Genomic DNA, 121,574 nt, shown 5'->3' with positions numbered 1-121,574 from the left:
CCGTTTGTGGTGAGAAAAGGGTGCACGAGTGATATCCTCTGTATCAAAACCATTTTTCTTTGGTTCAAAAATAACTTAAGGATGCCAAAGGGGCATTGGGTAGCTGACTGAGTGTGCAACTTTTATTTGTCATTAGCATAGTGTGTCTTGGCGACACCTTAACTCCATGAAAACACTGAAATGAATTAATTTTAATCCGTTCCAACAACACACTCCTTGCAGACCAGAGCAACATGCGGTGATGACTTTTGGCAGCGGATGTGACATGAGATGATGTTTACTGCAGTTGGTTGCGTGCACACTCTACACATTTTCTCCCTTAAACTCAACAAATGCAAAAAGTAACAGCAGGCACAACTAAACATTGAGATATCAAAATAATGAGTCAATGGTAGCACAAGGGACATTGCCTGCTGCTTCAACTTGAAGCATGCCTTGACTCTCTGAATACCCCCTTCTTGCTCCCCCTCCCCTCTCCAAGCTGTTTCTCCAAACTAAGAGCAATGTAACCCAACTCAATTTTCTGGCAGCTGCCTACCCTTTCATCCTCACAATGTAGTAAGCCAACATCAGGCAAACCTGTTCAGCTCTCACCTAGCCAGCGTGCGCCTTTGGGATCCATTGGCATCTGTCCCAAAATGACGCCGACTGAAGGCACAGGTGCTGTCTGTGGCAAAACAGCCACCTTGACTTCCAGTACACATTTAAAAAAACTGCTGCTCTCATTGCTAGTGTTATGGCGTCACTAGTTGACTGAAATGCATCTGCTTCAATTTCTAATTAAGTTAGCAAGTTTTGTATGTACATATCAATTATTATTTTTGCTTTAGACTTAAGATTGTACAAAGAGCCCTTTGAAGTAAAATGATTTAGTCAAAATAATTCTCCAGAGCTTCATTAAAAGCAGGCAAGTTTGTCAGGTAGAGCTAAAACAATAAAAAAAAGGTAACTGAATTATCTTAAATATTTAACTACAAATGGACTATGTGCAGCACTATGAATCGATGTCAGGTGCAGGTGTTTTACACCATTTTAGATGCCAGTCGGTGCTTTGAGTTCAAGGAAAAGTTACTAGAATCTGCTGCCTGGAGGCCACATTATCAATACAGCAAAGCTCCTACACAATACGGCTTACCAGACACAGCACACATCATCAGCAGAACCTCATGTTGTGATATCATTTTTAAGTCACTCTTTGTGAGATACAGACCATGGTCCCAAACAAGTAAGAAAGGCCACAGCAAATGGATGTTCTAATAGCTATAAAAAATGTGCTCAGTCATTATTTTGTGCTTTACAACTCTCTTCTGTTTTCTCTTGCGTTGCTTCTTGTGCATCTTTGGCGGAGTCTCCAGCTCCCAAAACCTCCATATTGAGGCTGTCCTCTGGCTTTTTCTTTCTGTCACGCTTTTCTGGAAACAAAAAGAAAGAAAAGCACTGAAACCTGCTGCAATTTACAAGAATCCCCACACTGCTACAATAGTTAATCTGCACAGAGACAGTGAAATCAAGAGATGTATCAAATCTAGCAGTGGTAAGACTGCTTGGCCTAGTTTCCAAATACCATGGGGGCACGATTTACCATGTTTCCTTGGAAAAACTACCCTAATGAGTAAAAACCAACTCATATTTCTGATTTCAATTCTCACAGGAGTGTATAGCCTATGCGACTGTGGAGTTAATTTCTATATTTGACTATTTTTTCCTAATAGGACATCTTTGAAGTGACATCACTAATTTCACACACTCACACTGCTTACTTTTTTTTACTTTTAGTATAAGAGACGTTAGCATTAAAGAAATGAAGTCCACAGTACAATTCCTCATTGAATTTCACTCCTGGAAACAGGCTAAAGTAAAGTCTATAATGTACAGTATGGAAATGAGTTTTACAACTTCAGTATACAAAATTAAAAAAAAAAAAATTAAAGGGGGGGCAAGAGAGAAGAGAAAAAATATTTGAAGCCTCAGAAGAGTTCCACTTCATCTCCAGTGAATGGTTATTCCTTTAAGCCTGCCATGAGCATATTTGTGCCTTCCTGAATTCTACACTTTCAAGGCAATCACTTTGAGCTTAGTGAAACCGATTACACAGTTTCAGAATCTAGTGGTGTGGGGCACTAGCATACTTACAATCCTGACCCAATCATATAGGTCTGCACCTTAGCATGAACTCTGTTTTCTGTGAGTTAGAACAAACTGGACTAACTTTATTCAGAGCACAAAAATGTAACTATGATCTCTGGTACCATTTCTATATGAACAAAATGGTAACCATGTATACATAGCTGTTGCAGCTCTTCGCAGCTGTTCCACATGGCCTTTTCAAATGTATCTTCAACCTACTGAAGCTGTGCCACCTTCTGGTTGAGCATGCTCAGAGTTGTCTCATCACTATCTTTTGTGGCACCAGGGAAAGCACATCTCACATGGGCAGCATCAGAAGAGAGATGATGGGGTGAGCACAGATGGCAAGCTTGAATACATACCTGAAGGACTATTCTGAGTCTATAGAATAGTGCCTCAGGTATGCTTTGCTGAAAGTGTGCAGATTCCTGGTGAGTTGGTAATGCATACTGTAGTTGTAAGTGATAAAGACGCAGACAGTCTTTTCCTGTGAACATTGACTGTCACGGAGCGGCATAGTTTCTAGTCATTGACACGCCGATTAATGGGCGCCAAAGACGTCATGGTCTCACGGTGCGGCATATAGTTTTGAGATAGCGACACGCCGATTAACGGGCGCAAATAACGTCGTGGTCTCACGGTGCGGCATATAGTTTCGACATAGTGACACGCCGATTAACGGCCGCCGTATGGCCGGCGGCCACTGTTGCTTCTGTGTTGGTCAACGGACCCAAGTGTGCGTGTGTGTCTGTGTGGTGCAGTGCAGGGGGGCGCGACCTCGGGCAGCGAGGGGGGAATCAACTGTTCCCTCGCCCCTGAATAAAAGGGGCGCGGCCAAGACTTTTGGAAGGAGTCATGAAATAATTAGGTGAACTCCGCATACCTGCAGTTCCCCAACACAGGGAACTAGGGAAAGGAGAGGGCATTTAAACGCAGGTTTTAGGCCCTGTTAATCAGTCTAGAAGCTGAGCCTGTAATCAACTGAGAAGCAGTCGAGGGGCTAGGGCCGTCCAGTATCGCCTGGGCCGCCTTGCCACGTTGGAACTCCGAGGAGCTAGTTGACGTATGAGACGACAAACCAACGTCTGCAACGAAGCTGCAGACGTTGTAGTTCGCCTCAAGTTAGCTCAACCTGCTTGAGAGAAGACGTCAAATCTAGACTACCGGGAAACCCAGCCCAGCAATCGCATCCACCTCAACAAGATCGTCTCGCCAGCATTCTTCGGGAAAGCTCTGCACGCCGACTTCACGGTTTATGGATTTGCTGCTGATGCCCGGCCACGCGTATGACATCGTTGGCTTTCTTCTTGAACTTTGTTTTCGGTTGAACTTTGTTGTAGTGAACTACTGTTAAGTGTATTCTTGTATATTTGATCTGCACCCTGTTTCATTTTTATATCTACTGTTAATTGCTCGTTATTTATTTGTTGTCATCATTGTGCTATATTAAGTTCAGATGTGTTTGTCTTTTATTTTATTAATTTGTGCATCATTATCAGTCGATAAATATCTTTTTTTTTGTTTACTCCCGACTCTGACTCTTTCACTGTGTTCGCTTGAGTACGGAACGACCAACTGGCTTGTATACCCCGTCTATCGACTTCGCGCCGACGGCAAACGGGTGACAGCCGTGACAGTGACCATTGTGCATGTGTGACACTTTTCACAAATGGTACTGTCATCAGCTTCAACAAGAACAAATGTATGTATGAAATAATGGCATAAGTCGTAATATGAGAACGTAATAGATGTGCCAGCACTGCTTCGATTCTGTTGTCAATTAACCAAATGTCAAATTATCAAATGGACCAAGAAAATAAACAGATGATTAGTACATCAATATTCTTTCACTTATATTCTACTAAAGATCATCACGGAAGCTGCAATTCTCATCTTCTCGTAACTGATAAATGTTCGCAGTGGCGAGGGCATTGCAACTTCCTGTGCAGTGCGGTAGCTGTGTGAGATGCACGTCTTCATCCTAGTAGACATGCTTTTACTACAGTATGCACATCCAGATTATTTTTTCGCTAGTCGGCGGGCCGCCAACTAACCGTCCATTGCAATGTAGCCTGTGTTTGTGGCATTGCACGCCTTGCATTGAATCAAAACGAAACAGTGCTTACTGAAAATACTGCCATGAAACATGGGTAAAACTGACCAAGTTATGTCAGATGTATCTTTAGCCACGGCCTTCCGATCCACTATAACATTACAGTATTGCGAAAACATTTAGTGGAGAAACTTGTAAATGCGCGCAGTAGTGCAAGTATGAACAACTCACCATACTCAGAAACGTCGTAGCCACACACACGAAGGTAGTGCACCCTTTCTTGCTTAGCTACATAACACCTCAGTGTTGCCTTTCCTCTTCTCCCAGCCAGGACTAGCTGGAATTCATCTGCAGTCCTGCAAGAAAGTTTACAATGCAGTTCATCATGAATAAGTTGCTTAATTCACCATGTGAGTTTGGATGAAATGGCAGAGTCGCGCTTATCTGCCACATGTGGTTTAAAGATGAACCATGATCTAAACGAGGGTGAAAGCAGCTGGACATCCTTTTCAGCTACAAAAACTCAGACGATCGCATCTTGTTCTTTTAAGTTAATTGCTTCTGCAAAATGGTGAACTGTTTTAAAGAGTAGCCTAACAGTTGAAAGACATCTGCAGAAGCCATGCTGTTTATGATAGAATAAATTCATTAAATTGTTCTTTTTTATGTACTGGACCAAATATTTGTGAATTATGAGTTTTTGCATCTACAATGAAGAGCTGGGCTGCTAGGTGCTATTTGCACACACATCACAGGCACTACTTTGAACTTCTGAAAGCTCTTTAATTATTTATCGATGCTTTGGCAAACAATAATTTCGATAATGGCATGTTAATACTATGAACACACCACCAATGCAATCGATTGAATAAGTTAGATGTGAAAAGTACTACAGTGAAGGTGCTACGAAATCATTAAATGAAGAGTCAGCCCTGGAGGCAACTAATGAATAAAAATGACACACTTATACAAACCCTGGAAATGAGGTGTAGACAAGCAGCACACATCCCTTTTCTGCAAAAGAAAAAAACATCTAATTTTGAGCCCTTCTTGCTAACACAATGAGCATTTTGTTCATCTTTAATGAACAGTATTGAGGAAGTTTAAAAGCATGCATTTATATCAAGAAAGTAATTGTGACAGTCTTAGAGTTGGTAACCCTTACAGTCAAAGCTTAAATTAACGAAGTATATACACACTTGTAGCCAAAACTTTTGTTCAATGAACAGTTTCATTAGATAGAATTTATAGCATTTTATTACTGAATATTTGTTACGTTATTAAATTGTTATCTGCTCTAAATATAAAAAAAAATTAACTCTGCTAAATCAAGGCTCTACCATAGTTTTTAAAGGGTTCCTGAAACGGTTTTTGTCGTACACCTAGACACTGAAGCTATCTCTCAAGGAGCTCTCTCTCTTTTAATAATCAAAAGGAACTACCCTACTGACTCAGTATGTTTGTACACAATTGTCAAAATCATTTCAGGATCCCTTTAAATTCTGTTGGAATAGCCTTGTATAGTAGAAAAGTGCACCTTGACATGTTCCATGCCACTATTCAATATGAAAAATGTGATGTAAATGCCAGGATCTTGTGTTGCAACCCGGCTCACAAGTGTCACCTCAGCACCTTCCTTGTTTTTTCTATGCTACCACGAAGTGCTGAATGAAGAAACTAGGTGTGAGTTGTACAGGCGTGGCCACTGCTAGCGGGAACACAAGAGCTGCGGCATTGCTCCGCGGAGAGCTTCACCACCAGGGCCTCATGAAGTCTTGCGGTGCAGGAACAATCAAAGCGACTGGCGAAAAGCCCAGCGAGTCGTATGCTTTGGTGAGTCATGTGCGGAGCACGCCCACGAGCGCCCGTGTTCCCGCTAGTGGTGGCCGCACCTGTACATTACATCTGGCACCTTGAGAGACAGCAGATCATGGTAATGGCTATGGTGCACATTACATAGCTACCTAACACATAAGCAATCGAAACAACTTATCTAGCACGTATTGCTGAGCTGTCATTGCAGCTCAGCACATGACAGCACATGTGCTGTCATGTGAGCGGTTCACCCGCAAGTGTATCCGCAAGTGGCCTGTAAATGTCTCAACCTAAATGTATCCACTTGTACTGATCACTTTTTTTCTTATTTTGACTTGCTGCTGGGATAAAACTATTCAAATACACATTTTTTGTCTACACCTCCCCTTCAACATTTTCCTCTGCATTTCAGGAATCCCTATTGGGTCAGCCTAGGCAAGGGTGACCATGGTTGTTGATGTTTTTAAAATCTAGTCTTCATCAATTGGATTTAAGATTCTGTGGCCTTTATTGAGTGTTAACCAAACTTTTCCACCTTTCTTGTTCCGAGTATAGTTCTGAACTGTCACCAATCTGCATTGTTTTGCATACATACAATATCTGCACTTGGAATATTATTCTAGTGGAACCTTGTTAATATGCGCTGGCAGAAACATGGTACTAACTATACACACTCAACGGTAGTATGCACTAACTGGCAGGCACAAATTTGTGGCTCTTTACGTGCACAGCCATTAACAAAGAAAGAAATGCGACACCCCAGTAGATGTTACCTAAAATATGCGCTAAGAGGCTTCCTTCTTTATCAGTGAAAAACAATTCCAGCTCTTTAGCACAAATGTGTGATAGAGCACAGGTGATAACAAGCAGCATTTCAAAACTTTAACAGAGAGCACAGTGGCAAAGTGGACAATCCATCATCTTGTCAAGCTTTCCCTGATGCACGTGCGCGTGTTGCAGAGACGCTTGATGAATGTGTGTGTTTGCCAGCAGACTACACTTGTGTGAAGCTTCATGAGAGTGTCTGTGCAGTGAGCTGTCCTCATGCCCATGCTGCTTCTGGCTGTGCACATGGTGCATGAGTGTGGCATATAGCTTGTCGAGTCAACGCAGTGACTGCCAGGCTGCTTTCGTTTCTGCACACACAATGCACACTAGGTCAAGTTCTGCTCAAAGAAGCAGCAGAGAAATGTGGTGTGTTTGGAATATCACCTACTAAAAATGTGCAGTAGGCTTCCAACGGCACTATGAACTACGCCACATGCGCTTCCGAGCAGACATGTGAACATCGCGATAAGGTTGGCGGCGATACATCATATAGGTGCACCCGTCGGTGGCTATGTTCTTTGCTGAGGCAGCCACTGCACCTCCGTACATTTCCAATGCTTATCTGTATAGGCATCACCACACCCACGTCAAAGACAGAATTATTGGTAGACTAGTCTCGGCACTTTCTGAAAAGTCAGAGTATCTTTTGTGGTTGAGCATGGTGTCAGCCACACTGCGAGTTGAGGCAACATAGTTAGACCATATGTGAAAAAAGTGATTAAGAGATGCACTAACCTGTAGGCATTTTACAAGCCACAACGGCTTAAGCAGTTAGCCAATTCATTAGGCCCTACAGAGGCTGGGGGGGGGGGGAGGGGGGCTTCATCACAACTACGATTCAACCCTTAGTAGGTTTAATCAAGTGCATAATAATGAGGTTTTACTGTACTTTCCCATATACTAATGCCCAAGGGCACTGTAGGTATGCAAATAAAAGTGAAAGTAGGGCATCAGCTCTCTAGTGTTGCATAGCTGCCAAATGTTCATAGTAAAGCACATACCAAGGTCTTTCAGCTGCTCCTGAAGTTCAGGTGAAAACTGTGACTCCAGTGGATATTCCTCTGTAAGCAGCACGTAAAGGTCTTGCCTGCTCATAGTCAGCTTTCTCTTGTTCAAGTAAGGCAGCACTGTAGGAAGGCCCTGCAGATATTGTTTTTAGCTACTCAGCATTCAAATAACACCACATAGTGCTACAGGTAAAAGGTGACAAAGATGAAAAATGAAAGAGGAGGATAGTTTGATGTTAAAAAAAAAAAAAAAAAAAAGCTGAGGGCTGTGGCTTCACACTTATGTGAAGTACATACAGTATAGACCACTTATAACGTAACCGTTTATAGTGCAGGACCGGATATAATACGGTCTTTTCAGACTCCCGTTAATTTTCCCATAGCACTCTATGTATACGCGTATCGTTTAAAGTGCAGTTGCGGGACACAAAATACCGGTTACAGTGCGACTGCCTCGAAGTTCTGCTGTCAACCTAGACGGCAAACGCTACCCTCAAGCCACAAATACTGTATTTACTCTAATCTAACGCGCACTTTTTTTTTTCCGATAAAACAGGTCCAAAAATTACGTGCGCATTAGAATCGAGAACGACCCTAAATCTGCGTTACCATATAGCCGTCGGCATTTCAATATGGCCGCCTCGCACGCGCGTCGAGCCTAGCTACCGTAGCTTCCTCCATGTGCTGCAGTGCACGTACTTGGGCAATAGTCTACCGTCTGTCTTCACGTTCCCTGCATCTGCTCTATCAGCATTAAGTACAGAGTTCATCATGATGCCGCATTTAAAAGGAAAGTGATCATGTGTGCGGAGACAGACGGAAATCGGGCCGTATCACGGGCGTTCGGAGAATCCGAAACTTGCGTTCGGGACAGGCGCAAACAGGAAGAAGGGATTTTCGCCAGCAAAGCAATACGGAACGGTTTCAGTGGACTGAAGCAGGACGTAATCTGCGACGATCCACTTCGGCGATGCGATCGCCTTGGCCCTGTCTTGAAAGCTATCTGCGACGGGGAAAGTCTGCCGGGTGCCGTGTTTTTGCCGCTTATAGGTTGCATTGAAGCAAGAGGCATGATAGCACGAAGGTCAATTTGCTCGCCGCGCCTCGTCACTTGAGCGTTTTGACAGTTCATTTCCGCGGTCAACGAGCGAGATGGGTTCATGTTTGCTTGTGTGCACGTGACACCGTGCTTGTTAAGGTATTTAGTAAGCGAATACGGAACCTAGAGCACGGTGACAGCGACGGCAGAAATGCGCCTGGAGTGTCCATTATCGCAATAAATAGCTGTTTTGGTTATAGTGTGGTACTGCTTATAGTGCGGATATTCGCGATTCCGGCGACTTACGATATAAGCGGTCTACACTGTACATACTACAATTTTTATGTACTGGCACAATGTTCTCGTAACAATATCCGGCAAGAGCCAAGTCAAGAGTGCTTTTAACAGTGGCAAATATCATATGGAGAGTTTCACAATTAATTGTGCTCATGTGTCAAAGCCTTGATAGGCAGCAATTGTGCTGCACAAAAAAAAAAAAAAAAAAAAAAAAAATTTCTTCTGCTCAGCCAGCATTGAATTCCAGAGCTCTTCACTTCGAAACAGATGCTCCACTGCCCAAGTCACATGGGTACAGTCAAAAGCATATGTTATGAAGGACTGATGTATCAGTTTCAGTGTGCATGCAGTGTATCTTTGGTGGTGAAGATGATGCCACCACATACAGTAAAACCTTGTTAATTCGGATCTCAAGGGAGTAAAAAAAGTCAGAATTATTCGAATGTCAAATTATCGAGGGTATCAAAAAAACAATAAACAAATGCTTACTATGTCAACATGCTTTTATTTGTTGAATGAATGAGCAAATTGTTTCTATTTCACACAAAAGCAGTGCGGAAGCTGCAATTCTCGTCATCTTGTGATTGAATGGCTCTCCCAGCGCGGCCGCGGCACGCACCTTCATCCGAGACACGCTTTTCAGTATTGTGTGCACATCCAGATCGCGATGTAGCCGGTGCTCATCACCCTTGAGTGCTTTGCATCGAGTCAAAATGAAACTGCAAGTGGCAACCGCTGTGGACGAAACTGCGATCGCTATAGCGATCATGCATGGTAACTACGCAGTTATGAAGGCATGCAACCGACGTGCGTACCGAGTCAAGACGAAACAACCATTTGTCGCAAAGACTGCGAACGAAACCGCGGTCGCTATGGACACGATCATGGATGGCCATTACGCAGTTATAATGACATGTGACTGACGGCCGTACCGAGTCAAAACGAGACAACCGTTTGCCGCAACCACTGTGAACGAAACCGAGATCGCTATCAACGCAATTATGGATGGCGATTATGAACCAGCGTCGTCCTTGGTTTGCCTCCAGTCCGAATTAACCGGTGTGTGCGCAATTTTGCACTGAATTAAAGGAATTTCCAAAGTAACTGAATTAACGACGTTTTACTGTAACAGCTTTGTGCTGCCGCAATGTGTTGCAAATTCGATCGCCACAATTACAAGAAAAGTGTTTTTTTTTTTTAGTCAACATGCTTGAAAAGAAAGAGAAATAACTAGACTAAATGGGCCTGTTGTGTGTTAGGGAGCGACAGTGCACGAAGCCAGTGTTGTAGGTAAAGGGAGCGGTGCGGCGAAGACAACTTAACATCGAGAGCGAATGGGTGAGGGTAAGAAGCCGACGACGAAGAAGCTACACGCGTGAAATCTGACGCGCCGTCGGAATAAACACTAAGAAGAAAGCGACCATTAAGGGCCGTACATGATGGTTGACGTATGAGAAAAGGAAGGAAGAAGAAGAGATGAGGGAGAGATGCTAGAACGGCGTGGTGGTGCTCGGACGAAAGTGAGCACCGGAGAAGTCGGCATCCGCCGGGAGTGGGAGTAAGCCTTCGGCCCGTGGGCCTGAGCTTCCAGACTCCTACCGGCAGAACCTGGACTTCCTAGGCTCCAGAGCTAGGACAAGGTCCCACCACGTGACTAGAGTGAGTTGTCGGGCCGCGGGCCCGAGCTTCCAGATTCCTACCGGCAGAATCTGGACTGCCTAACCTCCTGAGCCAGTACAAGGTCTGATCTCGTGACAACCTGGAGTTCGCTCAAGGAGTGACCAGTACCTTCCGTCGACGATGGCTCGGCGTTCTTCACCTACGTGACCATGTGTCCAAACTGTTGGTGAGCCGCACCCCGCTCTCATTCCACTGTCCTTGTGTATTTGGACAACCTTGTGGTGACTTTAATTAATGAGAACTGTGTTTTTTATCCCTTGTTTATGTGCACGTTTTGTTTCCGCTTTCTATATGCAAATATACATTCTTTCCATAAACGAATCGTGACAGGGCTAGATTCGTTTATGGAAAGCGACTTGAAATAATATCGCTGTCCGTGTTTTCTTTTCAAATGAAGGATGAGAGCGTTTGATTTCAGAAGTGACAGAAGAATGTATATTTGCATATAGAAAGCGGAAACAAAACGTGCACATAAACAAGGGATAAAAAACACAGTTCTCATTAATTGAGAACTTGAGCAGGGGTTCTCAAGCATGTTTGCTCCAGGGAACCCTGTTAAGCTCCATGAAGCGACAAGGAGCCCCCCCCCTCCCCCCCTGAATTAACCGAATGTCGAATTATCGAGGGTATCAAGAAAACAATAAACAAATGCTTAACCACGTCAACACGTTTTTATTTACACAATGAATCAGCAAATCCTGTTAATATTTAGCACAAGACCAGTGCGGAAGCTGAAATTCTCATCTCATGACTGATTAGCTCTAGCAGCGGCGAAGGCCTCGCGCGTACGTCCCGATTATTTTTTCGCCAGTCAGCTGCTCGCCAACAAATTGTCCGTCCATCGGGATGTAGCCGGTGCTCTTCGACAGCTTTGCACTGAGTCGAAGCAAAACTACTACTTGCCGCAACCGCTGCGGACGAAACCGCGGCCGCTATCGACGCGATCATGGACGGCGACCTTGCGGTTCAGAAGGCAAGTGGCGATGCACGCACCAAGTCGAAACGAAACTACCGTTCGCTGCAAGATGTGCAGACGAAACCGCGGTCGCTATCGACGCTACCTAGGATGGCGACTACGCAGTTGTGAAGGCACGCAGCCGACGCGCGCACCGAGTGAAAACGAAACTACTATTTGCCGCAAATGCGGTGGTTATCGACGCGATCATGGATGGCAACTACGCACTTATGAAGGCACGCGGCATGCCGCCAACGCAGTGTTACGCACGGCGATAAACGCAAGAATAAAGTCTTTGAGGGCACAATTAGGCACGAAGCGCTCCCACGGCGCTCCGGCGTTGCTGTCAATCAAGTGCCGCGCACGATTGCCACTGAGGGTCATGGCGATGCAGACTGCGCCGCTTCGTTTCGGCGGGACGCTAGCGCCGTTCTTGCTCTTTTGCGGCGCGTACTTGCGACGCTCCACACATTTTCTTCTTCATTTTTTAATTCCTCCAACGTATACGTCAGTGCGCACGCAATCGGCACCTACGCTATCTACAAACGGGAGAAATGCGCATGTTGGTAAATTACGGCCTCCGAGATTCAAGTACGAAAGCTTAGGCGCTCTGCCCGTTTTCGTAGGTTGGATGGCTAGCTGCTTGTGGATTTATTGCGCAGTTTGCGCGTTGCCGTTACGTGCTGTGATGTGCTTTTTGACACTCGGGCATGAGTAATGGAGGTTCTGTGGATCGAGCGCACCTCGTTTTCGCTGTTTTAGCCACTTGGTGACGCGGAACCATGGAAAATTTATCAGTGGCTCGCGGAACCCTGAGCAGGGGCCTGCGGAACCTTGGGGTTCCACGGAACCCACTTTGAGAACCCATGCCCTAGAGTATTAAAAAATTTAAATAGAAAATATCCTTCAGTACAACATCGTGATACATGGCAGTATACCGATGGTTTGGTGAAAGTGTTTTAGGCTTTAGCAATTGTTTGTCTGTTATTAATGAGATGCAAGTAATCATGATGGCAAGAAGCGTAAAAAAGTGAAAAAAAAAGGAGGGCAAAAGAATAGAGTGCTACTTCACCCTCCTTTTTTCCTAACTTTTTGTGCTACTTTCCATCATGTCAACAGATCAACTAGCCCAGCAAAGCATCTTGCTAGATGCAAGTAAATTGGTTTTGTGTAGTGTTTGTGCTACATCCATGCAACAAAGGCTATCAATGATTTTTCTTCTATGCGAAATGGCAAACGTGATGTGACAAGCATGACGGAAGAAGCCATTGGCGGATAAGTAAACCCTCATTAACTCGAACTTTGATGTGTATCTTGAAATATTGAATAAGACGAAATTTTTTTTCCACCGCAGTGTCCGCCCAAAAGTTTTTCACCCCTTCACTCGAAATATTTTTGCAATGGACTCCGGATATCTCTAAATCTCAACTTCGAAAATTCCAGGAAAAAGGCAACGAGACGAGTCAGTCGCATGCACTTGCTTTTCACCCAGCGGCGGTGAGCGATTATGCTGGTGCAGTGCTCGCTAGCCGAGCCAGATGCTGCGCCAGGCCACGCACCCCACTTATCTTTTCCCCGTTGGTCTTTTTTTTTCTCCTTTTCTTTTGCCCTTCTCAATTAGGATGTCAGTGACACATCAATATGGTCAATATGGTCACAGCTTATTAATCGTGACCTTGAGCAAGATGATCGATGCTTCGGAGTATGCGCAATCAGGGGCGGTATTGCCGGGCAGTCACTTTTGGAGATAGTTTTACTTTGAGATTTCACGAGACTAAGCATTCAACGCGTTGAAGCATTCCGCTGACAACGCTCTTGCCACTGTGTGCAGATAGCGAGCATGGCACATTCGCAGAAGCGCTGTCGCTGCAGTATACACAGACTTGTCCGGTGCCGAATCACGTAAGTCTCGTGAAAGTGAAACTATCTCTTAAACTTATCACATGAGAATATTGTCCCAGTCCACACACTACACCCAAAAGAAGCCAGTATGTGAGCCCACAGCGTTTCAATGAGATCACGGCCTGATAAGAACGCTCGCTTCATGCTCATGTGTAGGTGAGCCGTAAGCTCGTGCGCGCCTTCGAAGTGAAATTGTCCAGAATTCATTATGACGCAGAAATTAGCAGCACCAACTTTTTGGATGTCAGGAACCGGCTATGAACTCCTCGTATGACTGGCTTCAAGTATTGCGTCAGGATCAATCATCTTAACTCAGTGCCAAACACACCATCCTGGCACGTTGCCAGTAACACTGCTGCCCGTGGACGCCAACGTGTCCCGTGCAGAGGCACGCGAAAGTTATTCGTCCCCGACAGTCCTGGACTGTCCGAGGCGCTGCATACGCAACACTCATTAGCTGAAAGCTCCACCTTGGGCAGTCGGGGATTGTCAGGGACAGATAATCGAAGATGCCCAGTGTTCGAGAATATTACTACCGCCATTTTAAAAAGGCTCCATGTGGTGTATGTGTGGCCAGCAGCCTTCTATTTTCATGATTTCTGATTTCGCTTATCTCAAAATTTTTTCTGGTAATTTGCAGCTACGAGTTAAGGGGGCTTTACTATTATGATAACAGGTGGTTCAATTGTTGCCTGCATGCTAGCGTTATATCAGTTACTGGCTGAATCACTTCTGCGACAAAATAATCATGGTGTGTGTACGGTTGTGAAAACCACATCTGTTATGTGTGTGTTGTGCTGCTGCTACACCGCAAAGGAAGTTAAGAGGTCCTCACCATTTCGTAGAAGTTTCGTGCGACTTCTTCAAACAGAATGCAAGTGCGCTTATTATTTGCATCACATGAAAACAGCAGTTTCTGTGCAGATTTTGTGCAAAATAGAAATGAGTAACAGATTTCTTCACTAAAGAAAGGCATGAAAGGGAAAATTGTTATCCACCCGAATGTAGCACGAAGTTACACAGGAAACCCACACAGGTTTCTCAGAAAGAAAAAAAAAAAAAAAACTATGCAATTGAGAGAAAATTCGTCCTGGTCCGAGATTCGAACCTGGGAACGCCTTTCCAGGGCAGTCGCCCTACCATGTGAGCTCACAAGGAGGCTAGTAGATCACAGCGTTAGGGCAAATGAATCGACAAATCAACAAATTATTTTCATGATACTTCCTCCACCTTGCGGAATTCCAAAGAAGTGATTTGCCAGAAGAAGGGTTGTTGATACAGTAAACATTTTTTTTTTTAATTAAGAAAGAGAAAACTGTCATCCATCCATCTAGCATGAAGCTACAAAGACTACCCTTACAGGTTTATCAGAAAGCCTTCCTCTACATTGCAGGCTTCCGCAGAACTAATTTGCCATATCCTGTGTCCCTGCGCTTCGAGTTGTCGATTAATTCGCCCTCGTTCTGCAATCTGCTAGCCTCCTGGTCAGATCAGTTAGCTCAGTTCATGATCGCTTCGAGTTCATCTTAATGACACAGTAAAACCTCGCTGATTCGGATTTCACAGGACCGAAAGTAAATGCTAGAATTAACCAAATGTAGAATTATCTAAGGTATCAATAGAACAATCAATAAATGCTTCCTACATCAACATGCTTATATTTAATAAATGAATCAGTAAATCCTGTTTCTATTTTGCACAAAGGCAGTGCAGGAGCTGAAATTATCATCATCTCAATTGGCTAGCGCTCGCAACGGCGAAGGCCTCGTGACGTTTGCAGTGCGACCCCGCGGCACAAGACCCGCATCATCATCAGAGGCATGCTTTTTACCGCCATGCACACACCCCGACTATTTTTTGCCAGTCAGCTGGCTGGCAACAGACCATCCATCCATTGTGATGCAGCCAAGGCGAGTTTGATGCCAGCGTGTGGGCTGCACATGGATCACGCTTTATCCCCGACAGCTTCCACTATGTTTGTGACATCGTGCATGCATTGCACTGAGTCAAAACTAAACTACTGCTCGCCGTGGACCGTGGTTGCAATCGACACAATAATGGATGGTGACCATGCAGTTCTGAAGGCACGCGGCCAACATGCGTACTCAGTCAAAACGCACCTACTGTCGCTGCTGCGGACAAAACAATGGTGACTATCAATGCGATTACGTAGTTCTGAAGGCATACAGCCAACACAGTGTTATGCGAGGCAGTAAACGCAATAATAAAGGCTATAAAGGCACAAAGCATTCCAGTGTTCCTGTCATTCCCATACAATTTCCGTTGATGACTACAGGGATAGGGACTCTGCCGCTTTGTTTCGGTTGGATGCTAGAGCCCTTTTTGCGTCGCCCATATTCAGCACTACACGCTCGCCGAACACCCAGAGTTGTTCGAATTAACCGGTGTGCAGCCATATACATCCAAATTATTGAGAGTTTGATGCCATTATATAATGCATACTCCTGCCGGAATCAAAGGATTAGTCTGAATTATGTAATTTTCCGAATTAACAAGGTTTTACAGTAGTCCACTGTAGTAATTCACAACACGTTTAGTGAAGTACAGTGTATATGGGCACGTGTTTAAATTAACATCTAGTAAACCTGTGTGAATCCCTAAATATGCTATACCTTTGAGGTTTAATTGTTGTAAGTAAAGTATAATGGTTATTATTACCTCTTGGCAAACCCTGAAGTCACATGCCAGCTCTTCTTTGCCCTCACAACGACAAAAAACCCGGACACCCGTGTTGATGATCTGGAAAAAATAAAAACTGATCATGACAAAACTTGCACAGGCATCGAATCACAAAAGCATTAACACTGTGTCTACCAGTGCACCCACCTTAATTCTTTCACGGTTCAATTCAATGATGTTCCTCACGGTCTTAGACACAAGATAGATGTTGCGCTTATTTTCCTGTTGACATCGGCCCAACAGCTGCTGGTTTGGGAAAGCTGGGTCCACTTCATAGAAATCTCTGAAAACAACATGAGCATATTTGCAGACAACCAAATGAAACATGAAGACTTAATGCATTGCCCTAACTTAAAACATTACCTCAGCAATACTTAATTGTCCCAGGAATAAATTCATCTTGTGGTTACACTGTTGCACAAATACTACTAGTGTGGTCATGAATATAATGTGAGAAGGGACTCCTGATGACGAAAAGAGATAATGCAGACTAACATTGTGGTGGTGCATGAACATACACCACCACAATGTATCGTGCATTATGCCAAAATGCACTGGGGCAGCTGTGTTTGTGAAATGAAACTACATGGGCACAAATCACTACAGCAGATCAGGCCATTGGATCTAAAGTCCCTACTTAAGCCTTCTCACTGTAGAGAGACCCGCTTGCATCATGGCCAGAATTCCCCTTCACTGTGGTGAGGTGCTCTTGCTATACTTGTAAGCTTGTGCCTAGTGCCATAAAGGGGGTAGGCTCCACTGAAAGATTAATTGCTGAGCTTGCTGCATTATAATGAGCAAATATTATTTTAAAAAATCATGAATTATATTTGGAGAATGGTTTTAAATTGATATAACATGAGGTGCTTCCGCAGATTGGTGATTCTGTAAATAAAACAAGAAATTATACTACATTTGTCAAATAAAGCAATTCACTGCTTTAACCCTTTCTGTGCCAAGGACGAGTCTCTCTCGTACACACGTTTCTGACTTTTCTCCAATATATTCCACTGACTAGCCTCATTTGTCCGGGGATTTCCTTTCATGTACTGAGTGCCACAGGTGAGTGGCAGTCATTTTATCATTTAGATGTTAATGCTGTGTTACAACAAGGCACAAGCTATACAGAAAAAAAGACCTCCTTCTGAGTGCAGTCGGCAAGAACATAGTGAAAATCTGGTTCCCCTGGGTTTTAAAAATGGTGACACAGTGTTACGCAGCTTCGGTGACAACAACCACGCTTTTCAATGTCTTTTGGATGTTTGTTCACCTCAAGTAAAGCACTAGGCCTGGAAAGCTCTAGTGAGTCATGTTCAAAGCTTCAACTTAGTTCTGATTATTATAAGGAAGAGTTCGAGCCTCCCGAAGCCTCTCTCGTGTGCATGCGGCTCGACGAAAACACTATGCCGCTTGCACCTCTGCGATTTCCTTTCCTCACCATACCAGGAATGATGCGCCGCATAGAGGACATCAAAAGCATGCTTGACTTTTGTTTCAAGAAATTTCAAGCCTCATATAGACTTTCTCTGTGGCTCATCATACCTATCTAACTCAAAACATGAAAACAATTGATGGTAACAAACAACAGAACACAACAAACAAACAGCTGATATTGCAATAACAAAAGCTGTTCACAATGATCAGCCATAAGATAATGTGCAAAATTTTGGTTGTTTTCTGATTTTAAAAAATGCACGAAAAGGGTTAAATAAAAGCTGGAGAGATTTCAAAACTTCATAATATTGTTTTCAGCAGAGTCCGAAGATAGATACAAGGTCTGCATTCAAATTGTATCATAGTGCGCTTTGCTTGGAACTGTCTGCACAAAAGATGGTAACAACCACAAACTCCTAATGCTGCTACAGGCAAAACGTGCCTTAACAAGCTTACGCACTGCCTGCACAGCTGGCTATCTGTAATTGCCTCATTTGTTACTCAATAGAGGCAAAATATGGCACCAGATCTAAACAAGCAAATTCATTTACTCTTTAGAAGTTCTGAACACTTTTTAATGCTATTACCACATGTAATGTACTACACTCAGCTCAATTTTTCTGAGAAGCACATAGATTTAAAACCATCCTTTACATAGTCGTCATGGGTGAATTAATGACATTATATGCCCAATGCCTTAACTCCGAATGCCATTTACAAGCTAACAGATGGGTAATTCAACAGCATGAGGCCTTCAGCAGCATAATGGGGGCGAGGAGTTACGAAATCGCCATTTGTCGGAAGAGCCTCGCTTGCGCAGTATGAAGGATAACGCGGTGCGCTCCTCATAGGTTTGGCTGTCGGCGCTCAATAAAAACACCACGCCGGAGCCCTCCTGGTCATTTCTGTAACTACTCTCCAAACGAGGGAAGTTTCTTACTGTCAAAATAATAACCTTGGGCAAACAGAAAGCGCAGAATAGTTTACAGGCGCTATCTATTCACCGAATACGTACAGTGAACGCCCATTGCGCGTGGCCACCGTGATGGAGTCCCCCGAACCGGCTTCTTGCGTATGCGTCTTCTTGCCTGGTAGGCAATCGCTGAGAGCAGACTATGTGAAATATGTTCTTATAGTGTGCTGTCTGTATAACCAGGTGGAGCATAACAGAATGAAGCCTCAATGCAGCAATCAACTGCGCGTCTGCATACATGTCCGCGCACAATGTTTCACTTTCGCTGCAAGCGCGTTTTCGCACTGTGCCGTGGGCTTTAGGCCGCAGCATATGAACATTTGACAGTACACAAGCAACCATTGTTGCTATCAGAGCTGTTCAAAAATAATTTCGTTATAACTAGGGACTTCGACGTTATACGGCGACTCGTGATGTGCCATCGCGACGATTCAATCATTTTTTTTTCTTTTCTTACAAATTCTTCGACATTTCAATATCGTTATTTCTCAAGTTGTGTCGCACTGTATGGTTATCGGTCTTCTCAGCGAGGAATTTCCCGCTGCTTTTTTTTCTTAATCCAGTACATTCATTGCTTGGTGCTAACACAAACATGCTCATATGCCATGCCTTTTTTTAATGTGCTTCTTACCGTTCCCTTTCCTTTCTGGTGAACTTGACAGTATCTAGCATCAACAAGCTCATAGACCAAATCTTCATGACAATAACTGGGCAGCGCGCCTGGGCGAGCTTCTCAGCGCACGCTTTTGGTCACTCACCGAACATCGCAGCCCCAACGCCATAACAGAAATCTTCCTCACGGAAGATCTTGCTACACACCCGAGTTGTAGCCGATGGCTGCTTGCCGGTTCTAAATTTCCCAATCCAAGCTACACGCAGCTTCTTGGCCTGTGGGTACGTGTGAAGGCTGACACCTGGCTCCATTGCGTACGCGTCAGGCACTACGGTACCGAGCAATACTCTACCATGTCGGACGCCTTTAAAGGCACCCACTACCTATTATAGTGCTTTGAAGTGATGTCAAGCAGACACCGGATGAAGGAAAACATCCCCCCTTAATCAGAACCATAGCGCAGGTGGGAATAAACTTTCGTTTTCAGCTCGCTTCGGTGCTTCCAAAGTAAAAGACGCAGCTGCTGTGTCCCTGTGATCCCTCACTACCACGTCGCGCCGACGGTGGTGCCAGCTTTTCCAGTGGTGGAGCTCGCCCCCAATAGTGCATGCTCTAATTTTCAACATTTGTGTTGTTAACCACTTCAGCTTTGGATTAGACAGCAGTTGACAAGTCTAGACACAACACTTCTGAGAAAGTAAACTGCTTGACATATGCTAATTAGTATAATACTTTTCAGTGACATTATTTATAGGAAGTGGATAAGTGGGGAGTTGATAATTTGAACTTAGTTTTGCAGCAGTGCATTTAGGATGTGAGAGAAGGTGCAGGAAAGGACGAGATAGGACAGTGCTTTTGTGTATGCCATTTTCACTATGGTCCCATCCTAAGCGCACCACTGCAAGTTTAGTTTACTTAAAGGTGTTTGCACTTCTAGTAATCTAATTGCATTCTTTTTGAAAATTGCAAATCCAAGCTAACTTGCTGCATCAACTTCCTATATACGCGCCACAGTGTTCAAAGACATTAATTATTATAGTGCATGGCACACTAACAAATGCAGTTCTTGGCTGACTCTATAAGTAGTGATCCAGTTTATTTGTTTTTGGTACAGACAACAAGACAGTGTGCAGGCAGTATACAGAAAGAGGCACCAGAGTACAATACTGGTATCAAACCTCTTGTTATTGATTATATGAAATGTTTGATATCAATAGCGTTCAAACAGTTGCAGTCAATATTTCAAACAGTCATACAATAACTAACAGTAAGTTTACCCTTCTGAAATAAGTCAAGACCCATTCATAACACTAAATAACCTAAGTACCTAAAATATTAAAGCAGTCTTATGTAGGTAACAATGATAATGATCTGATAAAAGTCAAATTACCTGCTTGTAATATTCACATGTTTTCTTTTGCTTTCCTTGACAATAAAATTTTCTACCTCAAAACCATATTCAATCAATAATATAGTGCTTAAAAACAACAACTCACCGTACTGCTTTCCAAATCTTGTCATCTTCTGAAAGGAACACAAAAGGATCTTCCTTGTAACCCTGGATCCTTCGTTTCTTCCTTGGGGCTACACTGAAGTATATAAAAAAGGCATGCAAATGTAGTGCAGTGTCAGAATGGTTAGCTTTGTAATGCTTCACCCTATGGAGTTGTACTACAGCAAATGGGTGCCAGAATTACTGTCCTGCACCTAGTGTAAGCCTACCTCGAAATGATTAAAAAAAAGAAACAAAAAGAAAAGAAAAGCCTTTTGCCAACAAAATGGACACAGACAGCACTTTATTATCCATACTTATGGCAATAAAAAAAATAGATTATACTTTCTGCAACAATCCAAGAACTTAACATGTAAAACAAGATACTCTAGTGGAAAACAAGAATACAGTAGAACCCCACTGTTATGTTCCTGGGTGCTGCGTTTTCCTGGCTGTTACATCATTTTCGGCCGGTCCCGGCATAGCTCCCAGAGGACCCAATGCATTGGTAACCCGCTGCTGCGTCGCAACTGTGGGACTGTTCCCGCACCATGCGTTCCAAACTGCCACCCCGCTGCCAGCCCGAGAGGCCATGTTGACTTTTCGTGTCGATTGATTTGGTGGCTTGACGATGGGAATGACCGCCTAAAGTGCCGGGGGCGACACCTATGACTTAATTTTGGTTTCCGCCAGCAAAAGCATGGTCTTTGAGATCCGTATTGGCTATCTAAAGATGGTGTCTACGACGCGTTGGGGCCTTAAAATTAGTTTTGGCGCATAGATTCCGTCCAAGTTGAAGGGCAATAACGCCGTCGCTGCGCGCCGTATGCTGTATGTGTGAGTGAAAGCGTGCGAGGGGAGCCGACGACCGCGGCTAAATCTTGCGCTCGCAAGAAAGAAAAGCGGGAAGGAAGCGCCACTACTCTCATTTCTCACTTTTTCCTGTTTCTCAACTCTTGCGTTTCCTGGCCCTTACGTTTTTTTTGTTTTTTTTTTCGGTCCCGTGAAAAACGTATCAGCAGAGTTCTACTGTAGAATCATCAACATATAGTATACATAAAACAGAAAGAACCTGTAACGAAGTGAAACTTTGACACCCACCTTTTGTCCTCCTCTTTAGTATCCTGCTTTTCTTCATGACCTGAAAATGAACTTATCTTAGGCACTCAATGTACTACAAAAAATACTAGTTGTATACTTTAATGAGACACTGAAAAGGTTAATCTATGTAGAATCACAAAAATGCTCGTTTAATTGCACAAATGTCACCAAATGTAAAAAAGATTATGCAGATCCAAAGCACATATTGGAATCTCTGTGAAGCGATGCTTTTGTGAAGCGGTTACTTAAATGCTAAAACATTCAATGCGATGCGTACCGGTGTCTTTATTTTGATCTATGCCATGTTTAATACAGTCAATGTCCGATATTTCGGCCTCCCTAGGGGCCTCGAAATCGGCCAAAAAAATGAATGCATGCCTTTTACTGCCCCCAAGGGCTAAAATCGCCACAGGCACGTGCGAAATAGCTCTAAAGGCCTGCCTGTACACTTATTAGGCGTATCGGTGCTCGTATTGTAATAGGAGATGGCGGGTGCACGCGTGTATAATTAAGGAAAACATACCGTGTCCCGTGACAACTGCCCCTTCCCACTGTGTATAGTTCACCGCATAACACAACTGTATTGAGGCGAAGCTGACTTTAGAGAACAGGCAATATGCAACGCATCGAGCTTTTCGAGCTTCGAAGCCATTGGCGAGGATTGCAAAGGCGGAGTTGGTGCCATTGCTAACAGAAGCGCAATGTTTCAATGGGAAACGCAGCACCGAACAGCAAGAAGCTTGGTAGTGAACGTTGAAGTAGCTAGGCCTAACGTTTGTCGCGGTGGTAGCTACGGCTGCCAGCGGATCTGCATGCGAGGGCGCCGGTTCAAGGCAGCGAGATAATCAAAATGGTGGCGCTGGTGGCTTCGATTAACGCCGTTTCGGACCTGCGGTCATGGCAAAAAGTACAGAAAATTGAATGGCAAATGTTTTCTGCGTCCGAACATTCAAACATTCTTATACATTGACTTTGTGGGATACGTGGCGGTGCCGCGAAGGCGTTAAAAAAATCGGGTGCCCGGAAAATGGGCCGTTGACTGTATTAAGCAATGTTCCTATTTGCGCTACACTGTTCACAATCTAAGCCGAAATGCAAACAACAGTTCATGCGAGTGCACACTGTAAGAAGTGGACACAGTGATGTTGCAAGGATGAAGGTGATGTTTGTCGACGTAAGATTAGTGAGGACAGATGCATGCTGAGAGCAGGGCCGCCATCTTGTTCACATTTGGTTTCGCCTCACGCGATTGGTCTATATTGATTTAGGCCGTGATATCAGCACGGCCTGGACCCCCCCAATCTCATTAGACGAAACCGAACATCGGCTTTTCGAACGCGTACAAGATAGCGGCCCAGTACGACACAAAAGACACGAGTGGGGTTGACCATTATTTTTCCTGTTTTAGTCCTGAGTCCTTAGCATAATGGAAGCTGGTGCACGCACAAACATGCTACACGATGAGTGAGGCACTTTCATGTTCAGCAGGACAGAAGCCACAGTCAGGAAAGTCTGGGATAGTCAGCCAAGAAAGCTTCGCTTTAAAAAAGTACTTAGCAGATTAATCATACTAATGGCATAATGTGTCCAACAATTCGCAATATTTTCTTGTGGTACTTATAGTTAATTAAAAGATGTACAATGCAAACGTTTAATTACATTGCCAGCTGCTTCACTGATGAAATAATTGGCAGATATATTTGATTGCAACAAATTCACTTGCTTGATTAGCTGCACGACGCACTTCTGCACTGTGAAGGAAGTCACTAACACTTGACATTTGCGTGAGATGCCACAAACTTCATCTAAAAAATTTTCACACATCTTGCCACAATTAAAGTGCTTAAATAAACACATGGAGGTCTGCTTCATGCAAAAACTGGAGATATATGTAGTTAAACCTTGATACAATGAAGTCGCCAAAATCGGCACTTTATATTCTTGTATAGAAATTTCGCTATACAGTCAATGACTAATTTTCCAGACGCTCGATTTTTCGGATATGCCAGATAATTGGGACGCCTTCGTGGCACCGCCACGTACCCCAGTCAATGTATAATAACACCTGAAATTTCAGACGCATAAAACCTTCGCCATCCGATTTTCCGGACTTCTTGCCGTGACTGCAGGTCTGAAACAGCATTAATCGTAGCCACCACCATCGCCATTTTTAATATCTCGCCTCCTCGAACCGGCGCTCTTGCATGCAGATCCGCTAGCAGTCGTAGCCACCACTGCAGCATAGCTACTTCGATGTTTGCTTACAAGCTTGTTTCTGTTCGGTGCCATGTTTTTCATTGAAACAATGCGCCGCAGATAGCAATGGTGCTGACTCCATCTTTGTAAACCTCGCCAGTGTCTTGGAAGCTCGGAAAGCACAACGCGTTGCATAATGCCGTTTCCCGAAAGTCAACTTTGCTTCAACGCAGCAGTGTTACGCAGTGAAGCATATGCGAAGTATTGCAGTGAAGCATACTAAAAGTGGGAAGGGGCAATTATCGCGGGACACTATGCATTCCTGATACGTAATTGCGTGCACCCAATGTCTCAGTAAGAGTAAGAGCACTGATACGCCTAATAGTGTCTGGTAGGCTTTCAGAGCTATTTTGGACGTGCCTGTGGCGATTTGAGCCCTTGAGGCAGCAAAAGGCCTGCATTCGTATTTTCGGACTGCCCTATTTTCCAGACGTTTTCGCGGCCCCTAGGGAAAAATTGGACGTTGACTGTATTGAAATTTGACCATACGTGCAAATAAGTACAGTTGCCGACGGATTTCTGTTACACAGGAGGGGCCTAAAATTTTCCAAATTATCAGAAAATTGGAATAAAAACAAATTTCAATGACAAAAGGAATTTTATTTTGCTGAATTTGAGAGTCAGTGACAGAAGATACGGTTTCATGCTGGGTCTAAAACATCGTCACTCAATTTGCAATTCTTTGGCACAAAAGGTTATTAGAGGAGAAAATGGCGCACGTTTTTCTTTTTGAATTTCATGGCAGAACAGCAGCGCTGATAAGTTAATCTGACACCACGGATTTCAAAGTTCGCATGTTTGGGCCATTCCTTGTTCAGCTAAACTTCTCAAAACTTGTCATTAGGTTGAGTCTTTGGTTACTGCAGAATGCAGTGCAATCCTTGTTAATAAACCACTAACTAAAGAGCAAGACAATTTCCAGATATGATGACGCCAGGAGCTAGCAAGGGAACTTAAAAACATCTTTTCATTTTTACGTCTTTTCTAGCTTACCGTGACTCTGCTCACAGTAAGACTGATGTTTTTCTGCTAGATGTGTAATTTACCAATCAACCCAGCTTAAGCTGCTGTGCTTGAAGTGTCTTTTAAGCACAGTAGCAACGCAGGGAGAACCAGCGACACCATGGTGTGGCACTGAAAGCAGCCATGTGCATTTTCTCTGGACATGACAAGATTGGTTGCAATATTCCTATGACATGACAAAATTAGAGCTTAAATTTCAACATTCACATACTCATATTATGTATCATACTAGAAGTATTATCTGCTACCTGTCACAGTTGCTACCCATGGTAGCTGTGCTACATATTGCAGCTGTGACAGAAATTTCTATGTTAGAAAGGCTGGCGCAGAAATGATATGCTAATCTCATGACATGCTTGAACACGTGATGTGCACAGTGACATCACAAGCACTTGGCCATGATGGCTGTTCCATGTACAAAGCAGCAAACTGCACAGAGTGTTACAATGACTGTTTGATTAATTGTACAACCTACCATACCTCAGATGCCAGTGACCAGAGCTAAGCTAGTTAGTAGTCCTGCTAACCTCATAAACTGCCCTGCCAATCTCCATGTATACTGACACACACACGCTTATGCATACTTCTACACTCGGCAATCCAAGTCACGATACACTTTTAACAGTAATAAATTTCAATAGCCCCAATAGCATGTTCTGTACAAAGATTCCTGCCAGTTCAATTCTGTGCATCCTTGTAATGCTTCATCACCTCAAGTGTGTCACTTACTTCTGAAGTCTAGGCCTGCATATAAACATCACAGTATAATTTCTGTACTTACTGACAGGAGCCTTTCCCACGCCTTTGTCTTTGTTTTGAGATTCCCATGGCAGTTTTGGTGCCGTTTTCTTTAGTACAGCAACAAAGAATGCACCCGTGTCTTGCTGGTGAGGAAGGATTCTTATGCTGATAAGAGAGAAAACACTAATTACACATCATGTATGTTTCTGTAGTTCCGCAAACAATTATAACTTATGTCAATTATGCAATGTTGTTTAAAGCAGCATTCCACTAATCCTGTATGGCCAAACCTGATGACAATCATGGATGACAGCACTTGCATATACCTATAGGAAATGCCTTGTCAACACCACTGACCCAAAAGGTGCATTTTAAGCACCTGTCCTAAATGCTGTAATTTTATACCAATAAGCTTTAAACAAGTTTTGGTGTGAGTTATTAACAAGTCATAATGAAGAGCCAGACCTAATTGCACAAAAGGACGTTGGAGTAAACAAGAAAAAAAAGTGTCACACAGCAAAACCGCAACTTTCACATATTTCTGGTGATTGATCCTGGAACAAGGTGCTCTTATTCACTTTCCAGAATAGTGGCAGTCATCCAGCAAATAAAGAGCCCAGCCGTAACCTCATTCAGAGTTGCAATCTAACCAACAAAATTTGCATACAAGGCTCTCAAACATCTGCAAAAAACACATGAATACGTTCAGTGCAAAAGCACTGGAAGCCTTAAAGGGCCCCTCACCAGGTCTGGCCATTTTGAGCTGACAAGCACAGAGCATACAAAGCATACTAACGACTGTGTCTGCTAAGTGTTACTAGGCACCGCGGAATGAGGTGAAATTTCAAACCAAACGCACTTTGCCTTTCTCCTTATGGGCGCCGCTACATTGCCATGCTGTCACGTCACTCTCATTGACAAGTGACTTCGAGAATTATTCAAGATAACATCAGTTATTTGTTTAATCTGTTGCTTCGAAAGACGAATTAAAGTTTAGAGAAATAATAAAACATATAAACTGAATGTCTGAGTGTTCTTGTTTTACTTCGTACCGTAGCAAGAGAGATGTATGTACAGTGGAACCCCAATTATACGACTTTGAGGGGACCATGCAAAACCGTGGTAAAATCCGGGCATTGTATAATCGAAAAACTAAGAATCTAGGCAGTGACGCTCAGTCTTGCCCCCAAAAAATGGGTATACCATATTTGTTCGATTGTAAACGCGAGTTTGTTTCATGATTTTTTTTGCTCGCACTCGACAATCGCGTTGCATTCGAATAACGGCAAAAATGACCATCTTAAATTAAATGTTCTAAATCCCGCAATTTTTAGCGTTACGTTGGCAATAGGGGTGTGCGAATATTCAAAATTTTCGAATAACGAATTGAATAGTGTCCTATTTGAAATGTTCAAATAATGAATCCAATAGTCACTATTCGTAAATGCGAATATTTTTCGAATACTTTTCGAATATTGCTGAACGTCAAATGCGCCGAAATAAACATATACAGTCGACTCTCGTTACAACAGATCTTCATAAATCTGACAAAAAATGGCCATTTTTATCCGAAGTCAGTAATATCCGAAACGCCTCACTTCTGAAACCTTCGTCGCGATGTCTAACAACGTTACTGCAAAGAGTGAGTGAAGAACATCCAAAGTAAAAAAAAAAGAGGGAGAAGTCTTTCGCCCGAAATGAGAAGCATCGATTGCGATAGCAAATTAATAGACAGCTATACGAAGTAAGGATAGTAGTTTTATCAGCCCTACAAAGTTGTAAACAATTGCTTACTAATTAAAATTAACAAGCATGGTATCACGCGCGCACAGGTAAACGTGAGCACATCTTGCTCGATGACCGCAGAAAGTCGCTGTCAAAACGCCGCAGTCAGGAAGCGCAGAAGCAGCAGCGAGTGAACTAAACGTCGAAAGCACAGCGCATATGAGGGTACTGGCACTGAGCGCACTTTGTCCTTTCAAGATAAGATCACTTTCAAGATATGGCACCCGCTCGGCCACGTTGTAAGCAGAAGCTGCCGGAGTAGAAACCCCTCCCCCCCCCCGCCCCGTGTCTAGCGCGCGAAAGAGACAGCGCGTTTCCGCCCCGCCTTCCTCCCTAGCGCGTATGCACGAGATTGAGCCGTGATTGCTGGCTGACCCTCCCAAGTCTGTTATCAGCCTGTGCCGACAGAGTAAAAGTACGTTTTATGTGCCTGATATTGAAAAAAATTGCCGCTAATTTCGTCCGCTGTAGCCAGGGTGTCGAACCGGAATTTTTTCAGGTTTGGTTCGAGTTCAAGCCTTTCGGGTTCGGTTACGGTTCCCGAGCACCATTCCGTTACAGTTCAAACCAGTTACAACGGGTTCGGAGAAAAAAAAAGAAGTGTTTTTTGTTTGCGCCTTTAGTGCTGCGTTCTCGTTTCTCTGTCACGTCGGTATAAAAACTAATTCATAATGTAGGTTTCTTTTTGTAAATCTTGTGACTTGGCCAACTTAACTGTACAATCCACTGCAAAATGTTTTCCATGGGAGGCCAACGATTACAACACTAACTGAAGCGAAATAAAAGGTTCGCAGGGACACTTAAGGCTGCTTACGTGTGTGAATGTGAAAGCATTACGCTTTATGGCCGCAAGTTTATTTTTATTAATTTATTTTAGTTCATTAATATAATTAAATTTTATTTTATTCTTGGCTCATAAACCCACAGTTTCATACCACGCAGTTGTTTTCCTGAGGAAAACAACAATGGCTCTAGGTAGCCGCCGCGGTGCCGCCTTGTGCTCCACTCCCCTCACCGACCAGTGACGGGCAGCACATCATCTCCAAATAATGCATCCTTGCTGCAATCTTCTGGCAGGCAGCACCCTGGTGCCACTGCCCACTTTTATTGGATGTACAGCATAATTATTTCGTGGGTATTACCTTTTTCAATTTTATTCTGTGCAGATTTTTTTCAAGCTCTAACAACAATCTTCCAATGCATCTTCTACCGAAACCACTCTTAGGTTTGAGTACAGTATTGGCTTGTACGATTACCAATAAGCATAATGTGTCACCTTTGCCGCTCCCAAACATTTTATTATGTGCTCAGTCAATGCTGCAAATTTTTATTTGGCAGAACAAAAAGAGCGAAGGAAGAGGACGTTGTCAAGGGTTGTTGGATTCAACCTCGTTCGATGACTAGACAGGATGTACTTAAACCCTGAAAATGCCCTCTCGGCGCTAACTTGTGTGGCCGGCACCGCACGCGCTACTGTGGCAAGAAAATACAGGTCTGGGCACTGCAACTTTTCTTTCTCCCAATAGTCCACTATATTTGAATCCTTGCTTATTCTAGGCACCTTCTCGAAGGCATCGAGTAGGCTGTGTACTTCTTCGGCTTTGACTGAACTGTCGCTAGCTGGTTGCAGGCAGTCCTCTTCTCTTTCCATAAGGAAGCCCTCAAGTTCATCCTCAGCTCGTAAGCGCCTAGAGGGAGATTCTGCTGCCACTATTAATTGTACTTGACTGCCTCGGACGATCCCACGAAGCCACCTCAATGTGGTCACAGGATGCTGTTTTCCTCGGCACCTTTCCTCACTAGTCAACGTTACATGGTAGCGAGGATCTAGATAGCTGCATAAAAAAGGTTATGATAACTTGATAAAAATCAACTTGTTTATTACGACGTTCTATCAGGATGTGCAGAGCATGGATGGATGATGGTGCAGCATTAACTTTCAGCAGCGTCTCCCGTTTTTCTTAACAATGCTTCGAGCAGATAAAGTTCTCTCTTTACCAGACTGCTCTGCTTGAAATCTCCGTTCCCATAACCAGTTCGGAACTGTTCCTTCGATTCGTTCTGGTTCGGGTTCAGTTCCGAAATTGCGGGGGAAATACGTTCGGTTCCGGTTCAACACCCTGGCTGTAGCCAATAGTCCGTTGTAGCGTGATCCGTTAAAAGCGAACTTTGTTGCATTAATAAAATAGGTAGAGCAAACTAAGCTTCAAATATGGTCCACTACTGTAATTGAGGCAAAAGTACAGTTATTTTCACCCCCGCGGGCATAGTATATACATAAAACATGAGAACTTGCGTAGAGGAAGAGACTACGTCCCTTAAATAGGTATACTTTACAGGCTGTGCAGCTAACATTCGCACTCGCTGAAGAGCCTTGTGCATGCAAAGGAACTACTTGTTTGCTTCTAATGCTCCATTTGTGCTTTTATTAAACAATGCTTCTTAACGTACTATTAAATGACAAAAGCTTGCTAACCTTAGGAATACTGGGAAGTAAACATTGTTTTATATTAATTGTGATAATGGCTATTCGTTATTCGAAAACTATTCGAAAAGTATCCGATATTCGATTCGATTCTGGCACTATTCGTTTTGTATTCGGTTCGGTTTCAAAAATCACTATTCGCACACCCCTAGTTGGCAACCTGTAACTTTGTCTCGATCCAATCCAAAAACAAGGCGACCAAAGTCAGAATTTTTGGGGGGTTGGAATCGACGCTGTTTTCGTTTTGCTTGCGTCTGGTTACGATGCTGCAATACCTTACGGCCTTTGGCGGTTTAACTACATGCATTCACCACATTATGGCAACGCGCGCATTCGGTACGACGGTTGCTTCGAGAGACAAGCAATTTTTATGGCCAAATAGCTGGGAAAGTCTGCCGCGGCACGGTGTCTCGATGTCAATGAGTCGACAATTTGCAGATGGCGGGACCAGCAGCAGACACTTTTCAAATGCGAGGTCAGTCAAAAAGCCTCTGTGGAACTTGAAGTGGCCTGGTACTGACTCTGAATGAAATGATTGCGTGGTCTTTTAAGAAGTTTAAACAAGCTCGACGGAACGGAAGATGACTTGATTCTCGGGTGATCACTTTTGAAGATTTTCTTTTGGGAAACTCGGCTCGTCTTGGCACCGAACCCCTTGAAGTATACGGCCAACAGCTCTCTTGGCGCTGATAGTGAACTCAGGAAAACGCCAGAAACACTTGTCGGGGACGCTTTCAGTGCTGGGTCACGCGAAATTTCACAAAAGTGAAACGATCTATGAAAGTGATTGCCCGAGAATACCGCCCAAGGAAAGCTACCCACTGCAAAGTCACCCCTCGCGTTACAATCGTGGTCGCGTTACTTTCGGGTTTGTACATCCGTTTTCAGCCGGTTGCAGTATGCTCAGGTGCCAGCCTGCATCTGCTTAGGGTTTCTTTTCTTCCTCGGACGGTGCCAAAGGCGCCGTACAAGGCGGGGTCAGCGTAAAATTGCGTCATGTAATCAAGGGTTTTAATACATTATTTTTATGGGGGTGTTGCTGGGACCAAACCAATTCATCGTAAAATGCGGGTCGTCGCATGACTGGGGGACGTATAACCGAGTTTCCACTGTACCTTATTAGTGCTTAGGGAGTCTTATTGAATAATAATGGTTCAAATGAAACCCAGTTTAAATGCTATGCACAATATTGCTTGCCAAAAATAAGGTCAGAGGTTCAATTCCCAACCAGAGGGGCCAAAATTTGTTTAGGGCTCAATGTAAGAATACCTGTGTGCTAAACTCTTGTGTTCATCAGGGAAGATCAAATGGCCCAATTTCCCACGGATGTCACAACTAGTTTTCTCCAAAACCTATGTATAGCTTTGGCATGTCATAATAACTGTCAGTGTTGGCCATCCAAAAGCAGCACTATAAGCTACAAGGGTACCATAGTGGAGGGCTCCATATTACCGTATCTGCAAGAATATAGCATAGATTTTAAGCAAGCAAAATTACAATGGCTCAGAAATTTAGAAAAAATAATGCAGTCAAGTCCATTTATAAGAATGCTGCTGAAAAATATACTGCATATAGACCTTTTCATCGGGCGCAGAGGAAGGGAGCGCGACAAGCCTTTCCTCCTCTCTGGCTTGTGCGAGCCGGCGCGGCGCGACTTGAATGTGTTGCGCGGTCGCGCGCTGCGGAATGATTTGGAGTTGTTTTAGCTAGTTCTTAGTGCATTTTACGGTATGTCAGTTCTTACGAGGTTGTCGAACAACCACTGTGTAGCCTTTAGGTGCAGCAGTAGCTACAGTATCTAGGAATTTCTCTTAATTGTATGTGCAAAAATGTAACGCGCATCATCACCTGCGGTGCGTGTATGTGTTGTGAACTATGTTGGATGTATCGGTTTTCACTCGACGAAGAGCTGTTGTAAAACATTTGTATCAGCCACCGGCATCGCTCTCATGCATTTTAAGTCGAGTAGACTTCAAATCACTATGTCTACGTTAGCCTCCTACAAGGACGAAGGCTTTGCTCAACACAGCGAGCACTGCGGTTGGCAAACCAACATGATATGCACAATTGCTTCGTGCTTAGATCGACATTGCCTTTTTGCCTTGTAAGGCACAATATACAAAGGTGATCGCGTAAAGAGAATCCAACAGCTATTTGTAAGGACACAATTGCCGTAAGATGGGTGAATATGTCGTAGATGACTCAACTTACGAGACTGAAAAAAAAAAAGAGTTCACATGTCCTCCTATTGCGGCAAAATAAAACAGAATGCGGGATAACAACGCAATAAGACTTCACATGGTCGTGCCGCATGCTTGGACCATTTGGACCATATGCTACAGTGGAGTCTCGATGATACGATCATGGCTAATACCGGATGATACGAATTTTTCTGTGGTCCCGGCTGAGCCCCATTACTTTGCAACGTGCTAGAGAACGGTTGTTACGAATAGATTTTCGACCCGCGTCGGTTGATACGAATAAACGCCGCCCCACTGACGGCCACGAAAAAGAACAGCGCGCAGTCACGCGCTTTCTCCCTTTCTCTTTTGGTGCGGAGGCACGGATGCGGCGCCGGACAGTGCGGAGGCCGCGACTGGGTGCGAAGAGTTTGACGCAGTGGCGCTTTTCTTGTTTTTGCGCGCGGCAAGCGAAGGTTCGTGCAGTCTATCGCTTCAACAGAAACTGAGCGGCGTAAGCACAGCGCATACAAAGGTCAGAGCCGTGTGGAGATCGCTTTCAAGATACGGTGCGCGCGACAACCCCGACAGCCGGCACAGGCGCAAAGTACAAGAACGTATTTGTTGGCAGAGTAGAAGCCGCCCCCCCCCCCCCCCTCCCTCCTGCGCTGCCTTCCCGCTTTGCTCCTTTCGGTGGGAGATTGCGTTGCCAGTTACCCTTGCGCCCGGTGCCCCGCAGCACAGCGTCGCCCCCCCCTCCCTCCCATACCCCCCGGCCTTTCGCGCGACGGAAGCAGGGCCGGGCTCGACTGGCGCGCCCGGCCGTAACGGAAGTCGCGTTTGCTTTCCGCTGTGCGTTCGCTCTCCGTGCGCGAAGGCGCGCGTCCCCCGCGCCAAAGGTGCGCTTTCACTCGCACATACGGCGCGCAGTGACGATTTTATCGCCCTTGGACTCTTGCTCCACGCTCCTCCTCCGCATTGCCTTCGTTGATCTCCTCTCCCGTTGGTGGGCGCACCTCGTTGAGAAGCGTGCTCGCTACCGCCCTTGTCGGCGAGATTTTCCAGCGGAAGCCGCATTATAACTGGTATTTCGTCTCACACGGCTGCACTGTAAGCGGTATGCGTATACATGGGAGTTCTATGGGAGGGTAAACGGGAGTCGAAAAAGGCCGCGTTGTAGCCAGTTCAGCGCTATAAACAGTTACGTTATAAGTGAATGTAAATGGCAGAACTGTAAATGCTTTTTACGTGCGCGTGCCTGAGTGAGTTCACCTCCGACTCTTTAACTTAGCTAGTTTTAATTGTGTTTCGATGATACGAATTTCGGCTAATACGAATATTTTTCGTGACCCCGTGAGATTCGTATCATCGAGATTTCACTGTATATAGAACCAACAGATCTATAACACAGCATTTAGTACTGCCTCGGACACTCGCGCAGTCTGCAGCTGGTCGTTCGACCACTCGAAAAGTGTGCACTGTACGCTATGCGGTTATCATTAACCAAACTATTTTATTTGTGGGCGGAAACCTTGCCCAGCAAACAAGGCAGTCGCCCAATGTATCTACAGATAACAACTTGCATGCTTTTCAAAGAAAACAGGACGACTTATTCTCCAGCAGAACGGTACCCACGCTGCTAGGATCGTCAAATGTTTTTTAACTACTCATTGCAGCTAAACCAGAACTTAGAATTACAGTGCTGAGAATGCTGCAATAAGGTAACATTCGTGAAATGAATTTTCAGAAATACCTAACTGATATCCGAGGCTGATTGTAGGCTCAAACAAATGCGCACACCTCGCGCTGGGTGCTCCATCCGCCCTAACGCCAGCAGAAACTCCAGCCCTTTAATTACTTCAGACTTCAATTTCTTCATTACGCCTCACAGGACCACTCCCCACGTAGAAGACGCCATTTTAGGCTAAATAGACCGCACCAGTGCGAAAAAATCCACTACGAACTGCCGCCGAGCGTATACCATAGCCTACAACACAGGCGTTCACCCAAGCCAGCATGCCAACTGCCCATAGATGGCACCACTGCCTACGCAATGGCAGCGCCCATGAAAAAACGGTCTATAACAACAGGCCCAAGCAAATGAACTGAGAAGGGGGGCGAGAGAGCCTCACTTCCATATTCTAGAACATTCTTCCATTCGACATTTCATCTGATTTCAAGAAAAGTTGCAGTTTCGCCCGAAAGGCAAAGCATAAATTGTGACAGCAAATTAGTAGACAGCTATACGGAGTAAGGGTAGTAGTTTTATCAGCTGTATAAACTTGGACACTTTCACTTACTAACTAACTTAATTAACAAGCAAGGTGTCAGCGCACACAAGCAAACATGAATAGATCACACTCGATGACCACAGACAACAGCTTCAACGCTGGCGTGAGCAAGCGCGGCAGCAGCAGCGAACGAAGGTTCATGCGGTCTATTGCTTCAATGGAAACTGAGCGGAGAAAGCACAGCACATACAAAGGTAGGAGCCATGTGCAGATCACTTTCAAGATACGATGCGTGCGACCGCCCACGCAAAGTACAAGTACGTAGTTGCTGGCAGAGTAGAAGCCATAGCCCCTCCCTCTCGTGCTGCATTCCCGCTTTTCTCCTTTCATGTGCAAGATTGAGTCACTAGTTCCCCTTGCGCCCGGTCTCAAGATACACAGTTGGTGCCCGCAGCACAACGTCCCCTCCCTCCCATCCCCCCACGGCCTTTCACGCGACGGAAGGCGTCGCGTTTGCTCTCCACCGTGCATTCGTTCTACGTGAAAGCACGCGTCCCTCGCACTCTTTCACTCGCACATACAGCATACAGCGATGATTTTATCACCTTTAGACTTTATACGGAGCCTCACGGCACCGACGACAGAAATCCGCTAGGAGTGTCCATATAACTGCTACTGCAATAAACGTGGATGGCAGCATCAGCCCTTGGTTGAAGTAGTCAATGCACTTCAATGACACTTCACAGTGATCCTCAAGCAGAAATTTCCCAACCAGGTGATTTCGGAGTCTACTGGAATGCACTGGAGTGAAAGCGTGTTTTTTTAGCAACTCCTCACCATAGAAATTACTGAGGAGCGTTCTTGAAGAGCAGTGTGTTCAGTCAAGGAGCGGCTTTCTGCTTTACTCGGTGGGGATGAGAAAGAGCGAGTTGAGGCTCGTTTGTGAATGCGAGGGGCAGCTTTGTTCCATTTCCTCCACTCACTCTTAACGATTTGTCATACAACTATCACCCTTCTTAACATCCTATGAAATGCACAACCAAAAACCAAGATAAGGGTATCAAGGACACATTTCTGGCTGAGAAACGGGAATACTATACATACCAGCGCTCCAATTTCAGTTGCGCAGCCACCTCAGATGATGGAGGGAACATGTGTGCCCTGATCTGTGTGTGGTATCTCTCTGGAACTTCATCAAATGAAGAGTAAACTGCCATATCTTTACTGGAAACTTTCCATGTACAGAGGCCTGGGCTGCTCACTAAGCCCGGCAAACTGCTCCTGGCATCAACCAGCTCTACCGTTCCTACAAGTAGAAACAAAGAACATATTGTGGCTATCACATAACAGGGTCTGTTTCCTGTCCTCCCGAATGCCACATAAAATAAATACACATCAACTAGCTCTACCGTTCCTACAAGTAGAAACAAACAAAGAACATATTGTGGCTATCACATAACAGGGTCCGTTTCCTGTCATCCTGAATGCCACATAAAATAAATACACATGCAACAAGAAGCACTTTTTGGTCCCTTTCAAGTGTGTACCTTATTCTACAGGGAAAGGGGGAGGAGGGCAAAGAAGGAAAGATGCACATTAGAAACTAGTAAACATGACAGCTGCTATCTTTCACTCATTACCATATTTACACGATTGTAGGTCGACCCATTTTTTCAAATTTGGCAATCCAAAGTTGGGGCGTCGACTTAGAATCGAAACCGAACCGTGTACCGCTAGTAACGGCAAGAGAAACGAGAAATCAGGGGCGCTATGGCGTGGTTACAACTTTGCACCTACGTTTTTATGGTTACGGTAGAAGCGTAGCGTATTAATTTACCGTATTGCATACATTTTGATTGCGCGCACCGCAAGCGCACGGCTCTTGTGGGAGCATCGATCATGGAAGAGCCGCCGTTTGGGGGGTATTGGTAGCTGACGGAATAGCCGCCGTTAAGGGGGTATTGGTAGCTGGCGGAAGAGCCGCCGTTAGGGGGGTATTGGTAGTTGGCAGAAGAGCCATCGTTTGGAGGTATTAGTAGTTGGCGGAAGAGCTTTTGTTTGAGCAACGCCTCCTATAAAGACAAAGACTTATAGGAGGCGTTGGTTTGAGATACGATTGTTTTCGACGGCCGCGCGCATCTGTCACTTCTGTTGTGCTGAATCGTCGCGCCTGTCATGAGTGCCAAGAACTTTCGGCGCTTGTTCTCAGTAGTGTTCAAACGGGCTGCTATCCTCCATGCCGAGGAAGCTAACAACTGTGCAGCGGGACGCAAGTCTGGAGTCAGTGAACGTGTGGTGCGGCAGTGGCGGTTTCAGCGCGAGGAAATTTGGCCTCCCTGGCTACTGTGTGCGGGTGGGTCCTCTCTGCGTGGGCGGCTGTACCGCGCGATGTCGTGGTGCAGTCGTTCGCGAAGTGTGGACTCACACTTGATGACGACGTGCTGTGGGACCGCAGCAGCTATGATGGCGGCAGTACCAGTGAGGTCAACTCTAGTGACGATGAGTAGTCTTAGCAACCCCATCAATAAATTTCCCTTGAGTGAAATGCACTCGCGTGGTTTTTCTCCCCCCCCCCCCTTTTTTTTTGAGACATGCAATTTTGGGGGGGTCGACCTACATTCGAGTCGACTTACAATCGTGTAAATACGGTATATTTAACTGGTCATTTGAGAGGACACTAGCCTTCTAAAAAGGTGCTACACATGCATCTGCTTTGGACAATTCAGAGCACTCCAATCATGTTTAGGTGGTCCTTTCTGAATGCTCGACTCCAGCTGGGAATGCTATGGCATGGCCTAAGCCTGAATGCCACAGCAGCTGAGAATGGTCAGTCACACGAGTGCCTCCTCACACCAAGCTAAAGTTCTGTTTATTTTCTGTGCTTACTGTCCTAATAAAGATAACAGAATTGTGGATTTGCCAAGGCATCACCATGCTGCATCTTCTTGTGCATAAATGGTGATAGCCGCAGTGATTACAAGAAGATAGGAATGCCTAGGCACAATGCTGCATGCTGTGGGTAGATGGCTGATGATGATACAGCTGGTAACAGTTTCTTTAACTACTGCTATGATCCACATGTTTGCCTATCTCAAATAGTGTACAACACATGCAAGCATGACAGGAATGCACTACAGTAGAACCTTGTTAATACGATCTCATTTCGTACGATTTCGCGTAGTCAATGATGGCAATCAAGAACACAAAAAATGACCCAATACAGTAAGTAGAACCCTGCTGATAAGTTTTTCACGGGACTGTAAAAAAAAAACAAATAAAAAAAAACGTAAGAGCTGGGAAATGCAAGAGCTGGGAAACAGGAAAATTTGAGAAATGGGAGTAATGTTGAACTGCACACAATATTTTAATTCTTACGTGTGAAAAAAAGTCATAGTTTCGTCCGACAGCCAAAGTATCGATTGCGATAGCAAATTAGTAGACAGCTATACAAAGTAAAAATAGTAGTTTTATCGTCCGTATAAACTTGTAAACATTCGCTCATTAACTATATTAACAAAGAATGGTGTCAGTGCCCACAGGCAAACATGAACCCATCACACTCGATGAGTGCGGACACGCGCTGTCAAACGCTGGCGTGAGGAATTTAAGCGTCGCTGCAGAAGCGGGCGAAGTGACCTTCATGCTCTTGTCTATCGCTTCAACGCAAACTGAGCGCCGAGAACACACAGCACGCACAAAGCTACGAGCCGCCGACGCACCTACACTGCGTAGACTCTGCCCCCAACGTAGATCGCTTTCAAGATACAGCCCGCGCGCCGCCACGCAGTACGCAGTTGATGCCAGAACACAACACTGCCCGCTATCCCTCCCCCCTCGCTTCCTCGCCGGTGCCTCGAGCGCAACGGAAGAAAGCACGCTTCCTCCCTGCTTTTCTTTCTTTTGTGCGCGAGATGTAGACACGGTCGTCGGCTCCTCTCGCACGCTTTCACTCGCACATACACCATACGGCGCGCGGCGACGGCGTTATCGCCCTTGGACTTTATACGGAACATCTATTTTTAGGGCCGCAACGCGTCATGGACACCATCTTTAGATAGCAAATATGGATCTCAAGGGCCATACTTTTGCTGGCGGAAACCGAAAATACGTCATAAGTGTCGCCCTCGGCACTTTGGGCAGCCAATGCCATCGTCAAGCAACCAAGCCAAGCGACATGAAAAGTAAAAATGGCCGCTCGGGCCGGCGTGGGGTGGCAGTTCGTAACATATGATGCGGGAACGGTCCCACAGTTGCGACGTAACAGCGGGGTTACAATGCATTGGGTTCTATGGGAGCTGTGCCGGGGCTGGCCGAAAACAACATAACAGCCGGGAAAACACAGCACTCGGGAATGTAACAGCGGGGTTCCACTGCACTAGGGTTTTGCGAATAGTAGATTTTGAGTTCGAAGCGAATAGTGATTTTGGACGAATATTTTCAAACAGAAAATCGAATACTGTCAAACCACGATATAACAAACTCGATTTAACGAAATTCGCAACGTAAAAAACTAATTTCATTTCCCCATCTTAGTTCCATTGAAAACCGTGCATTTTTTTTTCATGATTTGCAGTAGTAGTTCCACCAAAAAAAAATAAAAAAATCTGACGTAACCTACAAAATACACCTATTTTCCCCATGGTAGGGAAAGAGTTAACGAAGTTATTTTGTGACTCGGTTTCAATTTAGCGAAGTTTTCGGCCATCGCAAGCACGTAGTTGGCACCTTTATGCCTAGTAAATCTAGCAAAGAACGATAAAAATGTCGGCCGAGGCAAAAGTTGTTCTATTTCAAGCGTCCTCCCGTATTAAAAGTGTGAGCGGCAAAAACGCCGTCAAAGCATTTATGGTCATCGAGTGAAATCTGTTAATGTTTGCCTTAGCACGTACAACACCGATAAAACTACGAACTTTACCTTGTCAGTTCTGACTTTTCATTCTTTTTTTGCTCAGGACGAATATCCGTGTCTTTTTACACTTTCGTTTTTAAATTGTAGGCACCGGCTACAAGCACTTAGCCTGGTTTAAAGGACCGTGCGACACTATGCACGAAAATCTCAGACGCCGCGAGCCATGTCGATGCGTTGCTCTCGGCACGATCTGCAGCGCACGCGCTTGCGCTCATAAGCACACTATTATGGCCCAATCTTCTTGATATTTGTTAATAAGTGCTTACTAACAAGACACTATCCATCAGGAATGCTTTGAACTTTAAAACCTCGAATTAATGAAATTCACTATTTAACGAAGTTTTTCGCTGCAAGTACAACTTCATTATATCAAGGTTCGACTGTAGCTGCTGTTCAAAAATCTTGGCCACAAAGTAGCATGCAAGCTAATTATTGGATACGTGCAATGATTAAGTGGACTAATTTGTTCAAATTATGGGGTTTTACATGCCGAAACCAGGATCTGATTGAGGCACACCATAGTGGGGTACTCCGGAATAATTTGGACCACCTAGGGTTCTTTAACGTGCACTTAAATCTAAGTACACAGGTGCTTTTGCATTTCATCCCCATCGAAATGTGGCCGCCATGGCCGGCATTCGATAAGTGGACTAAATTGTGGGAATGAGACCCCAATAAATTCAAGTATGATTTATTTATTGGAATACATTTGACAATGTTGATGTAATTCACTCATCTTATCGCTTTCTTTCGGATTATAGTTTAAATGTTTTAAAACGGTGTTTAGGAGTTTTTTCGCAAATGTTTCTGAGCAATTATGACGGTTATAAAAATTTTTACGAAAACTGGGTTTTTCAAACTTAGTGTCTGGATGCAGCAGTGGTGAGAAAAGAGTGCTGGCAACCAGGGTGCCAAGATTGGCAAAGGTGACACCGGTGTATACTGGCGTATCTGGAGCTCGTTGCTCCGTTTCTTTGGCCCCTTGTTAAACAAAGTTGATGAAATGACTACAATTAATGCACAGTCAACGTCCGACTTTTTGGATTTCCTAGGAGACGCGAAAACGTCCGAAAAATCGGGCAGTCCGAAAACATCGATGCATGCCTGTTACTGCTCCCAAGGGCTCAAATCGCCAAAGGCACGTCCGAAATAACACTAAAGGCCTGCCAGTACACTTCTTAGGCGTATCGGTGCTCTTTCTCAGATAGGAGACAGCGGGTGCACGCGTGTATAATTAAGGAATATATGCCGTGTCCCGTGACAGTTGCCCCTTCCCACTCTTGGTATGCTTCACCGCATAACACTCTGTATTGAGGCGAAGCTGACTTTTCAGAAACTGGCATCGCGCAACGCGCCGTGCTTTCCGAGCTCCGAAGCCATTAGCGAGGATTAGAAAGGAGGAGTCGGTGCCATTTCAGTTCGCCAACAGCGGCGAAATGTTTGAATGAAAAACACGCCACCGAACAGCAAGAAACTTGCGTAGCGAACGTCGAAGTAGCTAGGCCTAGCATTGCCGCGGTGGTGCCTATGGCTGCCAGCGGATCTGATTATTAGACAGTAAGCAAACTCGCGACCGTTTGCCAACACTTCGAAAAGCATGAATATTACAACTGCTCTCGAAGCAAATATTGAATAGCGCAATATTCAAAACAGCTATTCGAAAATTTGAATATGCGCGCAACACTACCCAATACAGTTACACTTCTTTTTAGCTGGTTAATACGTCCCCGGGAAACATAATCCTATGGTGTTATGACGTGGCACCTAACGCCGCTCTCTTTCTTTCTTGTGCACGTAAGCTACGTGACAACTACGTCATCGGTTGTCTGTATATAATAGCCCGTTGAATAAAGGTTTTAATGAGTTACTGATCGTCTGGCCCCGAGTCACGTCCATTACAATTGGCGACGAGGCAGGCAGTGGACCGGCGCAGGCCCGACCAATGCGCGCGGCGCAATGCCAGCCATCGGCATTGGGGAGTACCGCCTAGGTACAAGCGCGTCACGGGATGAGTACGTGGAGCGACTGGAAATGTACTGCGAAGCAAACAAGCTTGCAAAGGACAAAGAAAAGCGGGCGGTTTTGCTCAGCTCCTGCGGAGAAGAAACGTACAGTCTCATCGTGACGCTGGTGAAACCCGAAAGGCCGACAGCTACAACCTACGATGACATCAAAAAGCAGTCCGCGAACACATGCATCCGAAGCTGTCAGTACTGTACGGAAGATTTTTATTTTATAGGCGTAACCAAGTTCAAAGGGAAAGCGTCACAGACTACGTGACAGCGCTGAAAAAACTGACTGAAAACTGCGGTTTTGGAGACAAGACGCTTCCACTGGACGAGATGATGCGAGACCGTTTCGTCTTCGGCATCAACAACGAGGCGGTGCAACAACGCCTACTGGTAGAAAGGAACCTGACATTCACTGTGGCATACGACATGGCTGTACCGGCGGAAGCAACTCAACGACAGCAACTAGAAATCAGGACACAGAGCCACAGTGACGCGAGCGGCACAGGGGACGCGAGCGGCACAGGCGACCACTTCAGGCTTCCTCCGGTGCGAGCACCTGAAGACGTCGAGCCCCGCCCCGCCATTCCGAGTCCTCGCTACATGCCTGAGGACACCGATCAGTGTAGATCCACCCGTATCCAATGACCAGTCATTCGTTACTGACTCTACTGTTTAGAACCATTGACTTGTACTAAACTTAAACGGGAGGAATGTTATGACGTGGCACCCAACGCCGCTCTCTTTCTTTCTTGTGCACATAAGCTACGTGACAACTACGTCATCGGTTGTCTGTGTATATAATAGCCTGCTGAATAAAGGTTTTAATGAGTTGCTGATCGTCTGGCTCCGAGTCACGTCCATTACATATGGCACCAATGTTTAGTACATCGACAAAGTGCGATCATATCATACGTTTTCCGGCCTCTAGATACCATGTAAACAAGCAAAGGCGCAAGGCACGCCCGATCAAAAGCAGTAGGTGCCCACCACGGCAGCTTCCCCACTGTACTCACCCACCCATATCATGTGAAAATGCCAGCATGCACTGTTTCCTCTTCCTGTACCAGCAAATCTCCACGCGGGTTGTTGCAGGTCACATTCACAGCTACAGTTGAATCTCCCTACAACGAACGCCGCTACAATGAAATTTCCACCACAACGAAGATTTTCCTATTACCCGTCAGCTGCCCGTAGAAAGTAATACAAAAAAAGTATCTTCATAACAAGGCGTTTTATTTGGTATTTCTGCTTCAACAAACTTTTTGAGAACGAAACTAGGACTGAACTGAAATTGGAACTGCTGAGTAGTCAAATTAGAAGGCCCTTCCAAAGCTGTGACGATCGTTGTCCACTTGAACGAGGCTTTAGCGAACGAAATCAAATTCAAAGTACCGGTTTGAGCCACTGCAATCCATAACCATGCATGGTCATCATGCGCCTGCACGACACTGCACGAGATCACCACAATCGCTGCCGTTTTCTCTGTGCTGTGTGCCCGGTCGAAATGGCTACGCCAACAAAGAAGCGTAAATTTCTCTCTCTCGAGGGTGAGGAGGCACATATGATCGCCGAGGCAGAAAGCGGAAGGAAAAAAATATAGCAGTTTCGCCCGAAAGGCGAAGCATTGATTGCGATAGTAGATTAGTAGACAGCTATACGAACTAAGGATAGTAGTAGTTTTATCGACAGTACAAACTTGTAAACATTCGCTTACTAACTAAATTACCAAGCACGGTGTCACGCGCACACAGGTAAACATGAACACTAGGATTGTGCAAATATTCGAGCGCTTTGACCCGAATGTAACATTTCCAAAACTTTGAAGTATTCGAGAGGAACGAATATCAAAACTGCTTGCAAGTACTACCAGGGGTTTCGGTTTTGTTTGGCAAGCCGCAGTGCCATTGACATCAGAACTACCTGTGGAGCCAAGACAAGCTAAGCCACATTCGGAGCACTGCTGTAGCCATCTTGCGCGTGCACGTTCGTCCAGGCTCCCGCTTCATTATTTCAGTGCAGTGTGATGCGCGCAGTCGGGCGGTGTTGGTGCAATACGCTGATCGCACTCCTCACTTGAACTTGAGTGTGCTTCAGTTGCTTCAATCAGTCAAGTGACATGGCCAATGCGGAAAGATTTTGACTGGTGTTGTGGAGGTCGCAGGTCGCTTTATTCATTGCTGGGTACTTCTTTCATCGCAACGATACATCCGATTTATTACGAGTACTGCTCCAGTAGGGGACATGTAACCGGCCTACGGAGGCCTCAGGAGAGCACCTGAGATTATAATAACGCTGTGTCTAAAGGTATGTCTGCCGTACCTGCTTTGCTACCGTTTCGCTAGCTCCGCGGCGCCTGCCTACAAACTTTTGCACATGTTTGTGCAGAAGGACGTTTATTTAACTCTAAGGGGACTATTAAAAAATGCTTTTGAAAAGTCACACAGAGCAGCATACGAAAAGCCTGGCACGAGAGGAAAGATACTGCTCCAGGAGAACTGGCCTGGTCTCTACTACGGCCCCTACTGCTTTCCCGGGAAAATCAGTGATGTTTTGAAGGTAGTGCGTGAGAAAGGTATAATCCGGCATGACTGACTCAGCACGAGCACCTCAGGCACAAGAAAGTCTGTCCAACGTACACCCAGCAACGAAAAAGGGGCTCCGCAAATTCTACAACACCAGTCAGAACCTTGCTGCCAATGCATCCAACCCGATATGGAAATTTTTTGTAAAGGTCCCGCCAATCCAAGAAGCTCGGTGTCTCAAATTCCATGCAATTTTGAAGACGCCAACAGGGACTATGATCACTCTGGCGACCATTTGAAGAGGCACGTTGCGCGCGGAAAAGCGTGAAGTGTACTGCTATCGCTAAGCCTAACGTGCAACAGCATTCAGTAGCTGACAGTTTCAAGCCAAAACTAAACAAACTGCAGAAATATAGAATTTTTGCATAGAACAAATTTAAACTGTTCAGTTTTGTTCTTCGGGCACCAGACAACTACTCGAATTCGCTTCGAAATTATTCGGCCCCAAGGACTATTTGCTTCGAATTCACTTCGAACCTAAATACAGTTGAATCTCTATAATTTGAACTCAAATTAAAATTTGTTAATTCGAGTTTGTAAATTTTGTAAATTTGGGCAAATTTCTTCTTATATTTCTAACAAATTTTCGGGCAAATTTGTAAATTTGCCCGAAAATTTGTTAGAAATATAAGAAGTTCGAAGTAAATGAAGGACATATTTTTGAAGTATTCGTGCACCATAGCACGATGCACGAACGGTGCAAGTCGTGAAATATCGCAGCGCACAAGCGCAACGGCCCACACCGGCTAACGCTCGGTTCCCGATAACGGCAGAAAACGAAACTTCAGGGAGCGGACGGCGCCGGGCGGGCGCGCGCGGAGACTGTTGAAGGTGAGGGAGGAGGGCGGCAGGGAAGCGAATTTGGCCTCGGCAACTCCGCCGCTTCGGTGGCTCCCCTTGCCCTCTCTCACAACTCCCTCGCAGCTCCCTCACCTTCGACTGTCTCCGTGCACCCCCGCCGCCGCCGGTCCGGCCAGTATAGCCCGCTCCCTGAAGTTTCGTTTTCTGCTGTTATCGGGAAGCGAGCATTTGCCGGCGTGGGCAGTTTTGTTGGCCGAACTGGGCCTCCGCCGCTGCATTAAGGGGTCTCTCCTAAGCTTTTGCTCTATGGCGGTGTCGGAGCAATGCCGGTCTTGGCGCGCTGCGTAGAGCATTGTCGGTCCGCGGTATGTTCAAATTAACTGTCGCAAATGCTTTCGCATTCGAATTAGCGAGCATTTTCGCCCATTGAAATACACATGACTTTGACGGGACCACAGCGTCAGTTCGAATAAACCGGCAGTGCGAATTAAGCGTGCTCGAATTAATGAGATTCAGGGGCGTAGCCAGAAATTTTTTTCGGGGGGGGGGGGGGGGGCGGCCCGACCGGGGGGGGGGGGGGGGGGGGGGCAAGCTTCTGTTTTCCTCTAGGTCACGTGATCGATAATAAATGTCGGTAGTTTAAGCACACTCTATACATGTATATCAAAGACATGGGACCCCCCCCCCCCCCTCGCGTGTGCGTGTGCTTGTGAAGAAATTAAGTAAAAAGTAAAGTAAGCTCAGTAAATACAGTAAGTACGACAGGTACAGTGGGCGTTTGGAGCAACGGTCTCTCATCGCGCCACTGATTGGACCAGTCTTCGAAAACGCATCATTGAGACGACCCGTGCGATCGGAGAAGCCATCATTAATTGTTAATTTCCGTTAAGCGTAGATGGCGTCGTCCTCGTCGGGGCGAAGTGCGTTTCACAAGTCAAGGACGGCTATACGCGTGAAAATGCACGTGTGAGCAGGCCATACCTACTCCCATAGCAATAGCTTATTCGCTGCGTCTTTGCGCTAGAAAACTTAAATACGCGCAAAAATGCGTAAGGCTTTTTTTTTTTTCAAAGCTTTCGTCGTCCTGCTCCCTCATACGAGAGGGTTGCATTTCCTGCGGCAAGTGCATGGGCCGCTGTGTCTTCTGCTGTGTGCGAGCGTGCAGCCGTCATTTGCCTTTACGTCAACAGATTCAGAATTGTACAGAATATTTCACTGCACAGCATAGATATGGCATGTGTACGCATTTTAAGTAGTGCGTGCAACTCATTTCTGCTTCACTTACGCCGGTGCAAACAGGAAGCGGCTTTGTACCTCACAGAATCTCGACTGATTGGTGTACGAGTGATGCAGGAATGAACTCCGGTATTGTTCAGTACATAGTGCACATAATCAATTTCTCAGGACGCGTGAACTCCGACGAGAACTGTCAGCGCCTGCAACAAGAGTTTACTTACGCTGTACTGCGCACAGCAGTAATTCATGCTTGTGGGCTGTCTGTTTCGTGCATTCTATTGCGAGTCGGTGGAATTTCACTGCTGTCATCAACCCCTACGTGTGTACATTGCTGGTTTGGGATTCCACAACTGAAACAGCAACTACCAGCCTTCCGTAATTGCTGGTTTGTGATTCAACAACACAACAGTAATTACCAGCCTTCCGTAGGGGCGCAATCGCAAACAAGAAACGTTTTTCGCGCAGACTAAAAGATCCTGCGCGAGCGCGGCCCAACCGGCACCTGAAGGGAAGCGGCGGAAATGTATACCGGAGATTTCGACCACCTGGGGTCTTTAGCGTGCACCTAAATCTAAGTAAACGGGCCTCGAGCGTTTTCGCCATCATCTAAAATGCGGCTGCCGCATTTGTTGCTTCATTTGTTGCACATTTGTTGCTTCAGAATGCGGCCGCCACATTCTCGCCCAAAACTTCACAGAGTGACAGAGTGTCAAAGCCTTGACAAACACCGTGACAGATTTTTCCATATGCAGACATGATTCGCTGTAAATTACCAACCAAACGGAAGCGCCCAGGAATGAAATTTTGATAGTAGCACCGGTTTCATGAATTATGTCAGCTGCGAAGCGACGAAAACAAAGGGCGGGTAAGTGGGGGGGGGGGGGGTTGCGGAAAAAATTTCGGGGGGGTTTGAACCCCCCCAACCCCCCCCCTGGCTACGCCACTGATGAGATTCGACTGTACAGTGTAGACCGCTTATAACGTAAGTCGCGGGAGTTGTAAAAATCCGTGCTACAAGCGGTACCGCGTTATAACCAAATCATGCTTTTTTCGGCTTTTGCTTATGCGAAGCGGGCAACCCACCTTTCAAACACAATTTATTACATATTTCACCCACATACACATGCAACACAATCGCAACACGGCACAGAAACCAAGTTCCCCTAACAAGTGCGGCATCAGTGGAAGACCGCTGTTATTTTCGTCTGGAGACTGGTCTCCACGCGCACGCCCACACTCCCACTCCTGAAAAAAGAAAAAAAAGGAGTGCACCACCGTTCTCCCCCGCACTCCGTGCACCCTGCTTGGACGCTGTTATCTAGTTCACTCTAGACCATGGGTTCTCAAAGTGGGTTCCGCGGAACCTACGGGTTCCGCAGGCACCTGCTCGGGGTTCCGCGAGCCACTGATAAATTTTCCCTGGTCCCGCTCTCGACAAGTGTCTTAAACGGCGAACACGAGGTGTGCTTGATCGAAACAACCTCCATTACCCATGCCCGAGTGTCAAAAAGCACATAACAGTGCGTAACAGCAACGCGCAAACTGCGTAATAAATACGCAAGCAGCTTTTAGCCACCCAACCTCTGAGAACGGGCAGCGCGCCTAAGCTTTCACACTTGAATCTCGGAGGCCGTAGCTTACCACCATGCGCGTTTCTCCTATTTGTAGATAGGGTCGGTGCCAATAGTGTGCGCACTGACGTATACGTTGGAGGAAAAAAAAAACGCGGAGTGCCGCAAATGCGCGCCGCAGAAGAGCAAGAACGGCGTAGCGTCCAACCGAAACGAATTGGCGTAGTCCGCATCGCCGTGGTCCTCAGCGGCGATCGTAAGCGGCTTCGTGCCTAACCTTTAAAGCCTTTATTCTTGCTTTTATCGCCGCGCGCAACACCGCGTTGGCGGCTAGCCGCGTGCCTCCGCAAGTGCGTAGTCGCTATCTCTAATCGCGTCGATAACCACCGCAGTTTCGTCCGCCGCGGTTGCGGCAAATAGTAGTTTCGTTTTCACTCGATGCGCGCGCCGGCTGCGTGCCTTCACAACTGCGCAGTCGCCTCCCATGGCAGCGTCGATAGCGACTGGCCGCAGTTTCGTCCGCACTTCTTGCAGTGAACGGTAGTTTCGTTTTGACTTTGTGCGTGCGTCAGCCGCCTGCCTTCTGAACCGTAAAGTCGCCGTCCATGATCGTCGATAGCGGCCGCGGTTTCGTTTGCAGCGGTTGCGGCAAGCAGTAGTTTCGTTTTGATTCAGTGCAAAGCTGTCGAAGATAAAAAGCACCAGCTACATCGCAATGGACGGACACTTTGTTGGCGAGCAGCTGAGTGGCGAAAGAATAATCGAGATGTGCGTCCGTTAGTGTGCAAAGCGCGTCTCAGATGAAAACGCGCGCCGCGAAGGATGTCGCGAGGCCTTCGCCGCTGCTAGCGCTAATCAGTCATGAGATGAAGAGAATTTCAGCTTCCGCACTGGTCTTGTGCTAAATAGAAACAAGATTTGACGATTCATTGAGTAAATAGAAGCCTGATGATGTAGTGAAGTATTTGTTTATTGTTTTCTTGATACCCTCGATAACTCGAAATTCGGTTAATTCGGGGGGGGGGGGGGGGGGTTCCTTGGCACTTTATGGAGCTTAGCAGGGTTCCGTGGGATGACTGTACTTGAGAACCCTTGCTCTAGACTCTGCTACAGTGATGAAAACACGCGCCCTCCTTCCTCCAAGGTCTCCCGCCCTTCTCCTCCTTTTTGTTTTGCTTTTCGCCGCTGGTCTCCACGTGCGCGCCCACGCTCCCACTCCTGAACAAAAAAAAAAAAAAAAATGCTGTATGCTGTATGCTGCTGTCTGCCGTATGCTGTATGTGCGAGTGAAAGCGCGCTAGGGACGCGTGCTTTCACTCAGAGCGAACGTGCGGCGGAAGGCCATGGGGGGATGGGAGGGAGGGAAGGGAGGCGACGTTTAGCTGTGGCACTTGACGCGCATCTTGCGACTGGGCGCAAGGGGAACTGGCCCAGTCGCAAGGGGAACTGGCGACTCAATCTCCCACACGAAAGGAGGAAAGCGCGAAGGCAGCGTGGGAGGGAGAGCGCGGCTTTTACTCTGCAAGCCACTGAGTACTTGTACTTTGCGCGCCTGAGGACTGTCGCGGGCACCGTATCTTGAAAGCGATCTCCACCTGGCTCTGACCTTTGTATGAGCTGTGCTTTCGCCGCTCAGTTTCCGCAGAAGCGATAAACCACACGAACCTTCGGTCGCTGCTCCTGCCGCGTTTGCTTACACCTGCGTTTTTACAGTGCTTGTCTGTGGTCGTCGAGTGCATCTATTCATGTTTGCTTGTGTGCGCTGACACCATGCTTGTTAATTCAGTTTGTAAGCGGATGTGGCCAAGTTTATGCAGACGATAAAACTACTATCCTCACTCCGTATACTATACTGGTAAATTTGCTTCGCCTTTCAGGGGAAACTGCGACTTTTTGTTGCGCTTTTCGCTGCTGGTCTCCACACGTGCGCCCGCACTCCCACTCTTCCGCGTTTGTGCGCCCGGCAACCGTGTGGCCGTGCAGGCCGCGCTTAACGCCTCCTAGAAAATGCCGTGCTCCGTTCGCCGATTTCATGGTCGCATGCTTAAAGGAACCGTGCTATAACCGGTATTCTGCTTGGCGCGCCTACCCAGTAAACGGTCCACCTATACATTGAGTTCTATGGGAGGTATATTTGTGGTAAAAGAAACCCACGCTATAACCGGTCCCCCGCTTAAATCGGTTACGTTATAAGTCGTCTGCACTGTATTACTATTCAAACAAACCTGATGAAAACATCTCGCTCGATGACCGCAGAAACTCGCTGTCAACACGCTGGAGTGAGGCGCTTCAGCAGCAGCGAGTGAATTGGCCTCCGTGCCGTCTCTCGCTTCAATGCGAACTAAACGTCGAAAGCACAGCACACACGACTCTACCGGCACTATAGTTGCACTTCGTCCACATCACAGGTCGCTTTGAAGATGAGGGCCCGCGCGGGCGCGCACTTTGTGCATATAGCAGATCACTTTCAAGATACGGCGGCCGCACCGCTGTTGTCAACATGATGCCAACGTCTCGTTGTCTGGGGAAAATGACGATACACAAGTCACACTGACTCCGGTGACTGCTTTGGAAGTAATGGATCCTTTCGACCTAATTAGAAAAGTTATCAGAGCCCACGACAATGACATTGCGATGGCTCTTTAACGGACTGTGAGACTCGCGTAACGCCTTTGCTTGTCGTGAAGCGAAAAGAAATCCAGGCTGACCGACTTTTGGAAATAAAGCTTCCGGTAAGTGCAAGCTTGCCAAGCATCTGACTTTGTCATAGATATTCAGTGAAACTGTGATAATTCAAACTGCTTCGTTGTGGCAGTGCACGTGCCGCAGTGTACGAAAAATGCTGTAACAGCGGCGCGAAATGCATTCTCTCCTGAAGTTGACACTTTATTGACTGCCTTCAGTACGTATCAACCTTTGCCCCCACGCCATCGTGAAGATTTTCAGGACAATAATTTTGGTTTCGTTCTCGGCTTTGCCGTTTGGCGTACGTATATGCATACTAATTTGGCATCAACAAGTTCCGCCACAATGAAATTTTTTGCGTGTCCTGTGAATTTTGTTGTAATGGGACTGGACTGTATTGCTGCCAACCCTATTGTGATCAGCATCTTTACCAATCTGTTTCACAACACGTGTGGCATAGTGCGGTTGGAAGCATACTGCACTCTATGCGTTTAATAGGCGATAACCCAAACATGCCACCATGCTCTGCTGAAGCAGCGCGAAGTGAGCACCATGTTTTGCTCTGACGGCCCCCATCGTAACGCACCGTCGCCAACCAGCTCGATTTCAACTCAGTTTTCCGTCGCCGTTTAAAACACTATGTGATAGGAAAACGACAAAGCAGACAAAGTGCATCGAGGGCCGCTGGGGCCCCACCAGCTCAACGCGTGTTGGTGTCTCTTGCTCCAACAATTCTCGCTAAGTGGGCATATCACAACTTCCCGCCAAAATGCCCAGGCCGAAAAAGCTGCTGACCTAGGCTGAATTCGAGGGGCGCAAGAGTAAACTTGCCCGACAGCGAAATAACAATAACGTGCATTTCGGGCTGCTCGTGCTGCAACAATTCGCACAACGCTTTGCATTATGTAGACGTCAACTACAGTTGAGTTTACCAAATTTTTTTAGTGACTGCGGGTCGTACATTTTTCCAGTTAACATCTTTTCCTGATTTTTTTTTTTAGAAGACGCATGGACAAGGTTGCTCTATATTTGAGCCATGCAGTAATGGTGATAATGGACGTAATTCAACTGTCACTTACATAGTAGTATTTGCGCTGGATGGTCATGTTCTGGGTTGTTGCAAAACAATATTATTGCCAATAGCACCTTTGATATTACTGTACAGAGCCTTGTTACAAAGGAAAAAGAAAGGTAGAGCATGGAGTAAATAAAAGTCCTGAAACAACTGCATTTTGTGGGAGTGAACATGAGGGTCATTTTCACCATGTGACTGCTCTAACTCTTAATGATGTGTGTTCGGCTTGCATGAATGCAGAGGTGGAAGAAGACCTGCTGGCTCAAGCTGGAGCGCTCCCACTACCAAATGAATATGCACTTGCTCTCGGGTTTATTATGCTAGTTAAACATACCTTCACACTGGAGCAAAAGGCTTGAAATGACTGCTTCATTCTCCAAGGGGTTCATAGAACATGTTGAGTACACCATTATGCCTCCTTCAACCAAAAGCTCAAGGCCACGGCGTGCGATGCGCACTTGCAGGCTGCATAAAAGATAGTAGAAGGAAAAAAAAAAAAACATGTAAGAGCACCTTTTAAGGAAAAGTCGCCAGTCACTCTCAATTTCACAAAGATTATATTATGAAAACACTGTAGGAGTTGCCACACATCTTTTAAGACATTTTTTGCCAAATAATGTTCAGTAAAGTAGTACAGTGGAACCCTGACAATATGACTTTCTCGGGATCGCACGTAAACGTCACATAATCTGGCCGTCATATAATCTAACATTTACTTATTTATTTTATTTAGGAATACCCTACAGGCCTTTAGGAAGGCACTGCGTAAGGGGGTTCAGGCCGAGTATTATTATGTCTATACAGGGTGTCCCAACTATCATGCACCAAGATTTTAAGATATGTAAATGTCACATAGCTGGACAGAACCAAGGTAATGTTGTTTGCCGTTGCTTGGAAATACTCAGATTTTTTTTTTGCATTCTGCCTAATTACATAATTAGTCTTAATTACTGAACTTCCAAAATATTATAATTAGGTGAAAAGTGTCAATGAGAAAATTGTAGAGCAACGTGAAAAACTCCCGCTACAGCTTTCTGTTGCTCAATACATGCTACATAAAATTTTTTTTTGTTTTTCGGAGCGTGAAAGAAGCCCGTGAATACACACAAAATTGCCGCGCGACTGGCCGCTCGAGGCACAGTGCTCAATCGATCGGTTCGATCTTCGCACACACTTTCGCACTTTTCTTATACGCTGGGGCAGTATTCTCAGATAATCATTTTAGGAGATAGTTTCACTTTCGCAACACTCTGCACAGGATGCACCTAAGTATACAGTTAAACCACAATATAACGAAGTATTTAACTTTTATATAACTTCTTGCTCATAGAACACCATGCATTTAGAACCTCAATATAATAAAGTGTGTTTATACATGATTTAAATATAACGCATTTCACTGCCACCGCAAAGGAATACGGACGCAGATGGTCAAATGGTTGCATTGCAAGCAGCTGCTCTCAAATCGCGTGCTGCGCAACCGCCGAAGCATAGCAGCGTCATATTCCGCATAAAGACCAAGAGCAGTAAGATCCTATCACACCCCGCGCGCTGTACGCTTTGGGTGTGAGTGAAAGCTTGCGATGGTGAGCCGAGAAGGATGGTGGCTTGATGAGCTCCGTCTTCTCGTGCAAGCTCGCAGTAAATCATGTGCATTCGAGGGGAGGAGGCATGGAGGAAGTGGGAAGCACGTTGGTGCGCCTCTCCTTTTCTAGCATGGCCGTGGCTGCGCATGGCTTTCAGCGCAACTGAGTGGTGCATACGCAGCCTGCGCGCCCTGTTTTAGAGGTAATTGTCGTATGCGCAAAGAACGGGCATGCCGAGATGGCGTGGCATCATGTGTGCTGCCTTCCTGCACCTTTAGTACTGGAGCTTCCGTAACCAAGTTTCGGAGGCATGTTGAATTGAGAGGCAGATGAAGCATTCGTCCCTCGCTGCCAGCGCTTTTCATGATAGCGTCGTCCCATTGCGGGTGACACTATCAGCCGCGGGGGCAGAGTCTCCTTTTCTAGCATGGCCGTGGCTGCGCATGGCTTTCAGCGCAACTGAGTGGTGCATACGGAGCCTGCGCGCCCTGTTTTAGAGGTAATTGTCGTATGCGCAAAGAACGGGCATGCCGAGATGGCGTGGCATCATGTGTGCTGCCTTCCTGCACCTTTAGTACTGGAGCTTCCGTAACCAAGTTTCGGAGGCATGTTGAAGTGAGAGGCAGATGAAGCATTCGTCCCTCGCTGCCTAGCGCTTTTCATGATAGCGTCGTCCCATTGCGGGTGACACTATCAGCCGCGGGGGCAGAGTCTCCTTTTCTAGCATGGCCGTGGCTGCGCATGGCTTTCAGCGCAACTGAGTGGTGCATACGCAGCCTGTGCGCCCTGTTTTAGAGGTAATTGTCGTATGCGCAAAGAACGGGTATGCCGAGATGGCGTGGCATCATGTGTGCTGCCTTCCTGCACCTTTAGTACTGGAGCTTCCGTAACCAAGTTTCGGAGGCATGTTGAAGTGAGAGGCAGATGAAGCATTCGTCCCTCGCTGCCAGCGCTTTTCATGATAGCGTCGTCCCATTGCGGGTGACACTATCAGCCGCGGGGGCAGAGTGGACACGAAAGCGTGGCTAGTTTCGCTTCGTATCGCCGATGTCAAGATGTCGCCGACACGGCATGGAACCGTATCTCTCTCTCTCTTCCCTCCCTCCCCCCCCCTTCCGTCGCCGACTCTCAAATTCAACAAAATGAATTTTTTTCTCAATCAAATTTGCTTTTTCCAACTGTCCGACATTTTGGAAAATTTTGCAGCCCCTTCCGTGTAAGAAAAATCCATCGGCAACTGTACTTATTTGCATAAAAGGTTGAATTTGGATATAACGAAACAAATTGCCATGTCCAGTGCTGAGTCACACAAAAGCATTACTATCTCCGAAAAAAAAAAAAAAGTGGAGAAGCGGGGGCGGGCAGTCAAAGAACAAAAAGAAACACGAAGAGAGAGAAAGCGCAATAAGACAGCAACGAAGAGATGAAGCCGCCGAGCGGCACTTAAAGGGCCCCTCCCCAGGTCTGGCAATTTAAGTTCAGAAGCGCAGTGCATACCATGTGTGCTAACGATCGTGTCTGCTAAGTATTAGTACATTGCTACGCGCCGCGGGAAAAGCTCAAGTTTCAAACCAAATGCTGTTTGCCTTTCTCCTCGCAGGTGCCGCACGCTCCCAGCCAGAGAGTGACATCAATCGCGTAAGTACGCTACATTCCTGTGCTGTGACGTCACTCTCAGTGACACGTGACTTCGAGAACTATTCAAGGCAACATCAGTTATTCGTTTAATCTGTTCCTTCAATAGATGAATTAGTTTAGAGAAATAATAAAATATACAACCGAATGTACGCGTGTCTTTCTTTTACTTTATAGCATAGCAAGAGAGATGTACTTCCTTTCGTCTGCTTGTTCCCACGTTGTGTAGTCATGCGCGCAGAGAATGAAACTGTCATTTTTTACCGTGTTCCAGCACACGGCCATGCTCAGTGATCCGCTTGCATCTGACTCAGAGTTCGTGTAGCACTGACTTATACCGCTAATCAGGTGTTTTCGTGCAGATCGCGCAAAATCGTGCGCTGCGCGAAATGAGACAGACGCAACACAGCAAAAAAGAGTGAAAAAAACGAAGAGGAAGGCGGGGACCACGATGTATGCGCCACGCGTTCCTCCAGCTCCAGTATGGGAGAACGCATGGAAGGAATTTCCCTTGCGGAGGATAGACGGGGGCAAGTGCAGAATGTGTATATGTTGGCAGTGACGCTCGCCTCCTGAAATCATGGGTTCACGGCATTGAAATATTTATCTCAGCTATTAAAGACCAATTTGAAAAATTGTTGCAACAGAATATTCCATAGAGAGCACGTAAGAACTTCTAGTGTATAACCAAAATTTGCTGGGTGAGGGGCCCTTTAAGCAACACGAAGAGGGGGAAGAGAAACGAATGATAAGAGGGCAACAAACTTGAGGCTAGGAGGGAGTCCTGAAACCTGTCGTGAGCTTTCCGCATGGGAATTGGCGCTTCTGCCCCCTCCTGACAGAGGGGATGGCGCCGCAAGGGAGCTGCCACAGGCTGACAGCACTTCCACCTTTGGGGTATATATACTCTGTGTGCAGCTAGGGCCCACCTAAAGGCAAGCTCCAAATCTAGCTACACACACTCGTTCCATAGCATTCCCCAACATTCAGCACGTGAAATCGCAGCTACGCTGGGTTCGGACAAATAGGCCATCCAGCGGCATCAGCTCGACCAATAAGTAACACTTGCAGAGGGAAAGTCCACTCTGCAAATAGGTAATAAATACGCTCGCCTCTTTGCACATGATAGTCAGGCAATGAGGTCACTCACGGGTTGCGACAGGTATCCGTAAAGTCATTGGTCAGGTTCAAAGTCGGGGTGCCAGAGAGAGAGCGTCTCCTCCGGTGACGCTCTTTTATACCTTTCTACCTTCGCAAGAGAAATGTCCTCTTCGAGTGTCAGATACCTTTCCTTTTCCCACGAGTCTGAGGGGAAGGGTGTGTGCATTGCGAGAGCCAGGGAGCACCAGGACATGGCATAGTGTGCATTTCCTGTGCCAGCATGTCAACTCTCGACGCGTCTGCAATGTGTGGTCGCTCTGATGTGAGTAAGCAGGAGGAAATGGACATGTGTGCTCTACACAATGTGCATAATCCCGCATCATACAATCGAGGTTCTCGATGCACTGTTTCCACTGAGAGTTCATCGGGACTGCACTAATCAGTCATAAAATCCAGTAGGTCCGCAAGATCGGGGGGCACATAGCCAGGGTTCCACTGCATCAACAATATTGAATGTAGTGTGGGCAAAATAGTACTGTATTTTTGCGCGTATAACCCACACCAGTATTTCAAAAAATTAACAGTAAAGTTGGAATGCTGATTATATGCAAATTCTGCCTTGAAGTGTGGCTTCACGGCAGCACGCGCCGCACTGCCATGAAGCCACACCATAAGGCAAGGTTGTCCGCCATTCAAACTTTCGTTATCTCCTAGGGATCCGCACTATCTCCCCACTCCTGCATATTGAAGCTCCCTTCTCCTCCCCTTTACAGGTTGCCATTTTACATTTAGTAGTTAGCATGAGTAGTTAGCAAATCGCGCATGCGGCGCTTGCAAACTCGTACGTCACCCATTCCAGCAGCGATTCCTTGGTCTGCACGAAGCACTTCATGATACGGAGGTGAGCCAAATAACCATTGGGATTTTCGGCTCGGTCGTACATGCTCCATTGCCGTTGCCCATGCGAGGGCTGCTCCGTCCGTGCTGTCATCCGCGGTCGTGTGAATGCTAGCTACAAAGTGTGGGGATGCGCGACTCTCACGTGTCCCCTGATGTTGTTTTCCCCGCATGTCTCGTGTAGTCCGGCTTCTCTGCGTGGCTAAGCCCGGCGGTGGTTGCGGCGCGTTGCGAGAGATGGCGCCAGTGTCGCGATGCTAACACCACCGAACGGCGGGGTCACTTGGGAGAAAAAGGTCGGAGGCGCTCTCTCTTTGGCTGGGGATCGGCGACCAACACGCACGAACGCTTCGCGCGTGCGCCGGCCCGCTTCGCGCGACCGTCGCACGAGGCTTAGAGTGGGACACCGGTATGGACGAACACGGATCGTTCGAGCGCGCCACCGTTCGCGTGACTTTACACGTGAACGACTAGGCGATGGTGTCATAGCATGGGGCGAACGTATTCGCTCACTATCGGGTCGCGGTGATTCGGACTTCCTTGATTTGTCGCGCGCCCATGTGACTGTTCTATTGGTTGTAATTCGGCTAGTGTGCATTAGTGTATGAAAGGTGCAATAAATGCCCTTTTGATTGTTTGCACTACTGCGTTGTCGTTCCTTTGTCCCAAGAGCACATGTGAGACCCCACATCTGGCGCCCAACGTGGGGCCTCTTGGGGCATCGGACGATAATTTTAACAGTTTTGCTCGGTTCGAGATGTTTCAACCGAAGCGTAGTCCTAGCGTAGATTTTGATCGCTAGTGTCGGCGGTGTGCTTTCTTGAGCGAGGTGACGGTTGCTGTAGCGTGTTTTTCAACATGCTAAGCCTTTTCGCGAGTGTTTTGAAGTACACTCGTCGGTACGAGAGCCACGTGGTCTGCATCCTGGGAGAGCGACGCCTAGAGCCCGTGGAGCATTGGCAAGCCTGAAGCGAGTGAGTACGGAAGCCTCGTGGGTGGTCCGAATTTCTTATGTAAATAGCTTCTTCTATATCTTTGACTTCGGAAGTCGAGGCTCAGGGAGCCGGGTGGCCGCGGGCCGTGGGTGCCGCTACGGGCTGACTGGTATTGTGGCCTGGCACCGAGCGCTCCGACACCGTCTGGGACGGTGGGCGCCGTCAACTCGGATGCTGTGTGCACCGAGCGGAGTAGGACCACCTCACAGAGCTAACGTCTCCTCGCGGCTGCCTGTTCTTGTGCCCATTTTGGGTGTTTTTTTTTTTTTGGATGCCGGTTGTTGTCAAAGTAGCGACGCATTAGGCCTAAAGCTTAACAAAGCCGCCTGTCGCACGTTGAGGGACACAACCTGGTGGACCGTGGTGTTGAGGTGTCGTACATTGCTTCCTTCATTAGCTCGCCTCGCACGAATTGAAATTACTCGTTCGACTCAAGAAAGCAAGCTTTGTTCACGTGAACTTAGCATCTGAAATGCCGTCCGAAATTTCGCTAGCCGAATTGAACATCGTACCACGTGGGCGATGCGTATGCCGAATTCCTCTCCCTTGCACTACTTTAGTGTTTGTCGAGTGCGTTGAGTGTACGCAGCGTGAGCAGAGTCACCCCTGGTTTGCTGTCACCTGCACATCGTCAGCGCTGCTGCCCCGGACTACAATCGAGCTACCCCAGGCTTTGGAGATGCCTGTGGTCAATTCGGCGCAGCGACTTCGGCGGCCACCAATGTCCGGCTCGCAACCCTCAGCGGCTGGGAAAAGAGCCGGCAGTCACCAACGGCTACTGCGGCTCTCGTCAGCAGGGCGCGAGCGACGCTTGCTCGTGCCGACTTCTGCGTCGCCGTTCCCAGGGTCCTGGGCTGGAGTCGTGCCATCGAATCTGCAGACGTGGTGCTGTGACCAACGGACGCCAGCGGTGAACCCCAGAGTCAATGTCAGCTCGCACGTTGTGGATAACGCGTGGACATTTACTCGGCGGCGCCACTGTCGCATGTACTAACTTTTGTTCGCGACGCGCGCGTTGATAGGCCTTGTGACATGTTTCGCCGGCGTATCTGTAGTGATTTAAGGTTGGGGGGATGTGGGGATGCGCGACTCTCACGCGTCCCCCGATGTTGTTTTCCCCGCATGTCTCCTGTAGTCCGGCTTCTCTGCGTGGCTAAGCCCGGCGGTGGTTGCGGCGCGTTGCGAGAGATGGCGCTAGTGTCGCGATGCTAACGCCACCGAACGGCGGGGTCACTTGGGAGAAAAAGGTCGGAGGCGCTCTCTCTTTGGCTGGGGATCAGCGACCAACACGCACGAACGCTTCGCGCGTGCGCCGGCCCGCTTCGCGCGACCGTCGCGCGAGGCTTAGAGCGGGACACCGGTATGGACGAACACGGATCGTTCGAGCGCGGCACCGTTCGCGTGACTGTACACGTGAACGACTAGGCGATGGTGTCATAGCATGGGGCGAACGTATTCGCTCGCTATCGGGTCGCGGTGAGTCGGACTTCCTTGATTTGTCGCGCGCCCATGTGACTGTTCTATTGATTGTAATTCGGCTAGTGTGCATTAGTGTATGAAAGGTGCAATAAATGCCCTTTTGATTGTTTGCACTACTGCGTTGTCGTTCCTTTGTCCCAAGAGCACATGTGAGACCCCACAAAAGTGATCCGATTAAAGTCACATATCACGTGACTTATTTGTACGCGATAATGTCCAGCGTGTGAATCCAGCTTTGTCAGCATCGCTGAAGAATGGAGGAACACAGTCGGTGGCCAAAGATACAAAGTGGATGAGTTACGCATCTGCAAATGGAGACTGTTGTATGTAGCTATTTCTGCGGATGTTTTTTTTTTTTTTCATTTTGTTTTTCTGGGCTGTAGTAATTTCTAATTTGGGGTGTGGGTTACATGCGGTGCTGAATAATGCACAGAAAAATACGGTATGTGGAATTCCACAGGGACCGATTTTTGGCCAGCTTCTCTTTTTAGAGCACAGCTCTTACGCACCCGTTCCTGCATTGAATGTTGGCATGCCTCGGCGGTGTAACCAAGCAAACAAGCACAGGGAAAGATGAAGGAGCGAATGCGAAGTGCAGCGGGGGAATGGCGAGAGTGAAGAGAGCACGAGGAGGAATGTGGAGGAGGAGGGTGCAGCGTAAGCATGAGGAGGAAAGCGGCGGAAGTCACCTTGAAGCACCACCAGGTGGCGCTCACGTCCGTGCATCTGAGGCAGCACCGGCCGTGCGGGGAAAAGAAAGAAATGAACCAGAAAGCTCACCTTCGTGAATAGCATTCGCCGCAAGCGTTTCCGGTAAAGATTACGGTTGCATAAACTGCAGTTGCTGGGAAGTGGCAAATGGATGGAGGTCAATATATAGCACCTCACGTCATGGCTCTGCCAGTCGGTGCGATGCCTCAATATATCATGAAACAGCTACGCTCAAACTTTACATTGGAGAGTATCGTAATTGTCAGTGATCTTTTTTTTAAGAGTGCTGTGGGCCTAGCTTTCAGTATAATGCCTACCTAAGTATCAGTAACTGCACCTTTCATTTGCAAAACTGAAGAAAAAAAAAGAGAAGAGGGTGGGGGGGGGGGGTAATTACGCACCCATGAATGCTGTTTCCATTAGCCACATTCCATTTCCTCCACAGGTCAATGTTTTTTCGTAAAGTCCCATCTCCACTGCAACACAAGCAAAAAAGCAAAGTTACTCATCTGAAACAGCATTTACCCATACCATGCAATGGTCAGTGTAGTTGTTTTCTACCTGCACCAAATTCTAAAAGTTGGAGCAATACAGGTCACAGCAGTGTTATGTTTATCATTTGAGTGTGCCTCTGAGTGTAATACTATAGCCCTGCACATGTATTTAAAGGGATGGAGACATGGGGAGACTGGTCAAACAATAAATTGCTTAGCCTAAATTGAGAAAGCAAGTTCAGAGGCTGTCTGAAGACAAGACGTCCTTATTGTATGAGGAAATTATATGGAGCTGAAGTTGGTCTGCTCCATGCGATCGCTGATATTGCTGCCCCTGTGCGACAAACCTGGCTCTCCTCTAGCAGAATTATTCGGAACAGTCCCCTCTTGCATCAGCCTTTTTCCCTGTAGACTCCTGTAGGTTGATACCTTATATTCGAACAGAAATTAATATTCAACAATTTTCAATAATGAATTCTCTAATAAAATACGAATTGAATAGCAAAGAGCATTTGATTTGTATTCGAAATTTTGAATATTTGCACATTCCTACTAATAATTCATTGAGCAGCCTGAAGCCCATCCTTGACACTGTATAGCCACCAAATGTCAATATTTTCAATACCGACCATTTCTGTTAATTGAACCTTGATGGGACAGACAGAATTGGTCGAAGTAAAAGATGAGGTAAATAAGTGTCCTAACTGACCCCCACTTCATTTGGTACTATTTACCCAATTCCATGCGGCAATACTTTTTATGGGTTCATAGTAGAAAAAAAATGTGTTCCTAAATCTATACATGCACTCAATTTTGTTTAAAAATAATAAAAAATATAGCATGCCCCTAATTGTACCAATTAGAAATAGGTAGGGGTGTACAAATACTATAATCATTTTTTAATATGAACTGAATTAAATACTTAGCGTCGAATATTGAATCAAATATTGAATATAATAGTATGCAGAGGCATTTATTAGCAAGCTTTTTTTTTACTGCAACATGTCAGACCATTGCAATTATGTTGTCAACACTACAAAATAGAGCAGTAAGCCATCACAGAAAGAGCTTGTTTATATGACTGTTGTTAACTTGGAAAATTGAGTAATTCACACTGTCTCGCCAACCCGTGCATTATTACACAGCGTCAAATATCTGTGTTAACAGAGGCATTTGGTACTGCGCCAGTTGTCAGTGAGCGCATTTGTTTTCAAGTGATAAGCTCAGGAGTGCAGGTAGCCCTGCATTGGTAAGTACAAATGAGCAATGCTTAGAACCCTTGCTTGCCATCCCCAAATAATCACTGCTTAAAAAAGAGCCATGGCAGCACAGCGCCTTTTATTTTCCCTGCATTATGAGCCACATGCACGAAGGACTCCTACAGTACACACATGCAGCAAGCCACTTCTATTATTTTCCTTCAGTGAGATATCTGACCAACTTAATCTCGTTGAAATACTGCAGTTGCAGAACCTCGTAGCTTTGAAATTGCGATTTCAGCAATGGCCAGGTCACCACATTAGACTGCCGCGCACACCTTTTACTTCCTCCATGTGCATGTGATGGGTGATGTTGCTTGTGACAGTAAGGCGCTTTGAATGCAAGAGATTAGTTTTGTTTTTTAATATAGCAGAAAACACCTTATGGTGCAGCTTTGGAGGACATTAACAAATATGTAGCAGGATTTACCTTTGGAGCAGTTTGGAGCAGCAGTCGCATCACTGCACATAATGCAGCTTTGTTGACACTAGCTTAGCATGTAAAATAACTTGGCTTTTGAATGAGCCCTCATATTAAGGCCTGAAAGCAGTATGTCATCACTGTCCTACACAAATTTGCTGGGCCACCATCTTGTGATGATAGTGAGAACACTGGCTCTCACAATAGGCTCTTACTAACATCGCGAATGTAATTTCAGTTTTGTATCCTGTTGTAACAAGCAGCGAAATGTTGGACCAATTTTCTTAGAAAAAAAAATATGGTCATTAGAATTGAGTAAATGCAACAATCATTCATTGTGAGCTGTCGTTAGCACTTTGAAATCTGCCTAAGGCAGGGCAAAATTGGCCTCTTGAGCAAGAGATAACATGCAAAGCTTTCTTCAATGCACTCACTCTCCCTTGGCACCACTAAGACACTCTGCAGCCATTGGGGTCACAAGTAAGGCCATCATTGGGGTCAAGTACATCTGTGCTAACCAGCCAAGTACGAATTATCTGGCAAGGGCAAACTTCAAGAATGAAATAAATATTTTGGCCCATAGAAAAGTATGTAGAGACGCCAGCCACGACTTTCAGTTGCGATTGAATTAACCGAAAAATGTAACTAAACAGAGTCGAATTCCAGTGAACTCTTATTAAGACTAACTCGGTTAATTAAGCCGAATTCTTGCATATAACGAACAACATGGGAACATTTGTTTGGTTTTCCATAGACTCAATGCAAAAAAAAAATATATATATATCCACTTAAGGCAAACATTCGAAGTGACTGCCGCTGCTACCGATCCTGGAGGCTATGGTGCCTCAATGCGCCGCACCCGGGGGCGCGTGCATCGAGGCACCCTACTGAAGGCCTGCGGCGTACATAGAGCGTGGACAGAGGCGAAAACAAGACAAGGAAAAAAAAAAAAAAGATAAAGGAAAAAAAAAAGTAAGAAAGCGGAGAAACTCTCCCGGCCAATGCCGTTTCTCAGTGGGAGATGTGACCTCGCATCATCATACGGGTACTACAGGCTCTCCACCGCGACCACGCCAACGGTGTTGGCCACGAACAACTGTGACCTGCGAGGCGGCAGATGCCTGCTTGAACTCCCTAGTGAACTTTTTCCAGCAGCACGAAGGCACAGAAGGATTTTTAAGGTCATTAGGTGAGATGAGGTCGATTGTGGCTGCTTGCTGATTTGCACAGAAGCGACAAACATTCATCACGGACTGGACGAAAGCAAGCAAGAGTACCATTTGAAGACAGTTTTCTATTAGGTTCAGCTAAATAAATGCTTTTATGCAATCTTTGCCCCATTGTAAGACTAGTTCATTTAAGATATTTGGGTGCACCTGGTCATGTTGCCAATCATTTTTTGAAGGGCACTTCTGTTAAGATGAACTTCTGATAAGATAAACAAATTTTCATGGTCCCTTCGAGTTCACCAGGCAGTCTACTGTAATGAAAGCCTTCTGTATACAAGTTCTTTTGAGAGCTATGCAAGCAGTTATGTCAATGGTGCCACCCCTGCATACAGTAAAATGCTGGCACAATCACTACTGGCACAGCCTTTTAAGCCAGGGCCTAGGCATAACCAGGCAGTAGGCAATGCTTCTTTTCTTCGAGTGATTGGGATATACTACAGACCAAACCGCGCACTGGCATTCTTTTTTCTAACTACTTAAAAAGTGCAACAACTTCAGCCTAGCCTGACATAACAGGACGTTACACTATGCCCATAATATTTGTATTTAAAGATAAATACTCACGAGCAAGGGACATCGCAAAGGATTCTGTCGTATTTTAAAACCTCTTGGGATCCATCCTAAACAGAAAGAACACACAAAGAAGCCACTGAGTGCAAGGTACCATGAAAAACAAGCACTCGGACATCAAAAACAAAGGATATTTTTCAGTGTAGACCGCTTATAACGTTAAGTAGCCGGAGTCGCGAATATTCTATATGGACACTCCAGGCACATTTCGACCGTCGCCCCACGCCGTATGTGCGAGTGAAAACGTGCAAGGGTGAGCCAGCGATCGCATCTCAATCTTGCGCACACAAGGGAGGAATGCACGAAGGAAGCGCGCCATCTTCCGTCACGCGCAAGGCTCCGGGGGGGGGGGGGGGACAATCTACTTTGCGCGCGTGGCCGCCGGGGCCGCTGCATATTGAAAGCCATGTGCAACGGGGGCAGAGTCCGCCGTGCACTGTGTTTTTGCGGCTTAGTTCATGTTGATGCGAGAGGCAGCACGAAGGTCAATTCGCTCGCTGCTACTGTCGCACTTCCTCACTATAGCATTTTGACAGCAAGTTTCCGCGGTCATCAAGTGAGACATGTTCATGTTTGCTTGTGCGCTGCGTGGCACCATGCACCGAGCCACCGCGGCGGACACGCTTTCGCGCACTCCATCCATTGCGTCATTTTGCCCGCTCTGCGCGAGGAATGCGGGGATGTGTGGCCGGCTCGGTGCGGTGGCCGAAAAATAGGAACGGAGCTATTCACGAGCCCGACGGCACCAGACACACCGGTTGCGTCGTGTTGTCGGAGTACAGACGCTGGTTGTTCGCCACCGTGACATCACAGAGCTCAACGCGTGCATTACATCAGAGTAATCTGCGACTTGAGGGGGGGGGGGGGGGGGGGGTCCGGCTACTTATGTTCGCCGTCTCAGTTGACTGCTGAATTTCCAGGCAGCCGCACTGTAATTGGTATTTCGTCTCCCGCAACTGCACTATAAGCGATATGCATATACATAGAGTGCTATGGGTAAATTAGTGGGAGTCTGAAAAGACCTTATTATATCCAGTCCTGCACTACAGTGCAGACCACTTATAACGTAACCGCTTTTAGCGCGGGACCGGTTATAGCGTGGTTTTTTTTACCACCGATATATCTCCTATAGAACTCAATGTACACGCGGACCGTTTATTGCGTAGGCCAGCGAAGCAGAATACTGGTTATAGCGCAATTCTTTTAAGCGCGCGAACATGAAATTGGCGCACTGAGCACCGCTTTCTTAGGAGGCATTGAGCACGGCCCGCACGGTTAACGGGCGCGCAAACGCGAAGAAGTGGGAACGCGCGCGTGGAGACCAGCAGTGAAAAGCGAAACAAAAGGTCACAGTTTCCCCCAAAAGGCGAAGCATCAATTGCAATAGCAAATTTACTAGTAGAGTGCACGGAGTAAGGATAGTAGTTTTATCTAACTGAATTAACAAGCACGGTGTCAGCGCGCACACGCAAACATGAATAGATGGCACTCGATGACCGCAGGCAAGCACAGTAAAAACGCTGGCGTGAGCAAACGCGGCAGAAGCAGCAACCGAAGGTTCGTGTGGTCTATCGCTTCAACGGAAACTGAGCGGCGAAAGCACAGCTCATACAAAGGTCAGAGCCGTGTGGAGATCGCTTTTAAGATACGGTGCGCGCGACAGCCCTCAGTCGCGCAAAGTACAAGTACTCAGTGGCTTGCAGAGTAAAAGCCGCGCCCCCTCCCTCCCGCGCTGCCTTCGTGCTTTCCTCCTTTCATGTGGGAGATTCAGTCACCAGTTCCCCTTGCGCCCGGTCACAAGATACGCATTAAGTGCCGCAGCTAAACGTCGCCTCCCCTCCCTCCCTCCCATCCCCTCATGGCCTTCCGCACGCAGAGAGTCGTCGCGTTCGCTCTCCGTAAAAGCACACGTCCCTCGCGCGCTTCCACTCGAACATACAGCATACGGCAGCATACAGCATTTTTTTGCGTTTGTTTTTTCAGGAGTGGGAGCGTGGGCGCGCGCCTGGAGACCAGCGGCGAAAAGTGAAACAAAAAGGAGGAGAAGGGTGGCAGAGGAAGGAGGGCGCATGTTTTCATCACTATAGCAGCGTCCAATCAGGGTGCGCGGATTGCAAGGTAGAACGGTAGTGCACTCCTTTTTTTTTTCTTCGTTTTTTTTTTTCTTCAGGAATGGGAGCGTGGGCGTGCGCGTGGAGAACAGTCTCCAGACGACAATAACAGCGTTCTTCCACTGATGCTGCACTTGTCAGGAGAACTTAGGTTTTTGTGCTGTGTTGTGATTGTGTTGCATGTGTGTGCTGGTGAAATATGTAATAAATTGTGTTTGAAAGGTGGGTTGCCCATTTGGCATTAGCAAATGCCAAAAAAAAGCATGCTTTGGTTATAACGCAGTACCGCTTATAGTGCGGATTTTTACAACTCCCGCAACTTAAGTTATAAGTGGTCTACACTGTATAAGTGGTTACATTATAAGTGGTCTATACTGTAGATTGCATACCATGAATAACGCAGGATTCGTACAGAACATTTGACTCAAAGCTCATGAACAGTTCAAGAATTTCAAGGATACCGTAGGCCAAAATTAAAGGAGGGGGAAACAAACCTTGGTCATACACATACCATAAAAAATAGTGAAATCTCCTGCTTAGTTGCAATATCTTGCAGCTAAGCAGCTGCTGAATTGGACACATGCTTCAAGCTCTTCAGGTCACTTTTCCAAGTTGACTTTTGATCTTATACACCTCCGGCATGTGGAGGGGGCATGAGGCAAGAAGTGGATGGCACATGAGTCAAAGGGAGCCGGTAGCATCAGTGACCTGGCCAAGAGCTTGTCCGCACAATGCCGACAATATATATGCTGCTTGCCAGTAGCATTTTAATTTCATAACAACCACAGCAACTCTAAACGGCTTTCCTTTACCACCTGCAAAGCGTGGCCAGCAATGCTGTGAAGTATTTTGAAAAGAGCGAGAGAATAAACTATATTCAGGACAACACGCAAGCGAAACGAGCGGGGCTAGCTTCTCCACTCTGCAGTCAGTGGTCTTCTCAATCCAGCATCCTTGGATTGAGAAGACCACTGACTGCATGCCCATGCTCGGTCAACCAGTTTGAGCTGGTCCAAGGAGTTGGAGCTGGACAGCGCTGCTTCCCATTGCCATGTGGTGGGATGCGTTATGGGTGCGAGCACACATAAAAAATATTTTTCAACTGCCGTGTACCCAGGCTGACCTAACATGAAATGCCGCAGATACAGTCGAACCCACTTATAACGATACCGGTTTTAACATTATATTGGTTTTAACAATGAGAGGCTGCTGCACCGTCAACTTTTGTATGTTTTCTATGGTGAAATAACCCGCTTACTACAATACCCCATGCCCATTATAGGTTATAACGATGAAGTCTGGCTACTGGGTGTCCGTCCCGAAAGGGAACAGAATGCAAACTCCTTGAAAAGGAAAAGAAAAAAAGAAAAGAAATCCGAGCCACTTCCAGTTGCACGCCGCCACGCGCTGTTTTCCATCCTTCTCCGCATTGCCAGCCTCGCGTGCCTCTCTCCCATCACTCTTCCACCACTCTGAACACGAATGGGCTGCGCCCATAGCTCTACGCCGCGCAACCCTCCTAACCAAGAAAGGACCGCGCCAGATGCACTGATAGCGCTGGGTTGGCGGAGCGCCGAAAATGTGCGACGCAATAGAGCCAAAACGGCGTTAGCATCCACCGAAACGAAGTGACGGAGTTCGCATCGCCATAGGCACCAGTGAAAAATCGTATGTGAATGACAGCAACGCCGGAACGCTTTGTGCCTATTCGTGCCTTTAAAGCCTTTATTCTTGTGTTTATCACCGCGCAAAGCACTGCGTTGGCTGCGTGTCTTCATGACTGCGTAGTCGCCATCCATGATCGCGTCGATAGTGACCACGGTTTCATCTGCAGCGGTTGCGGCAAACAGTAGTTTTGTTTTTACTCGGTGCAAAGCTGTCGAGGATGAAAAGCACCGTCGACATCGTGATGGGCGGAGACCCGACAACATTGGCGAAAAAATAATCGGGATGTGCGCGCACTAGTGAAAAGTGCGTCTCAGATGAAGACGCGCCGCAGGCCGCGCTGAGAAGGAGGTCGCGAGACCCTCGCCGCTGCGAACTCTAATCAGTCACGAGATGAGGAGAATTGCAGCTTCCGCATTGCATTTGCGCAAAATAGAAACAGAATTTGCTGATTCATACTGTAAATAAGAGCGTGCTGACGTAGTAAGCATTTGTTTATTGTTTTCTTGATACCCTCGATAATTAGACCCCATTCGTTTATTTCGGACATTTTTTTCGGTCCCATGAAATCCTAATTAATGAAATCCGTGAAATCCTAATTACATAGTAAACTATGTAAATCTTTCGATAGTGACTTTTCCATGGTATTTTTGTAGTTGACATTTCGAGATGTCTGGAGTTCAGTGCAAAAAATGTTCTAGGTAAGGGGTGAAAAAACATTTAGAAAAAATTTTTAGTTATCCGCTATTTTCAGATATCAGAGTTTGAGTGAAATGAGGCTTTACTGTATAGTAAAATTCACACAACTTACTATATTTATCTTCGAAATAGTAGCTTCGAAGCAGCCAGCAGCACGCACAGCCACAGTAAAAGTGAGGCATGCATGTGAATGCCCATGAATAAACTCTGTGGTTTACACCTGTCTGAAAACCAAGGAAGTGTGAAGCTTGCAGTATTTGTATGTCTGATTGCTAAATGATATACAAAGAGTCCTTGCGCATCTTGTGAAAAGGACCGTGCAATGATATTGTCTGTTGCAAGTACCCACCTGTAAACAGACTATGTGCCTATGAGAATCATGCGGGTGAGCATTTCACAGCAACACCTTCAACAGGAGAATAGCGAATCTAAAGCGTGCATGTGAGCATGTGGTAGTAAACATGGCAAAGCATGAATACTCCTAGGTTAACACGATGGTAGCCAGATACGTAGCATGAAGCAAAAAAAGTCTGTTAGTCTGATGAAGAGCACCGTCTAGATCGCGATGGGTGGCAACCTGGCAAAAAAATAATCGGGATGTGCGCGTGGTAGTGAAATACGTGTCTCAGATAAAGACGCGCGCACGGCAAGCACTACTCAGTCACGAGATGATGAGTGTTGCAGTTTCTGCACTGCTTTTGTGCAAAATAGAAACAGGATTTTGTTGATTCATTCAATAAATAAAAACGTGTTGACGTAAAAGCATTTTATTGTTTTCTTGATACCCTCGATAATTCAACATTCGGTTAATTCGGACATTTTCTCGGTCCCGTGAAATCCTAATTAACGAGGTTTTACTACAGCAGTGCCATTCTTGAACGCCGACAGCCATGCCTTGTCACGTGCGATCTGAGCGCGCAGGAAGCAGAACAATTAAACGAGTCGACACAATCAGCAGCCGGATGGAGGAAGGTGGTGGGGGGACACTGGCCTCATCGCCATTGTACAGTCGAATCTCGTTATTTCTAACACGCTTAATTCGAACTTCCGGTTAATTCGAACTGACGCTGTGGTCCCGTCAAAGTTATGTGTATTCCTATGGGTGAAAACGCCCAGTAATTTGAATGCGAAAGCATTTGCGACGGTTAATTCAAACATATAGCGTACCGACAATGCTCTCAGCAGCGCGCCAAATCACACGGCGGCGCCTTCGACCGGCATTGCTCCGACACTGCCATAGAGCAAAATCCTAGGAGAAACCCCTCAACACCGCGCAGAGAAAAAGAAAATGAAAAAAAAAAATTCTAATAAGGCGGCGGAAATTTCACTCTCAAATGGCAAGGTCACCGTTTCATTGTCGCGCCGGAACATGCGTGTACGTGCCGACGTCTCAGTCAACACAGCGGCTGCGGCGCAGAGGGAAGCAGCAGCGGAGGCCCAGTCCAGCCAACTTCCCGATAACGGCAGAAAACGAAACTTCAGGGAGCGGGCTAAGCTGGCGCCAGGCCGGCGGGAGCGGGGGCGCCGGCACGGAGTCAGTCGAAGGTGGGGGAGCTACAAGGGAGATGAGAGGGAGGGCGAGGGGAGCCACCGAAGCCATTGCCACAGAAGCGACGACGTTGCCAAGGCCAAATCCGCTTCTCTGCCGCCCTCCTCCTCCCTCACCTTCGACGTTCTCCGCGCGCGCCCGTCGCCGTGCCGCCCGCTCCCTGAAGTCTCGTTTTCTGCTGTTATCGTGAAGCGAGCGTTGGCCAGCGTGGGCAGTTTCGTGGCCCTCGCTTGCGATATGCTTGCGTGCCGCATTTCACGACTCGCACCGTTCGTACATCGTGCATGAATATGTACTTAAAAAATAAGGCCTTCTTATATTTCGAACAAATTTTCGGGCCCCTTCGAGTTCGAATTATCGAGATTCGACTGTACTAGTTTTCTCACAACAGCCCTGCCATCCCGCGTATTTTGATTATTTTCATGCAACCGGTTATAACAATTATTGGTTATAACAATGAAATTTTCAAGGCACTTGAATATTGTTATAAGTGGGTTCGACTGTATACCAGTGTTACCACATAGGACCAGCATGAAGATTTCTGTGCAACAAAGCTGCATCTTAACGTAAACAAAGTGTTGTTTGCACATGTCACATGTCACTCACAATGTGCCTTGCCCACACACATCGAAGTGCTTGATACTGCAGAATGGTCTTTAATATATTGAGCGCAATGCTAACCTTAAAAGACTAGGTCGTTTGCCTTGTCCAGCCGTAAGACTGCGATGCGCCTCGCACGCATTGAAGTGCGTGTTGTGTTTTTATTCACGATAAGGTAGAAATCAAAGCAGCAGGGAGGAAACCAGCCTGTGTGGCTATGCGCCGTGCTGCCATTAGTGCACTTGTACTGAGAGTCGCGTGTGAATGTGCTTGGTGACGTGTCTGTTACAATCCGCTATTTAAACAGCCAACCGTCATACAGTAGCAACTGAGCCAACCAGGCAGACGCTGTTAGATTTGAAAGTGACTTTCAACCTGCATATCATTCATATCCACATGGGAATGGTCTCGGATCACATAATTAAACATGTTGAGCATGGACTGTGGACCTGTGAATTGCACAGTGATGAGTCGTGCATACTGCTGCCACAATGTCTTTCCACGAAGTGTGGATGTGGCATGCGCTGGTTTCGTTAAATCAAAACTGTAATGCAAAAATTTGTTCAAATGTGCATTCGGTTTGGCTACTTGTGGAATGTTAAAGCTTTTTTGCAAAAAGAAATGCCATGTGCTGTCTCACGCAATAACTCACCTCTTTGGAAAGATACATGTTTGGCATGGCAGCTGCATCATGGTTAGTAACAAGGCAGCAGGTGGAGTGTAGCCGCTTAGCTTGATGCACCAGCATGTAGCAGCGCTTGTTGTCCACATCATTGGCCACCACAACTCCTTCTGGGATCGTGTTCACATGCCCATGCAGCATCTCCATCACCTGAGCTGTTTTGGAGCCAGGAGCAGCACACATGTCCAGAACCTGCACAATGCAAACCATTCTCACTGCTGCGCAACAAGTGCAAAAAACTTCATAGAAAATCTTGGCTGTGGAAGTGAATGTTTCTACTCATAAAGGCTTCTATAAACATGTCCACACTTTCTTGAGGTATGCAGTGCAACTACACATGGGTGACACAAAAGAACAATGAGATACAAACTAAGACACCTGAAAACAGCTGGATAAATTTTGGATTGAAAGGGTTCGACATCCGACAGGGGCCTAAAGACAAGACAAGTGGAGGGTATTTATGATGATCAGCCTGCAGGAAGACAAATAAAAAAACAAAAGTACTGGCAAAGCACTGTGTTTTTTCTGTCCTCGTAATTGTCTTCCTACAAACTGATAATCAAGAATACCTTCTAGCTCACCACATTTGCAATCCTTTTGCATAGAGGATGGCTCTGGGCTCACCACCTGAGGTCCTTTAATGTGCACCTAATGCTTGGTACCGGTACATGATTGTTTTTGCATTCCTGTGCTATTGAAATGCAGCCACCATGGCTGAAAATGGAACATGCAACCTTTTGCTTAGCAGGTGAATGTGAATTTCACTGCAACATCGTAGCGGCTCTGAAAGCATAAGCAAGAAACAAAAATTGGCAAAAGAATAAATGTCCTAAAAGCTCTCACTCTGCAACAATAATGTTTTGTGGTGCTGATGCTGACTGTCCTATGAAAACAGAAATCAGTAAAATATGCTAGCAGTGGGAGTAAGGCTCTCAGCTGCAACATTAATACATTACAGCAAACTTCTGTTAATTTGATTTCTCGGTTAATTTAATTAAGACTGAAGGTCCTGGCCAGTGCCCATGCATTTCTATGGGCCCAAACTTTTGTTATTTCAATCCTAAAATTGGCACTCGCTGAATAATTCGAACTTGACCAGTCAGCAAGCATGTGCCTGACTCCTATGGTGACCCAAATAGCGACCCCTTTAGTGGCAGCGTCTATCTCAGCGAAGCGCAGACAGTGAATGCATTGAACACGTCATCTCCCATTGAAAACGTGTATTTTCGGCCTGCCCTAGAAAGATTTTAAGGCACTAACCGTAGCTCACAATGTCTGATTACTGTATTTGCCTGATTCTAACATGCACCTTTTTTTTTTCAAGAAAATTGGGTCAAAAATAGCCTGCGCAGTGCAATCAGACACAATACCAAAACCACCCTTGCAACATTTGTATGCTTTACTGCATAGCATACGTAGATTGTGGGAAGCTGACTTCAGAAAACCACCCGCCGTTTGTGTAACACATACATTAGACCCTAACCCCCCCCTCCCCCTCTTTTAGCTAAAATATCAAGTTAGAGTTGAGCTTTAAAGCGGTCCTGAAACACTATTTATTGAAGTCAATAAATGCATTACGCTCGTGCACATATGCTCCCGTCTCGCTGTGCTACGTGGTGTGGACCAGTTTTGTCCTGCACCAGCTTGACCGACGCATAGTAGCTACATTGAACTTGCGCATTTTAAAGCCAAGACGTCTAACCAGGAGTGGCCAAGAGTGAGACCTGATGGCTATGACGACGATAAGCCAGGTGGACAAAGTTTAATTCCTACACAGGCAGTTGTGGCCGAGCGTGAGCAGACAGTAGTCGGCTTCTTCCAGAAAAACGTAATTGTTACTGAAATTCGAAAGCAGATTTTCCCTTACTTCAGCCTGTTTATTAAACTGTGTCAATAAATGTACACAGTAACAGTAGGATGAAGCGCACTGATCCAAACACCCTTCTTGATTGATGTCAGCTATTAGCCAATAGCAGCTGTATATGGGAATCCACTTTATTACAAAATACTCGGCAAAGGACTTAAAAATGAAGATGAAGATTTTGGAGTAAGTGGAACGTGGTCTCATACCCAAGACTGAAATCACAAAGAAGTACGACATCAAGAAGAGCACGCTGTCGACCTACCTGAAGAACAAAGAATCAATTGTTAAAGCGTTTCAAAAGGAGAATATGGGGCCCTCGTGTAAAAGGTTACGGACATCGGCCCATCCCGAGTTGGAAAATGCCATAGTAATGTGGATTAAGGAAGTTCGAAGCCATAACATTCCGTTAAGTGGGCCCATAATGTCTGCGAAGGCAGCAGACTTCGCCAGCCAAATGGGCATCAGAGACTTCGGTGGGTCGAAAGACTTGCTGTCGCGATTCAGGGCACGTCACAGGCTCACGTTTAGAAATGTGTGTGGGAAAACTGGCACGGTCGACCAAGAAACGTGTGAACAAAGGGTCGCCAGCAAGCTTGCACCTCGCTGGTTACTTGCTCAATGATGTGTTTAATGCAGAAGAGTTGGCGCTTTACTTCAAGCTGCCCCCGTGCGCCAAACACAGCTGACTGCGGTGATGAGCCCGACGAAAGCAACGATTTAGTGCCACCCCTAAGTGCATGCGAAGCAGCGTCGGCGCTGGATGTTGCAGCACGTTATTTCTCAGGAGATGAGAATTCGGACGCTGCGCTGGAGCTCTTGGGCAAGCTGCAAGCGATGCTCATGGAGTCGCGACAGAAGAAACGCAAGCAAATGCATATTATCGATTACTTTTAATTTTGATTGCATTAACCCTGCCCTATAAATAAATGTGTTTTGGAGCATAAATAGCATCATACATTTCGACATTAGGGCTCGCTACTCCCATGAATGCATGTCGGAGCTTGTTTGTGGTGTATAACTGACTGGTTAATTAATTTTGTTCGCTGTTCGAGCTCCATGAGGTTAATTTACGAAATCACCTGCCACAAACGTGTAGTAGTGCTAATTTGCGATAACGCGTTCAGAGGTGGCTTCTTTGGCTTCTGCCCGCGCAGCGTGGTGCGATGGCCATTCATTCTAGCGCCCGCATGCTAATTCGAACTCCGCTTAATTTGAACACTTTTATGGTCGCCGTCGAGTTAGAATTATTGAGCTTTTACTGTATTCATCAGCTTACTATTATTGACCCTACACAAGGCAAGCTTACACCTAAGGGATGCAGAAGCCTTTATATTACAGGCTGCAAACATCCAAAGGAGAGCAACACTTCCCAAACACTCCGATGCTGGTGCAATACATCCAGAAATAGAGGCACAATGCAAGAGAGACAAGAGAGAGAGGAAGAAAAAAGAAATTGCAAGCTATGGATTGTGGACATTGCACTTACTGATAAGAACAGAAAATGAAAATAATTCGCGACAAGCTTTTTAATTACGTTATGTCTGACCATACAAACTGAGACCTCACTCTGCCTTTCATGACTTGCACCTAGAACATTGTAGCACAGACTACAGGCTTTTCGCCATTCTTTCTCTTGTATGGCCGCAAACCTTCGACTACACCTGACACCATTCTTCCATACATGCCTGACACATCTGAGTGTACAACAATCTGTCAAGCTGCCCATTATACTGAGGAATGCTGTAAGCTTGCCCACTCCTTCACGGCCATTGGCGAATGGCAACCAAAATCTTGTTGTAATGGTTACCCATGCTTTATTTCTTTCACCCAAAACCCAGTATCCAGTATCCAGTGCCCAGTGCCATGCCTGATTATGGGCCCAGTGTCGTGTGCTGGATGCTGGGACGCTGGCAAGGCGCGGCATACTAGGAGGCGCTGGGCGCGGTGTACTGGTGCGAAATGCAGCTCTAGAGCGAGAAATACGTGGTGCCTGGGTACCTTATATATTTTTTCAAATACAAAAAGGAACACAGAGTGTTGTAATGCAATAAAAAAAAAGAAAAAAAAAGTAAGAACAAAATAAGCCCATAGGATTCGAACCTCCGAGCTACAGATCCCAATCCCAGTATTCTACCCCTACGCCACGCTGATATTTTTTTTTTTCTTTCATGGTATTTATTACGAATACGTAAGATATTTCCATAGCGGCCAAAACAGTCAGCCGCGCCTACAAGCACAAAACAAACACTTCACAGTACAATTATTACGGTAAGAGTTCTCTAAAAGGGAGGCAACAGGATACACTTCAACAACAACGGATACCAGTCTGGTTGGGAGTCTCTCTGATCATAAAAGTCTTTCAGCTGTGAAATCATCCGAATGAAATGTGACTTCGAAGATACAATTGGTTCTACATTCCGATCTAGCATGCGAGTTTTCCATAAACTGTGCAACGCCATAAGCAGGAGCATATCAAAAGGCACATCGTCACATTGAGGTTGTATCAGATATCGTATTGTATAAGCATTTATATCAAAATCCTTTTTTAAAGTCCTTTGGAGAACGTCCCAAAACAATATGGCATCCTTGCAATCAATAAAACAGTGTTCTATGGTTTCCGGTACATTACAGAGACGACAGTTTATCGAAGATACAAAGATTCCTTTCCTATTTAACCAGGTTTTAACAGGCAACGTTTCAGTGTGCACTTTGAAGAAGAATGTTTTAGTGTGAGGAGGAATAGGCATTTTACAGACCCGTGTAAGGACGTCATCTCCAGGTAAGCCGATGTACAGCGATCGGTATAACGGAGGTTTAAAAAGCATATCAATTAGATCTTTATACAGATTTTTCCTTGAGATAGAGAATAAGTACTCATTTGAGAACCTCACTGCAAGAAAACGCACTGAGAGGCACACTTCACGCATGAATCCCTGCAAATATGGATGTGAAGCAAAATTTGTCGAAATTACTAACCTACGCCACGCTGATTCGTGATTACCAATTCATAATTTGCCACGTCAACACGCAGACACAGTTGCAGTTTTGCATAGACGTCTCGCACAGACATGGTAGATGCGCTATCGCCCCGCAACTAAAGCTTACACCTCAATCAGAACGAAAAAGTTGTCCGTATTGCATAGTATGCCTGGAAGTGCTGCAACACTTATTTCCTGTTGCGATTGGTATATGAACTCCGAAAAAAGCCTTAAATAAACCGCCGATCCGAACGCTGTATGGGCGGTTACTGCCGATTTTGACAGCCGTTTTTTGTTCTTCGCGCAAGGTAATGCAATTCCATAGCTCGACAATGCATTTCAGTCGACACGTACGTTCCGTCAGAGAAGCGGTTGGTTAATGCGGCTGGCAGCCTTCGGCAACAGCACTACAGGTATGTTTATAACGCGTCATATCGGCGCTCATCGCTTGTTGTGCTGACAATGTAGACACGAAAGAATGGTCTGTTTAAAAACACCGATGGGAAAGCTGAACTACAGGGTGATTTATCCTCGTTAGACTTGTTGATTCCTCAGCCCAGACGGGCCGATAGAGTGTAGACGGACTCAGCGGGTACGGTAGGCCTAACCTTCGGTGGAAGTGAACAATATCGGCGCGGGTACCTGATGAATGCGAAAATGTTTGTATCTGAGCTTCAGAACCTTTTAACTATTATTTTTAGTACACTAGGGAAAGTGGAAGCGCACGAATCGCCTCAGCTTTGTTGTCGGTGCAATAGTATCAATCAGCAGGAGGCTTCCTGAGGTCCCTTCGAACGCGTCTGAACGGCTGCTGGGTTTCGTGTCGAATTCACAACACAGCGACAACTGGCAGTCATCGCTTGCGTCCAAACTACTGGTAAACGAGGCGTTATCTGCGTTTGCGTAATTTCGTTCACGAATACAGCTATCCGCATAGTCAAAAGGGAAATGCACAAATCTAAAGTGATATTCAGTGTCGCATATGCATGGGCATGCAGCTCACGCACCTTTATTCCTAAGCTGCAACACCGCCGACACGAAACACATTAATGACCCCAAATTATAGCGCTATTTAGAACAGGAGTATGTTTTTTGCACAGGACATGCCCATAAAATTTATCAAGCATTTAATATTCAGCAGAGCCTATACCCCGGCAGTGCGGCACAAACGAAACCAGCGCAGTTTTCAGTACGACCCAGCGAACTGCAGTGACAACCAGCGCGTGTGCACACCAGTGCGCCCCAGCGTCATAGCAGTGAAACCAGCGTCTCATCCAGTGTGACCCAGCTCTTATCAAGCAATCTCACCAGTGTCGCAGTGACTCCCAGCGTGCGCCAGCGCCACCCAGTCTAAACAAACGCGCTGGTTTCACACTGGAAGGCACTGCAAGAGGCTGGTTTTTGCAATAGGGGTGGCTTTGGGTTCCAGCTGTTCCATCCAGCCTTTCGACAAAACTTCTGTTTAAATACCAAAGACCCAGTGTTGTTGCGCAGACATCGCCTGTGAATTATGCCATTAAGCACATCACAGAGCCTATGGACCAATGGTCTCGTAGTTGTGAAACAGTCCACTTGCAGCACCAAAAACCATATCATGACCCACTCGCCCTGTCTTTCTCTTGAGTCGCCAGGATGGCTCTTTTTCCACTGGGAGGTGATTGCAGCAAATATGAATGCCGTGTGCTCTCACCAGATCGTCACACCTCGGACGGGATCAGGATTCGTGGCGTTTGAGCCTTGATTGGTCTGTGGAAACGCTGCAGTGCCCAGTTAAAATCCGCCATAGCATTAGCGGTGGCCTCCACCAAAGCGAGAATTATCATAAGCGACTCAAAAATCGCAGTTCATAATTTTGCGAAAGGACACATCTCGCCAGAGGCGCTTAAAAGTCTAAACAATACCAGTGACCATCATCGCGGGTCAATCCCAATTATTTGGGCGCCCACGCACTCCTCTTCGCCAGGCAACGAGGCACTTCACAATGTAGCTCGAAGACTTACTCGCTGAGCAAGTGAGCCGGCCCAGTCGAGAATGAAAGGAGACCGCATGGTCAGCTACGAAGAAATAACAGATTACTATTGGCTGGGAAGGGCCCGGTACCCACCAGCTCATCCCGCACTAACCAGGAAACTGGCGGTGGCCTGGTGCCTCCTGCAAACAAACATATATCCTAACCCAGTGGCCTGCAGCAGATTCTATCCAGGGCAATACAATGATCAATGCAAATTATGTAAAGGTAGGGCGGATCTGCCACATATTCTATGGGCATGCTTGAAGGCGGCTCCTTTCAAGGGGCCGCAAAATTCAAAACTGGCAGCAGTGGGAGGCCCTGCTGCTCAGCTCAGACCAGCAAGACCAAATCTGGGCCGTCCAGCTAGCCGAGGCAGCCGCTAAAACCCAGGGGATATCGGTCGTCTGCTAGGCGGAGGGAGGCTGTGTCCGCCCTCGTGGTTGCTGGCATCAATAAAAGTTGAATCACTCTCTCTCTCACTTGCCTGAAAAATGTGGTCCATGGATTAATATGGACAACCTATGTTCTTTAATGTGACACTAAAAAGAAATATTAAGCTAAGCTACTATTAAATTATGTTTTGAGAATACTGAGGAGCTCACTCTAAACATAAGCAAATACTTGGCAAGCCAGCAAAAAGGCAAAGTCGAAAGATGGGTGGCGATGCCCTTGAAGTTCCCACACCAGCTAAATGTAATGTCATAATTTTGACAGGGTCTCCTTTGGTTTAGTTACAGTAGAACCCTGTTGATATGTTTCTTAGGGGACCACAGAAAAGGAACACATAATCCGGGAACATGTAACATCCAATAACATTTGTTGCAATGCTACAGATGAGGCAGGAAGGCTTCTCTCACACAAAACTTTATTTCAAATTGAACAGAAACCCAACAAATGATTGAAAACCTGCTAAATGACGCTTGCTATCGCTGCTTGGCAGTTAGATGGAATGTTAACCTTTAGGAGTGAGACATAAAAATACCTTAAGAAATTGTTTATTTTCATCAAAGTGTGCATAATACAGTCGAATTCCCCTACAATGAATGCTACTACAACGAAATTTCCGCCACAACGAAGATTTTCCGATTCCCCATCAACTGCCCGTAGAAAGTAATACAAAAAAGTCTCTCCATAGTAGTAGTAAAACTTTATTATATTCAGAAACCGGACAGGCTCCTACCCCAGTCTCCCAGAGGGGGTAGGGGGTTAAAAACAGAGTTTGTCCAGCAGGGTGGTGCCCCTATTCCAAGGCCCCACTAGCACGGGTCATCCGCTCAGCTTGTTGGATCAGTCGTAGCTGATCATCCAGGGCCGGGCTAGACAGCAGCGCCTCCCATTCATTCCATGTGCCATTTGTTTCCATAACGAAGGCGTTTTATTCGGTATTTCCACTTCAACGAACTTTTCGAGAGTAAAACTGGGTCCGAGTTGAAATTGGAACTGCCGAGTAGTCAAATTAGACGGCTGTTCCAAAGCTGTGATGATTGTATGTCCACTTGAACGAGATTTTCACGAATGAAATCAAGTTCACAGCACCGATTTACGCCACTGCAATCCATAGCCATGCGTGGTCATCACGCGCCTATGCGAGACTGCACGGGATCACCACAATTGCTGCCATTTTCTGTGGTGTATGTGTCCGGTCAAAATGGCTACGCCAACAAAGAAGCGTAAATTTCTCTCTCTCGAGGAAGAGGCACATATGATCGCCAAGGCAGAAAGCGGAAGGAAAAAATTTCGCAGTTTCACCCGAAAGGCGATGCATTGATTGCGATAGCAGATTAGTTGACAGCTATACAAACTAAGGATAGTAGTTTTATCGGCTGTATAAACTTGTAAACATTCGCTTACCAACTACAGTGGAATCTTGATGATACGATCACGGCTAGTACGAATTTTTCTGAGGTCCTGGCCGAGCCCCATTACTTTGCAACGTGCTAGAGAACGGTTGTTACGAATCGATTTTCGACCCGCGTCGGTTGATACGAATAAACGCCACCCCACCGACGGCCGCGAAAGAGAACAGCGCGCAGTCACGTGCGTTTTCCCTTTCTCTTTTGGTGCGGAGGCGCGGACGCGGCGCCGGACAGCGCGGAAGCCGCGACTGGACGCGAAGAGTTTGAATCGGTGGCGCTTTTGTTGCTTTTCTTTTGGTCTCGTCGCTCGCTGCGGCGGCCGCACTTCCCCAAGCGCGACCGCCGCAGCAAGCGAAGGTTCGTGCGGTCTATTGCTTCAACGGAAACTGAGCGGCGTAAGCACAGCGCATACAAAGGTCAGAGCCGTGTGGAGATCGCGTTCAAGATAGCGCGCGACAACACCAACAGCCGGCACAGGCGCAAAGTACAAGAATGCATTTGTTGGCAGAGTAGGAGCCGCCCCCACCCTCCCTCCCCCCACTCCCTCCCTCCCGTGCTACGTTCCCGCTTTGCTCCTTTCGCGTGAGGAGATTGCGTCGCCAGTTACCCTTGCGCTCAGTTGCAAGATACGCATTTGGCGCCGCAGCACAGCGTCGCCCCCCCCCCCCCTCCCATACCCCACGGCCTTTCGCGCAATTGAAGTCGCGTTTGCTCTCTGCTCTGTCCGTGAAGGTGCGTGTCCCCCGCGCGCTTTCACTCGCACATACGGCGCGCGGTGACGACTTTATCGCCTTTGGACTCGTGCTCCACGTCTTATGCTCCTCCTCCGCATCGCCTTCGTTGATCTCCTCTCCCATCAGTGGGCGCACCTCGTGCTCGCTACCGCCCTTGTCGGTGAGATTTTCCCGCAGAAGCCGCAATTTCGTCTCACGTGGCTGCACTGTAAGCGGTATGCGTATACATGGAGTTCTATGGGAGGGTAAACGGGAGTCGGAAAAGGCCACGTTGTAGCTAGTTCTGCACTATAAACAGTTACGTTATAAGTGGTCTATACTGTAAATGCTTTTTACGTACGTGTGCCTGAGTGAGTTCACCTCTCGACTCTTTAAGGGGGGACATGGGTCTTGGACTAAAATTTTGTAGAATATTTATTCTTTGACGTATAGTGCTGAAAACTTTTATATATATGTAATGTTATGTGCTTATTACGAATATAAGGCCAATTTTCATTTATCTCTTTTGGTTCAAATTTCACACAAGTTTCCTTTAATTATCTTCCGGAAAGATTTGCCAATTATGTGTTTTCTAGATATCACTAAATAGGGCATCAGTGGCTTCTGTATGATTCAAGGAGTGCAACAAAATCAACCTTGTTGGTCTGCCGCAGCACCTAGAACACGAGTTACGAGGTATTGAATTAGTCACCAGAAAAACTTTTTCGAGTTTCAAGTTTTGAAGTCTCGCAACTCTTGTTCTAGGTAAGGCAGAGCAATAAGATTCATTTTGTTGCACTCCTTGAATCGTACACAAACCATTAATACCCTGTTTAGTGATACCTAAGGAACACATAATTGGCAAATCTTTCCGGAAGATAATTAAAGAAAGCTTGCATAAAATTTCAAACCAAAGGACATATACGAAAACGGACCTTATATTGGAAATAAGCACATAACATTACATATATGTACAAGTTTTCAGCACTATACGTCAAAGAATAAAGATTCTACAAAATTTTTAGTCCGAGACCCAGGTCCCCCCTTAATTTAGCTACAGTCAAACCTCGTTATAACGAAGTTGAAGGGGGAGTCGTAATTACTTCGTTATAACCATTAGTTTGTTATAGCCAATATTCATTTCTACCGACAATTAGCCAGCAAGAGAGAATGTACTCACCACCGAATATCACAGCAGCCCGCCGCGCAGCGCAAAACGGCCGTCGGAAGGCAAAAAACTAGCAAAATAATAAAGAACAATGCACTTTATTTCCGCCAAATTCAGCACACCAGCTGGCAGATCACTTCGAAGAAAAATAGTCCTTAATAGACTTTTGCCGACTCTTCTTCAAGCGGATGACTGCTTTTTCAGCTGCAGCCGCTATTTCGAGTCCGTCCTCGCCGTCATCGTGAGCACCAAAGAAGCGGCGCAGCAGGTCTGTCGCATCCAGCGCTTGTGCGGGCGTCGGTTCGTCGGGTTCGCCAACATTAGGCTCAGGGGTGTCGACACATTCGTCACTGTCGTCATTATGCACCCCCGTCACCGCGCGCACAATTTCCGCATCTGACAACTCTTCGGTTGTCACCGCGTCAGCATCGGCACCGACGTACGTGCAGAATGTGTCGCAGTCAGGCACAACGCCGGCGTCAAGGAGAGCGTCCCACGACGTCTGGGCCTGGTCGCCCGCGGCACCCTCACTGGCGACATCACCGAGATCTTTGCTGGGCTCTCCGCTGCTGACGCCAAATGAGGCATGCCGGAAGCAGTTGGCGATCGTGCTTGCAGTGACGGCCATCCAGGCAGCTTGTAACATCTCGATCGCCATGTACAGGTCGATCGTTGTCTCGCGCTTCATGCTCATATTGAGCAAAATTCGGTCGATGACACGCTTGCGGTAGCCCGACTTAAAGTTCATGATCACACCTTGATCGAGGGGTTGCACAACCGCAGTAGTGTTAGGCGGCAAAAAGCACAGTTCAATGTTTTTAAGCACAACGGTAGTGTGGTGGGCCGCGCAGTTATCCAGGACGAGGCATATCTTGCGGTTCTGCTTGCCCAGCTGCTCGTCCCACTCATGCAGCCATTGTGCGAAGATCTCTCTTGTCATCCAGGCCTTGCGGTTGGACACATAACTCACTTGGAGTTTCCGCTTTCCTTTGAAGCATCGTGGTGATGCACTTTTGCCGATCACGAGGGCCGGCACCTTTTCGGACCCGTCCATATTCGCACAAAGTAGCACGGTCACACGGACCTTGCTCTGCTTACCGCCCTGGCAGCGGTCACCTTTGAGGGCCAAGGTTTTTTGCGGCAACATCTGATAGAACAGGGCAGTCTCATCTGCGTTGAACAAATCCCTGGGGCTGTATTTTTCGAGCAGCTGCACAATGTTCTTCTCGGTCCACGCCACTGCAGCTTCGCGGTCCACAGATAGCGATTCCCCGCTGACAGCCCTGCCGACGATGTCGTGGCGCTCCTTGAAGTGCTGCAGCCAGCCGTCACTCGCCACAAAATCATCGTGCCCCATGATGCACGCGAAGTTCCTTGCCTTCTGCTGCAGAAGTGCCCCGCTCACAGGAGTGCCGCTTGCTCTGATTTTTAAAAACCAGTTGAACACCGCCTTCTCGACAGCTTCGAAGGCGGGGGCTCGCAGCTTCATTCGGTTGCCTTTGACGCCACGTGCAACAGCGCCGGTAATAGCTTCTCTCTTGCTTAAGATCGTCGACAGCGTGCTCAACGATACGCCGAAATCTTCGGCCACTTTTTTTTTCTTGACGCCTAATTCAACGGCTTTCAGCATTGCCGACTTCTGCTCGATTGTTATAGTTTTGCGCTTACGTTTGCCGTTGTCCATCTCGTGTCCATCTCGTGTCGGAGGAGGAGGTCAGATGCGCGGGTGGGTCAATGAGTTCCACAGGAGAGGGGAGGCCGGCTAACGCGCACGCTCGCGCGAGTTGCTGCGCGGGCGAGTCCATTAGTTGCTGAGGAAAGGGGAGGCAGGGAGACGCGCACCCACGCGCGTGTTGGCAGGCGGCTCCTGGGGAGCGCAAAGCACGAGTTTTGAATTACCGCAGCCGTGATGGGACGTAAACCGTCGCGCGCTATAAGATATTGAATTCACGTATACCAAAATGATCAGTAAATGCTCGTTGTGGACAAAGAATGGTTCGTTATATCCATTGTGAGGAAATTTTCGCTTCGTTAAAACGAGGTTTTAAATACATGGGCGTCTATGGAAATTTCAAGGGGAATTACAATTGCTTCGTTATATCCATTAGTTCGTTATATCCCGCTTCGTTATAACGCGGTTCTACTGTAGTTTTAATTGTGTTTCGATGATACGAATTTCGGCTAATACGAATTTTTTTCGTGACCCCGTGAGATTCGTATCATCGAGATTCCACTGTAAATTACCAAGCATGGTGTCATGCACGCACAGCTAAACATGACCACATCTCGCTCGATGACCGCGGAAACTCGGTGTCAACACGCTGGAATGAGAAGGCGCGGCAATAGCAGCGAGTGAATTGACCTCTGTGCCATCTCTCGCTTCAACGCGAACGAAACGTCGAAAGCACAGCACACACGACTCTACCGGCACTAGTTGCACTTTGCCCGCATCGCAGATCGCTTTGAAGATGAGGCCCGCGCGGGCGCGCACTTTGTGCACGGTGCAGGTTGCTTTCAAGATACTGCGACCGCGCCGCGGCCGCTGTTGTCAACATGATGCAAACGTCTTGTCGTTTGGGGAAAATGACAACCCGCTAGACACACCGACTCCGGCGACTGCTTCGAAAGTAATGGATCCTTTTAACCTCATCTTAAAGGTACTAGAGCCCACGACAATGACATTGCGATGGCTCTTTTAACCATGGAGGAAGGAAAAAAAAAACTTTTAACGGACTCTGAGACTCGCGTAACGCCTTTGCTTGCCGTGAAGTGCGACTTCTGGAAATAAAACTTCCAGTAAGCGCAAGCTTGCCAAGTTTGCCGACTTTGTGATAAATATGCAGTGAAATTGTGATAATTTAAACCGCTTCATTGTGACGGTGCATGTGCCGCAAAATGGGTGTTTCGCGATCGACCGGGCACGCACGTTGAGCTAGGCGTCGGCCGCAATGTACGAAAAATGCTGTAACAGCGGCGCGAAATGCATTCTCTCGGGAAGTTGACACTTTATTGACCGCCGTCAGTACGTCTCAACCTTTGCCCCCATGCCATCGCGAAGATTTCCTGGACGATGGTTTTAGTTTCGTTTGCAGTTTTGCCATTTAGATACATGCCAAGTTTGGAAAAGCTAAATCTGGGAGATCTTCCGACCGGGGAGGGGGGGTCAGTCGGTTACGCAACAACCCCCCCCCCGATGTCAATATTTTCAAGTACTCCCAGCCGAACATCTTTACACGTTTATTTACACATATACAAATGACCACATGAACATCAAGGTCTCACTTTTGCAAGCATTTTGTTGTTGCTAATTTTGCCTTCAAGAATAATTTACAATTTAATTAAATTCTCGGGTTTTACATCCCACAACCACCATCTGATTGTGAGGCACGCCGTAGTGGGGAACACCGGCTTAATTTCGACCACCTGGGGTTCTTTAACATGCACCCAATGACGGCACACGGGCGTTTTTGCATTTCGCCCCCAATTAAATGTAGCCGCCACGGCCGAGATTTGATCCCGCGAACTCATGCTTAGCAGTGCAATGCCAACGCCACTAAGCAACCACGGCGGGTGTTGAAGAATTTCTCAGATAATGATTTATTGTAAGAAATTCCATTTCTTTCACATTTTGCGAAGTTGACGTTTCCCAGCATCTTGTACGAGCGGCACTGCGTCCTCGTATTTTTCACGGTAATAAATTGCCACTCGCACTCTGCATTGCTCTGTGGTATCAACAAATTACCCAACGTCACTTCGGCTGAGCACTACATTCAAAATACTTGAAGATCTTTTTTGCGCTAGCGCTTCTTGCTTTTAAACCTATGACTGACCGTAGGCCTATGCAATGCCAGAGCAGCTGACGCCAAGGAGAACGATGGAGAGTCTAGTGTTGCTAGTTGCGGAAGGCGGCTTTCGCTGGCTAGCTTAATGAGACTAGGACCACTAGGGCACCCAACAACCCCGTCAGCGTAAGAAGCGGCTCTGCAGTTAACGAAATAGCACATGTATAGATTTTCCTTACTACTTTCTTAACAATGTTTTGCATGATGAACTTCCAACTGGATTATTTATTTTATTTTCATTTATGATGCAAATAATGGATTAGATTGGGTTGGATTTTTTTTGTCAATGTGGCCTGACAAAGCGCTGGACGCAGGAACGGGACACAACACACACACACACACTGTTCTTCCAATTCCTTCATTGTCACTTTGGCACCAATTCAAGGAACAGCTTGTTCATGTTCTCACTTCAGCGGCTGTAGCTCGCCAACTAACGGTCAGAGCGAAATGCGGCAAATTCCAGTTTGTTGTCTAAACCTGCCACTACATGCGCTCAGTAGCCACAGTGCACTCCCTCTGCCAATTGGCGCGCTTTTCAAAAGTTCGGTTTCATTTTGAACACACCTCGTATGTCACATGACATTTGGAGGAGCACACGGCGAGGAGGAGAGACCAGTCAACGAGGAGAGTAGCGAAGGAAAGAGCGAAACGAGTGAGGGCCGTGTTTCCATCATCAAACGCGTGTAACTTCGCTATTACGGCACCATTGCGAAAAATTCTCGCGGCTACATGTTCGTTGTAGACTCGTGCACAACTGCAACACCACAACTAAATTTCGACCTCTAGGTGGTTTAGGGGTCCTTTAAAAGAAAGCGAGTTGCGCACAAAACTTCTTCCTTGTCGTCTGTTCCTGCTCTAATCCAACAAATGACTTTAGCTACCCATCATTCAGTGTTGGCCGAAGGCATTTAGCCAATAACTCCGGAATCAAAACTGAAACTCGGCAAGAAAAAGTACTTTTTTGGTTAGTTGGCTCCAGGCGGCACTAGTCCATATAGGCATTAAACACTCTTTTGGAGCAGTTATGGCCACGAATCCCACTAAATGAAGCTTGTGATTTCCACCTGGTGCTAGGGTTAAATGTTCGATAACAGAAGCCTTTTCCAGTTTCTGCACAGCTGTGCACACCGAATTAACAGCACAAGGTTGTATCTAAGGCCACGACAGTATCCGTGAACAAGGCAATCGCTTGTGCCAGTCATCTGCCTCTTGGCTTTAAACGTAAGCAATATTGGGACCGGAGACATGTCAGACGGGCTCAGCAGTTCCAATGTCTCGATGCCATTACTGGAGGACACATATTCACAATAGCTGACATGGGCTCCTATTTGTGCCTTAGCAAGCTCAACAACGACACTACCCGACAGACGATGCTGCATTAGTGATGCATCGCCGCAGTTTTTGGACGTAATAACAAGGAAAAGAAAGGTAACAAATAGACAGCTAATACATATAACTTTATGAAAACTAAACGGTGCCAGAATTTTAGAGCATAAGAGCCAGGAAAATGGTACTCAACGGTACTTGTTTGTTGGTTAAGGAGTACACTGATCTAAATGAACCAAACTCCACCTGGGAAATCTGGAGAAGTTTTTCTGTGGTAAAACAGCCCAAATATGATAACATACTTTGAAATCAATAACATTACACTAGCGAACTGCCAATGAAGTTGGGGCATAAAATTCAAAAGAGGGAAGCTCGGCCTTCATTTCTTATGGTACAGTAGAACCTGGCTGATACGTTTTTCACGGGACTGTAAAAAAAACAAAAAAAAAAAACGTAAGAGCCAGGAAACGTGAGCCAAGAAACAGGAAAAATTAAGAAATGAGAGTAGTGGTGAACTGCACACAATTTTGTCCGAATTCTTACGTTTAAAAAAAAGTCGCAGTTTCACCCGAAAGCCGAAAGCATCAATTGCGATAGCAAATTAGTAGACAGCTATACAAAGTAAGGATAGTAGTTTTATCGTCCGTATAAATTTGTAAATCTTTGCTTACTAACTGAATTAACAAGCATGGTGTCAGCGCACACAGGCAAATATGAATACATCAGACTCGATGAGAGCGGACACGCAGTGTCAAACACTTCAACGCAAACTGAGCGCCGAGAACACACAGCACACACATAGCTACGAGCTGCCGACGCACCTACACTGCCTAGACTCTGCCCTCAACGCAGATCGCTTTCAAGATACGGCCCACGCGACCGCATGCAGTACGCAGTTGATGCCAGAGTACAATGCTGCGTGGGCGCACACTTTTTCCACGTCGCCAGGGTTCTCCCCACGGTGGGCGGCGGTGGTTTTGCCGCCCACCTCTCGGGCTTCACATTTGCTGTACTTGGGGACAACTTTCTGTGCCTATGCAGTGGAAGCTACGAGCGCGAGGGGCTGGCTTCCTCAAGCGCGCTGTTACGGACAAGCATGGACGCCGGCGGGAAGTAGCCGCACACGCTCACAAGCCAGAAACAAAGGCGGGGAAGCTGGCAGTAAACGCGGACGATTGCGGTACTATACCTCGAAAAGTGCGACCGTGTGGCACACCCGAGAGCACGGAAGTCACATTTCTCCGTGTGCATAGCTGGTACGGCCGCCGAAAGAAACGCAAAAGAAAGAAGAGGTGCGCGCAGAAAGAAGGGCAAAATCCGATGCGTCACTGCCTCCACAATAGAATTAAAAAAAAAAAAGAACAGAGAAAGAAGAAGAAAAAAAAAGTCACAGTTTTGCCTGAAAGCATCGATTGCGATAGAAAATTAGTGTACAGCTGTACAAAGTAAGTAAGGATAGTTGTTTTATCGGCCGTGTTAACTCGTAAACATAGGCATACTAACTAAATTAACAAGTATGGTGTCACGCGCACACAAGCAAACATGAACGCATCTCACTCGATGACCGCGGAAACTCGCTGTCAAAACACTGTAGCGAGTAAGCGCGGCAGCAGCAGCGAGCGAATTAACCTCCGTCCCGCCGCTCGCATCAACGCAAACTAAGCCGCGAAAACACAGCACAAGGAGGAAGGACTCTGACCCCGCCGCAGATGGCTATCAAGGTAGAGCAGCCGGGGCGGGAGCGCGCGGCGTAACTGTCCTACACCAAGCCGGGAGTGCGCGGCGTAGTACGTGGCCTCCCCCCTCCGTAATCTCGCGCCCCCCCGAGCCTTGTGGCCCGGCGGGCACATGCGGTCGCTAGGCCGGCGCGGAGTAAACCCCCTGCCTCCCCCCACCTTCCTCCGGAGCATTAAAGACGGAGAGCTTCCTTATCGCTCCCCACCCTTGCATGCGCGAGATAGAGCCGCAATCGTCGGTTCACCCTTGCCTGCTTTCACTCGCACATAGAGCCTAAGGCGCACGGCGGCGACGGCAGAAATACGCCTGGAGTGTCCATATATAATTGCTATCACAGTAGTAATAAAGAAGAGGAAGTCCCCTCTCGGTGCTTTTTTTTTTTTCTCCGGCGCTCTCAACCAATCAGATAAGGCGGGAACTTGAGTTTTCAACAATATGGCAGATTTCAACCAATCTCCAGAATAGCACCCCCATAAGCTGTATTAGAAGACAAAGATAATGTTCAATAGCCTGGCAAGGGAACAAGAATTTAGGATCGCCAGTCAGCCTCTAGAGTCTGTAAAGGAGTACGTTTATCTCGGTCAATTACTCACAGGGGACCCTGATCACGAGAAAGAAATTTACAGAAGAATAAAATTGGGTTGGAGTGCATACGGCAGGCATTACCAAATCCTGACTGGGAGCTTACCACTGTCATTGAAAAGAAAAGTGTACAATCATTGCATTCTACCGGTGTTAACATATGGGGCAGAAACTTGGAGGTTAACAAAGAAGCTCGAGAACAAGTTAAGGACCGCACAAAGAGCGATGGAACGAAAAATCTTAGGACTAACGTTAAGAGACAGGAAGAGAGCGGTGTGGATCAGAGAACAAACGGGGATAGCCGACATTCTAGTTGACATTAAGCGGAAGAAATGGAGCTGGGCAGGCCATGTCATGCGTAGGATGGATAACTGGTGGACCATTAGGGTTACAGAATGGATACCAAGAGAAGGGAAGCGCAGTCGAGGTCGGCAGAAAACCAGATGGGATGATGAAGTTAGGAAATTTGCAGGTGCAAGTTGGAATACGCTAGCACAAGACAGGGGTAATTGGAGATCGCAGGGAGAGGCCTTCGTCCTGCAGTGGACATAAAAATATAGGCTGATGATGATGATGATGAAGCTGTATTTGCAGAAATAAAGTCTCTTGCATTGTTGCGTAGCGTGATTGCGCTCGAACGTCTGTTGTGTTGTCATTATTGTGTGCCTGTGCCCCCCTCCTGTCCTCAAATGTCCACCTCTCCAAATTTTCTGGGGAGAACCCTGCACATCGCAGATCGCTTTCAAGATACGGGGCCTACAGTTCACAACACGTGATGTGGGAACGGTCCCACAGTTGCGACACAACAGCGGGGTTACCAATGCATTGGGTCCTATGGGAGCTATGCCGAGACGGGCCGAAAACGACCTAACAGCCGGTAAAAACGCAGCACCTGAGAATGTAACAGCGGGGCTCTGCTGTAGTAATCAATGTTCTTGCCCCAGAAGAATGAAAATACTTCTTAAAGAATACTTCATCAGTTTACATTGATCTTAGTGTTTTTCTTCAGTGCCCCTTAAGTGCACCTAAATCGAATTAGGCAAGTGTAAATTTATGCACTTTTCTCCATCAGAATGCGGCTGGTAAAATGAGAATCAATCCCGTGACCTTGTGTTCAGCAGCAGAATGCAAGTCACTGAGCTACAACACATGGTGAAAAAGAAGACAAACCTTGTGGTGGGGCTGGATGTCAAGCAGAAGAGGCGGAATCATGCTTACTGCTTCTTGTCGTGTAATGTTACCCTGTTGGAAAAAGAAAACTTTAAATAAAATCTTCCACATGCTGCGAATATGCTCCACAAGAAATGTACTAAAGTGTACAACAGTCTATGCTAAAACCAATCTGTTACTTTTGTGCACTATCTTTAAAAGAGCACTGAAAAATTTTTTTGTAGAGGATATCTTGCCTCTGGAATAACAAGTCTTTTTATCCGCAATTTCTTTTTTTTTTTTTTTGGGGGGGGGGGGGGGGGGGGGACGATGACTCTAGTATGCATTTGAAGATCACATATGGTTAACTTTAGTTTTAACCTAGGCGTTTAACTATAGAAACGTTAACTCATAAAGCATCAGTCGTTTTTAAAACGAGCAACAAAGTATACCCCTACCCAGTGACTTCTCTAGAAGACAACCATGGGACAAGCTGAAGAGTGAGGGCTTTAAATGTATATAGTTGGCCCACAACACTCACACGCCCCAGACTTCCTTCAGAAAGGTTAAAATCAGACTTGTGCATGTTACAGAAAAAAGTAACCAATTACAATTACTTCATTCAAAAATGGAATTGATGATTACAGTGTCCAATTACAGCCCTGCAAAATTAATAAAGCAATTATTAAAATGCAATAGATTACTTTTACATTACTTTCCTCCCACCCTTTATTAATAATGCACAAATCCCGTAAATACAGCGAGCTGGCCTGGCTCTCTTAGGAAGTCCTCTGCAGTAAATAACACATTGCTCAGCTTCACTAACTATCACTTTCCAACATTTCCGTCGGTTACCTTCTCTCGTTTTCTTGTGAGGACATCAGCAGCGACACTGAAAACTTGCACTACATGGGTGCTGCAGTGAAGGTCGGTGCTGCAACGTGCGAACACCTTGCGCACAAGATTGTGGCTACTCAATGCCCATATGCTTGCGCAGCGGTTCATTGTTTTTGGGGCTCGGACAAGGCACTCCAAGTAGGGCCAATGAAAAGCTAAAAAATCATTCATAGGTGAGTTTATGGCACCAACATCCGAAGTGGATATCACTATGGAGCCACAGTAGCATCGATTCATTTGTCACCTAACATCTGGTGGAGTATTAAGATGACGGAACAAATACTGTGCACCTGAGTTTGTCGGTCTGAACATGTGCATCTGCGAGGTTGGTGCATGGCACAACTGCAGGCTTTCTACTGTACACAGTTTCAGCAAAATTCAAGTGCTCGAAGCTGCGTCACCTGTTACAGCTTGTCTTACCAATAAATAAACTGGTTACATGTAATAGGTTACTGAAAAATATAATTGAATTGCAGTTACCATTAGTGAGTAAAAAAAAGTAATCAATCAATCACAACACTACCAAAAATATAATTGATTACAAGTAATTATTGACATATAATTTGTTACAAGTCTGCTAACACTGCTAAAGTTGCTGCAATTCTTTTGCTGAGCAATCAGCATCATGTTTTAACCCTTTGAAGGTTTTTGCCGTATCTGTACGGTGGCGGTTTTCTGTCCCGCAAGGTCTTTGCCGTACGGGTACGGTTTCGATGCTCCGTTTGAAATTTCGCGCCATAATGACGATGCATGCTCACCAGGAGGTGCTGCCACCTTCTTGCGGAGATAAACAGAACTGATTTCTAGTTTCAGCGCGTGCGTCACGCAGACTGAGGCAACACCCCTTTCGCGGTTTCGGTTTCGCCGCGTGATCGCAACGGAGGCGCGCGAAACGTGATTTTTGTCTTTGTCGGCACTCCCTTGAAGGGGCGGGGGAAGTTGATTTCTACCTTTATTGGCGCTGCTCTTAGCTTGTTTATCACCGTCGCTCACGAGGTATTCTCGCTCTCTGCAGCAACGCGCTTTCGGTTCCGCTGCGTGATCGCAACGGAGACGTGCGAAACGTGAATTTTCTCTCTGTTGGCACTGTCTTGCAGTGGCGCTGAAGTTGATTTCTATCTTGATTGGCGCTGTTTTAGCTTGTTTATCAGCGCTGCTCACGAGGTATTCTCGCTCTCTGCGCAACGCGCTTACGCGGTTTCGGTTGCGCCGCGTGATCGCAACGGAGGCGCGCCAAACGTGAGTTTTCTTTGTCGGCACTCTCTTGCAGGGGCGGCGGAAGTTGATTTCTATCTTGATTGGCACTCTCTTAGCTTGTTTATCAGCGCCGCTCACGAGGTATTCTCGCTCTCTGCGGCAACGCGCTTACGCGGTTTCGGTTGCGCCGCGTGATCGCAACGGAGGCGCGCCAAACCTGAGTTTTCTCTCTGTCAGCACTCTCTTGCAGGGGCGGCGGAAGTTGATTTCTATCTTGACTGTCGGCGTTTTTGGTGTGCAGACTGCGATAAGGCACTGTGCGTAGAACCGTGTTTCAAGAAATACCACACTCTGAAATATTATTGAACATTTGGAGTTCTGAGTGATGCCGACATCAAAATACTGTTTCTAATTTTTTTTCACTATTTATTCCCGACTTTATACATTTTGTACATTCAATATCCGCAATAATGTAATTTGACCATCTAGGAAATTTTTTTTTCAAAATAATTCGACCTTCAAAGGGTTAAGAACTGAAATTTAATACCCTGGTGTCCATAGCAATGTAAAATCACACTGCTAAATCGGAAAGGGTAGTACATGGTCTAGCACTCCAGGTGAACTAAAGAAGCAGTATTCATTAACACCAAGATTTGTAGAATTGAGGTTTGGCCATATTATTGAGTCGGTAATTCATGGCCACCCAGTATATGATAGCTGCAAGCAGACAGGAGGAGATGAAATCACGAAAATCTGCTTCCACTTACGGTGTCTGTTTCTGATATCAAGAAACTGTGGAGCCGTGCATATGCCTCCGATTTCCGTATCATGATGCGAGACAAATCAAGTTGCCATGCCAGTTCATTTGGATACCTATTTTTCAGATAGAAAAGCAAATAAATAAAAACACACAGCACAACACAACAGGAACAAACTACTACGCATCTTCTACACATGGCAGGTTTATGTATTCACTTCCTTAGTGGATCAACAGTGTGTGCAAGGCACTGTGCAGCCGATGCAGATAAACTTCAACAAAGTCAAAAACTCCAGAGACATTCTCCTTCCTGAAATGTTCTCTCAAGCTAGGGTCTTACTGAATCTGCCGCTCCATTAACCCCTACAATGCTAAGGAAGAGCTACGTTCATCCACACGTTGCTGGTAAAAAACGCCCAGGGATGAGCTCAGCTCATCAACAGTACTTTTCATTTTTCTTGAAATGCCATGGACAAGCTAGTTTCCTCTCAGTGGTTTGTGGTGCGACTGGGGTCTTTGAAAAATAATTTGGCCAATTCTGGTCAGAATTTGAGATAACAGTGTGGCATAAACGGGGTTAAGCAACAGCATTCCCTGTTTTTCTTTTCTTTCCCCCTTTTCAGTAAAAAAACATGTTCTCTTCCATCAATGACTATGAAAAGCCACCACTGGCAAGTATGGCCTGATCCCAACTGGTTAGCTATAATGGCATTCTACTACAGTTGCTCTGATCATGTCACTTGTGTCAATCTTCTTCTGCAGCGATTGTACTTCAGTGGGTTTAATAAAAGCCTGGGCAGGCATAAATGGTTATGAAGAATAAATTGTACTACAGGACTCTTGGGTCAGAATGTCAAAAGTGGTGAAAGCACCAGCCAAGGAATCTCTTCACCATGAGGTGAAGATGTTGGTGGCCTGAGTGAGATGCTGTATGTCCCAATCAGAATGTGCCCGAAAGACACAGGCACACCACCTTTATTTTTGTCACTCTTCCGTGGCAGTAGTACCGTGAACCATTTTACTGCTGCTCCAGCTGGAAGCTGGCTGTTTGAACATGTGCTTACACAACTGTTGTTACACAGCTCACCTTCCAGTAATATTTATTCTCCACAAATAAAAAAGTGGAAATTAGCAAAGTATGCTGCTCGTACAAATAAAAGCTGTAACCCTTAATATTCATTTTAAATTAAACTTTTCTGCCCTGATACCATGTGCTTGCACATGCAATTCAGGCCTGAGAGGGAGATGCATATCTTATGCAAGAGAATAGCTTGAGCAGATCAACCATGTTCCCCATGTTGCTGCCACAACAGTGGTTTCCAGAAAATAAGCTCGGTAAACGGTTGTATGCATGTGCAAACCGATGAAGCACAGAAAAGCATGTCAATCATCACCAGCTAAGACAATCCACTCATCCAATCTGTGCTGTAATTTCACTGCCTATATACTGCTAAATTAAGAAGACAACAATTAAAAAAGAACAGTAACACCTACCATGTCAGATTGGATGGTCTCCCAGCCTTTACTTCATCTCCTCCAACATTTAGTAGTTCAGTAAAGTACTGACTTTTGATTACATTCAGCAAGTGTTTAGATTCCCTGGAACAGAGATGTGCACATATGAAACATGAAAACTTTCAAAACATGAATTCTGCACAACACATAGTACTACTAACAAGATTGTTTTAGGGCTGTGTACTTTAGAGACGCACTTCAAAACTGAACTCTGTGGAAGCAAAGGGTTCTATGCATGGATATTTTAGGCTATATTTAAGCCATGTGCAACTCCTCCTCTTTTTTTTCATTGCTACAATGCTATTAGTTTTTGCCCCTCCTCCTACCTTTTGCACTTAACATATGTGATCTTATTTTAATTTTAAAGCGTTAGCTTCTCTTAGCTCGTTGCTCAATTTCATGCTGTTAGCACGTTATGCAGTGAGAGAGGCGCTGGAAGGTGCTTCCATTGGTGGAAACGCATGCGACGCCACGTGTGCTTCCACCAATGAGAAAGCAGTGTTCAGTGATAGTTCAGTTCAGTCTCTGTGTACTTTAGAGACGCACTTCAAAACTGAACTCTGTGGAAGCAAAGGGTTCTATGCATGGATATTTTAGGCTATATTTAAGCCATGTGCAACTCCTCCTCTTTTTTTTCATTGCTACAATGCTACTAGTTTTTGCCCCTCCTCCTACCTTTTGCACTTAACATATGTGATCTTATTTTAATTTTAAAGCGTTAGCTTCTCTTAGCTCGTTGCTCAATTTCATGCTGTTAGCACGTTATGCAGTGAGAGAGGCGCTGGAAGGTGCTTCCATTGGTGGAAACGCATGCGACGCCACGTGCGCTTCCACCTATGAGAAAGCAGTGTTCAGTGATGCGACGCAAAGTTCGCTTCCTTGTAACACCACCAAATGGTGTTGCCCTCCTTGCATCACGAGCGACAAAACCCACCGATTGTGCTTGCAGTACCGTGGAAGTTTTCTTGCATTGCAGTCACACCTCGCCTTTCCCTTCATGAGTCAGTGGTGGCACAGGCGTTTTTTGGCGCGTCGCACATCATGGGCGGCAAAACACACTGATTGTGCCCACAGTATCATAGAAGTTTTGCCATGTCAAAGTCATGTCTCGTCTTTCCCTTATAGCGTGCGCGGGCGTTTGCCGCCATGTCCCATTAAAGTACCGACATGGTGTTTTCAACTATTCAGTTTTTTTTTGCATTGAATGAAGGTTCTAGACCCCTTAACATTGGAAGAATACTGGCAAGGCTCGGAGCACCCTAATTAATTTATTATAACTGCTCTTCTATAGCCAGTTTTAGTTTTGTTTCCAAAAAGGTTACTGTGTTGCAACATTATGATGCAGAACGTAGTCACATAGAATAAGGACATTGCGAGGTTTTGACACTTGCTTCGGCTTGCTCAGTCACCTCCTATGCCGCTACTCATTGTGAGGGCCAATGTAGCAGCATAGCAGTGCGAGCCAAGATAAGAGCATAGTACCTTAAACAAGAATGCTATAGAACATCTTTTACACTGATTTGTCATGGAGGTAGCAATATCTTCAGACCACCTAGCGATTCAGAAAGCTCGAGATCAATGCCTAGCCTTTATCACAGCTAGCGCTTAAACATTAACTTAAACAGTGATTCAACTGCAGAACAAAGCAACACTAGGCAACTTGGCAAGGAGAGATGTCATTTCCTCGTGGTGACGAAAACAGTTCGACATTTTAGAAGATTTAACATGCTTGCAAAACACTGTAAAACAGTGAAAATGACTGCTTACGGAAGAAAGCCTGTAATTCTGAATGCAACAGGCAATCCACGACGTAGAGCAGCCATGAAGTCATCCCATTCTTTTTCTGGAACTATATCCTGTGCCTGGTTAGGGTGAGAAAAAGTGCAGAACTGGAGCGCATTCAGAGCAACAGCATAAATGCATGTACACTCACTCATGCGAGTCACATGTTATGAACTGAAAACATAACAGAGCCCAAAAACTGTGCTCTACCGAACTATAGCCAAGCAAATATAAACCCTTGTTTTCTCACTATAAAAAATGGTGTCAGCATGAATATAATCCGTAGGCCACTTCGCCATGTTAATCACTTTTACCGGACTTAGTGACACAAAGTGGCTCTTGCTTATAATTTTTGCTTTTAGATTAGATTTTTTGAAATATGAAGGTGTGCTTTACATGGAACTTTGGGGGGGCCTGGGTCTACAGCATGGCCACAAACCTCCACCATGACAGATCAGTTCTGCGGAAGCCCTCAAGGTGGAGGAAGGTTCATGAAAAGCGAAATTACCATCCATTCGACTGTAGCACGAAGATATAAAGGAAACCCATATGAGTTTCGCAGAAAGAAACCCTCGTAATTGAATAAAAATTCACCCTGGTCCAAGAATCGAACCTCGGACCAATGCCTTCCCAGGCCAGTTGCTCTTCCATTTGAGCTAACACTGAGGTTAGCAGATCGCAGAGTGAGGCTAAAGTAATCAACAACTTGAAGCACAGGGTCACTGAATATGGCAAATCAGTTCTACAGAAGCCCGCAAAGTAAGGGAAGGTTCATGAAAAGGAAAAATAATTATTGTCATCCACTCGACTGTAGCATGAAGCTACAAAGAAAACACAGACAGAAGAATGACAATTAAGGGAACCATTCTTTATGTAGAAATTTTCCAGATAACTTCGGAAATGCGTGCATTATGTGCTGCCATAACTGCTAACTTGGGAGTAAGAGTACGCATTCGACGGCCGCATGAGTTATGAGAACACACTATGCTGCAAGTGGCCCTAAACTTTAGGCATTAAGTGGTTTGCACCCGTATGGCACGGGTTATTGCACAGGAAGGTGGACATATTATACTATGATAAGTACCATGACATAAGCACTACGATATAACATATTGTACTACTGTATACTATAAGGCTATCCAGTAATTGGGCACTGTGCAAAAAGCACAGTTTCAGAACACATAGATTATAATGCTTTTGCCAATTTTGCCTGCTTCAGGAACTTGTCTGTATAAACTTGCTCAAAGCAAGTAGCCCTCTGGAGTCCTTTCATCATTAGGAGACTTTCAATGGAAGGTTCAAAAACCACTAGCAAAACTTTTTTGCAAACAGTATCTTTCGTAAAACTTGATGCAACATTCACGAAATTGTAAAATGGGCCCAAATTCGTAAACATTATGAAAAACTTGGGAGAGTTGGCAGGTATGCCCAGGCAGTCATTCTGCCACTGCTAATCGAATTTCTAGGTGTGGTTGCCATTTCTTTATTGGTACTGACACCAGAAACCAATGTGTTGAAGCAAGAACCATTTAGGATAATTTTGTGGATTTTAAAGGAATACAAAAATCTCCAGGACTGTCAAGGCGTTGAGAATGACATTTTTGAATTCAAAGATATACAAAAGCTTCAAGGTCCTGTACCAGGTAGACTCATGATGCAACTCTGAACACACTTATGGTTCTGACTGGCGCTGGCTAACACACTAGGGCTAGATCTAGTAAACATAAATAACCAAGTTAGTGAACGAATTGATGGCCGTCGCCGTAGCACAATTGGTAGTGCAACGCACGGGTAATGTGGAGGTTGCGGGTTCGGCTCCCGCCGGCGACAAGTTATCTTTTTGTCCCCTTTCATTTCCCTTTTCTTCACTATTTTCTACATTCCAATTTCAACCACACCTAATTTCCCCGATGCTTCCCTTGGCTTCATGTGGTTATGATTAACAAAATCGAGCCCCTCGGTTACCCTTCTTTCGTTTATTCACTGCAAGGGTCTCCAATCTGGCAGCCTTGATGTCATAAGTAGCATGCGAGGGTTTCTTAGCCACGTGCCTGCTCTCCCAAGATCACATGTTACATGACGCCATCGGGCTAAAAAGGATGTTCCACTTCCGCCCACCATGGTTCTGAGTGGCGCTGGCTAACACACCTAGGGCTAGATCTAGTGAACATAAATACCTGAGTTAGTGGACGAATTGATGGCTGTCGCGGTAGCACAATTGGAAGTGCAACGCACGCGTAATGTGGAGGTTGCAGGTTCGGCTCCCGCCGGCGACAAGTTATCTTTTCGTCCACTATCCCCCCCCATTTCCCTTTTCTTCATTCTTTTCTACATTCCAATTTCAACCACACCTAATTTCCCCTATGCTTTCCTTGGCTTCATTGTATTTTGGCTTTATGTGGTTAAGGCTATGATGCCACTCTTGAAATAGAAATTTCCTTCAGATAATTACGTTTTTCATTGGAAGTTTTAGCATCAAGTTTTCATAACTTTGACTGGCTTACATGAGTGATGTGTCAATTTACCATTATTTCTTCCTCACATCAATAATATATTTTTGAAAGCACAATATTCTGATATAAATTAGTTTTAAATTCCCACAAGGGGCACCACAACAACCCGATGTGTTTGCATTTAGTTTGCCAAGTACCGACATTCAAGGAGCAATGCATTGCTTTTGCCACCATGCAGTGTCCATCAACTGGGCAAGCAAAATCACTTTTGTGTGACTAGCAGCCTGATAGCACAGTTTAGGGTTCAAAAGTGGCCAAAGCAATGGCTTGCATGCCGCAAATAATAACACAACCACACGGACAAGGAAGTCTCAGCTAGTGCATCAACGCTTGGAAATATGAAGTGTGACAAAACAAGAAAAATGCCCAAGGTCCGATTGCTTTTTCTGTTACACCTAACAATGGTTAAGTTCCACTCAATTAAGAATTTTCTCTTAAAACTTTCCACATTGTTTCCACGGCGTTTGTGTTGTCTGCTTCTCTGGCGTCTGTGTCTGCACGCCTTACCTTCTTTTACGATGCTTCCACGTTGATTTGTTAGACATTAAGGCGTGCAATGAATCAGGATTACCGAAATGCACTGAAGACGTTTTTTTATATTATGGCCTGTTATTTAAAAACATAGCCTTGCAAAAAGCCAGTTTTTGTGTGTGTTTGGTCTTTCAAGGTTAATTTCCCAAACACTCATCAAATACTTTTCATTCTAGTCCATTGCACAGTACATTGGTAGGCCTATATAAATACCAAAGCATTATGGGATACAGTGATTTATTTGTAAGTTATGACTGTTGGCGTGAGGAATAAAGATACCACTTTTGAAAGGAAAACATTGACTTCAATTTTTTTCTCACTGCAACTGTTGTGTTGTGTAGATAACATTAACATGGTATTCCTAACAAGGGTCACTTTTTACAGTAACAAAAACTTTATTTCCTATAGCAAAAATTTTCGTCTGCAGAGTGGCATTATAACTTAAGATGAATCTATTTGGCGAGATGAATACTGTGAATGAATATAACCTCATCAAATGGAAGTTAACGTTCATGCTTCACAATACATATGCGAGATAGTACACACAGTGGACAGCGTGATTATAAATGGCACTCAGTGCCAACACACACACTGGGCCATGTGTAAGTTGACACTAAATCCAAAAGTCTGATATTAATAAAAAAAAAAGCAAAAACATGATAGAAAAGAAAGCTTACCTTGTAGTACTTCTCGAAGGCTTCGTTGCTCCTGTTAATCTCGGTGTACAAAGGAGGCCCGCCATTCTCGTGAACCTTTTCGTGAAAAACAATTTACTGACGTTAACCAATAAGCTAGCACAATGAAATAATTTATGAAATAATGCGCGCTCTTAGATAACGCAACTAAGGACTACGCATTTCAATCGGCGATCATATAAACAATCTGTTTCGCTCATACCACTTACTGAAAGACACTTGAAAGAGAACACGATTAAGTTAGCCCAGCTTGTCGCGCATATTTGGCTGCACCGTTTAATCAGTTGACAGCGTCAGATAGCATTACAACTGCAAGATGCAATTAATAAAGAAATATTTCCGCGCTCTCTACGCACAGCACCTTCAGTAATCAAAATGAGGTCGAGTTAACAGCTACAACATCAAAAGTTTCCACGCAATCGAGGAAAATTTGAGCGCACCTTTTGAGGTTTTTCTGCTCTGGGTGCTTTCCCTTGCCTTTTCCTTTGCCGCTTTCTGCCCATAACAAAAAAGAGTAACTATTCCGTTTGACAGGTTCCCACCAAATCGACGGCTGCTAGCGATACACAGACACACGTGAACCCGTGAATTTTCCCTCCTGGATATGGATAGACGTCGTATTGTCTTAGTTTGGCTTCTTTGCATACGACGTGCATTCGTATAAAAACAATTGCAACAAATTACTTTTTACATAAAATTTTAATATTTTAATCTTTGTTTAACTAGAACGTCAAATTTTTTTAATGGCTTAGATGGCATCAAGCAGCGCAAGCCACATGGTTTAGCTGTTTTATCTGGCAACCAATGTCATTTTCGTTATTTTCCTTTCTTCTACTTTTTATGCATGGGGGAAGGGGAAAAAATGTTTTCGATTCTTTTGCTCTCAGCAACTCTCGCCCTCTTTCGCGCGCAGTCGTAACAGCGAGGCTTGTTATTACATGCACTTGCTTGCCGTGTTCTAATGTAACAAGTGCCCTTTGCATCTCACAACTTCACCGGTTACAATGTCAGACGGACAGCCCTGTTCATCTACGTCGAGTAAGCGATCGGAGCTATTGGAGCGCTTACGCACTCTTCACATGCGACGGGTGAGCAATGCGCGTCGTAATGCTGTTGTTAATGTGCTTGTTTTGCTGGATGCATGTTGAAGTTGTAAGGAATTTCACTTATATGAACCACCCATACTGTGAAAATTGCTAACTAGTTGCTGCTTGCTTTGTAGAATGAAGCCAGAACGCTGAATCACAAAGAAGTAATCGAAGAGGATAGGAAATCAAAACTGCCAACTAATTGCGAAAACAAGCAAAAGTGGGCACAGTATAAACTGGAAGAGGAACAGAAGTATGAGGTAACTGGCGTTCTCATAATAAATGGAAGTTTCTTCAAGTTTTTCTAGTGTCTGTTAGCCGTGCTGTGGAAGAAAGTGTGCATTACTTGAGGCTTGCGCCATAATATTCGTGGTTTCGCTTGTAGGATGCTGCTAAGCGAGGTGAAGACTACTCGCGGATCAAACTGCTGAACGTCAGTGCTGATGAAGCAGAACGCATGGATCGCAAGAAGAAAAGAAAAAACCCCGACGTTGGTTTCTCAGGTATGTCTTGCCCTGACGAAGACAAGTCCCCTTTTTGAAACGTTGGCTTCAACTACACTCCTTGTTGGACCACTGTTAAAACACTTCAAGCCTCCATCTTCCTGTGAACTTGTCGTGTTTCGATTTATTATGTGACATAACTGATTGGTTTATATGCCCATATGAAAAGCCCCTTTTCGAACACGAGCAAATAAAGATCATTCTGCTCACATTATTGCAGATTATGAGGCAGCAACTGTCCGGCAGTACCAACGTCTTGTGAAGCAAATCAAGCCAGACTTCGATCAGTACGAAAGAAAAAAGGAAGAAATGTAAGTTGCATTTAATGAGTGGCATCTGTTTTACAATTTTTTCTCTAGTTGCTTTGTGAAAGAGGTGTCACATCCTTCACTACTCGTGGTGCTGTTGCCATGTAGGAGTGACATAAAGGCAAAATAGAACTAGTCTTTAGACAATATGCTTAGCACCCTAAGTTGCCAATGTGACATTTCAGGGATAAAAAAAATTTCGAACTATTTTCTTAAGCTTGCATGCAATGGTCAGTAAAAGTATTTAATAAGTGTTCCTAATGTAATACGGAAGACCAGGAAGCAAGCAGTAATGGGGCGCTCTCATAGATGTAGGGCGTGAGTGCAGATCACGAGCTATTGGCGCCGAGACCGTTGCTCTCTTGTGACTGTGCTGGTTTTTCGCCTGCCACTTGCAGTCGGTAAATCCCCTTATCAAAGTGGTGGAGGCATTGGGTACCCTCTTCAAACCTGGAACTCCGAAGCCGGACGTTGCCCACCGCAGCTCCGACAATGCCCGATGATGCCACCCAGCAAGGCGCGAATCTCCGTCGATCATCGTGTCAAGCCTGCTGCGCCAGCGTGATCCCGCTTTCTTTAGTAGCACTGATGACCGAGATTGGCTATCGTCATTTGAAAGGGTGAGCGCGCACAACAAGTGAAACGACGCTATGAAACTATGCAACGTCCTGTTCTACCTAACAGACGTCGCAAACCTCTGGTTTCGTAACCATGAGTCTGACTTTGTCACTTGGACTACTTTCAAGACTAGCTTTGCGGAAGTGTTCAGTCGCCCCGCAGTTTGCAAGCTTTGCGCTAAACAGCGCCTAGGCGGGTGTGCACAGCAGCAGGGCGAGAACTTCACGAGCTATATTGAAGACATCATTCACTTCTGCAAGCACGTGAATCCTTCTGATTGAGCAAGACAGGGTAACGCACATCATGAAAGGCATAAACCACAACGCCTTTCGGATGTTGCTGGCCAAGGACCCGCGCACTGTGTCTGAACTCGTGACCTTGTGCCGGAAAGCTTCGACAAATTACGTAAGCAGCGTGTCCTAGCTCGGCGGCAGACGTCAACAGACGATTCCCTCGCTCCGTTGACCATCGGCGGCGACCACACTGCGCTCCTGTCACAGATTAAGGAGCTTGTGTGTGAGGAAGTCGCTCAACAGCTTTTGTTATTTCCAACCGTGCAAGTGCCTATGCCCTGTCTGACTCCAACCATCCGACAGTGATACAGGAGCAGGTCACCAAGGCTTTGCCGTCTGCCTGTCAGCCGCCTGCTCTCACCGCGCCGCTATCATTTGTAGTGCCGTTTGCTGCTCTGCCGACTCCTATCGCCGCGCCTCTGATGTATACGAATGCCGTCATGAAGCCACGTCCTCTGCCAATACTGACCCCTCAACCACCAATTCGACCGCCAGCGACACTGCTTTTCGGGGCGCAGCCACAGTACGCAAATCCTTGGCGCACTGCAGACAACCGCCCGATCTGCTATGCTTGTGGAATTTTGGGTCATGTTGCGCGCTTCTGTCTCCGGCGCTTCGTGGCGACCATGGGTACACCAAGATATCCTGACTACTCCTTCCGACCTCCCTATCGCACGCAGCCAGAACGAGAACCTGAAGAATGCACCCGTGATCCCCAGCCCACTTCCGATGCCCAACCTTTTGCTGTTCATCGGTCGCCCTCACCACGCCGCCGTCCTCTTTTGCCTATGCATCACCGGTCCAGTGCTGGTCGCCGGTCCAGTGTTTGTCCCCCGCTAATGTTATTGAAGTGTTTGTTGAAGGTGTAGTGACTCTTGCGCTTGTGGACACTGGCGCCACTATTTCTGTATTGAGCCATAAGTTTTGCCGCTCCATCCGTAAAGTGACGACGCCACCTTCAGGGTTTTCTCTCTGTACTGCGAGCGCACAGTATATTCAACCCGTTGAGCGTCTACGGCCAGGGTGCTCATACAAGAAGTGATCTAGAGCATTGAGTTTTTTGAGCTGGCCTCATGTTCCTATGACCTCATTCTCAGATGGGATTTTTTTGTCCCGTAATCACGTCGTTATCGACTGCACTTGTGCTCAGGTAGAGCTCTCTTTCCTGAGACGCCTTCCAACCATGTGGCCGGTCTTGGGGATAGAAAGCTTGTCGTCACCGCCGAAACTGACCTGCCACCTCAGAATGCCGTCATTGTTCCAGTTTGCTGTGCCGTCCTTTCTGACGCCACCGTTCTGTTTACGCCATATGACATGTTTCGTCACCGCCACAATACGTCACTGCCTTTTGCCATCTTCGTACTTCATCAGGACAATCCCGGACTACTTGTTTGCAACCCCAACTCAGGCCCTCTTACTTTGTACCGTAATGAAATGCTTGGCCATGTTCAGCCTGTAGATGCTGATGTTATCGTACCCCTTGATCCCTCCGAGCCTGAGACTAAACATCAGCTGAATGCGCTGACCCCTCACCTTACGTCCGACGTGCTCCCGGATTCTTTTCACCGTTCCATCGACAGCGACCTCGCTCCGGCTGAACGGACGCAGCTTCTTGCCCTTCTGCACGACTTCTGCACTTCGTTGTGACTTACCACAAGCGTCACTTGGCCTAACTAAGGCAGTTGGTCACAATTGACACTGGGCCTCACGTTCCTTTGCGACAGCACCCCTACCATGTGTCACCTGCGGAGCATCGTGTCATTACGGAGCAAGTTGACGACATGCTTCAGTGCGGAGTCATTACGCCTTCTTGCAGCCCCTGGTCCTCTCCTGTTGTACTGGTCAAATAGAAAGACGGCTCTATTAGATTCTGTGTGGACTACAGGCACCTCAACAAGATTACTCGTAAAGATGTTTATCCTCTTCCTTGAATAGACGACGCCCTCGATTGCCTTCAAGGTGCCGAATTTTTTTCTTCCCTGGACTTGTGATCGGGATATTGACAGGTCCCTATGGCAGAGTGTGATCGTCCCAAGACAGAGTTCGTCACACTGGATGGCCTGTATGAATTTACCGTGATGCCTTTTGGCAACATTCGAACGAAAGATGGACGGCATTTTACACGGGTCTGAAATGGAAGATATGTCTGTGCTATCTGGATGACGTTGTGTTCTCCCCCGATTTCGCCACACATCTCGCTCGTTTACGCACAATCCTACGCTGCCTTACAAATGTACGCCTTCAACTCAACCTGAAGAAATGTCACTTTGGGGCTCGCCGACTCACCATCCTCGGCCATGTCGTCTCCAAAGATGGCATTCTCCTTGACCCGGACAAACTACAGTACAGACCACTTATAACGTAACCGATATAGTTCAGGACCGGATATAATACGGTCTTTTCAGACTCCCGTGAATTTTCCCATAGCACTCTATGTATACGCATATCGCTTACTGTGCAGTTGCGGGAGACGAAATACCAGTTATATAATGCGGCTGCCTGGAAGTTCGGCAGTCAACCGAAACGGCGAACGCTTCCCTAAAGCCGCAGTATACTCCGACGGAGTAGAGCCCCATCCCCCGGTAGCCTTGCGTGCACGAGATTCAGCCGCTATCACTGGTTCACCCTAGCACGCGTTCACTCGCACATGCAGCATACTGCGCGCGGTGACGATTTTATTGCCCTTGGACTTCATACGAAACCTCATGGCAATAGCGACGGCGACGGCAGAAATGCGTCAGGAGTGTCCATATAATTGCTATCGCAATAAAATCGTTTTGGTTATAGTGCAGATATTCGTGACTCCGGCGACTTACGTTATCAGCGGTCTACACTGTACGTCCTGTTGCCAAGTTTCCAAAGCCTTGTACCATCAAAGAACTTTGAAGCTTTGTCGGCTTTGCCTCCTGTTTTCGTCGGTTTATCCGAAATTTGGCCTCCATCATCGCACCGCTTACAAAGCTCCTCATCGGCCCCAGCAACCTTTCCCACTGGACACCGGCCTGCGACGACATATTTGCGACTGCGCTGCCTACTTACTTTGCCACCTGTGCTACGCCATTATGACCCTGCTGCGCCAACCGAAATACATACAGACGCCAGTGGTATCGGTCTTGGTGTCGTTCTCGTGCAACGCAAGCCCGGCTTCCCTGAGTACGCTGTGGCCTATGCAAGCCACGCCCTCAGCAAGGCAGAAGCGAATTATTCGGTCACCGAAAAATAGTGCCTCGCGATTGTATGGGCGTTAGGAAAATTTCGCCCCTATACATTGTACGGCAGGCCTTTCGACGTTGTAACTGACCATCATGCACTCTGCTGGCTGTCTTCCCTCAAAGATCCCTCTGGTCGTCTCGGTCGATGGGCTCTTCGTATTCAAGAATTCAACATTCGCATCGTTTACTGATCCGGGCGCAAGCATTCTGACGCAGATGCACTCAATCCGAAGTAGGACCCCGTTCAGCGGTCGACTTTTCCCTGGATGCTCTCACCATCACCGACATGCCGTTGGAACAGCACAAGGACCCATCCCTTTTGAAAGTTCTCTGCGCCTCTTCACCCGCTAGCCAACCCCGTGTCCTTCGTCTCCAAGCCATGCATTTCGCAATGCGCAATGCCCTTTTATACCGCCGTAACTACCAGGACAACGGACGTAAATGGCTGCTGGTCATACCTAAGCACTTGCGAGCCAATGTGTGTGCATAATTCCATGCTGATCCGCAACATGCCCACGCCAGCGGGCTGAAAACGTATCAGCGGCTTCGCATGTCAACAACAGAAGACATTTCACTATACACCCGGTCAGGTGCAGCCTTTACCATGTCCTGCCTGCCCTTTTGAACACATTGGAATCGACCTTCGTGGTCCGCTTCCGTGCTCTGTAGCTGGCAATCGCTGGATAATTGTCACGGTGGACCATCTCACGCGATACGCAGAAACAGCTCTTCTCCCTGCGGCTGGTGCTCGTGACATCGTTTCCTTCATATTGTGCCATTTCATACTCCGTCATGGTGCACCACGGTAACTGCTGAGCGATTATTCAAGAGCTCCTCCGCTCGTGCAGTATTGTTCATCGCACATCTACTGCCTACCACCCTCAAACCAGTGGCCTCACAGAAAGTTTCTAACGCACGCTCGGTGACATCCTGTCGATGTACATTGATTCTGATCATTCCAATTGGGACATCGTTCTCCCCTTCGTGACTTATGCGTATAACACCGCGACACAGTCTACGACAGGCTTTTCACAATTTTTCTTTTATATGACACAATTTTACCGTACTGCCCGGACACCTCCGAATTCAGTCCAATTTCTGACATAGCACAGCATGCAGAAGAGGGTTGTCAACTGGCCTGCTTGTTCACGTCCGATAGCCAAGCCATCCAGAAAGATCGCCGCGACACCGATCAGCATGTTCAGAGTTTTGCCGTTGGATCCCTCGTCTGGCTCCGAATACCTTTCAACTCTCCTGGCCTCACTCCCAAGTTTGCTGCCAAGTACCACGGGCCATACCGCGTTATCGAGCGCCGGTCTCTCGTCACTTTTGTCATTGAACCGGTCAACCCCTCCTCGGACATGCACCGTCTTGGTCGCGACACGGTCCACGTCAGCCGCATCAAGCCTCATCACGACCCTCTCATCCTTTCATCACCTTGAGTCGCCAGCATGGCTCCCCTTCACCGCCGGGGTTATGGTAGTGAAGAAGAACGGGGAGCAAGCATTAGCGGGGCACTCTCATAGATGTAGGGCGTGAGCGCAGATCACGAGATATTGGCGTCGAGACCGTTGCTCTCTTGTGACTGTGCTAGTTTTTCGCTTGCCGTCAGTAAATCCCCTTATCACTAATTTGAAGTTAGTGCTGTTGTTTCCATTTCCCAAACTTTCTTTTGTTTTATATGTGATATCTTGGCGCTGTTAAACGTTTCAATTATACCTATTTTATGTCGGGCTTCAATGGTACATGGTAACATTGGGAATATTCTACCTAAGCAGTGCTTGTACTCATGGAGGTGTATTGAAGCAGCGCTATAGGACGAGGACAGAAAAAATGCACACAAGACTATTGCTGACTGCCAACTTTACCAAAAGAAGCAACAGCCAATAATAATCTGTCGATAAAGAAAGAAAAAAAAAACTGATTGACAGGCATCCGCACAGGTGGCACTACAGGTTCAGGTGTTTATTTTAAAAAAATCATGTTTTGATAGGCTAAGTTACACCACACCGACACACTTATCTTTTGCTTTTTCTATACAGTTTCTATACAATTTCTTTCTGTTTTGGTTTCTGCATGTTACAGAAACCTGGTACTACTAAACAATAGAGTGCGTGGACAAAAATTACAATGAACGGCTAAATGGCTACAGTACAGATTTTATACCTTCATTATGAACGAACTCGCTAAAATCAAGCTGTTGCTTGTACTCTCTTTTGGCAGGCAGTGCTAAGCATTATTTAACACCAAATCATGTCAGATACATTAAAAGTCAGCAGATTTGAGATATTTTTCTAATCAAATAAATGAAAGATTTCTGGGGTTTAGCATCCCTGTGCAACATTTATAGCTATAAAAACACCAAAGTGTAGGAAACAGGATTACTTTTGACCACGGAATTCTTAATCATGCACTGAAACCTTATACAAGCTTTTCTACACTCAGCCTCCATCAGAATGTAGCAGCAAGTTGACCCTACGACCTCATGCTCAACAGCAGCATACTACAGTATACTCTTGTTAACTCCAAACTCTGATATCTTGAAATGTCTGTGAAATCAGAATTTTTTCCTGGCTCGGTGTCAGCTCCATGTATTTTTGACGTCTTATCTCAAAATGCTTTTGTGCCTTACTCCGGATATTGTGACTGTGAAAATGTCGGGAAAGAGTAACTACCCAAAGGTTTCCATACTTTGTGTGCAGCTTCAATATCACCAAAAAGTGACAGGACCGCAAGTTGTTAGCAAAATCCGCTTGATTCTATGCCATTCTTATCATCCTCTGTTCACGGCTGTCTGTGATGTCATTGATAATGTGGGTGGAGTATCGCTTTGACCCCTGACAAGAAGTGCGAGAAGGTACACGTGACCTCCGCAACATGCATGCTCACATGTGCATGGAGCGTCGTCAGTTTTCTTATTCGCTGTGTTCTGCATTAGTGGATCTGCGTGCTACATTAGCTGAGACAAGGAATTTCTGATGCCATTTCTTAACAAGGAATTTTCAATGCCGTTTCTTATCTGCTTCGTCAGTGGTCATAGCGATGCTCTGCCCTTGTTATCAATACAATAAGCCAGCCGAGAACAGCGAAGAAAAGATTGGCATATAATCTAGCAGAAGGCATGGCTACAATATTGCAGGCCTGGGCCGGTTTTTTGTAGCGATGCCTTTAATGTCATAATGCCTTTTCGCGCTTATCGCGCTTTGTCAGTGGTCAGAGCGACGGTCCGCTCACGATATCAACGTTGATAACGCGAGCAGGCCGTCGCTCTGACCACTGACAAAGCGCGAAAAGGCATTATGACATTAAAGGCATCACTACAAAATAGCGGCTCTGGGGCACTATTCCTTGCCAATATTCTTGGCTGATGTACTTTTTTGGTATACGTGCAACAGCGTTTGCTTGGCTGTGTGCTAGGATTGCTGTTGCCCATAGACGCCCAGTGTATCGGGTGCTGAGTCGCCAATATCTGGCAAAAGTGATTTACCCAAAATATCGCTCCTGGTATACTGAAGTTTTGCAGGAAATTTAGCACCTACTGGCTCCTATTTCTAAAGCCTATGTGTGGTCTATGCGTGGCCAGGGACTTATACTTTCGTAAATCTCGAAAATTTTCTCGGTTTTTACAACTTCGAGTTAACAGGGTTTTAATGTATAGTTATTGTGGCGTGTTAAATGAGGAGATAGGCATGTCTCTAACTGATGTGGAACTACCTATATGTAGTAAATTAGGTCTTTACACCTCTTTATATGTTACATCTCAGAGTATAGCCACACTTTCTGCACATCACCTTAAACTTTTCACAAGTGCAGCACTCTTTCCCCTCATTTCAGTAACTCCAGCATTATGCATAGATTCTTTGTTAAGGGCATTAACTTTTAGGCGGTAATCAGCAGTGATGTGATTGCTGCTCCAATTGCTCCAAACTGCTCCAAAAGGAGCCACTTTGGAGCACATAGCTACCTAATGACTAATCATAACTAATCTAACAAGTAACATTCGTCACACGCACTCGTCGTGTGTGCGCACGGAATAAGTAAAATGTGGGCACGAGAGTGGGGCTACTACGCGCTTGAAACGTGGTGGCTCCAGCCATTGCTGAAAGGCACTTTCAAAACTAAGAGGTGAGAGCACACAGCTTTCTTAGTAATAAAATAACACTTTATGGAAAAGCGTTCTGCTGGTACAGCAAAGCCTTTTCTCGATATAATTACTTTCTTGTGGTTTGGTCAAGTGGGCATACATGATGGCCGAAAATTTTGTTAAATGGGGGCAACTCGTTGCACATGCTACTGAGCTTGTTTCTCTTTGTTGCACTGCTGGCATTTTGCTGTTTTCGGCTGGTGTAGCTTCGCGATCGAGCATTGCACACTCCTAATGCTCTTCCATAGTCCAGTTCCCCTAATTTCCATCTCAGTGTTTCCACCATTTTAGCGTCCAGCCTCCTGCAAACTGGAAAGCTAAAGTGGAGATTAGAGAGGTTTGTGGTCATACTATCGTCGTGACGCTGTAGTAGTCGTACTATCGTCATCCCAGCTTCGTAATTTAATTTTCATCACGCCATCGTCTTCATACAATTGTCATCCCATTGTCATAATGCCATCGTCGTCACACCGTCGGCGTCATTACTTCGTCATCATGCATGGGATTCGCATGTTTTAACACCACAACTTTATGTTGAGCTAAATGATTCTTGGTAAAAATGTGCTTGTTTTACATGCTTGCTTCCTCCTTCTGAAAGCTCTCTTGCTTCTTCCAAAGGCAATTTTTCAACTTGCAAATATACATTTAGATGCTCCTAAAGCTAGTTTTTCTGCTCCAAAACAAACTTTTGGCTGCTCCAGAACGGCCTCGGCCAATCACATCACTGAATCAGTTGAAACAAACTACAGTACAACCCTCTCATAGTCAATGTCAGACATGTTAGAATTTCGTAACTTTCACTTAGAAAACATGTAGTGACGGACAATTCTGTTCCTCACCAGCGAGTTATGCGGTGTCACTACATGCCATGAATCGGCCCTTTAATGAACACTGAGTCACTAATGGCGTCAGCTGCAGATACATCAGGACACATAAAAATTTATAACTGCAACTTTTAGAACAGTTAAGCTTTTCATGTACAGCTGTACAAATTTGTAATAATTTTGCAGGAGCACCAACTGACATGGCAGGCGGAGGGGCTATGTCGCAGGAACTATGTTGAGCTGAATGGTATAGCTTAGCCAACCATGCTCACACAAGAGGATGCGATGTATGCATGCACTTACCCTCGCTAATGGACAATTTTAGTATAGTGAACAATAATGTCTTGCATGTGCTATAAAATAGTGAGTCCAAAATGTGCATGCACAGAAAGCTGTGATGAGCGATGTTCTGTGCACTTACCAAGTCTAGGAGTCAGCTTTGCAGGCTCTGTGTGGCTAGTGTAACAACATGGCGGTGCTATGGCTTCCCGCTTCAATCCGAATTTGGCATAGTTACTTGCTCTTCATCACAACAGCGAAAGAGGTAAAATCAGCTTTCACTTGGTCTTGTCTCTTGGTTTCACTAGGTCTCTTTTAGTGACGTTTTGTCATCATTATTGAGGTCAGCCATATGTATAATGCTGCCAGACACTTACAAAGCTGTCGTGAAAGTGCTTTGATTTCAAAATTCCAGATGGTGCCACAGCATTTGGCATTAGCCGTGCGTTTGCCATTTGGAGCACGCTATTGAATATCTCATTCAGAACATGCATATATACCATGGCCATAGCCATTTCGCATACATCTACATAAACAGCCAAAAAGCTATACTAAAGCTGTCTGATTTCACAGGTGTGCACCGTCACCACCATGACATGGTGTTGTGTCAGTCAACGCTCCCGTGAGATTAAAAATTTAACAGCTGTTAAACATCGTTTTTGGTTCGCAAGAGGAGACATACAAATACAAAGGAATGACACGTGCACACACAGGGGTGGGACTCCTGTGCCAAACACAGAAAATTGACCCAAATTGTGCCACACTGCGCCAGAATGGCTTCGGCATGTGTGCTCCGGCAGTGGCCACAAACATCAAGCAGATTCGTTCTCCGACAACGAGTGCAGCTGTTGACATTTTCCACACTGCGCAACGGCGTCTCCCGCAGTTTCTCGTTATGTTCGCACTTATAACACTGGACTTTTAGGCGCGTGGCCACTTTAGGCTGTTGTCGCTGCTGTCGGGACTCCCAGGGCGGCTGTACTAGAATATAGTTCAATGGGTGGAGCGGCGCGGCTCGGCGCTCCCTAGCTGAGGGGTAAAACAACGAAAAGTAGGCTGAGAGCGCTGCGAGTGAACTAGATTTTAGGAAGGCGCACGCTGCAGCGAGTTCAGCGGGTGGGCGTCTCTTTCCCCAGGGCTGGTATAACGTGAAACTTTTCCAATCTGCTTTTATGCCCATATGAACGAGGCTCAGCCAGTTCGACCTATCACGATGGGCTAATGGCGGATTTGCCAAAAAATTTCGCAGTTTCACCCAAAAGGCAAAGCATCGGTTGTGGTAACAAATCAAAGCACAAAGTAAAGATAGTGGTTTCATCGGCTGTATAAACTTGTAAACATTCGCTTCCTAACTAAATTAACAAGCATGCTGTCAGGTGTGCACAAGCAAACACAAGAACATCTCACTCTATGACTGCGGAAACTCACTGTCAAATCGCTAGAGTGAGGAAGCACGGAAGCAGCAGCAGCGAGCGAATTTACCTTGGTTCTGCCTTGCTTCGACGCGAACCAAGCCGCGAAAACCCAACGCGCGGCGGACTCTGTCCCTGTCGCAGATAGCTTTCAAGATACATCAGCCCGGATACAGCTGCCAGATTAGAACCCCCTCCCACCTGTGCCGTCCCCCCGGTGCCTTGCGCGTGACGGAAAACGATGCACATCTTCCCCGCTTTACTCCTGTGATTGGTCCGCCATCATCGGCGCATGGCGACGATGTTATCGCCCTCGGACTTTATACAGAGCATCACGGTGACGACGACGGCAGAAATGCCCTGGAGTGTCCATCCAAGTGCCATTGCAATAAAAACAAATTGAAATAGTTTTACATTATACCAGCCCAGGGTTGAGTCTGGCTCTCTGGGTCTGCGGTGACATATGGTTACCCGGAAGTTATGTTACCGTGTCGACTGGACCGCATAATTTGAGAGCATTTTCCGCTATCATCATGAGCGTCGCACGGTAACATATACCTCGATCGCAGTGCCACCAGTGTTTTCGGCTTTACAGGAAAGCATGCGCCGTGCTGTCGCTCGACTCACTTTCCCATATTCTATTACGCAATAGCTAAATAGTGTGCTTCTACTACGCACTTCGTGTTAGTTTATGCTGTGTTTCGTCGTGGTTTCGAAGTCCTCTGCCATATTCCATTCCACCAAAATTCAGATTGGCCTGCTCCAAACTGCTTCAAAATGAACTTTAGTCTGCTCCAAGCTGCTCTAAAATGGAATTTTGTCTGCTCCAAACTGCTCCAAAATGCAATTTTACTTGCTCCGAAAATTGCTCCAAAAAGACTTTGGGCAGTCCCACCCCTGCACACACAAAGCGTCAACTACCATTTGATTTAATGATTCAAAGGACAGTATATTGAGTGCAATTTTTGCGCATGTGCAACACGAGACTCGGATGTGGCAGCGCTAGTATATCAATAATGTAACGAATTGGTTTCAAGTCCATCTCAGCAGAATATAAAACAATCGGCTTGTCTCTGGCACGTGCAGGACCTTTCATTTTGATAACATGAGCATACATGAGCTCACATGCTGTTTTATTGTCACTTCTGCCTAGAATCTTAACATGTGGAAAGCACAAGCTTGCATGAGCAAGTTTTACAGTGCATGCCAAGGTGTGCACCTTCCAATTTAATGAAATTATTTGAAAGCTCCCTCCGACAGTCATTTAGACATCAGCCTGTTTGGCCCACGCAGGACTTGCCGCAGCTGAGAGGCATTTTTTAGACAACCCTCGCAGCATAATGCACAAAGTGCTTGGTGTGCAGGAGCTCAAATTTAAGTAAAAACAGCCACTGACAAATAAATATTGAAGCAACAGGATACAGATTCCTACTACCCAACTAATATTGTAAGGGCTTGTAGGAGCTAATGCGAGGAAGACCCAGCTCCGACAGCATTGGGTTTCAAACTGTTCTTTTTATTTTTTTATTTAATATCACGCTGCGTGGTGGGGAGCTAACTTCCTCTTCCTAACGAGTTGTGGTCTGTGGCCCGAGGCAAGGGGCGCTAAAGACTCCTTGATTTGAGTGCACTATCTTGTGAAAATGCTGTACACAAGCTCATGATTAACAAGTACTGCTCATTCCTTTTTTTTCTTTATTCTGAATTTAAGTGAACGAGTGCAGGCACATTCACTTCACTATACATTGCTCTTCTCTGTGCCTTTCCTTTTCCTGTTCTCTTGCTTCATGCTCCGTATTTTGCACCAAGAACAACATGTATAGCGAGTCTAGACACTCACTTGCATAAGGACAAGTTCTTTTGGGAGAGACATTCGGTGGTCATAGGCTACTGCAAGCAACAACTGTGTTGCTTAAAGGAGAGCCAACATTAAAAAAAATTTGCAGATCCCACACACTAGAAATTCAATATGCAAAGTATCTTGCAGGTATTGGGTCGTTCACCATCATTTGGGATTCTGCCGAGTGTTACCAAATGGATCAACTTGTATGTGTATGGGGGGGGGGACTGGTGCAATCTCAGTTTAGAAGCAACTTGTTGCAATGTGATGCGACGCACATGAAGGAGAAGGATAGTGGTAAGGCTGTCAATTACTATTTGCACATTCCATAGCTGCATCTGTGGAAATGTCCATGTGCTCACTTTTTTTAAGCGAATAGTTGCTATTCGACGTGACACATGGGCTAATCGCATAAAAGTGCTAGTTGGCATTGGCATGATATATGCATGCATGCCTCAATGACTTTTGTGCCGAGGGACCCCGATTGCATCCCATCATCGAACTATTTTGTCAGTGTAGTGTGCGTACTGACCTTGCTGTAGTGCATTTTCATTGCCAGCAACCAAAGGAATTCCTGCTTGCATGTCAGATGTAAATGGCAGAATATGGCACATTATCACGAAACGTTACAAGTGCAGCAAGTTCTACAGCATTAACAATCACTACGCACTTCCACCGGTTCCAATGGTCTACATATAGGATGTAATAAAAACATGCGAATCCTGTGGCCTAGTCATAAAGATGCTGGCTTTTGAATTTTGACTGCAGTTTATGCCATAACTTTAGGATTTACTTTTTATGCAAACTCTTTCATTCTCCTGTTAAGGCCAAAATTTCTACCTTGTAGTGAAACGAGTCAAATGGCTGCAAAAGACGGCCAAATTGAGACTTTTAGAATTGCAAGCATTGCATTTACGTAGGTCCCATATGCATATCGGTCAGCAGTCAGAAAGTGGTTAACTTGCAGTGAAATGGTATATTTACCCAAATAAAAAAGCAAAACTGCTTTAAGCACCCACTTTTATTTTAAAAAAAGAATTGAATATCTTTTGCAGGGGTGAGGCAATGTTTCCAACCAGAGACACTATCATCCATGGCCTGCACAAAGACACCAAGGAGGGCATAGACCGCATGGTGGACGACATTGAAAAACAGTAAGTTTTCATTATTTTTTTTTTTATTCCAAGGATAAATTATGTTTACCAATAATGACATTCTTAATCTTTGTAGGATTGAAAAGAGAAACAAGTACAGCCGGCGACGTCGTTTCAACGATGATGAGGACATCGATTACATCAATGAGCGCAACATGAAGTTCAACAAAAAGCTGGATCGTTTCTATGGAAAGTACACAGCAGAAATCAAGCAAAATCTTGAAAGAGGGACTGCTGTATAATGTTGAACTCCTGCACAGCGAAATCCTTTTTTTTTCTACTCATACACAAGAATGCAAGCTAATAAACAAGTGCTTACCATACCAGCACCTTCCTTTCTTTGCAACACACCCTTAACTCTTTTGTTACTGCTAGAAATGTGCTCATTTTCAGTTTTGTTCTACGATTTTATTTCAAGACGTAGTAGTCTCAACACATACTGTGATACATAAAATTATAGCCTGATCACTGGCGTTTTGTATGGATGAATAGCAGTAATAATTGCTCAGACAATTTTTTAGCATTCTTATGCGAAACTTATGAAACATGAATGAAAGTAATAATGTGATATTTTAGTACAAGTACTGAGAGTGAAAAAAAAATCTGAAATATATGCACCTGGTTCCTAGTTACCAACTTTTGTAAGTTGAATCAGGCCGAAACATTACTATGAAGGTTTCTTGGCATCAGCACTAGGCACAGTGATGCCCATGCTATATGGGAAAGCAGTAGCTTTGCAAATGCAGTGATGGAAGTGCTGCTACATGCTGCTCTAAACTGTCATTTTTGTTAGTAACTGCTCTGAAACGGCGCTGGGAAATTCGATCTCATACTGATTACTAACTCCTGCTGTGGCAACTGTGATATGCGACTGATTACTTTTACACTGTGATGCTCAGCTTTATTGGCTTTGATCTCATTTCTGCCACAAGAACTGGCATTTTAAATATGTAGCTCATTTAGCTGTATTTTTGAACTTGACATGCAGACTATTTTGGTGAAATGTGAAAGTGACCGAGATTACTTTGATCTCATACCGATTATCAACTGCTGCTTTGCCAATGGTTATATGTAACTGTGGTTACTTTTATAATGTGGTGCTTAACTTTACTGGTTTGAACTCATTTCTGCCACAAGTACTGGTATTTTAAATATATAGCTCATTTTACTGCACATTCGATAACCATCCATCTTCTTAATTGTTTGTTTCTTGCAATTTGCTGTGATTATTGTATGTGCAATATGTTTCATAATAAATATAAGTATTTACGGGACGCTTCGGTGATGCTTTGAACTCCAGAAGTCCTATTGCATATTTTGCTGTCTGCTCCGAAAACACAAATAGCTGCTCCAAACTAAAATTTTTTCTGCTCCGAAAACACTTATGGCTGCTCCAAAGTGGCATTTTTTGTGCTCCGAAATCTGCTCCAATAAGTTAAGTGTCGCTTCCATCACTGTAAATGTGAAAACGGTTAAGTTCCTATTGTGTAGGGAGTATTTGTTTCTACTCATTGCAACAGGCACCTGGTTCGTTTTTTACTGCACTCTTAAACCTGGCAACGTTCAACATGCGCACCCTATCGAGTGAGTCTAGGTTAGCAGGGCTATTTGAAGAATTATCAGGTATTGCCTGGGATATTATTGGCCTTAGTGAGGTGAGAACTGGTGAGGCTTATACAGTGCTGACTAACAGCCGCGTCCTCTGCTACAGAGGTCTTCCAGATAGAAAATTCGGAGTAGGATTTTAAGCCGTAAAAACATAGCGGGCAACATTGATGAATTCTACAGCATTAATGAGAGGGTAGCAGTCGTCTTAATAAAGCTGAATAAGAGGTATAGAATGAAGGTTGTACAAGCCAGGCCTACGCCCCAACTTCCAGTCACGATGATGAAAAAATAGAACAGTTTTATGAAGATGTTGAATTAGCAATGAGAAAGGTGCAAACTCAATATACTGTAGTCATGAGCGACTTCAATGCAAAAGTGGGGAAAAAGGCTGGCGAGCAAGCAATTGGCAACTACGGCATCGATTCTAGGAACACTAGAGGAGAGATGTTGGTAGAATTCGCGGAAAGGAATAGGCTCCAGATAACGAATACCTTCTTCAGGAAGTGCAGCAATAGGAAGTGGACCTGGAAAAGCCCTAATGGAAAAACAAGGAATGAAATAGATTTCATACTCTCTGCCGATGCCAGCATAGTGCAGGATGTAAAAGTGTTAGGTAGGGTAAAGTGCCGTGACCATAGGTTAGTGAGGTCTAGGATTTCTGTCAATTTGAAGAGAGAAAGAATAAAGTTAGTCATGAAGAAACAGGCCAACCTAGACACAGTAAGGGTAAAAGCAGACCAATTCAGGCTGGTGCTCGCAAACAAATATGCAGATTTAGAACAGGAAGATAACGACAACGTAGAGATAATGGATGAAACTGTAACTAGGTTGATCTCAGAAGCAGCAATTGAAGTGGGAGGTAAGGCACCAAGGCAACCAGTAGGTAAGCTCTCCCAAGGAACAAGGGACCTAATAAAGAAACGGCAAAACATGAAAGTGTCCAACTCGACAGATCAGATAGAATTCGCTGAACTGTCAAAACTGATCAACAAGAAGAAAGTAAGGGATATTCGAAATTAGAATGAGGAAAAGATTGAGGAAGCAGTAAAATATGGACACAGCATGAAATCAGCGAGAAGAAAACTAGGCATAGGACAAGGCAAAATGTATGCACTGAAAGATAAGCATGGTAATATCATCAGCAATTTCAATGACATAGTAAAAGCAGCGGAAACATCTATACTGACCTGTACAGTGCCCAGAGCAGCCAAGCTACTTTCATTCGAAGTAGTGATGAACAGGATAGAGGCCCCTTCTATAACTAGCGATGAAGTTAGAAGGGCCTTGAAAGACATGACCAGGGGAAAAGCTGCTGGAGAAGATGGAATAACACTCGATTTAATCAAGGATGGAGGAGATATCATACTTGAAGAGCTTGCGGCCCTTTATACGCAATGCCTCACGACTTCAAGTGTACCAGAAAGCTGGAAGAACGCCAACATTATACTCATCCATAAGAAGGGAGACGTTAAAGAATTGAAGAATTGTAGACCCATCAGCTTGCTCTCAGTATTGTATAAAATATTCACCAAGGTAATTTGAAATAGAATCAGGGCAACAATTGACTTCAGCCAACCAAGAGAACAGGCTGGCTTCAGGAATGGATATTCTACGATGGATCATATTCATGTCATCAACCAGGTAATAGAGAAATCTCTGGAGTACAATCAACCTCTCTATATGGCTTTCATAGATTATGAAAAAGCATTTGATTCAGTAAAGATACCAGCAGTCATAGCGACATTACGTAACCAAGGAGTACAGGATGCGCCTGTGAATATATTGGCAAATATCTACAAGGATTGCACAGCAACCTTGTTTCTCCACAAGAAAAGTAGAAAGTTGCCTATCAAAAAAGGGGTCAGGCAAGGAGACAGTCTCTCCAATGCTATTCACTGCATGCTTAGAAGAAGTATTCAAGCTCTTAGACTGGGAAAGCTTAGGAGAGAGAATCAACGGCGAATATCACAGCAACCTTCGGTTTGCAGATGACATTGTCCTATTCAGCAACAATGGGGACGAATTACAGCCAATGATTGAGGACCTTAACCGAGAAAGTGTAAGAGTGGGGTTGAAGATTAATATGCAAAAGACAAAGATAATGTTCAATAGCCTGGCAAGGGAACAAGAATTTAGGATCGCAAGTGAGCTTCTAGAGTCTGTAAAGGAGTACGTTTATTTAAGTCAATTACTCACAGGGGACCCTGATCATGAGAAAGAAATTTATAGAATAAAATTGGGCTCGAGTGCATACGTACAGCAGGCATCACCAAATCCTGACTGGGAGATTGCCACTGTCGTTGAAAAGAAAAGTGTACAATGATTGCATTCTACCGGTGCTAACATATGGGGCAGCAACTTGGAGGTCAACAAAGAAGCTCGAGAACAAGTTAAGGACCGCACAAAGAGCGATGGAACGAAAAATGTTAGGCCTAACGTTAAGAGATAGGAAGAGAGTGGTCTGGATCAGAGAACAAACGGGAATAGCCAATATTCTAGTTGACATTAAGCAGAAAAAGTGGAGCTCGGCAGGCCATGTAATGCATAGGATGGATAACTGGTAGACCATTAAAGTTGCAGAATAGATACCAAGAGAAGGGAAGCACAGTCGAGTACGGCAGAAAACTAGGTGGAGTGATGAAGTTAAGAAATTCGCAGGCGCAAGTTAGAATCAGCTAGCGCAAGACAGGGGTAATCGGAGATCGCAGGGAGAGGCCTTCGTCCTGCAGTGGACATAAATATAGGCTGATGATAATGATGAAGGCTTGCAAAGCAATTGTCAGGTCAGGGAGCATGCAGAAGCCGCCCCATACTTGATTATTGCATTCAATCAGCTTTTCTGTGCAATCAAGCTGGTCGGTGTGCATTCAACTGCCGCTAGAGTCTCCACATGATTTGTTCAGTTCCTTTACAGTGCTGTACAGTAATGAATAAAGGCACTTGCAGAAGTGGTGTTCAAAATGTAAGATATTAGCTAGTCAAGCTTCAGTCTAAGGTCAGTCTGAAATCAACTGCGTGCTCTTGTGCAAGTCAAAACCCCACATGATGGGAAAGATTGCTCGTAACTGTACATACGATGTCAAAACGCTGTTTGGATAAAAGCAACCCACAGTGGTGAAAAGAAAGTTGCACTTGATATTAGTTGAGCACAATTATCAATAGAGCATGTACTCATGAGCATCTACTGTTGCTTGAGACATCGTTAAAACAGCCTATTGGAAAATTGACAGCTCGAGGGAAGCTTCTGTCTCTTCGCTGCTGCCGTCAATTAAAAATTATGTTGCCGAGAAAACCAAAGCGCAAATATTGCTTTTTTTTTTATTGAAGAAGTGCTAGGAGCACTGGAGGCTAGTTTCGATGATACTTAGCCAAAGTTTTATTTTTGAAGACCCCCCCACAATCTGTCTAAATATTCCAAAATCTGACAAATAGTACAAGTTCAGTCGTCATTTCAGATGGTGCAATGATTTTGCTAGTAGAATTCGAACATAAAAACAAAGCGTAGAAAAACTGTCAATCAAACTGATCGATTTCTATAGGCACAGTAACGATATAAAGGGCCCCCACACCACTCCGAGCTCAAAAATTAGTTGAATAGTGACTGATGTGTGCTAGTCTACTATGAACATATAGCCGCAAGAATATATTGAAATGGTGCAGTAATAGCAAAATTACAGGCGTTTGATGAACGACTACGTGGCTGCCTCTGTGCTTTGCTGCCCTCCCCACTCCCACCCTCTCCCCCTTGCGGTCATTTGCTCAACAACTTTATGCAGTGCAGTGAAAACAGCGGGTCTCACCGGCATGCCAAAACAAAGGCTCCTACATTCTCCACCCCTAATCGCTCTCCGCATAAAGCCGACGGAATGGAAGTTTCATAAAAAGGTTCAGTGGCGCACAATGGGCA

General features: G+C 45.9%; 2 protein-coding genes across 2 annotated transcripts; one reads left to right on the top strand and one right to left on the bottom strand.

The window, feature by feature from the left end:
- Positions 1-261: 261 nt before the first annotated feature.
- Positions 262-100,999, bottom strand: LOC119431774 (RNA cytosine-C(5)-methyltransferase NSUN2-like). Its single transcript, XM_037699248.2, has 20 exons — positions 100,825-100,999; positions 100,367-100,441; positions 96,631-96,725; positions 94,843-94,947; positions 93,359-93,464; positions 90,519-90,590; positions 71,242-71,463; positions 63,960-64,015; positions 60,394-60,468; positions 51,923-52,053; positions 35,822-36,023; positions 26,077-26,201; positions 22,017-22,056; positions 20,920-21,012; positions 16,551-16,686; positions 16,383-16,463; positions 7,825-7,963; positions 5,155-5,194; positions 4,412-4,536; positions 262-1,412 (listed from the first exon to the last, which is right to left on the bottom strand). The coding sequence occupies exons 1-20, from the start codon at positions 100,885-100,887 to the stop codon at positions 1,276-1,278; spliced, it is 2,118 nt and encodes a 705-aa protein (XP_037555176.1). The 5' UTR covers positions 100,888-100,999; the 3' UTR covers positions 262-1,275.
- Positions 101,000-101,239: 240 nt separating this feature from the next.
- LOC119431764 (pre-mRNA-splicing factor SYF2) lies at positions 101,240-116,385 on the top strand. Its single transcript, XM_037699234.2, has 6 exons — positions 101,240-101,472; positions 101,607-101,732; positions 101,858-101,975; positions 102,196-102,286; positions 115,961-116,059; positions 116,136-116,385. Exons 1-6 carry the CDS (start codon positions 101,389-101,391, stop codon positions 116,299-116,301), a joined length of 684 nt encoding a protein of 227 aa, XP_037555162.1. The 5' UTR covers positions 101,240-101,388; the 3' UTR covers positions 116,302-116,385.
- Positions 116,386-121,574: the final 5,189 nt, after the last annotated feature.

The sequence above is a fragment of the Dermacentor silvarum genome, chromosome 1 (genome assembly GCF_013339745.2).
Source record: "Dermacentor silvarum isolate Dsil-2018 chromosome 1, BIME_Dsil_1.4, whole genome shotgun sequence".
NCBI lineage: Eukaryota > Metazoa > Arthropoda > Arachnida > Ixodida > Ixodidae > Dermacentor > Dermacentor silvarum.
The sequence above is the reverse complement of the archived record's forward strand: the minus strand, read 5'-3'. Positions and strand labels throughout refer to the sequence as shown.

Excerpts from the sequence above, each read along its gene's own strand:
- LOC119431774 (XM_037699248.2), bottom strand. The coding sequence starts at position 100,887 with ATGGGCAGAAAGCGGCAAAGGAAAAGGCAAGGGAAAGCACCCAGAGCA. Across the intron at positions 90,591-93,358 it reads TGATATCAGAAACAGACACC|GGTAACATTACACGACAAGA; the intron begins GTAAGTGGAAGC and ends TTTTTCCAACAG. Across the intron at positions 22,057-26,076 it reads CGTGGGAAAGGCTCCTGTCA|GTCATGAAGAAAAGCAGGAT; the intron begins GTAAGTACAGAA and ends GTTCATTTTCAG.
- LOC119431764 (XM_037699234.2), top strand. The coding sequence starts at position 101,389 with ATGTCAGACGGACAGCCCTGTTCATCTACGTCGAGTAAGCGATCGGAG. Across the intron at positions 101,733-101,857 it reads AAGAGGAACAGAAGTATGAG|GATGCTGCTAAGCGAGGTGA; the intron begins GTAACTGGCGTT and ends TTTCGCTTGTAG. Across the intron at positions 102,287-115,960 it reads GAAAGAAAAAAGGAAGAAAT|GGGTGAGGCAATGTTTCCAA; the intron begins GTAAGTTGCATT and ends TATCTTTTGCAG.